At 43.8% G+C, this 132,500-nt stretch overlaps 10 protein-coding genes across 11 annotated transcripts; all 10 read left to right on the forward strand.

Annotated features, from left to right (window-relative positions):
* The first annotated feature begins 919 nt into the window (after positions 1 to 919).
* On the forward strand, positions 920 to 5,721 carry LOC146199130 (uncharacterized). The gene is made up of 4 exons (XM_084592051.1): positions 920 to 926; positions 1,860 to 2,044; positions 3,218 to 3,733; positions 5,029 to 5,721. The coding sequence occupies exons 1-4, from the start codon at positions 920 to 922 to the stop codon at positions 5,719 to 5,721; spliced, it is 1,401 nt and encodes a 466-aa protein (XP_084448177.1).
* An 18,690-nt stretch (positions 5,722 to 24,411) lies between these two features.
* Positions 24,412 to 30,737, forward strand: LOC146199131 (uncharacterized). Of its 2 annotated transcripts, none has more exons than XM_084592714.1 (4): positions 24,412 to 24,480; positions 26,280 to 26,339; positions 29,098 to 29,337; positions 29,975 to 30,737. In XM_084592714.1, exons 1-4 carry the CDS (start codon positions 24,469 to 24,471, stop codon positions 30,254 to 30,256), a joined length of 594 nt encoding a protein of 197 aa, XP_084448840.1. In that variant the 5' UTR covers positions 24,412 to 24,468; the 3' UTR covers positions 30,257 to 30,737. The 2 variants fall into 2 exon arrangements, with proteins under 2 accessions (XP_084448840.1, XP_084448841.1); XM_084592715.1 differs by having other exon boundaries at positions 24,434 to 24,480; positions 29,161 to 29,337.
* Positions 30,738 to 33,344: 2,607 nt separating this feature from the next.
* On the forward strand, positions 33,345 to 34,903 carry LOC146199132 (uncharacterized). The gene is made up of 3 exons (XM_084592052.1): positions 33,345 to 33,356; positions 33,436 to 33,492; positions 34,334 to 34,903. The coding sequence occupies exons 1-3, from the start codon at positions 33,345 to 33,347 to the stop codon at positions 34,868 to 34,870; spliced, it is 606 nt and encodes a 201-aa protein (XP_084448178.1). The 3' UTR covers positions 34,871 to 34,903.
* A 3,937-nt stretch (positions 34,904 to 38,840) lies between these two features.
* On the forward strand, positions 38,841 to 40,478 carry LOC146199133 (cuticle protein 16.8-like). Its single transcript, XM_084592716.1, has 3 exons — positions 38,841 to 38,852; positions 38,960 to 39,013; positions 39,796 to 40,478. Exons 1-3 carry the CDS (start codon positions 38,841 to 38,843, stop codon positions 40,270 to 40,272), a joined length of 543 nt encoding a protein of 180 aa, XP_084448842.1. The 3' UTR covers positions 40,273 to 40,478.
* Positions 40,479 to 60,326: 19,848 nt separating this feature from the next.
* LOC146199134 (cuticle protein 16.8-like) lies at positions 60,327 to 62,840 on the forward strand. The gene is made up of 3 exons (XM_084592717.1): positions 60,327 to 60,377; positions 60,481 to 60,534; positions 62,094 to 62,840. The coding sequence occupies exons 1-3, from the start codon at positions 60,366 to 60,368 to the stop codon at positions 62,565 to 62,567; spliced, it is 540 nt and encodes a 179-aa protein (XP_084448843.1). The 5' UTR covers positions 60,327 to 60,365; the 3' UTR covers positions 62,568 to 62,840.
* An 18,857-nt stretch (positions 62,841 to 81,697) lies between these two features.
* On the forward strand, positions 81,698 to 83,906 carry LOC146199135 (cuticle protein 16.8-like). Its single transcript, XM_084594610.1, has 3 exons — positions 81,698 to 81,779; positions 81,920 to 81,976; positions 83,350 to 83,906. The coding sequence occupies exons 1-3, from the start codon at positions 81,732 to 81,734 to the stop codon at positions 83,848 to 83,850; spliced, it is 606 nt and encodes a 201-aa protein (XP_084450736.1). The 5' UTR covers positions 81,698 to 81,731; the 3' UTR covers positions 83,851 to 83,906.
* Positions 83,907 to 89,491: 5,585 nt separating this feature from the next.
* Positions 89,492 to 90,903, forward strand: LOC146199136 (cuticle protein 16.8-like). The gene is made up of 3 exons (XM_084594611.1): positions 89,492 to 89,543; positions 89,684 to 89,740; positions 90,353 to 90,903. The coding sequence occupies exons 1-3, from the start codon at positions 89,532 to 89,534 to the stop codon at positions 90,851 to 90,853; spliced, it is 570 nt and encodes a 189-aa protein (XP_084450737.1). The 5' UTR covers positions 89,492 to 89,531; the 3' UTR covers positions 90,854 to 90,903.
* Positions 90,904 to 97,474: 6,571 nt separating this feature from the next.
* Positions 97,475 to 99,570, forward strand: LOC146199137 (cuticle protein 16.8-like). Its single transcript, XM_084592053.1, has 4 exons — positions 97,475 to 97,510; positions 98,350 to 98,405; positions 98,891 to 98,894; positions 99,070 to 99,570. The coding sequence occupies exons 1-4, from the start codon at positions 97,475 to 97,477 to the stop codon at positions 99,568 to 99,570; spliced, it is 597 nt and encodes a 198-aa protein (XP_084448179.1).
* An 8,979-nt stretch (positions 99,571 to 108,549) lies between these two features.
* Positions 108,550 to 112,197, forward strand: LOC146199138 (cuticle protein 16.8-like). The gene is made up of 3 exons (XM_084592718.1): positions 108,550 to 108,643; positions 108,794 to 108,850; positions 111,557 to 112,197. Exons 1-3 carry the CDS (start codon positions 108,632 to 108,634, stop codon positions 112,034 to 112,036), a joined length of 549 nt encoding a protein of 182 aa, XP_084448844.1. The 5' UTR covers positions 108,550 to 108,631; the 3' UTR covers positions 112,037 to 112,197.
* Positions 112,198 to 120,979: 8,782 nt separating this feature from the next.
* On the forward strand, positions 120,980 to 123,004 carry LOC146199139 (cuticle protein 16.8-like). The gene is made up of 3 exons (XM_084594612.1): positions 120,980 to 121,122; positions 121,270 to 121,326; positions 121,898 to 123,004. Exons 1-3 carry the CDS (start codon positions 121,111 to 121,113, stop codon positions 122,411 to 122,413), a joined length of 585 nt encoding a protein of 194 aa, XP_084450738.1. The 5' UTR covers positions 120,980 to 121,110; the 3' UTR covers positions 122,414 to 123,004.
* The last annotated feature ends 9,496 nt before the right edge of the window (positions 123,005 to 132,500 follow it).

Below are 132,500 nucleotides of genomic sequence, written 5' to 3' on the forward strand. Positions count from 1 at the left end.
GGGTCTTACGCCCTGTGAACAAGGGCTTGACCTCATTGGCATCGAGCAATCTCCAACAATTGAGTGCAGCGTGGCAGTCATTCTCCTCTTCGTATAGAAAAGCACGCACAGCGATGTGAAACGCGATTCCTTATTTCCAAGCCACGTGCGATGTTTTTAGTTAAATTATGGCATTGGGCAGTTGTGTCAAATAATATGTCACGAAGTGGCGACAATGCCGTTATCGACAAATGCGGAGGCTTGGAATTAACTGTTTATTCGGCTGACTTGCACCCGCAAAGGAACTAAGCAATCGGAGGCGGCGATAGCAGCAAGCGTGTTCGGCTGCCGTCGATCTAAGACTGCCCGCCGTACTTGTTAACGCTCAATTTCAAGGCGGCGAAGATACATCCAGGTAAAGCTGCGAACAGTTACTATAGCATAACCTGGAACAGTGTAGAAACACGCGCGAGTGGGTAGAATCCTTCGAGACACATTTCGTTGCATCTTTCGCGCCAAAGAAAATGACAAAGTTATGTCTCGCGACAACGAGCAGGAACAAACAATGAGTTCAGGATCGACCCGTCTGCTACAATCACTGTGCCGCATGGTGGCGGCTGTCGAAAAATAAGAAATAAAGATTTGAATGGTTCGCGGCAATATGCTTGATAAAAGATAACACCGAGCGAAGGTCAGATGGAACCTTATCTCTTCGCTTCCAAGAACACTGCAAATGCCAGGTGAATGCGAAAACGCGAGTATGTGCAGTGTTACAGCAAATGCAGACTTTTCGAATGGTGCAGATAACCGGAATTGCGAAGTTATGAACCTACTAAGAGCTCATTTCAAAATTTTCATTAATTCAGGTTGAAAGCTACGCTCTTCATTTTTTTATGTTAGCTTAAACGTGCAGTAATAAATAAGCGTGTAAATGTCGACCATGTCGCGTTCGTTAAACTGACATTGCACAGTACCCACGCACCTTATGGTTCGCTTTCATGGAAAGATGACTGCCGTAACCGAGATCAAGTCAGGGACTCCCGTTTGTGTAGTCGAGCACCTTGATCAATGCTGACTACAAATTTATCATGGATAACTTAAGAGAGCCCTTACAATAATTATAAAAAAGAATGTTCCATGTTTGCTTTCACTATAGTATGCATTTTGTTTGTAAATGTTCTTGGCAAATAAAAAATACGCGTTTTGTTTCATGGACTGGAAAGCCAAATCTGTATATTCTGAGACAATAAATAATCTAATAGCATGCTAGTCACGGTAATATTAATATTAATAACTTAATGTAATAATATAGTACTTTATATGTGTTCATCCTGTTTTCTTGACTACTACGTTTGTCATCAAGTATGTATTAACGGTAACTCATCGCATACAGGTCCGTTGGAAAAGTAAAATAAAATAGAAGGCCCACAAGTGCTCTAAACGCTACGTTGCTCCTGAAAGAAAAAAAAAACTGTTTATCTAGAAAGGTGATGTTGTTGACCTTGATTTCAAAACAAATGTTTTTTTGTTTTTTAAAGTAGACAAAATTTAGCATTTAAATCGCTCGTCCTATTAACCAATAATAAAACCCTTTGTCTTCAGCGCGATCTGCTACATGACAATATTCTCGTTTAAATTTCTTTTTCGAGGAGCCAAGCAACGGATGCCTTCTCTCCTCCGTGCTACCCGTTTAAAGCGTTTGTCTACGTCACCCAGAGGGAGGAAAACGGAAGCGTGTTCCCAAAGGCCATAGTCGGCGTCCCCCCTTATTTTCAGGAACGAAACGATAGGTCATTACCCCGAGGTCAATCGCACCTCTGTACACATCTTAAACGCTGCACCGATGCTCGTTCACCGTTGAGAGGCTCATACTCTTACAGAGAAGGCACTCGTCAAGGTTCAGAACGGAAGAGGGCAATGCAACCGGCGAGCCGAACGGCATGGAGCGTTAGCTGAGCACGCCTTGGCCGATCCGTGCGAAACGCTGATGTTCCCGCTGGGCGTGGCGGTGGAAGTGGATCAAGCGACCCTGCTGCTCGAGCCTTCCACGCCTTCCGCCACATGGGTAAGAAGGAAGGCAGCGGCTTCTCCCCGCGCTGTCGCAGAGTGAAGAACAGCAGGTAGTCCGCAGCTATTGTCCTCAATCCTGACATCTCCGTGGTTCACAGAAAGGAGGGAGAACGTGGCCCTTATATAAATTCACTGAGCGCGCGCGCCAATATGGACACGTCGCAAGCGCTTCCTGGGTGGGTTACACGGCGGAGATAATGCTCCTGTGGGTGAGTAGTGCAGCACGTAGGGTCGCATGCGCGCTCCGACATGTCCATATAGCGGCCGATATGAAGCTGAATAACTATCCTCGTTTTAATGTTTGTGAAAAAGGGTTACTTTCTTATCGACATTATTTAGAGCACTTTTTATCCCGGTGAATACAGGACTTAACATGGCCATGTGCCTATTGCCGCTGATTAAAGCAATGCATGGTTCTTGTGGCGTCCAGTTTTAATGCAAGTCAAATGACTGAATTAAACTGCCTTATTTCAGGCAAGGTATATACTAAACATTGATGAACGCATTATCATTTTGGATGAGGAGATGTGCGCACTCGACGATGGTGATTCCTGCAGGCATGTCAAGAAAATTCAGGAAGGCATACAGCGATTTCTTTTGTGCAAGAAAAAGTGCATGAAGTCCTAAAGCTCTTCTGACAGATGCGCAAGCTTTGCGGATGAAATGAAATAAACTAGCTGATAGCAGAGAGCAGAGAAATAAACTGTTCGACAAACTTATGGTTCTCTGTGTTCTGGCGTGTTACTAAAAACGATGTCAACAATGTGGACAGCTACAAACTGTTCACCTATTTGTTTGCTGCTACCTATGCATTACTACTATGCATTATTTTGACATGGCACGGTCACCAGTAAACACATATATTTGTCCCGTAGGAGTAACGTCAAAAGCAAAGCCTCCGGTGTTTATTTACCCCACTGTTCTTCATGCCATTCCCTTATATTCAGAATACTTATATCCAGATAACATTTCTTATATCCAGGGGTAGTCTATAAGAAAAGTGCTTTTTCCGATTAGCTGGCTGGCTTTCATGGGATCGGGTACGAGGATGACGCGAAATAATTTATAATCTTGGCTTGCATTTGACACGCTGCTTCATTTTTTCTGAAGCCACAATATTTTGCCGCAGTATGATCTGTACAATTCCATATTTTTTTTCCCACTACAGGTACTCCTATGTTCTTGGTTAGCTCCTTGCGTGCTAGCAGGGTACCCAGAAGACTCGCTCCTCGTTCTCCCAAGAGTGTATGCAACGGTCGTACCAAGAGGTTTTCCGGCAAGGCCCCAAGGCTTTCCTGCAGTGGCACATAGAACAATCAACCTACCGCCCCCAGACTTCGCTGCTGGAACATTTCATGGAATTCCTAAGGTGCTGGAGAGGTATCCACTGCCCTTATATCCACTAGCACCGCCGGGAAGTGAAGCACGTCCGGGCGAAGTGGTTCCAGCGTCTGTGGCCCGCCCACCGCTCTTCCAGCTAGGATCACTTGGGGCACGCCAATTTCGTGACGTCGCTGGTCCTTCACCAGCCGTAGTTTCCAGATTGCCTCATCCGGGACCTGTGGTGGGTGGTTCAATCGTAGGCGGAAGACCAGCGGTGCGTACCTTCTTGCCGCGTGTGCCTGTCGTTACCAAGGTTGAAACACCTACTGTGATACCCGCTGCTTCTCCTCATCATGTTTATGTAAGTAAATGCATTATTTGCTTTAACAAGTGCAAAACGTTAGTAGGTGTTCGTCTGATGGCATTCGGCTATCAGCGAATGGTCTCATTTTTGGGCTGCTATTTTTATCATAATTTAGAATTTAATCTAGGATACATACCCTAGGCTGTAAACTACGCGACAATATATGATACTATTACGTAAATTTTCTAATTCACCTGGATTGCTACGCGACGCTATATGATACTATGACGTAAGTTTCCTAATCCACTGGGTTTATTTATTGATATAGACAGTAATTATGCATTAACATTTCAGCATCTACTTAAGCCTTACTGTAGAAGGCCGCTGCCAGTAGAATGCACATTGTCAAAAACATTGCATCCTATTCACCTTAAGAGAGCAGTGCGATAGCGGTGTATTCGAAATCCACTGCGCATGGATTGAAGTTGATGAAGACGACGACTGGTGATGCACCACGCGAGAGAGTTTCCCTCAACCATGCGGAATGCTCGGCGGAGATGATGGTGTAGTGGTTCCTGCCGTGGCCAGCGGAGCTATCTTTTCGGCCTGTTCCGCGTTTGAAACTCAGGCGCAGCGCAGTCGCGGTCATATCTAATTCAATCCTGCATATCTAACTGGTTTCACATACACAGTTACAATGATGCTTCTTTCATGTTGGATATCTGAGTGCTAGCGAGTGAATCCTTTAGGTTTATGGCTCTTAGTCTGACGGTAAGCCATTGATTGTGTGTTTGTCTGAACCCAGCTATACCTGCAGAAACTAATACAATAAACATGGTTCAACTGCGCAGAGCCTAAGTTTTGAATCAATGGCGGCACCAACAGATAAACTTCGCTGGATACTGTACGAGACTGGTATGCCATCGTCATAGCCGAATATTTAGCTTGTATAACTTCCAACCTCGTTCATTGAATTTCATGTCTTCACCTTCAATATCTATAACAATGCGCAACTGACACTAAACTGTTCTCTTTGTTCTCTTAAGCTGTGTTAAGAAGAACCAAAATTTTACCGCGCATACCACTGAGGTGCTCATTCGCCAATGTTGCCGCTATTTATCTGAAGCCAAACTTTGAACCCCCAGCCTCGAACTGATAGCGAAATGAAGCGCTACATATAGTGCAGATACTTCAGAGCTTTTCATTTTAGCTCAATCAGCAGCAATGTATTTTTGGCAATAGGCAGAAGTGAAGCAACAACACTCTTCTTCCTCAGAGTTTTGAAGCTGACCAAATATTTCGCCATTTCACGTCACTGTTCCATGTGTTATTTTTCTCTTACGCTTTCACAGCCACCGCACCCGTACAAGTTCGGCTACGAGAGCGTGGATGAGTTTGGTAATACCCAATTCCGGCACGAGACCAGCGACGCGTACAACACAAAGCACGGATCGTATGGCTACACCGATGTTTATGGCATATCTCGGCGGGTGGACTACGTGGCAGACTCTAACGGCTTCCGGGCACGAATTCGCACCAATGAGCCTGGCACGGCAACGTCAGCACCCGCCGGAGCGGTGTATGACGCGAAGCCCTTGGCTGTAAATCCCGCCGTCATCAAAGCGCATCAGGGTGACGTGGTTGTTAAAGCAGGAATTCACGGTGGAGGAACGGCCGCAGCGGGAGGAATGGCGACGTATGTTCCTTCACTCCGTCCACATACTGCCATGGCTACTCCAGCAATTGCTTTCCTTGGAGGGCTCGGTAATGAACACCGCACTGATTTTGCGCAACCTCCAGTGGTGCTGGGAGAGACTGGGACGGCTGTTCACGGTCCGCCAACTGGCGTTGTCCGTAGCTCAGGGCCCGTAGTTGTTGGCCATCCTACCCTGATCGGTGCAGGTAACGAGCCGGGGGTTGTTGCCACCAAAGTCCTAACATCTCCTGGTGTCGGAGGTCCTTACGCAACTGTGGGAGTAACCGCTCTGCAGCCACACCATCATCACCAGGCAGCGGGCCATGACTACAAAGCGAAGAGTCGCTGAACAGGATTCAGGTCACTGGAGAGATCTTTCATGCACGTCAACCACGCATGAAAATACGAAACACAACTTCTGAGCATTTACACCTTCGTGGCTGCGTGTACGTGCGTGGGCAGTCATCTTCCGTGTAGAGGGACAGAACGCCAAAACTTATATATTTTTTTCTGTGCGTATTTTAGAGGGCAACCTATTAATATCACCAAAAGAAAATATTCCTTTAATATTTTAGTTTTGTGTATTTTCAATGACGGCAATGCAACCCCGTTATCCTTTGAACGTTTATATACGAAGACTGACCAGTGCACACGGATTTCATTCTGTCACGCTTCATTGCGCAAGCATATTTCTCTACCATTATTTTGAACCATTTGATGTTTATGTGTGGAATGTTTTGTATTTATAAAATGTTACGCTGAAAAAAGAACACTATCATGTATTTTATATTTTATCATTCTGCAATGTTTTCTTTTTGCATGAAACGTTGCATTATCAGCCTCGCTTAGAAGTGTGGCGTTACATATATCTTGAAGGTTACACCGAGACTGTGTACGTTTTTGTCGGAACGTGTTCTCGGCCCCTGTAATATAGGAGCAGGTTGTTAGCTCTTTGCAAAATACATACTCTATGAGTGAATATTGATGATTGAAAGTAATAAAACTTGTCATTGTACACTCATGAAAATATGTGTAAAAATATGTATTTTCCGTATTGCCTTCTAAAAGCGCAGTCCACCCACCGAAGCGGACACCTGCAAAATTTATTTCAAACGGACCACTTGATCTCGCACCAAGTTGTTTATAATATCGTTAGGCAGTGAAAAAGTCAGTGTTACAAATGTTTTCACAATGCCTAGTGTATAAACTGAAGGTTATGGTGAAGATGGCTTTTCACCTAAAAAAAGCATTTCCCCTAAATTTTCGCTACTCCAGATGCAACAGAGCAAGAAAAAAAAAAAACAGAGAAAAACTTTGCGGCGCCTTTCGGCTGTTTGCCGTAAAATGTTGCTGTCAATTTGCCCTTGCTGTTCACTTTCTGCTGTAACCCCCTAGACGCTTTGATACTGGTGGAATTACCGAAAATGCAAAACATATCGAAACGGCCCGCGTTGGTTCGCGAGCCCTGCACTGTAACCAGGACAAGCTTGGTTGCGTGCATAGTCTATACGTATGCTCAGTGCGGTCAAAGGTGAAGAATGAACTTGAGCGGCGATCCTCCGAGGACCGACGAAACACAGCATCTATTTATTATTTCGATGCCCAGTCCTTTAGTTCTTATAGCGTCTCGTACTCGACCGAGCGGTAAGATTAACAAAATTAGAGTGGTCTTGCTAGTGCCGAGAGACATAACTTATGCGTGACTTGTAAAGCTTTTACATCCGGTTTATTCTGTGCGCTTTTTTCCTCGTTAAGTAAGATGAAGGGGCTCTTGTGAACACCGTTACTGGCCTCCCCAGACATCACTCTTGCAGAACTCTTTCGCAATTGCACAAAGGTACTTCGCGGTCGCTCCGTGCAGCACCGAAAACGAGAGAGAGAAGCCCGCACTGCGAGTAGAAGGAAAGCGAGTGTTGAGAAAGCCTGGAGCCCCGAAGAACCCAACTACCACTGCCGCTTGGCAGTGACAAAAATACAAGAGATGCTGGCCGTAGTATAAAAGCAGATAACAAATTGCTGGCATGTGCACGTTTCACAGCCGAACGAGTTGGCAGACCAACAGGCATCCAGGCAGGCTGGTAGGCAAGCGTGTAGGCAGGCAGCGGCTTAAACGTCCTTCAAATGCGAACTAAGAGAATCTGCGACTAAAACGAAAGGAATAAAAAATCTAACAGAAGTGTGGTGCGCAGGGCAGGCTCCATTCGGCAAAGGGAAAGCTCTAGCTCTTCAGTATGACACTGAGAAACCGGTCGACTGCGTTCCAGAAGGAAGAAGAGGCAACGGCAGTAAAGGAGGAGGCGACAAGAGTGTTGTTGGGGGCACTCGTTTTCTTTTGGTGTTTGTTCGATCTGTGTTCCTTGCGTCCATGCGGAATCTCGGGGCATCTGGCTGCAGTGGTCGTTGAGCGCACTATCTCTCATCGGCCTTGATTATCGACAGGTGTCTCGGTTTTCGGGTCGGCTTTTCGCGGACCAAATGACCCCACGCGCCGTCGAAAGCTTCGGTATGCGATCGGCAACTCACCGAAAATAACGTCACCTCCACAAACACCAGTGGGAACCCACGCGTGGGCTTTTTCGAGTACACTGGGAGCCAGCAGGCGTTGTTTGAAGGCCGGGCGATGGGTGCTTTGATTTGAACTGAGATCAGTACTGGATAATCATGCCAGATCGGCAGGCAGGGTTACTCCTCAACGTCAGTGTGACTAGACATACATGATTCTGCTGCCAGCTGCGAAATTAAACGAAAATGAAAGAGTGAAAGTCCGCATAAGCGTCTCCAGGGAGCAGTACAAATACGTATACTCGGTTGGTGAGAGCTTTTATGACTGCTTTAACTTGTAAAAGACATTTGTGTCCTCGAGCGTCGAAAAGCGCTTCCTTCACTTGGGCAGCTTTACCCCTATCGTTCACCTACGTCACAAATCTAAAAGTTTGACCGGGTTATCATGCCTGTTTTGAGTGAAGAATGCATGAATTGCATAACACCATAGAAAACGCCTGTTTCCCATCGCAACAACCTAACATGAAGAGGCAGGCGTCAAATACAGCTAAGTAATAACAAAATAATAATAATAATAATAATAAGAATAATAATAATAATAATAATAATAATAATAATAATAATAATAATAATAATAATAATAATAATAATAATAATAATAATAATAATAATAATAATAATAATAATAATAATAATAATAATAATAATAATAATAATAATCAATCTTTATTTACTGTGCGCAGGAACAACAATGTGGTCTTCGTGCTGCAGCACAAATAAAAAAAAGAAACAGAAACGAAAATGCACAAACATGTTTACACACACAGAGAGAACACAAAAAAAGAAATAAATAACACATGAAATGAAACTGAGACGAAAAGTATGACGAAAAAAAAAGCAATCAATGAGTAGCGTCACTTATATACACAGTCAGAGAATTGTTGAGCACATCACGAAAGAAAAAAAAAAAAAGAGCGGTAGATAGCGAGAAAAAAACAACAAATAACTGACATTGATTATAGTGATGTAGAAATATAGAAATATACATAAAATAAACAACCATTCCAGGAGCAACAAGTGCGTGGTACTTAAAACACAGGCTAGAAATACAGAATAATACAATAAAGAAATAGAATTGAACACGGGACTGCAAGATTCGAATATAAAGTTTGAAGTTGAAATATAAGTAAGAAACGAATAAAATGCAGATCAAGATACAGGCAGATTTGAACAGGAGAAAAAACAAAAAGTGAAGTAAATACAATATTTTAGGCTAGAAAGTGGGAGTTTTATAAGTACTATTTAGGAAGGTTGAGGGTCGCCGGAGAAGGGGTAGGCAGCGAACGCGATGGTTAGATGGCATCCTCGAAGCACTGCAGATGAAGTTATGTGATGGTTGGAAGATAGTGAGACCGGAAAGCGTGGCGTGACATGGTCCATAGGGTCACGAAAAGTCGGACACGACTGAACGACGGAACGACGACGACTATTTAGAATACAACGCTACGAACATCCAATATAAATGAACATAGCGCGTTTTGGAAGATGTCAAGGTGAGGACAAAAAGAGTTAAATAACCACTGCATTCTGTCCGTGGGGGATGGGAATGAAGAGACGGAGGAACATGAAATGAGCTGAATTCCTTCATGCTCTTTCGCGGAACGCGCAGTAGGATGTACTCTAAGAGCTGAGGGCACATAATGTGGCCATGAAGGAGTTTGTACAGAAAAATAATATCAACTCTGATACGACGGCAGTGAAGAGAAAGAAGATTCAGTTGGGCGCTCCTGGTGGAGCGAGAGGAGGTAGTTGCGCAAGGAAAGCGATAATGAAATATCCGTAAATTTTTTTTTTTTTTGTACTCTGTCAACCTTGTTCAAGTTCGATTTGCAAGTGCCATTCCAAACACCCGACGCGTACTCCAAGAGGACAGGTACAGTTTTAATAACAGAAGTGGAGTACGGAACTCCCTCGAAAGTCTGCAAACGAATCCGAGTGTGCGCATAGCCCGCTGAGTAATGCGTTTAGTGTGAGAGGAGAAGCTAAGGGTGCGGTCCAAAAGTACACCAAGGTCATTAATTTCATCAACCCTGTCAAACAGCACAGAATTCACAGAATAATGGTAGAGAAAGCTATGTGTTTTACGAGTAAATGAGACAAGCCTAGTTTTGGTAGAATTGAGGGTAAGTCTATTCTTCGCACACCAATCAGAAAAAGCAGATATGTCCGATTGCAACAACAAGCAATTTTGAAAAAGAGTGTATTACCTTGAATATTTTTATATCATCAGCGTACAGAAGAAACTAGGAGTTTTTGATCGCCGAGGAAACATCATTAATAAAAACGGAGAAGAGAAGCGGGCCTAGTACAGAACCTTGAGGAACACCACTGGTTGCAGGGTAAACGAAGGAAATCTCTCCATTGACACTGACAAAGCTGAAGCGGTCAAGGAGATAGTTGCGTAGGAGGGCTACGAGTGAGACTTCGACGCCAGAGAGTAGAAGCTTTTCAAGAAGTAGTGAGTAAGTAACAACGTCGAAAGCTTTGCTAATATCAAAGTACACAGTGTCAACCTGACCCCTCTGAAGGACTGCTGCAGAGGCATACGTCATAAACGTGGCTAGGTTGGTAGAAGTAGAGCACCCGACATGAAGCCATGTTGATTTGGTACTATGATATGTTTGAGATGGAAGGAAAGTACGTTGTGCAAAGCTAATTCGAAAAGCTTAGAGGTTGCACATAGAAGAGAAATCGGACGATAATTGGAAACATCAGATTTGTTTCCAGACTTGAAGACAGGAAACACGCGTGTCATTTTCCACACGCGAGGAAAGGCAGCATTTTTAAATACTTATTAAATATGGCAGTCAGTACCAGTACGAAGATATAACTGAAGGCTTTTATTATGGCGGCTGGAATGCCATCAGGTCCAGGAGACAAAGATGGTCTCAGATGCCTAAGATTCTCAGTTATAAACTCCTCGTCAAAGAGAATGAAATTAGATAGTGCACCAGATGGGAGGCAAACGGAATCACAATGTAGATGTTTATAAACGGAGGAAAAATGTTGGGCAAAACTGTCGGCAACATCCCGAATTTCCGACCCCTGAGAGTCAACTAAGCTGATACTCAAATCTGATTTAATGGAACGCGTGTGAACGTAACGCCAGAACTGACCAGGACGATTTGTGGCACTCCTCTCTAAAGAATCAAGATAGTAGTCGTAGTACCGCTTGTATAAGCGTTTGCAAATAGAAAGAAAGCGCCGAAACTCATCTGCCCAATTGTGAAACCCAGGGCGTTTCGTTTTACAATGGGCCCGTTCCTTGAGTTTTAACGCCGTTATTAGTTCCCTTGAAAAGAAGGAAGAAAACTTCCAACGCGTAGGAGTATGCAAAAGTATGTACCGACGCATACCATGAATAACTAATTATTATTATTATTATTATTATTATTATTATTATTATTATTATTATTATTATTATTATTATTATTATTATTATTATTATTATTATTATTATTATTATTATTATTATTATTATTATTAAACTAAGTAATAAGTTTTCACTGCAGGGAATTCGAGTGCACTACACTTTATCCCAGACTAAGAGACGGCAAATACCTACAAGTACCCCCCGTACGTTTCGTCCCTTATATGGCTCCCACAATAGGACGAAGTACGAACTAGATTGATCAGACCCCTTGAAGCTGCTTTACAGCATCCGCTTGTAGTGACCATTTCCGGTAGACACTGTTCGCTTGTTTAGAAAAGACAGGTAAGGATACGCTTATTGCACACTTTGTTAATACGGTTATTGAATTGTTTTCGGCTTCTAATTTGTGTTATGTCCCTAACACGACCTAAAAATGGCACATAAGTTATTGTCACTGAAAATACAGCTTCAGTAGTTTCTGTAACCAAAGTGGCAGCCCTAAATTCAGAAACCAGACTAACAATTTTAAACATCACATATAATTTGGACTGAGAACGAATGCTCCTATGAAAGTGGATACCACTGACGGGGCCACCAGTTTTGTGATGCTAACTGTAATATACAAAACGCTAGGTATCGAATTACCAGAGATCATTTTTTTTATTCAATTATTAAATTTTAGAATCCAGACCTAGAACGCGCAAAGCAAGTAATGCACTGCCGTAAAAGGCTTCAAAAGGCGGGGGCCTTTCTACGACAAACCGATTACGACGTTTTCATTATTTTCCCGCCCAGTGCAGAAATCTGGTATTTCAAATTTGCTGAAAGGACTCAAAATATTTACTATAAGATAATGTAATGTTTTTAGCACCCAAGCTTCAATGCTAGCGGTCAAGATGAATCTTAAGGTTTGAATTTTGAGGTTTATTATATCTTGCACGGCAGCCTTCAGCTGACATTGTTGCGTACGAGGTCGCTTATTCTGCAGGATGCTGTCAGATGAGTGAAAGAAAAGAGTTAAAACGAACATTGCAACGAAAGTGACAATTAAGGCATTACAGGAACAAGATCTCTGCGTATTTCTCCATTTTAAGCGTGAATACTTGGTTGCACTTCAAACACAGGCCACCCTCCTGCATGAAATGTGGAATTCGAGCACCGTACACCTATAGAATCTGGATGGCGAGATTAAGAAAAGCACTAGCAGCCTGTCGAAGCTCGCTCCAAGGTCCTCGCTAGTCAGCGGTGAGGGTGGCAGGGCACGTGGCATCTAAGGCGCTGCTAGAACCTCAGTACTCCTGTTTTCCTTACACTAAGTGCGCGAATCTTTTTTTTTTTTCTTTAAAGAGGGTCGACACACGTGCTGCGTTCATGGCGGTGGTTTATTGCGTTGTTCTTAATATCTCTACTTGATTAAAGCAGGTCTATATGTTCTCTTCGAAGACACCCTGCAAGTTTACCTGTTGGCTCACCTTTTTTGCATGAGATGAGAAAATTATATGCATTGCAGTTAGTTGGTGTGCGATGGCTTATTTCTCAACGTAGACAGGCAGTGCTGCTCTGTACGTGTGACTACAATAACTCTTAAAAAGCAGACCTAAATACCATGGTGGTCCGCTGCTCTGGAAATAGCATTTTAAACGTTTTTTTTTTTCTCGATCGAGACAACCGGCACTGCAATAACAGCACTTCTTATGAAAGCCGTATTATTCAATATTATCACGTACGACCGCCAATATCTTCGCGCACACATAGCGCGCAGAGAACCAGGCGTAGACCCAGCTGCAACACAGCGCTAAGTGCACTATTCAGCACACGTACTGCGTTGGTAGCTTACCTTCGAATACTTCTCATTTGAGCCCGGGAGAGGTCTCGGCTGCGTATTTCCTCTACGCCACCGGTGAGGGTAACTTAATCTGAGCACGTACTTATTCTTTAATGCTAGCCTGCTAAGAACTGTGACCGTAAAATATGACGGTATGTTCAGTTTCTACTATAGTAGAAATTGACGAATCATGTTTTTGAGTTTACGTATAAGTGCCCATAGCTTCCTGTATAGTGCTTTGGTCTTTGAGTAATGTGCGTTTTTGTATGTATGTATGTATGTATGTATGTATGTATGTATGTATGTATGTATGTATGTATGTATGTATGTATGTATGTATGTATGTATGTATGTATGTATGTATGTATGTATGTATGTATGTATGTATGTATGTATGTATGTATGTATGTATGTATGTATGTATGTATGTATGTATGTATGTATGTATGTATGTATGTATGTATGTACTTTTTCAGAATCCATAACAAAAGTTCAGTCAGAAGTATCAATAATAAATGAGACTCAGGTTATGTTGAATGTTGTTTGTGACACAGTTGTGCGCAAGCTAAATGTATTTATGTGCCCTCTCCAGACGTGGGTTGAGATTGCCGAAGTGAGACACGCCGTTTTATTTCATGGCAATGTCTCCTCACTGCTATTTGTGTGACATACAAAGTAAAGGTACGCCATACAAAATATAAGAAACAATAACCCAACGAATTGTAAAAGTAGCACAACGTACAAATTATCTTGTGCAGGACCTAAACTTCCTGATCATAAAAACAAACGTATCAAGAGCAGTTAGGGGGACAAATGAAACACTTTTCGCGTTGCTGTGGGAAGCGAAATAATGGTTGCGTATGTTCAGCTTTTTAGAAAGGAGTGCGAATTTCGCCTACAATACCAAAAGCGCTTTTCCAAATGATAGCACATGTTTCCCTTTTTTTTCTGTATGTTTCCCAAGTACTTAGCCCACATGAGAAAAAAAGAAATGGAAAAGGTAGGCACTCAGTGGAACTCCAGGTGCTCTATATTTAACCCGGCAGCGTTTTGAGTTGTTTGCATTTCTTTTTCTTTTTAAAGCTGTCTATTTGCTCCAAGGATAGAATAAAAAGGCGCACGGCGACGAGATTTCAAATATGATGTCTGCCGGAACATCGGACTCTTTCTTGTCAAGGCCAAACCATGATAGTAAAGTAGCCCTTAGAGCCGCTCACCTCTCAGCCTCTGTCGTGCATTCATATTCTGTTTCATTCCACCTGGTAAATATTTGAATACCTATCTTTAGCAACGATGAGTGCTTTTCCTAACAGGATCAAAGACCAGAAGTAAGATGGCTCGCCTCAAGTTGATTCTACAAGGTATCGCAATCATAAACCTGCGCCAGCAGCATATGCCGGCGTGAAAACCCTGGCCCGACGACAGCTGCGTCCCGCTACGCGTTATTTAGCGATGTATGACTTCACCAAGCCGTCGAAGGTACTCAAAAAAGATTAGAAAAAGACCAAAGAGGCAGATAATCAGGATGGTCCAGCAAGGCCGCCAGCGTGCCTTGACGACGGGGTGCGCGGCCAGACGGAACGTGCCGCACATCGAAAAGCGCTAAGGAGCGTCCGGCGAAAGAAGCAGCAATGCCTTATCACTCTCTCTCTCTGTCTCTCTCTCGGCATAGCGTACAGGCTGCTCCTCGGAGTGGGGCATGTGCGAATTCTAGAGCGACCGATGTCTGCCGGGCATTCGCAGGGTAGCCGATCGTCCTTGGGACGCGGTGCAACCTGCCGTTGGGCAGCGGGACATGTGGTTCTGAGCGGATTTTGTTAATTCCACAGCCGAGTTCGTTTCGTGCTGCCTCACCTGAACTGAGAATCTCACGATTGTTGGCTGCTCCACAGGATGGAAGGCCATTTTTACTGCTGCTGCATCGCCTCGCTAGCCCGTTTAGAGACTTTCTCAAGGCTACAGTGACCAAAGGGAATCCGACCCTCTTCAAGTTTGGGACACGTGCCTTCGAGGTGAAGCGACAAACTTGAGACAAGGGTAGATTATTGTGAAAGAAACTGACGTAACACCGGCGAGTGCTATTCCCAGCCAGGGGTCTGCATTCTACTGAGGAGAGCAAGGGTTGCGACGTAAAAATACTGGGAATGTGGTTTAGGAAGGAGAGTAATGTGACGTTCTGAAGTAGGTTCTTGCCCTTCCAAACCAAAGAAGTGATGGGCTCTAATATAAGCAGAGAATGTAATATATTACAAAAAAGCTGGATTGTAATATAAGCAGAGATTTACATCATCTCGGTAGCTCTTAGTGCGCTGCGTTTTCTTTGCAGGATTTATGGATCAGTGCCTGATCGAAGCTATAACTAGCACATGCGACATCAATTTGTACGAGGTGGCGAATTCCTTTAGTGTTAACAGCCTTGCTTCGCCCTGTTGAGCCTTCGGCAAATCGATTCTTAATGCGTTCGACGCATTTCTTGCAGGTTGATGCTCCCTTTTGAGACTGATAATAAGAAGCCACTTCCACGTGTCTCCCAATGCAGACGTTGTTAGCGAACGTGACCTTAACGAGCAGCTTTAATGGAGGATGTTTTTTTTTCTTCTCGCAATGACAGCAGAAACTGATGAGAAAAATCAAGTTTTCTTCACTTCATCAAATTTGTAAATGTTCCAATTGGAGTAGAAGCTTAATGACCTTGCTGCAAAATGCTCTCAGTTTTGCTGTTCTTAGTGTGAAAATAGCTCAGGAAGAGATATGTACACTAACCACGAATACGCTCGTAGCATTTTCATTGCATGGAACCCTAGAAGTAGCCTTTTCTACAGTATGCCGAAAGTTTTAATTTGTCCTTCTTAAGCCTGTTAACAATCGCAGATAAGTGGTGTGCATCTCAACACCATGCATCTTTCGTGTAGCGCATGCAATGAGGCTGCTAATGCTAACAAAAAGAAATGTTACCTTTGTCATCTAATACACCGCAAAAGTCACGGCTAATCAAATCATGAGCCAAAAAGACATTTCTTGCGACATTCCTCAAAGAAAAAACGATATGTTTTCGTGCTCGCTTGTCCGTTTTACGGTTTCCACATTAGGGTAGGTCATCTATACTAAGCGACCAAATCATGAAAAATAATCGCGAAGGGGTGAGGAACATTATGCTTACATGCAACTGGAAAGCACGGCGTAGGAATGTGGCAGGAACATATGCGCCTTATCTTGATTGCCTCTGGTCGCTCTTGGCTTTCGTTGTGCTGCAACTACCTTATCGATCGCACACAGAAAGGGATAGTGATCGAGTCAGTATTTCCGTCGGGAAAGTTTATCTTTTATTTCTTAGAGATTCTGCTGCTCTCAGTGCCGGCGTGGAAAAGCGACTTAAAAGAGACCAAGATGTCCACTTTAAAAACAAATACAAGAAGGGAAAGATTTTCAAACTAGCAGTTCGTATAGCCCTTCAATAAATGGAAAGTGTCCAATCTTTGCAGATGCATACACATGGAATGTTGTTTGTCGGGAGTTTCACAGAGGAAAACAGTTTTTTTAGGTCCTCTTGCCAACACCAGTAGATACATTGTATTTTGATGCGTTCCGCCTTTTATGGCATTGGCGGGTTTTTATGGCATACTTTCTTGGCACATTGTTTGTGTCCTCCTCGCGGAATACCTGCCATTTCGCCCTATATTGCGAAAGTGATGGTTACAAAACTAACATATATAGCCTTTTGACTCTAACCCTCCCTTTAGAGCGGCTTTGTCCTAGTACTAAGTAAGTGCGTGACCTGCGAAATATAAAAAGCCATTTTAAATCAGGCAAAACCAATTGTTGAATAAATACTTTTAGTTCGATATGTAACGAATTTACGCCTTTGATATAATGACAAGCTTCAAGGCTATTCTCGAAATCTGTATAATTTTGCATAAGCTTCAACACAGTTTGCAGTTTACTTTCTCAAGAAAAAGAAATATGTAGTTCCCACAGGAGGTTTTTAAAACGCTTTCATGATTTAGCACTTACGGACAAACGTTTATGATCCTTCAGGTTACTTACGATTTTTCTTTAATTAGTTCTAAGCACTGCCTATTGTCTATATGCCTAAATAAAGCGGCATTGTAGAATATATATGTGGCAACAAATACGAGAATTAAAAATGCCAGCTATACGCCCCAGCCTCAGCAGATGGCAGTTCCGAATGAAATGATAGTTATCCAAGACAGAGGAGGTGTGGGCCACCTCGAAGAAAGAATGGGACCGTCCGAAAAAGATACAGGAATTCAAAGTCACGGAAATGCAATATAAGTGATGCATGTCGCGCGAAGTTAATGACTATGTAAAATAGTATCTTCCTTTGGAAATCAGGCAATGCAAGACTGTAATAACAAAGTTTTGTGAACTGTGATATTTTCATTCGCGCAGAAATAAAATAATCATGATATCGATGATATATCTCGCTATTTGGTTTTCTCCAAGCCAATGCCCTTCGTGCTGCGCTTACGGGACTCATATGTTTACATTCATGTATTGTTAGACTGCTGAAAGTTGGTGCTCATGAAAAGGCTTTTCTCTGCAGCAAGCATCCTGAAGCAACTTTTCGCTGAGTGAACTTGGACTGAGATTTCAACAATTTAGGACCAACATGTCATGATGAGGAAGAGTAGCCAAGAACAATAATCTAAATAAGTTTCCTTATAAAATTGCAACAATAAGCACCGTCGATCGTAAATAGCTAAAACATTTCTTTTTCTCTAGCATATTTGTTATAAACAAATTTGCTAAGCCAATTTTATTTTGCTTTTGGTTAGAAGTGCGTGGTGACTGTCTTGCCGCTATGTTTTCGAAGCTGGTGTACTGTGCCGACCGAAATAGTTTCACTCACACTGATGGCAGCATTCTGTTCATTTTGCCCGTGTATACAATTCGTTTGAGTGTGCGGGTCCTATCAGACCTACATCTTGAATGAATGCCTTTTCTGACCAAAGCTAGCCAGCTTGAGGGCATTCTCGTGTAAAATCAAATCAATGGCATAAATTCCAGAGCATTCGGCAGCTCTACCTGCGCTTTCTGAAAGACTGGTTAGAGTAAATGTTATGTATAAGGGAAATTGGAAATAAATAAACCCCTAATTTACGTACGCCAATTATAAATATTTGTGTCTGTTCATTGTTTGCGCACTACTGTTTCTAGAAACATATAATATAATTATAGTTGGTTGGTTTGTGGAGCTTAACGTTCCAAAGCAACTCAGGCTATGAGGGACGCCGTAGTGGAGGACTCCGGAAATTTCGACCAACTGGGGTTCTTTAACGTGCACTGACAGCGTACAGCACACGGGTGCCTTGTTTTTCGCCTCCATCGAAAGGCAGCTGCCGCGGCCGGGATTCGATCCCGCGTCCTTGGGAACAGTAGTTGAGCGCAGTAAGCACTGTGCCACCCCGGCAGGGAATTATAATTATAGTTAACGGTTCGCAAACACTACGATATAAATATGACAGAAATACAATGTAAAGACACCACCAGCTGCTAATAATATCGCATTGCTAACATGCAATATAATTATGCGTCTTCGAAAGTCTTTGTAGTTTCGCAGCCATTCTCCCTCAGTGTGAATGACGGACAATGGCTTCCGTGGCACATTAGCATCGGTTGTGGCATTAGCAAGGCCGGCGAGTCTTCGTGCCTGTATTTCTGAAGTGCCTCCATACGTCTCATCATCATCATCATCATCATCATGATCATCATCATCAGCCTGACTCTACCCACTGCAGGGCGAAAGCCTCTCCCATATTTCTCCACTTAACCTGGTTCTGTGCTAGCTGCATCCACTTGACCCCTGTAAACTTCTTAACCTCATCCGCCCACCTAACTTTCTGCCGCCCCCTGCTACGCTTTTCTTCCCTTGGAATCCTGTTTGTTACCCAAAGCAACCATCGGTTATCCTCTCTTCGCCCTACATGTCCTGCACATTCCCATTTCTTCTTCTTAATTTCCACTAGAATGTCGGTAACGTGAGTTATTTTTCTGACCCCCTCTGCACGCTTCCTATCTCTTAATGTTACCCCTACCATTTTTCGTTCCATAGCCCATGCCTCCCCCTTACCCCGCAGGAGGTTTGAATGTACTCGTGTCTGTTTCGGGGCACTTCCAGTTCTTTTCCTTCCCTTCCCAGCATCCTCATAAGTGCGGCTTCGGGAGGAAGAGCCAGCCTGACCAAACTGGCCTAAATGCCGATTGATGCTCAGCGGCTGAGTTTGACCCATTAGTGGGTGAGTTGAGGACGTCGCTAATAGGAGTCAGCTTCAAAAAGGACGTTTGGCATGCCAGCACCATATCCCCTGCAGCAATGGGATCGCTGCAGCAGGTAGAATGTTTCGCTCAGCTTTCGTGTTACGCAACTCTTACACCAAAGTAAGATTTTAAGGCGAAAACCTTTCTAGGCTCATGGAACAAAATTCCGTGCGCGAACGTTGCGCGCGAGATCTACCATAATCCGCGAGATTCCGCGATATGTGTTCTTGTCTAACATTGCTACCATCAGCAATCCCACACTTGAAAGCGCGCCAAGGAACGACACGCGGCAGGAGCGATGGTGTACCATCCAAACTCACACTTGTCGGAGGAAATGCGACAGATACGGCGCCTTTCCTTTCCTGTAGACCAATTATACTTACATGTAACGCTGCAACGAACGCCGATAGAGACAAACGTTGAGAGGCCAATGATTTGAGAGCATTTTAAAAATTAACACAGCGTAAAGATACCGGACATAAGAAGAAAACATACAAGACGGGATGGGAGCTGATTACCAACTTCATTGCACGTAAAGCCGAAGCACGTTTTATACCTGCTACAATGAACCACGTGGGTGCAATCGCCTGCTTCACAGTCAGAGTGAACACTTCCGGAACATGTTTTGCTTATCGACATACAAAATAAAATGATGATGGGTAGAACCAAAGCTCGAATAATACAATCAAAACATAAATCTGAACATTGTATCTTATCTTCTTGTGTCCGGTTGTGTCAACTTTTTATAAGCTATGAACCAACTAGCCCAGACTAAGATCCTAATAGATAAGAATGGAAGGGTAGGCTTCAGACATTCTCCTCTTAAAAGACGTCTAAGAGGCCCTATAAATTTGTTTTCCTACTTCATACAGTCGCAGCAAATGCAAACTCACATCGCACAGCACACGGACGCCTCCATTTCGCCTCCATTGAAACCCAGCCGCCGTCGGTCGAGTTCGAACCCGGGTACTCCGGCACAGTAGTTGCGTATCTTAACTACTGCACCACCACGGCTGGGCGGATGTTGATAATATTTACATTATACCGCAAAGTTTCAGTCACCGTACCTACTCTTCTTGGCTAGCTAATTCGGGCTTTAATTTTGTTTGACATTATAGATAACTATTGGTGGGAAAGAAAAGGCATTTCGATTACTTATATCCAAAATTCGAAATGGAAAGCTACCGACCTGATGGCTTTCCGTTAGTTGACAGTCGAGTTATGTATTCTATTCTTTTAGGTGAGGTTACGAACACACACAATAACGTCGACACTATTTTAATCATCCCCGCAGCGGTGGTGGAGCGGTTAGGGTGCTCGACTGCTGTGCCAAGATTGTGGGATTGAATGCCGGCTGCGGCTGCCAATTTTTGATGGAGGCTGAAAGTAAGGCGCCCATGTGTTGCGCGATGCCAGTGCACGTTAAAGAACTTCTGGTGGTCGACATCTCAGGAGCCCTCCACTACGGCGTCTCTCATGGCCCGAGTCGCTTTAGGATGTTAAACCCCATAGACTAGAAAACACTATATTAAGACAGACAGTGCAATATGTAGCGTACTTATTGCAGTGGCTTAACGGTTCTGATTAATTGTTTTGTATCGACCTTGCATATACAGCCGGCAAGCGCAATGCTAAGTGATAAAAATCAGAGACAAAGTATTCCCCTTCGGGCTTGCACCGTACTTCACGAATACCTAAAATATATTTGTTTTGTAGAAATGTTGGGGTGGAATAAAGATAGCATGTACTTCACTTGTGTTGACAGCTTAAGACGCTGCGCAGACGAACCATTTCGGAAATCAGAATGAAGAACTCTACTTGTTGCTGAACGAGCACACTAGCAAGTGAAGCTAAACTTCAAATACTTTCTGCGCTCCGTGCCACGTGTGCCACAGCACGTGTTTAGCAAATTGGGGATTTCAAAGCCCACTGAACTGAAAATCCTCAACAGTCCTCAGCTTGAAAGACAGATGTTTCACTTTCTCGTAACGAGTAGCCGATTCAGTAAATTACCTATCGATATCTTACTCATTAGAGACTAGGAAAAATATCTGCAGCCACATTATACTGGCTAATGAATCCATATTCAAAACGTTATTAGGGACACTTGCGTTATGAAGTAGCACGTCCTCGGTTCGCTACATTGTACATATGACCCATTTCGCCAGCGAGTCCTAGTTCTGCTGATGACCAGCTTAAATTGATAGCAAAAAGCCCTAAAGCAACCTCATCTCATATATAGTTGTAAACAGTAGCGAGCACAGGTGCAATGGCACGAGCGTTCTCATCAAGTTGCGTCGGTCTCTGTTTGCCTCCTCAGAGATACTTGCCTGAGTAACAAATTATGAGTCTGTTTTAATGCCTTCGTTCCTCTTCCCCAGTGCAGCGTTATCAATCTGAACACCTTTTCTTGTTAAAGTCCCTGTCTTACCATCTTTACCATGTTCTGTCCGTCCCCTTTACGACGTTGCAGCATGGCCGGGAAATTGTTTTAGCTGCTAACCTAGAAATAGTTCAGAGTCCTTGCATCGCCTTTTCAATACCTGTTTTATGAACACTATATTGAACGACGAGCGCGGCAATATGCTAAAAATTATGTCCCTAAAACTAAGAGCCTTTGAATTGATAGGCTATGCTAAGCTGCTAGATTCCCCGCTTGTGAATTTTATAAAGTAATCGATTTCCAACTTTAGTCCACAAATGCAGTCGCAATAGTAAAAAGTGCAGCAGTTTCAAAATATTTTAAACATTATTCAAACAAGTCAAATACTTTAGTAAACACAGCCACGTCACCATGGAAAAACACTACGGTAGCAAGAAGTCATAATTTTAACTTGCCGCCCTTCCGTAAATAGTATCTTAAATGGCGGTTACAATTTATAGCTTCTCTTATACCCCTGCCACGTTCGCAAATTTAATGTCATTCAAATTGAATGGAATCAGCCTCAAATCTCAAATGGGATGGTCTCGTTCTTACGAGCCCATTTAATGTCATAAGTCCGAATGACTTTCGATCTTGAGCCGAATGTATACTCTAGGCACCACTTATATAATAGAAATCAGCAACGCAAAAAAAAAAAATAATAATCGGGGCGCTGCCAAAATTAAAAACTTTCACTCAATTATAAAAACAAAAATTTTACTTTTGGCGAGAAACTCCCCATCGCAGGCTGTTATGAAATGTCAATGCTCTTCTAGCTTATCATTGTCTCCGATTAGTGTGGCATTGCCTCAAAATGCCAAGCTATCTGCGAACTTTACTAATTGTCTAAAATGATTTATGTATTAGCTAACGAAGGCTCTTGTCTTTCCTGATAGAGAGTATGATACTTTTCTGGGTCTCATAAAATATGAGGTGAGTAATAGCTTTACACTCGCAGGAAGTCACAAGTTAGCACAATATTTTTTGAGCAGCTTCGTCGGAGTGGTGTCTAACAGGTTTTTGCGAAATTACTGAGTAGTGACAACATGTGGATAACAACCAACCTATGGAAGCTTCATTTACTAACGAGTCAATGGCTTGCAAATGATATTTGTGAAAGGATTCAATTAAGTGATTAGAGACGCAGAAGCGTCACCTGCACTCTTCTGAAAGTAGTTTTCAAAATATATTTGTACAACTACATTGAAGTGTTCCTATACATGCGCTTCCTATATTTCATTTGCCTTTTCGTTTCAGTTATGTCGAATTGTTCAACTAAAAATCTACTCTGCAACATGAATTCGAAAGAGGTATTTTTATTTCCTGAAGTGTAGAAAAAGAAGGTTGTCGTCTGCGATATGCACTACCATATATATGTTATTTATGAAGCATTGTTAGCAACCAGGTAAAACATTTTCAGTGTCAACTGCTTACCATTTTGGTTCTGTTGAAACCCGATTTCGTCACTGACTCTAAAGCAATCCTGAGAAATGAGACGCTGATGATTGTGTATTAAATGCATCCACCTTCTTGTACTGGTCTCTCAGGTAGACATGCTTCTATGATATACTTTCAAAAGCACACATATTTATTTCCTGTTTCTGCACCATTTCACTGCTGACCTTATCCCCACCTTTGTGAAGTTACTGTATAAACCATACGGCTCTGTGCACAATGTTACATTTTTTGTATTTTCTTTTTAGTTTTATTTCCCTCTTCACAAGGGGACAAGCGCGTAATACAGGAAGCTGTTCTTAAGGGATAAGTAAGATTCGTGCACCTATGCCAGAAAGTTGCAGCACAATCGTAAGACAAAAACTCAAGCGATAAGTTTCGCGTAGTATCTGCGTCGCGATGCGATACCTGATACTCCATCTCTTCTGTAAGCAATGATTACGCGCTTGCTTTCGGCCTCATTCGCGGAGTAAAGAGTGCACGAGCCATAACTCTTCTGCAGAATCACCTGCTTGCTGCATACAATTATTTTTTTTCTATTGGTTTTTTTTTTCTAAAATGTGTGCTTTCTCATGTATTGCAACTAAAAAATAATGAGTTTATTTCAGTGCCTCGCTCAGAAGCAGTTCCGGAATAGCCTGTCGGTGTTAAGGAGTCGACAACCTTGACATCGCATAGAGACATTGCATAGTAGACTGCAGGATGTTCGCCTACTGACCCCCCCCCCCCTCCCCCCTCCTTTCTCCCCATATGTTTTTGCCTCTCCACTACTACAACGCACGCCGGCTGAAGCGGGCTCGTGCTGTTCAATCAGGGCACGCTCGAGTGCTGGCTAGAATTTGGGCTCCGAAGGAAGCACTCCATCATCGCCTACAACGCAAGGAAAGATTCACCTTCAGGTATATCTCTATTCCCCTTTCAACATTTCACGGTCCACCGGCTGTTCGTTTTGCGTGGTTTTCTACCCAGTGAGTTCTGGCCTACTTTGCGTGCCCTCTCTCCCCTCTCATGTCTCTCTCATGAATTAACTGGACACAAGCCGACTCCAACTTTCTGGTCGCGATCAGTAAGGTTAACAGGGCAGGTATATAAGCGGTCGCCTATAAGCTTGCAGTAAGTGTGCGATAAGGCGTCTTACAAGACGGTATAGGATCCATACTTTGCTGGAAGTACTACAGTCATGCTGTCAAACGTGAGTGCTTAGTTCACTGCGCTTGGCAAACAATTACTTCCGGTTTCTTCAACAAATTTCTTTATTTTATAATATGTAATCTGTGTGCCCAACGCTTGGCGTCTCGCACGCGGTAAGATATTTTTAATAAATATTGTTAACGATCATGGTATCTGTTACATGAATTGAGGAAATTAATTGGGAGGGAACAGTTTAAAAAGAATGACAAACGTTTCGAAAGCGCTACTTTTCACTTCTCAGGGATGAGGCAATACCGAGTGGGCGCTTTTGTGTTTAGTATTAAGGAACTAGACGAATATGACTTTTGTTGCTTTTTGCGGAGTTTGTTAGTAAGCCCGGTTGTCTTAGTAAACCCAGACGCTCTAATTCGATTGCTTCATTTTGTATAAAGTGACATAATAGCACCATAACTACACATTCTTCTTCAGAAACTAGGGCCGAAAGAGTTTTTCCAAGGAGTATATCCTTGCGAGACTGTATACCGTGAAGCAAACCAATGCATCAAATTCGTCTACAACATTTTCTACTATGACTTTCCAAAGCTCATTTTTCTAACTATAAAACCGTGAAGCGGAATTAGATGTTATTATTTTGCTTCTTGAATAAGCGTGGTACTTGAAACTCGGTAAACAAAAAGGTGCCTAAATAATCGAAGTTAATGCGCAATCCGTCAATGTACTGAGCTCCATAGCTCACGTGTTGTATTCAGATAGGCTGGACTGCAAACCGTGAAAAATATTGTGTTTATAACAGGCTTACTGCTGTGTATCGAACTCGGGATTGCTTTACTGCTCAGGATAAACAATTATGAGGAAATTAAATGAATCAAATTGTTCTCTTCACGTTCCGTATTTTTTCTGCGAACCTCAGTGAACCAAACCCGTTAGCTCAGATGTGACTAGTAATATCCTAGTAGTCGGTATGCTGTACTACTCAGGTCTAAGAGGATGTATAAATAAAGCATGAACAGTGGAAAGATATTCATACATATCGCACAGTCAGGCTTAGTTTATTTCGAGATAACTTAGCATTTGTAGAGAGCATGTTTTTTTTAGCAGTTTCACACGTCCGTATTTTGATAAGACATGGATACTTTTCAGAAACTTCGACCACGAAAGCAACAAAAATAAGATCATTAATGCACTCGTTAGACGTTGCAAAAGTCTCCGTGGAAAAACGCGATGTTATTGATTGCGACAAAACATTTTGAGATAACTTTTACCCCGAACAATGTAGTTTGTTTTGGAACATTAATCCTCCGATACCATGCATTTTTTTTTTTGCTTTAAACTACATGCCATGGTTTCATAAAGAATATTCGGATACTAATTTCGCCTTCTTATTTCATTTCTTGTTTCACGCAGTTGATGACCTGTTTATCCCAATGTTTTTCTTTCTGAACTTGTATGTGTTCTTTGTGAGTTGCTTGTGCGAGTTTAATAACAAACATTCAGTTTTTGTTTGCTGCATGAATCGCCTATTGCCGTATTTCTGCAGAGCTGCTCTGGTACTTTTCATCACCTTTTATTGCATATTATGAATGTAATGCCCACCTTATTGGCCTGAGCTAGACACTGGTAGCTTTGCAAAAAAAAATAAATAAATAATAAGTAAATAAATAAGTAAGTAAATAAACAAATATATCTAAAACATCAATGCGTCGCTGCACTGAGATTTAAAAGCACCTTTTTGTAATGATTAAAAAAAGGTTACATTGGTTAACAGTTAACAAAGAATGTCGGTGATTACTGCATTTCAATATGAATATTTAGCACTCACAGTGCTCATGCTTTCTGCAGGTCCCTATTTTATTCCTTGTTGCTCTCGCGGCTGGACAGCGGCTTGAAGATCCTGTTGGGGTGAGCAAACCATAAAATGTGTGGTGCGTTGATTGTGAATACTGCATGAAGAAGAAGCGATTAATTTTTTCGTGGTGGTGATATCCGGGGGCAGGGGTACTTGCTGCAATACGCCGACCCGAAGCAACTTGCCTGAGTTGTAATAGATCATTGTAATCAGCAACTGGGCAGGATAACTCTGTTAAAGCCATGCGCTGCAGCCACACCAAACTTCTGCGAATTGGCGGGAAAAAGCCTCTGCGCTGAAAAGGGCAAGTTAAAGCGAAAAATAAAAATATATGACAACATTAGAACTATGGCAGAATAATACTTAACCGTGCTCTTGTGTTCGGGGAGAAACTAAACTTTTTCTGATATTTCTACCTACTATTAAGACATTATTCTCAAAGCCAGCAATTGAGCTGTTTCGTTTGATCTCTGGAGCGCAGTACACTTACTGTTTGCTTTTATTTCCAAGTCTGCCCATTTAACTACTGAAGTACAGTATAGTGCAGGCCCCCACCGTGGTGATCTAGTTGTCAGGACGCTCTAATACTCAGCCGAGTTACCTGATGTTTGATCTGGGAGCGGCGGCCGTGTTTTGCTAGAGGCTAGTCTCAGGGTGTCCGCATATACTCAGTGTCAGTGGATATCAAAATGCCACAAGTAGTCTAAATATTCCAAAACCCTAGACTACGTCATTGCTAAAAGCCAGAGATGATACGTCACGTAATAGCCCATAAACCTAAGCCAAACGATAATGTTAGTACACGCATGGGGCTATCAGTGTTGTCTGTCCCTGCGTTGTAAAACCATCTCGGGCTTTAAAACGCTTTTGCAAAAATTTACTTTTTACTACACTCTAGAAGACTTATCTAGTAGAGCAAGTGTAATTAAACTTAGCTTACAAGCAGCAAAGGGTACACTTGGCGCCCACATAAATAAAATATTTACCTCCTATAGCTTATTTTATTGTGCTAATTAACTAACAACGTCTGTCACAAGAGTGCTGATTAGAAATCATAGCGCTGTAGAAATGCAACAAAAAATAGCCAATCAGTTTGCGAAATAATCCACAACGATCTCACAAATTAAAGCTAACAGCGAATGCGTAGTATGTTTTAAAAGCTAGCACCATGAAACATGTCAATTTGCCAGGTACATACGACACTGGCCACAAAACCCAAAACCTCAAGTATTCGTACGTAGTGCAGAGAACATGTATGCAAAATTACGTGTTCTGAGGTAGCATCTGCTGGCACCGTGCGTGCCATCATCTAATCGACAAAATCATGCGAGATTACAAGCACCGAAAATTTTCAGCATTCCGTCTGATGACAAAATCAAAAATCAGCCTATACATGGAGCTGGGCAAAGAACTTCTTCCTCTCGAATTTCTGCAAAAATCTTACTATCCTTATTTTTAGAGAAATATGTCATCATCATCATTATCATCCTCAGCCTGAATACACCCACTGCAGGGCGAAGGATTCTCCCATATTCCTTCAATTAACCCGGTCCTGTGCTAGCTGCATCCACTTCACCCCTGCGAACTTCTTAATCTCATCCGCCCACCTAAATTTCTGCCGCCCCCTGCTACGCTTTCCTTCCCTTGAAATCCAGTTTGTTGCCCCTGGCGACCATCGGTTATCTTTTCTTCGCGCTATATGTCCTGCCCATGCCCATTTCTTCTTGATTTATATTAGAATGTCAGTCACTTGAGTTATTTCTCTGACCCACTCTGCACGTTTCCTATCCCTTAACGTTATCCCTACCATATTTATTTCCATAGCCGTCTGCGTTGTCCTCAACTTAAGTAGAACCCTCTTTGTTAGCTTCCACGTTTCAGCCCCATAGGTAAGTGCAGGTAACATGCAACTGTTGTATACTTTCCTCTTGAGCGATACCGGTAAGCTGCTAGTCATAATCTGGAAGTGCGTGCCAAATTCGCTCCATCCCAGTCTTATTCTCCTTGTTATTTCCCTTTCATGGTCCGGATGTGCGGTTACTACCTCTCCTAAACAGATATATTCGCCTGCTACTTCCAGTGCTTCTCTGCCTAACGTAAAATGCTGTTCCTTTCCTAGGCTATTGAATATTACCTTAGTCTTCTGCATATTGCTTTTCAAGCCTACTGTTTTACTTTTCCTGTCTAGGTCATCAATCATTCTTTGAACTTCATCCCCTGAATTAATTAGCAAGCCAATGTCATCAGCACATCGCAGATTACAGAGGTATTCCCCATCTACACTTATGCCTAACTGCTCCACTTCCAAGTCTCCGAATACTTCTAAGCAAGCTTTGAATAGTACTAGGTAAATCGTGTCTCCTTGCCTAATTCCTTTCTTTACAGGAATTTTGTTACTTTCTTTATGCAGAAGTATAGTTGCTGTGCACCCTCTATATATATCTTATAGCAATCTCACGTACGCCTCGTCTACACCCTGATTTCGCAATGCCTGTATGACAGCCGAGGTTTCTACTTAGTCACATGCTTTTTTGTAATCAATGAATGCTATGTATAAGGGCTCGTTAAATTCCGAGCATTTTTCTATCACCTGGTTGATGGTATGTATATTATCAATTGTAGAGTATCCTTTTCGAAAACATGCTTGATCTTTTGCCTGGTTGCGGTCTAAAGTTGCCCTGATTCTAATAGTGATTACTCTGACAAATACCTTATACGTAACAGACAGTAAGCTAATTGGTCAGTAAATATATAGCCCCTTCATTGATACAACATTCGCGGCCTCGTTTCTCTCTCAAATGTCGGTCGCAGCCTCCACAGCCGTACACTTTCTCATACGACATCACAAATGAATTCGGCACACGCCTGAGCCAGGCGGAGACTGGTGACTCCAACAACGTCAAGACAGGCACGTATTCCTACTCGGAGGCCAACGGCATCTTCAGGAATGTCAACTACATTGCCGACAAGGACGGTTTCCGTGTAACAGTAGACACCAATGAACCTGGCACCAAATCCTCGGCACCTGCTGATGTGGTCATTAATTCACAGGTAAGAAACTTACTTTATGATAAACACCTGTCAGTGCCGCTCTCGCAACTGTCTATATATTGGATGCAACGTGCTTGTTAAATGAAATAATTGCTCTACTAGTGCGAAATCAAATGTCACGTACCTGAATCAGGTGTCGGTTAATAATTTACGATATTTACGCAGCAAAATATCTCTAAGAGACAAGAAAAAAAATATAGCAGAACTTGTTTAGAAGCAGAATATTAGGCTCATCATCGAGCCTCATGCTTCTTGGGTGCCCATAAAGGTGCCTGTAATAGCCATCGATGCTCCTCATAGTTACTGGCTGAGAGTGCGGTAACAACCCTGGCTCATGTTTTTTTTTTTTTTTTCAGACATCTCTCCGGAATTCAATATTAATAAATTTAGATAGTGGTATACAAAAGCGTGAGCTTAAACCACATTCCTAGCTTCCATTTTGCCAAAATAAGCGCTCTAAAGCAACTACTCTCTTCTGGATGAGTTGATAATGATTGAGATGATTGATAGCGATTGGTAGTTTTCTTACCCCTACCGGTAACCTTTTTACGCAGGGATCATGCCTAATTTAAGCACCCAAGAGGAAGAAACATTATTATCTTCGCGAATGTTTTATTGACTGAACGCATTCTTGCAGGCCGCCGACGTACCGCCAACGGCGGTGACGGGGACAAGGCCCGCAGTGGTAGTTTCAGCCCGAACGCCACCTCCGAGCCAGACGCAGCCGCCACCTACACGATTCGTAGCTCCTATCACCATCGCACGGTCAGCACCGCTGCAGTTCAGACCACTTCGCCCGGCGACCATCTTCGGCCCGTCCCGGGCCGCTGCCGCCTTCAGGGCTGGCGGCCCCAGCTCTGCCTCCTTCACGCTCGGCAGCAACTCGCCACTCACCTACACCTTCGGAAGGACTCCATGATCAGCAACTACACCCCGCATATCTGCCGCTAACTCGACACACTAATCCAGCAACGTTATTAAATTCTGTTAACACCGAAAGGTTGTGCACCACCCACCGCTTATATATATTATACGCTCTCCGAGATTCCAAGACATCATCACTGATGGCAGAGCTGCTAGCGACACGGGCTGCTGAATAACACAGCACTGATGCCTCTCGTCGATTACCTCTCGACATTATCCCGCTATAACATTTGCTAGAAAACTATTACCTAACTTTCGTTAAAGATATCATATGAAGGGAAGGAGCAATTGAAAGGAATTCTTTGGAGCTCACATTTTTAAATAAGCGCAAATCACGCTGCTGCGGGACTTCGCCTGCACTTCTCGCTATATGTACGCTTGAATCCACTTCCAATAAACTCCTTTCTGCAAGTATTATATCAGTATGTTCTCGTGCTCGTTTCTCCGGTGAACTCAAAGAAATAAAACACAGAATGCAAGGAATCCAGTGTTATATTTATTTATTTATTTACTCGGTATACCTTCATCCTCCGGACGGTATTACTGCAGGGAGTATAAGTATCGGGCGGCGCATGAGGAAATAAATCAGGAACAACATGCAAGCGAGAAAAACAGCAACAACAAACAAAGCAAATCGACGGAGCGCACAGTAATATTTTAGAAAAGATGACAAAACACAGTACCTTTTTACAATAACAAAACTTAAGAGTGCACACAGCAGTAAGTGCGCTCCAAGTTTTAGTATGACAACATTTCATGTCCCATATCTAAGTAATAGAAAAGTGTGCGTCTGCGCGCACTGCTTGTCGCTATATTGTATCATTAAAATAAAAATGTAGATCCGCTATTAACTTTAACAATGATAGCGGATAAAAGTTTTTTTTTTTAGTACCGGCGTTTATCAGAAATCAAAGTCCAGCAATATTAGTTCTGTAGCTTGCTCAGCACTAGTTTAATGAATACTGTGGTCTCTGGTCTGTTAGTTTGTTTATTTTTAACGCGCCAAATAAGACTGCAACAATGAAGTGAACAGAAGGTATTTGTTTATTTTTAAGTGACGCTAAAAGCGGTGTAGAAGCGCATTCGGCTTCCCCGGTCCCGCATTTGGAGGTGACAGTTATCGTGCTTGCATAAATTGCAAGCACACAAAGGTGTAGCGAATAGCTATATACATAATGCCGCTTTCAAATGCAAAAGTAAGGGCAGTTCTATAACAAGATTCGCATGGGAAAAGGAAAGTTAACAAAATTACACTAGTTCACCATGAGGGCGTATGAAAGGAAAGAAATGTGACTAATATCAAGCAGCCATGTTTATCAATTTAAGTACATACTGAAAACGCCTCTGAGCACTAGCGGTTGGTGAGCTCGACTTCTGGGCTGAGGGAGGCAAGATCGCATGCCTACCGCGACTCAGTCTTCTATGTGGCATCATTTCCAGCTCTCTTTTCAGTATACAATGTCTGCGCACGTTAAATAAGTGCCCTGATAAACAGGCACCACTGGAATCACCCGAAAACGATGCTGACGCCGATGGATTCCACGCTACAGTTGAGACCAACGATATATACTCGTATGAATGGATAAACCTACTGCACGAGCTTTTAATTGTTCCTCGTTAAGTGATCTACGACGTTGTTTTCCCACGCCGATATTGTCTCATATTCTGATGATATACCTAAATGTTGTGCCGCCCTTGTATGTCAAAATGTAATTTTGAATAATGGGATGACATAGACACTGAAAGGCTTCGGTGCAAAAGTTACGCACCATACATTGACAGAGACGGCATACCTCATTTGTGCACTTCTAGAAAGTACTTCAGGCTGCGCATGTAATTTAGTTTTAGGTATTTTAGCGGTGATAGCTACGTCACAGGACAAAATTATCCTTCTTCTTTATAAATTCTGTGCAATAAATGCGCCGCGGATGGAAATTATAAAACAAAGAACAGGTATGTAGCCGCTAGCAAATTAATCAGCAAGCCAAAGCGGTGTTTGCGATTCTAACATCATACGCAATTGTGACAGCATTATCCATTAAATGTCATCGGTGCGGCAGAGGGGAATTTTCGAAGACATTTTTCACAACACCCACACTGATATTCCACCATCATCCTGGCTTTCACGATGTCACCACTGAATAATATTGACTGTCTGTGAATCGGTGCCAACAAGCGGACAGAAGAGGGAGGCTATATGCCAGCACGAAGTAATAACGGAAACTCTAAACTGGCAGCACGTACTCGCCTTCCGAGGACACGTGCTCCGCCATGACCTTCCAAAGACTGCCTGCGATTCACCACATCGAAAAAGCGTCATCACTTCCTTCCCGTAACTGGCACTCTACGAAGACGCATTCCCGATTCGGCCACCCCCTTTTTTGCCGTGGCCATGCAAGTGGATACGATGGTGCATCATTTAAATTTTATATCGCCGAGAGACGCAGAATGCAAGCAAAACGTAAAAGACATCACGCTTGAATGCAATGGACGACTCTTTGCAGCGTGGTGACTTGGACCGATCGTTTTCGAGCGCGTGATATTGTCGCATACGTTACCCGGTTATCTTTTTAAAGTAAATACATCCTGGTCAGAACTTGGCGCTCTCGCTCGCGCAGGATTACGATCACCGCTTTCTCTTTTGGATGCAGCGTGAAGTGGACAAACGCACGAACGTTCTTTATCAAAAGGCGAGACGATGGGCCGCATGCGAAATTATTGTGACTTACGCTAGAACTCCAGCCCTGCGCATAAAATAAACAAATGGCCGAATCTACCTACTACGCAGTCATAACACTTCTCGATGGTATCGCTCGAAAAACCTTCGCGAACCCCAGAGCACCCCCTTACGCCATATGTCGTCTGGCAGTGGCTCCGTTACCGAAGTCACTAGGCATTGGCTCTTATAGAATTCTTTTATTTTTCCAGACACTGCTTTCCGCGCTCCACAGAAGATTTCTGAGAGAATGGCAAGGAAATGGTCGGCATATAAAAAGAGCTGTTACAAGGGGACCGCAAAAGCCAGTTGTGATCTTTGCGTGCCTTCAGCAAGTCTCCGATTTGACTTAGGCGGACCATCTACAATGTTCGGAAAGGTGCAGGATATTTCCCTGTGGAATGTTTAGGTGGTGTTCAGAACAGAGTGATGCTGATTGGATATTTCTGACGTTGCAGGTTCTGCTCCTAATATGCTTCATTGTCTACACAGCCGGACAAGCTGTAGTGCAGAATGTAAGTCTCGGGGACCTCGTCTATACATCAATATTCATTAATTAAGCTGAGGAATGACGTCTTCGTATAAACCGACAGTAAAACATCCTAGCACGCAATTGATCGTCCTTGGAGTTAGCAGAGCAGTTATTTGCATCAGTTGATAAATGGGCTTTACAATGTGCGTAGTTTACTGTACCTGCCTGTCACTCCTAAATAGTTATATATAAACTTTTTCAACTTATGCTTATTGTGATTGCGCTTTACTGCGTCTTAACCTTTTTCATTTGCTATTTTGAAAACATACAATTTTTAATGCACGTAAGAGTGATCAGAAACGCGGAGTCTTTGCATTATTTGACTTTCAATCACTATAGGATATCTTTTGTTCGGGTCCATCTGTGGGCACACGGATTCTTAGTTTCATTGTTGATGCCCCTCTAAGCTTCTTATCGCGGCGTAGACTCGACGCCTAATGCTAAAAACTGCTATATAGAGCTCTTCGGAGAATAACCAAAACCCATAATACTTATCAATTGCCGTTTATTCGAAAAACATAGTGTAATATTTGCCATTTACCGCTCCAAAGCGACACGGTTTGTGAGAGATCCTGTAATAGAGTGCTCCGTATTAATATCTACCAGCCTGTGATTTTTTAACATCGCAGAGTACTCGGGTAAATCGCGATTTAACTCCATTTCCGTTCTCCGTATTTATCAGAGAAACACTGCCGCTTAGTCACACGACACCTGCAAGACCGCTTCAGTTTGATTGCTTCCGCTTTTGACTGTTCCTTGTAAAGTGCTATGGCTTCCACTTTTGACTGTTCCTTCTAAAGTGATTTATCTTGCCGTGCTCCCAGGTGGAACCGCCTCCACAGCCGTACAGCTTCAACTATGACTCGACCGACGAGTTCGGCACTCGGATTACGCGCGAAGAAACAAGTGATGAGTACAACAACAAGGTCGGCTCGTACAGTTACACCGACCCCACTGGTATCACACGCACCGTGCGCTATGTTGCTGACGCCGACGGATTCCGCGCTACAGTGGAGACAAACGAGCCAGGAACGCGCACTTCAAACCCGGCCGACGTGCAGATCACGTCGTCATACGTCGAACCACCGCCTTCTGCTGCTCAGTCCGGTCCCGTGACTGTACAAGCTGCCCCAGCAGCGGTAGCTTTCCACGCGGCACCAGCTGGTGTAGCACTGCACGCACAACCAGGATTGGTGCATGGCGCCGCGCCCGTAACCCTGCATGCTGCGCCGGCTGGTGTCGCGCTACACGGAGAGCCAGTGGTGCACAGTGCGGCACCGGTATCATTTGCGACGGCTCACCACGCAGTTCCTGTCACAGTCAGTCCCATCCCTGCAGGCAAAGCCAAGAGCCGCCGTTAAAATGGAGGTTGTCAGGCGTGTGTCAGTGAGGAAGCTGAAGGGAAAAAGGTGTCATGTTTTGTTATTGTGCTCAATTACGAAACAGTGAAATTTTGGGCCAGCAACACTGATTTGTGCTATGTATGCATTCCGGAATATGTTGGCATGCTTATAATTTGCCAATGTGTCGCACTTGGGTGAGTGGCTGGTGCTTTTTCCAGTCTCTCGTGCCAACAGTGTTTCAGTTTGTCGTGACCGCCCTTTTCGAAATGCATTCGTTGATGCGACGATCAATAGTTTAGTGCTGCCTCGAATACATCTCAAAAGAAAAAGGTATTCGTGCATATGTTTACCATATATACTGCTACGGCAGGTGCATTGCTTCTACTCTAAACGGATGGTACAGGAACAGCCTGAAAGCCTATTACATTGTCATAGTTTTGGAAAGGGCCCTATGTGCTCTTGGTAGGCGTAATTCAGTGGCTTTAGGCTGGGATTAGATTAACAAGTGGCCGGCTTTGACGATATTTGGAATTTCTGTAAAACGGAGGGCTATGGACACATGGAAGCAAGAGTGTTTTCAGCTTTCAGTGCCTGTTCCTATGTAAGCAACCTTATCATTTTCCTGTCGCCTTTCGCTGTCCCTTCGGTTCTTTTGCTGTTTACTGACACCCAGATTCGCCAAGCTTTCTGTTCCGTTGCATTCATCCACTTCTACATTCCTTACTTTCCTCCAGCGTCTGGCTATGACTCATTGGATGCCACAGAGCACGGAATGCTGGCTTCCGTAGTTGTCTTAAACGTACTGAAGTCTGAGCCGTGTGCCCCCTTATGACATGGTGGTCTATTCTCGCAAAAGCAGCTGTCTCTGTGTGCTTTTCATGTTGGAAAATAATGAAGGTCCGAACGTGAGGATTATACCTTCGCTGCAAAAAAACGTGGAATTGTCATTTCCTCACTTACTATTCCGATGGTTTGAGGGCTATAACTATTTAGTGAATTTCTACAAGATGGCTTCTCTTTGTAATTTACGAGAGTCTATGTGCTTTTATAGCGTCTCCGCTGCTGTATATGTTCCTATTGTGATTTTTGCGCGTTCTTAATAGCCCATGCGTGCAAAATGGTTGTGGGTTTGTTGGAACTACGAGCAAAGTTTACCTAACAAAGTTCTGCGTAGCTGCCGTTATATTATTCCAGCTTGGTGCTGCCATTTTACATATATAATAACGTTGTTCCGTATGTAATTGCACAGTCTTTGTAAAAAGTGTAGAGTCCAAGGGGTCTGCTTCTGAGTCCCTTCCTGCAGTTTATAATGCATTTCCAGTGTTCGGAATCTGTTGATAGTAAGAAGATTTTTGTTTTGCCTCCTCCAACGGGAAGGTCCTCCACTAATGCTAAATCAGGGCCACTACACGGCTCAAAATCAGACCCCCTGGCCTCTATACTTTTGACAAAGGCTTTAGATTCCAAATTAGTTTCTTCTGGAGCCGTGCAGTGATCTGTATTACACGCTATCCAATGCCCATTAACGGAAGTTCACACCCCTAAAATAACTACATATAATGCACTAACCCCTAGCATACATGTTCGTCGTCCTAGTCCATACTTCTCAATATATTTGCTTTTTATACTAGTCTAACTGTACTAATAATTAACTGCATATCTTAACAATTAAAAATATGTTCAACAGAATATAGACATATATTGCCTCGATAGATGGAGACCTTTGCATACTTCTAATTGAACTAATATTATCAGCCATATGGGAAGAAAATGAAAGGAAAAAATACTGGCTCCTGCTAGCAGTGCACACCAATCACTGCAACTTTTTACCTGCTTTTTAAAGCAACTACATGATAAAGACACTCAAGATGCGTTACCTGAAGTACAGATGGTGAATGATACATGAATGAGTGCACTTGGTAAATTAAATAGGGAGCTTGTTTTTTACCCTTGTGCGAATGCCAACGAGTTTACACAGTTACGTTACACAAACGAGATCAATATACTAAAAACAGCAAAATTAAAAAAAAAAGACGAAGTTCTCTCTTATTCGCCTTATTTGTAAACGACGAAACTCCTGAATAAAACTGCTGATCCCTCCAATTTTGTTGCGTTTTTCTCATAATTACAGCAAAAACGTATGTGAAGAACAATGCAAGCTCGCCAATAAGCTTCATTAGTTTTGCGGCTTAAAAAGAAAATATGTACATTATGGGCACTGCAGGCCCAATACACGAAATAAATTTCACAGGGAACAAAAAGATACATTTGCATTACGGCACAAACATAGTATCGGTGTTTAACGCGTAACTCACAGTGCTGCATATATGTATGGTTGCAGGCGCTTGCAGAAAATGTTATAATTGATCCATCTTTCACCCTACTAACGCGCGTATACGCATACGTATGCTACTTACAGAACGTGGTCCGGGTTCAGGGCTGATCGAGGACCGTGTATGAACAGTACGAAACTCGTTACAAAAATAAGGCCATGGTAGTTTTCCTACCATTGAAATCAGTCACAGTTTATTCTCATAGTATGTTGTTGTCTAAAAGTGTAGGCAAAGTTGACTTTTTAAGCAGGCAGCGTATAAAATTTCCCGGCGGAAAGCATCAAAACCTTATCCTGCTACCGGCAATGAATAGGTTCATTAGGAGCAAGCTTAAATCGGGGATTTAAACCTATTCACTGCGTTTATCGAAAACCCCATTAGATCACTTTTTCGTATGCTTACGCTCCAGTTGCACAGTAGCAGGTCAGCACGCTCTCCTTCAAACCAACCTGCAAATTTTGCCTTTTTCGACAAGGAAGAAAAAGGCTCAACCCCATCAGTGCGCAACAGTTTCTCGTACAAAAAAATACGTGAGTGATCAGTTTTGTTAGACCAATCATTACTGATCTTACCGAGTGAGTAGCTGTTTATCAAGGACAAGCGGGTAATAATAAATTCTGGCCAGGTCGGGTGAGTCATCCCGTATAGGAGGCAAATACCTCCGCCCTAACGGAGCTAGCGCGCTTATGTTTGAGCAGCTGCAACCTGTACTTGATGCTGCATGCGTCTCCCTTTACTTCACAGCCTAGACTGAGCAGCCTTTTTTTCTTTTTTATCCCTCAACCTTTGCGAAATTCATCATCAAACTATTACATTGAGCTTAGTAAGACAAATAAATGATGAAGCGACAGTAGTAAACGCCGAAAAACGTGCGCATGTTATAACAAATATAGCGCTCCAATTACTACATCCCCTACACGTGATTAGAGAGTTTGTCTCTGAAACATTTTTATATTGTAAACATCCTACCACCAATGCATAGTGCACGTGCATAGACCAAACCACGAGTAATGTTGCAACCTACCAAATTAGTCACCTTTTTTATTTTACCACATTACGTAACGCTATTTTATAAGCATTATCTTACGCTGAGCTGGTGATACAATTGAAACTCGTAATACAGGACTGACTGACAGAGAAAGAGGCCCTGTATAAGTCTTAGTTTTGTCTGGATACATGGCATCAGTGGCCAGGAATGCAACTAGATAAAAGTACGCCAAAGACAGCAAAGGGTCATCGAATTCCGCACACATGCCCCAGTGCAATTTTTTGTGGCATTCGCATAGAACTAAAATGATAAATATACTGAAACTACCAGCCACAGTGAACCGTCGCAGGGAAAGGAGAAAAGAAAGGAGAAGAATAAAGAACTTCCAAAACAAGAGTCAGTGACTTTCTCCCCCCTTGCGAAACAGCGCACGTCCTACACTTGCCGGGCAAGTGCGGTGCAGCATCGGATGGCGTCCTCTCTCATCCTCATAATAGAGGTGATTACTATCTTCATTAATTTTCTGACTTGTGATAGCGCCTCACGCTCGCTATTTTCTAGACTTTTGGGAATGCGTCTTTGGTCGGGTATAAAAGCGGTCCTCTTCGCCGAGGATGGTCAGTCTTGTTCTCATCTCCCAAGAGCAACACAACTCCAAACATTCACCATGTTTTCCAAGGTGCAGTGAAAGATCGTTGTTTAACGTTTGCGGTGGCTTGCTTTTCGCCGCGTCTTCGACGACAGAAAGCGGGATGATATACTCACCCACATTTCGTACGTTTGCAGGTTCTCCTTTGCTGCCTTGTGGCTATTGCTGCCTCGGCTCCAGTTGAGGAATACGTAAGTTGTGATGCAAATTTTCAATTTCTCTTTCAGAGCAGCCAGTCATTATTTTCAATTTCGACCGTCGAAGTGAATGTTCTGATAAATTATTTTCAGTAGTCTCTTGATCTGGTCGTTTAGATTTATTTGCTTCCACTGTCTCCGTTTTTAATATCTGCGATGTTCTAAATTGAAAGATAATTTGTGTTAATGCATTTTGCCAGTACATAAAAGCCTCGATTGCAAAAACGATACCAACTGTGCTGTGTAGCCCGCTTAACCTCGGTAGCACGTTTGAACGAAATATATTTCTTTGCATTGATTTTGGGCAGTAGTTGCGCAAATGATTGTTTTGCGTTTTGGTTGATATATGTCGAACTTTCTGCCTTGTATCCTTTATTAGTACAGCACAAGAAATTGTTACAAGCGCAAAGCCCCGATGTTTCTGAATTAGAGCACTTAGCTTGCAATTTAACATAAACTTTTCTGCTAGAATTGGATCATAAATAACTGCTGAAGTATATATCTGTTTTGCAATATAAAAGTTATGGAAAGCATTTTTTCGCTTAAAGGCAAGAGTCCCAAAGCCTCCGCAAAAATTGATAATACTTAAGCGCGAGCTTCAAAAGTGCTCCGTAGTCCTATCGCGGCGTCAACCTTTCTTGAATACTAAGTTTGCGATGCATCAAGTACTAATCAAATATTGAAACTAGAAGGCGGCGACTGCTGTGTGTACTTTGGGAAAGCGCGATATGGAGGAGCAGTTCAACTGACGCCCTTGTTTTGTTTGTCTCTTCCAGCCACCACAGCCGTACAGCTTCAGCTACGACACCACCGACGAGTTCGGCACCCGCCTGACCCGTGAGGAGACCGGTGACGCCAACAACTTCAAGGTCGGCTCCTACAGCTACACGGACGCCGCTGGCATTACCCGTACCGTTAAGTACACCGCTGACGCCGAGGGTTTCCACGCCACCGTTGAGACCAACGAGCCAGGAACCAAGTCTTCCAACCCAGCCGATGCTCTCTACACCTCCGCCGCCGTCGAAGTCGCTCCAGTCGCTGCCGCCCCTGTTGTGGCCAAGCCCGTCGTCGCTGCCGTGAAGCCAGTTGTCGTTCAGGCTGCACCAGCCCCTGTCACCGTCCATGCTGTGCATGCTGTGCACCCAGCTCAGTTCGCCCACGTTGCCACTAGCCCATTCACCTACGGCCACCATTTCGCCCCAGTCGCTGTGGTGCACCAAGCCCCATTCACCATCGGCAAGGCTAAGGCATAAGCGAAGACTCTTCGTAGACAACAAGGACACATACAACGATACTCGATCTTACATGAACACGCACACGCTTCTAATATCAGGCCACTGAAGTCAAAATTGTTAAACGACAGCCCCATTTTGTTGTTGCTCACTACTGTTAACGTTCGGCGAGAAAGTTTATCCGGTGTTACCGTTGAAAATATAATTTTTAATAAAAGCAATTTATTTCTCCATCGCAACTTTGTGTGTCAGTTTGGATGTTGCATAGTACATTTTTTTTAATTATAAAATCGAGCCAAAGGATGGCCTCAGGGTCCCTTCTGCAGACCTCACCTCACAACTGTTACTGTCATGATGGTCTGCATGTCGTCTACGGGTGAACTATTCTTGTTTTGTGTTATATGAAGAGATCCTCCTTTTGCTAGAGTATTGTTTGTACTGATGGAAATAACCCGTTAACGTAAAATAATATTGCTGTGATCCTCTATTCTGACGATGGGCTGTTTGCAAATCATTAATCAAATCTATGCAGACGTCAAATGAGAGGTTACAGTTATTTCAGACCTGTTTAGTGTGTCTTGAGTCTATCTTATATGAAATTTAACAGAAATCACAGATGAGAATGAATGCGAATGGTAACCTAGATATTTTCCGCGTATTCGCTACTCAACTCACGTCTCAGAGACAGCCTGTCAAATTATCGTGTTTTTTTTTTCCATTCTGATAGGCTCACGCACGAAACTTCTCAGCTACGCAGTATGCTTTTCAGCATACTACTGGTTTTAGAAAATGAACTGACGATAGCGTAAGTAACAACGATGATGTGACAAGCACGGCTGCAATCAAGAATAACAGTGCTTACATAGCCTATAATTGTCCACCTTCCAGAGAGCTGCCCCACACTGAATTTATTCGTGTTTACGACGTATGGTCGCAATTATACCCCGGCTACGCTACATTACTTATTACTACGATGAAGGTTACTTCCCCAAGCAGGTGGGAATCAACTTCAAACTCTCGTTGGATTCCATAGCCTTCAAAACGTGGAAGCAGCGCCCATTATGCTTTGTGTGCCCCTAGCCTGCGACTACTGTCTGTTTAGCTAAAATCTTTTGGTTCTTTGTGTCCTTCAAAAGATATTACAGTCAGGTGCCCTCAGTCTCCGGTCATGTGTCCCGCAATACCTGAAACATGGAGCACGTGGCTTACATTCAGTACACAAGCTGAAACCCCGATCTGGGCGTGCGTTATTAATTTTTTCACATCTTTACTCCAGTGTTATTCTTATGGCGAATTATTCCCAGTCAGATATGGGATATGAAGCTGGTTTTTGACAGTATGAACAGTTGCATATCATGAAGAGATTTTCACCCTTACATACCCGTCTAAAAGACCACGACCCCTTTCCTTGTTCAAGCAGTGTTTCCCCGCTTTTATTGGCAGCCAAATAACTCAGTTTGCATTGGGGTCTGGATGGATACCATGTTCCGTCACTCGTCCGTTGCTTCAGTCATAATCGGAATTGTTAACATGGTAGTGATGCGTCATTGGCTCCTTAAACTGTTCATAAATCTCCGCTGCGCTCCGTATATTTCGCTACAGTAGGCAGGAAGGATAGCGGGTGAGGGAATGTCTAAAATAGTATTGTAGAAAAAAGCCCTGCCGACACCGGTTCATGTCGCTTGCAAGAAGAGAGGCACGGTATCTGCCAGCAGGCAAAGACAGCGTACCCAAACGATCAGGCGTTGTCCCTTTTCCTTTCTACGCAGCTCCCTACCATGGCGGTTATCTATTTAGTCAATCTCACTTGGCGCACTGCCGGAATAATCTCAGAAAACGAGATAAATATTGCGGCGCAATTCGAAAATATATGGCTGAGCGAACAATATATTATAAAAACAGCAAAGAACGCAAATGATGTCTTCCGAGTTGGCATGGGTCAGAAAACATTCTGGCAAACGCGTGCTGCATGTTTGGGGCCCTAAGAGGGCAAATGCGGAGAGTTCTTTGAAATTAATTTTGTATCAGTCGCTCGATAACCCGCCGCATGACGTCTTGCCACACTGATCGATCTGCAGAAGCTATCAAAATAAAAATGTTTATATTCTAAGCCGGTTAACAAGGCTTGTGTTGCCGCTTCCGAGATTCCATGAATTTAGAATTATGTCGCAGCAGGAGGTAGCGATTAAACATTCTCTTACAAAGCTAACATGAAATCCTGAGCTCAAACCTTCACTATACTCGGGGAGACTTTTTCTTGGCAATGGAGCCAAAGCTACGGAGCCGAAACGCATCATCTTCCTGCGCTGCTGAATATAGTTCCTAGTTATACGAGCCATTTTTGCAATAACAAATTGCAGTAATCGGGCTAGTTATTTAGGGTATATATTTTATCACGGAACCAATTTTCCGAAATGAAGGTGTTATGCCTAAAACATTTTTCTTGGTTCCACTGGACTTCCTCGTCTGATGTCTGTCGCGGGTTTTTGAGACGCCTCAACTTTGCAGACAAGATGGCGAGAGCCGCCTATTCGGGTCGTTCCGGTTGTTCTGGTGGTCCACTCCGCAAGGGTAGGGAGCGTTTTCACCAGACAAGATTCGAGTCAAGTTCAAGAGATGCTGGCTGTCGAAGCAAACAAAAGACATAATCTGTATCGTCTATGCACACCGATATCCACGCGGCAGAACTATATGGCGGAGTGACACGTCCGGAGTGGCGGAGGGACAGTTGCGCCCATTGCCAAGAAAAAGATTCCGCGAGTATAAGGCGGCCATAAACTTTGCTAAAACAAGTTTTATAACGACATTTTATAACACACAGCGCAATTGAGGGTACACAAATACACAGAAATATATACCGGACGCGCTGGCTTTAACAGGCGATTTTATTTGAGAAAACGCAGGAGCATGGATAAGCTTCGCGTCTAAAGCGGGTGTAAAAAAACAAACAAAAAAAAAACATCCCTGCCACAGAGTTAAAATATGCCTGCAAAGCGGGCATTATAAGCACAAAAACAATTTCCTTAGCATGATATTTATTCTCTGAAAGCAGCCTAACAAAATGTTGCATTCACAAAGTGCGGCAGCTAGAGTGCGCACGTAATAGCCTGAGCAACAACATATTTGGCGCTTTCGGAAAAAACGTAGGAGGGAATTGAAACACTGGGTGCCTGTGCGGCTCTGTAATCTTACGACCCCATTACAATTTTTGATCCATACCCAAGGAAGAACCTCCCCAACACCTCACCCAAAACTCACAAGGCCAAAGCTGTGATGGCATCCACTTCAAACTCATACGTATATCCTAACCTGTACTACAAACACTGGTTTTCACCCCCTTCGCTACTTAGACACATGCATTGGCTGTCAACAACACCGCTACATTATACCATTAGGTTTGGGCCTCGAGGGCACCTCTGGGCCACTAGTAGCCCTCCCCACTACCTGCTCTTAGGAAGATGTCTTGACCTGCATGGAGCCAATTAACCATTGGGACTCCCTTGATGGGGCTGGGGCAGGTAGGTCACAGCCGCTTGCGGCGGGGTCTAGCCTGCCACCGAAGATTTATCTGTTGGCCGTCATTGCACCCGCCGCTGCTTCGGTAGTGGACGACGGCTGTTGTTGCGGCGGGCGTCTTTCTTTCCCTCTTTCTTTTCTTTCTTCTCTATTTTCTCTTCTGTCTGCACGAGGCAGCGGAGGTGGCTCAGCTACAGAGCCAGTAGCAGGCCCGTGCATTTCTTTTCCTTCTTCCCACAGCCACAACAACCCATTAACCATTGCTGACGTCCGTGGGCTGTGCGATGTCAGCGCACGTTAAAGATCCCCAGGTGGTCGAAATTACTCCGTAGTCCTTCACTATGGCTCCTCTTTCTCTCTTTCCCCTTTCACTCCCATCTTCCTCCCTTCCCTTACGGCGCGGTTGCGGTGTCCATAGAAAACAAGTGAGACAGTTACCGCGCCTTTCCCTTCCTATAAATAAATCAAATAACCATTGCTGACTTATTAAGAGGGCTGAGAAGGTTGCTGCCAGCAGGGCTGTGAACTGAGAGCTGACATTTCTTCTTGAGACGCTCTGACCAGCATTAACCCGCAAGACTATCGACAGCTGCTCTCTGGCGGGCCTGCCGGAACACGGGACACATGGAGTTCTAGCCCCGCCGGGGTGGTGCAGTGGTAAGACGCCCGACTACTGTGCCGGAGTTCCCGGGATCGAATCCCGGCCTCGGCGGCTGCGTTTCGATGGAGGCGAAACGAAGTGGCGTCCGTGTGCTGTGCGATGTCAGCGCACGTTAAAGATCCCCAGGTGGTCGAAATTACTCCGTAGCCCTCCACTACGGCCCCCCTTTCTCTCTATCCACTTTCACTCCCACCTTCATCCCTTCCCTTACGGCGCGGTTCAGGTGTCCACAGAGCAAGTGTGACAGATACTGCGCCTTTCCCTTCCTATGAACCAACCAACCATGGAGTTCTAGACTGAGAGCTGCGCACCAGAAGAGAAGGACAATACGTAACAAAAGATTTTCCGCTTCCTGCTCTACCCATATTTTGTACGCTCCCTAGGCTCGGTAGTAACCTTAAGTGCGCGCCTGGAATTTTTGCAGCCTTTGCTTTGAGTACCATTGTATACATGCATAAGTGATTCGAGCACGTGCTTAGTCACCATACCAGCCTATTCGAGAAACCACACAAGAGCTTTCCCGGAAATCCCACAGATAAAAGAACTGCAGCTAAAGGATCTCGTAGGCCTCCAACAACAACAAAAAAGCGCACAAATTTCGCCCGAGCGCCTACTCCTATGGACACGAATTGTCACTTAGGCCGAAAATAACAGTATCCCGCAGCGCTGTCTCGATAGTTAGTGCGCTCGAGTGCTGGACTAAAAGGCGGGGGCTCTATTCCGACCACGCGTCCGCTGCCCGATGGAGGCAGAGAGAATTGCGCCCGTGTGCTGTGAGATGCCAATGCATGTTGTACCTTTTGCGTCGGGTAAATGCGTTTCTACCTGCTAAAGCAGCACTTAATCATCATCACGTGGCGTTGAAAGGTTTCAGGGTCATTTTATCCACGTCTGCTTCAAAAATCCGCTGGTACTGCAGTGGGAAATAGACAGAGGGGGGGGGGGGGGATTTTCTTGCAGCCTACGGAATCGACAATAAGCCGGTTTCTCAGAAGAAGCAATGCCGGATGTTTTCCCTACATCTACTTCCAATCCATCATCCTGCAAACATGTTGATGTTTCTTGTTACATGTGAGCCTTCTCCTATCTGCGCAGTGCTTGCCCGCCCCTTTCCTTAGCAAATGTTCTGGAAGTATACTTGGGTAGGATTGCAAATAGGGTAGGCACCGCACCCTCTTTTAATTGTGGAACGTCGGGTGACAATAATATATACCTTCTGTTAACGACGTGTTTGAATAATAATAAACATAATAATTGGTTCATAGGAAGGGAAAGGCGCAACATTATTCACACTTGTTCCTGTGGACACCTGAACCGGGCCGTAGGGAAAGGGAGGAAGATGTGAGTTACAGTGGAAAGAGAGAAAGAGGAGCCGTAGTGGAGGGCTGCGGAGTAATTTCGACCACCTGGTGATTTTTAACGTGCGCTGACATCGCACAGCACACGGACGCCTCTTCGTTTCGCCTCGATCGAAACGCAGCCGCCAAGGTCGGGTTCGAACCCGGGTACTCCGGCACTGTAGTAGGGCGCCTTAACTGCACCACCCCTGCGGGGCAGTGTTTGAACTCCCGTTTGACGTTTGATTGGGCCCGTTTTTTTTTTTAATTGAGCCCTTTTTAGACCCCGTTCCACTCGATTTCACTTTCGACCTTTCCGAGAGACTTCAGGTCTCCATAGAAACAAGAGCGACAGATACTTCCCTTTCTTTTCCTGCAAACCAATTTAGAACGCTGGTGAACTTTGATGCGTTCAACGGAACGCTGGTTGTGCGACAAGGGGAGCGCGACGTACCTTGTGCTCAGGCTTTCGGTTGGTTTGGTTGGTTTGCGGGGTTTAACGTCCCAAAGCGACTCAGGCTATAAGAGACGCCGTAGTGGAGGACTCCGGAAATTTCGACTACCAGGGGTTCTTAATCGTGCACTGATATTGCACAGTACACGGGCACCTTGCTTTTCGCTTCCATTTGAAAAGCGACCGCCGAGGCCCGGATTCGATCCCGCGTCCTTGAGAACAGTAGCCGAGCACCGTAACCACTGCGCCACCCCGGCGGGGTGCAGCCTTTCATACAAGTGGGATTCGTACCCAATGCTATAGCTAATAAAAGCATTACATTGAAAAAGATCGTATCCGTGAAGCACATAAAATGTATGGCTGAGAAGCATGGGCTCCTGGTTATTAACGAAAAATAACATTTAATAATTAAGACACGACAAAAACCAATGCTCTCAAAGCGCCCTAGTGCTGGTGCTCGATATTTGGTGATAATATCTGGCAAACCGTCTGCATTTTTTTTCTGAACACGACTGTCCGTGTGCTGTGCGGTCAGCGCACGTTAAAGATCCCCAGGTGGTCGAAATTTCTCCGTAGCCCTCGACTGCGGCTCCCCTTTCTCTCTTTCCACTTTCAATCCCACCTTCCTCCCTTTCCTTACGGCGCGGTTCAGGTGTCCACAGTGCAAGTGTGACAAATACTGCGCTTTTCCCTTCCGGTGAACCAATTATTATTATTATTATTATTAACCCGAAGGGCACCCAGGAACAAAGCACCACCTCTGAGAAAGATCATACCTCCCCTTCTAGCCACCCCAACCATGTTCCGGCGTCGGCGTCCTGCAATGAGCTTGCAGCGTCATAGCAACAAGAACGTTTATTCGTGATCGACGGCTGGTAAATATAACCTAGGCGACTGCGTGATAACAGCCCCGCTGTATAGAGATCATGACATGCAACGGGCCCGCACATAGAGCGATGTGCTACTGATACGACACTGTAGCTGACATGGAAGATAACTGGACTAAGGGTTGCCTGAAACTACGTTTGGCAAGAGATGCCAACTCGTACTTCTATTTTCTTATAGGAAAGAGTGATATCAGAATCAGCCTACCAGAGCCATTTGCATTCCCGTTACCGCTAGGTTACGCAGGCACGCTCATTCGGCTTAGTTAGAGCGTCGGTTTACATGTTGAGTGGTTGCCTACGCTATCCGTCATGCCTTTAAAGGCGGAGCTTAAGTGTCCCCCATAATGTTTAGATGCGGCCAACAAATTATTTGTTTGTCTTCTTTTGCGTTTATATTCCTGCTGTCCTTTGTTTGCGCGTGCGATCTTCGCATTGGTTGTCATCACATCCGTGTGATTCACTCCGTCAATTTTCGGTCTCCTTACATTCCATTTTCACTTCCATCTTCCTCCCTTCCCTTACGGCGCGGCTGAGGTCTCCACAAAAAACAAGTGAGACAGTTACCGCGCCTTTTTCCTTCCTATAAATCAATCAGTTTTTTAAGGTGTCTGTCTCCCACCAATAAAGCTCAGTCGAAAGTCAGCACTTGTGTCACTTCGTGTTCTCTTGCGCCTTGTTGCTGAATCCCATTGCACTGTTACGTTTTCTAAATTCAATAAGAGCCAACTCACCCAGAGAGGAGTTTAAACTGCTTGACCTGGGGTCATACAAATTTATACGAATATTGTTTGCTCACCGTAGTGCAAGTTTTTACAAGGGAACTGTGGTCTGACATCACATGGAAACTTCTGAATGAATTATTACTTTTTAAAATGCACTGTTAAACACTGTATATTATACAAATCAGCGCCGGATGACACGTGCATAATTGCATTGTACAGTTCTTTGTTTTCTTAGTTACAGCTGATCAGGCTCTAGGAGCTGTAATGCCGGCTTTCAATGTGGCGCATTACAGCTTCTGATATTATTTTTTTTTTATTTTTTCTTATATTCTGTAATGTCAGAATGAAATAGGTTAATAGATTGAACCTTAATTTTGGACACAAATATTTTTCGTTGGTGATGCTTTTTAAACGATAGCGTACGTTTGGCTCTTTTATTGGTACCTTGACAGCATCGTAGGGAATCGATCGTCTCCTGTTACCAGCGGAAGATATATCCTGAGTTTTGCTTTGGACCGCCTCGATCTTCGCCCTTTAATAGAGGCTAAGACCCTTGGTCCGTGGACGCAGCAGTCGACTACCCTAGATGCCTACACGGCACTGTTTTTTTACTTCAGAGCAGCTGACTTGTGTGAAAACTTATGGCTGTGTTCCTCACCTCTCGTTTCTACGTTTGTATTCCGCCATTTATCTTCCACAGTACAGAGAGCTGGCCCGAACAGCATTTGCGGTTAACATCCCTATTATGTTCTGTCACTTTACCTATCTCGTCAACATCATCATTGTTCCAACGATATCGTAGCCAGGGATTTATTACGGACAAGTTTCGGAAATTAAAGAAACAAAATCGGTAGTAGCTTTTGCACTTACGTTGCACGTACGTTGCACGTGCAAACGAAGTCGAGCTAAACCCCAAATAATCTATTAGCCGTATGTCAATAGCACTCGCATGATTTTTTTGCTGCAACAACTGGTAGCCCGGTAGCATCGCCAGTTGCCTTTTCTTTATAACTTGTATAGTATAGTAATAGAACATTCTGTATAGTATAGTAATAGAACACCCTGTCGAATGTGCCGGGGAAGTCTATGCCTTTGTTTTTATGCTGTTATGACCTTCCTATCTGCACTATCAACAAATGTATTTTTTCAGTTCGTACTCCGCTTCCTTCACCTTATCTCTTATCCATTTTATTTATAGCTTCCTTTTCCTTATTTACTCTTGCAATGATGTTTTCTCCACTGGCTCCTCAATCCTCAAGAGCAGGGTTTTAGTGCGATGTACTCTATATTGATAATCACCCTGGTTTTCGCACAATACGCTTATTTTACAAAACTCCTGTCTTTGGATGCATCAAGAACTTTAACCATTACTTACAGGTAAAACAAAAAGCTTTTTAATATTCTATGGCAAATTAGAGAGCGACGAAATTGTCTTAGAACGGCTTTTCATGACATGGTAATGCGGCAACGTGACATATTGCTTTACACATTCTTTATATAAGTAGAGAAATATTTTTGCAGAAGCCACCGATGTTATAACATTTTTTTCTGAGTTACAAAGCCGTTTTTTGAAAGAAAATGAACTGAAATACATTTTGTTTTATAACTCATGCGCTTGCCGCAACTTGCCGGTGGCAAGGAAGCTGGAAGAACACGAGCTCAGCTCATGTTGTCTTTTCTAGGCGTAAAGAGCTGCCTGCAGTGCTTTCTTCATCAGACGTAATGTTAAGCTACGCTGTTACCTCATAGCGGATTCCTGATAAATGTCTCAAAACGAACTATTGCTTTTCGCGGCTCTCAGCCTGAAGCCAAAGTTTGAAATAATTTGTCACGAATTCACGACCCTAGTCCACAAGGCGCTATGTCTCGTACGATAACCTCTTCGCGTACTCACCAAGGCCTGCCTCTAGGGCTCTAAGGCCTGTTACCGTATTCTATGTTGACGCAGATTCATGAGTACCACAGTGGTGGTCAAGAAAGGCCATGATCGCAAAATGAAATGCCATGCCTGTATTTCTAAGCGTGAAATATTCTGCGTGCGTTAACGGCCTCAGCCTTTATGTGCATTACAAGAGCCTCCAGATGGCGGTGTCATCAGTGCTCTCCAGGCTGCAATCTGTAAACAGACGAGTCATTTGCCCCGTTGGACAGCTATGGAAGCACTCTATAGGAGTAGGCTGGACTATCTGTGACTCACACTTACGGCGAGTCATCAAAGTAAAAATATATGCTCAGACCTGCGCTTGGTGCCGATGTGAAGTAGCAACGCTAAAGGAGTTCCTTAAAATAACGTCTCCGTTATAGAGTTATCATATCTGCGTATATTTTGGCCTCTTTGTTCTGCCTAGCTCACCTCAAATCATTCCTAATACGGATACTAAAAATTACACCAGAGAACGTATCGACGAAGGCAAAAGGACCTTTATATGTGCATAAAATCCGCTTCTGAAGTGCAGGGCGAAGCCTGCTCCTACCGAGATCCCTGACGCTCAGTGAAGCCCCACACAATTATAGAGAACTTACCTCACATCAGTATGTATTATTCATAGTCGATCGTTCTGCACGCGAAAGCACAAGCGACTCCTAAAGCACAGGAGACTGATTCCACAGCAACTTCTCATTTTTTTGCTGCTGTATCAAGACTTTATCGTAGGTGACCTGAATATAAGAACGGTTTGAATGCTACTGTGCAAACACTGTATATGCCTTCAACCTAGAGGTCACTGCCACGTGTGCTCTGCCTCCTTCAAAACCAACCTCCAAAAGAATTCTCGAAATGTGCGGTCCTCCTACTACGTCTACAAACCACATCTCTCTGATGAAGGACACTTCGAGAAAGTATAGAAGACGAATAAAAGCAGCAAATTTCATTTTGGCGTTTTTTCCTTCGGACAGTTATAAGTTATGACACTACAGCCCACTTCAAAATACAAACGAGTTGTTGATGTATTAACACCCGCAGGCACCGTTCTGAGCACAAGAGAAAGATCAACAGAAATTAATCGATCCGGCTATAGCTGGTCGTTAGTCTAAGTCTTGCGAAGTCTACACAGTCCGCAACAAACAAGCAGCCGGCCAATACCATTAAATGTCACCTGCAATCCGTCGCTAGATCAGCACAAGTCCGGAGAGAAGCTAGAAGTAATGCAATCAAAGCCGCTACTATATTTGCTAGCAGCAAGTGCCGATAATGAGGAGGAATTTTGTTTTTAAGGTGAGCTCACGCGCAATCTCATAAAAGAGTAAACATGGCAATCAAAACAACGAAGTTTATCTCCTTGTTGACATTCATATTAGTATTCATTTGCGAAGATTTACAAGTTTCCTCATAGCTGTCACCATGTGGATTCGGTTGTGGGAGAAACAATGAGCCCTAAATGCTGTGCATGTCTTGCACTTTTAGCTGTTCCTACTGCGAAATTTTGTTTTCCCATTTTTCTGCCATTACTCAATTCCTTTGCTTCATCAACATCAGTTGTCTGAGGCATTGTGTTGTGACATTCACGGTTGGGCTCTGTTTTTAGCATTCAGAATCACCATTCTCTACATTTATGGAAGCGCAACGTCAGTTGAGGGTGTAGAAATTAGATTTCCTTGTAGCTTGCTCGCCTGTTAGCTAAATCACTGGCATTCTACCTTACGTATATAAGCGCTGGAAGTCAACGTGAAATTTGATTTTCCGCTTACATCCAAGAGCAATTATGCCAGATCGTCAATTAGACATGGCAACGCCGAGCTTTAACTAGAATTTATTGAAACAGTTAGAGTTTAAGTGAAAAAATAAGAATATTCAAACCTAAATTTGCCTGATAAATTAAAAACATTCTCATAAGTAATAAGCGCACTGTCGGCCATTAACGTTTCATTACCATGCGCTACGAATGAGTGACATATGTTGGCACGAAAGAACTCTTTACTACGTGGAGCTCGGCTTCAAGGTTTGATTAGAGCGCGTTTTCAGAAATTAGTGCCTTCTCAGAATATTCGTTATTTCTGTGAGAAATCTTGGTAAAGAGAAGTGGACAACGAATAGGCGACTCCCAGCCAGGCATCCAAGAATGGATAGGTAAATCAATCAAAGGAGGACTGTTTCTAACGGCCAAGCGTTTTCAGAAACATTGTTGTTGTTGTCCTCCCAACATGTGAAGCGGTGCAAAACAATAAAACAAAAAACGGTCTAATGATCCCTGTTCACCGCAATATGTACAGGCTGCAGAAAGTGCCAAGCAGACCTCAGAAGATAGAAATTTAGAGGTAGAATACGGCAGCGTAGCCTTATGGCACTTACCCACACAGATGGATCGGCCAAGGACTAAGCAGCAAAGCAAGTTTCTGATGTATACTTACATGTCTAAAAAGAAAATGATAGGAGGGGTAGAAGAAAAAAAAAAGTGAAGTAATGAAATAAAAAATGAAAAGTTATAAGGGACACGGGCGATTGACACTGGTACCTGTAGAACAAGCGATGTTATAAATATTTAGCAAAACAAATGATTTGATTCTAGTTAAAAATTTGCATGGTGGTAAAAACAGACTTGGGACTGTGGCCAACGATGGGGGCGCCAAATGATAATAATATCTAGCTACTTAAATTGAAAGCTGTTCCAATCTCTTTTCTATCAACCGTCCTCCCGACGCAGTGAAGCGAGGCAAAACAATAAAAAAAAGTCTAATGATCCCGGTTCACCGCAATATGTACAGGCTGCAGAAAGTGCCAAACAGACTTCACAAGATAGAAATTTAGAGGTGCGATACGGCAGCGTAGCCTTTGTTAGATATATCTTATGTTGCCGTGAATGGCATAATTTTCTACTCCAAAAACATTTGGGCTCCAGGTAATCATTATATCTTAAATGATTTCCAATTTAATGTTTAATAAATTGCTTCTACGAAACCTCGCTGCTGCGACGTATGCTGTCACCGGAAAGATAGGAAACTCAGGACCATTGAGGGAAGCTTTTGCCAAGCTAACAGCAAATTCATTCAATGGCACATTGCTGTGACCTGGTACCCATACCATATGTACAGGTCTCAAATCTGGAGGGATCAGGTAGAGGAAGATTTTTACGAATACAGAATCCACTGACGAAGGGTCGGACGAGCACAGGGATAGAGACGAATTAATGACAGCCACTGCAGAAAACGAGCAGTCTAGTTTTTTTTTTTTTTTTTTGAGTTTGAGTTTATTTTGATTTAGACGAAACTGTCTGGGTGAAGAGGGCTAAAGGTGACACGCGTGGTCACCTGACTGGGCCCTATAGACACCCTGCATTCATGCAGAGAGAGTTTGGAACACAGCAAGAACACAGCAAGTTTGGAGCAAAGCAATTACACGGCAAACGATTTCATGCTGCAATATATACATAGGAAAAAAAAGACACCTTTGTTACAAAACAAACAATACCCACAGATAGGTTTGCTTGACAAAAAAAAAAAAAAAAACACCGAGTTTTCGTAGAGCACATACCAAAACCAGAAACTCCGCTCGAAAAATTGAGGTGAAGTCTGGAAGACGCACAGGAAAAGACCAGTCTAGATGAGGACAATACATATTCACACCTGCCTTTTTATTACATAGATATGCCTCGGTTACTATTGTTAAACTAGTAGGAAGGCGTCTGAAATGATCCTCTAATAATCTCTTCAGAATAAACAAAAAGGAAAAATATTTAGTGTTATTCGGTAAAATGTCATCAAAGACAATTTCAGCAGACGACCCGCAGATATGGATGAATAGAATGATAGTAAGGCTAAAATTTAAAATATGAATCTTTCATCGCCGTTGGCGCTGCTGCCTTTGTCGACGTTATCAGCGTTGTTGAAAAAATAAAGAACAAGCCACTGGCAAGTCGTACGTGGGTGGCCACGTGATCACTCATATGCATTTCGGTAGTTCGTGCCACCTCAAAAGACAAGATGACAAGGCCGGATCGGCTGCCAGAACAGCATATTAGGCTTGTGGGCGATTCATTATAGGACGACAGTGCAAACAACGCCGTGCTCTTTTTTCGTGTTCACGTTACGTTATTTTCGCTGTTAACCTATAACTAATCGGCAGGAGTAGCCAATTCGAGTAGCCAATTTCAGATCAGAGGTTGAAAGGGGAATTGAAGCTTTTGACACTATAGTTGAGGCACACTAAATATAGGACACGCAGGCATATTGGTACGGCTTGGGTAAAGTGGGACTTTGTATCTAATAAATTGCAGTAATACGAAAAGTTGAGCTAGTTGGTACATGATTGCAAATTACGAGCGCTGCGACGGAGAACAACAACAAGAGAGGAGCGCCTGTCCTTGTCATTACTCTCTGGTTGTTGTTCTCCGTCGCAGCGCTCGTAATTTGCAATCTTGCGACTTTGGATCTGTGTAGGATGGCCTTCACGTAATGCGATAGCTCATGACTACATGCTTATGATTGCGTGTGAAAGATAGAGGCTTAAATTAATGAATTAGTGATTAGGGGACTAGCAAAAAGCTTGCATGGCAGTGAGCTTTCGCAAGGTGGAGATGCATACGGAACGGGATCTTAATGTTGCCGCGGCATGCCCATAAAAGTGTAACTGAAGTACCCCCGACTCAAAGAACTTCAAAACACCCCAGCTAGTCGAATGTTCCGGAGCCATCGACGACAGCGTCCCTAATACGTTTGGCCGTTTAGGACGGTAAACCTTGTATACCAAACCAAACCCACCTATTCATATACTTCGCAGTCGATCGTAATGTATTGCTGCAAGAGTAATAAACGAAAGAATTCCCAAAAAATACGAGCTGTACACTTCAGCCATACAAAAAAGCTTCGCTCGAGTGAATTGGACACTTTTAAGCTCTACACTGGCGTCAGGAAGCCTATTTTTTATTTACAAAAAGATTTTCGAACAAGGTTTTTACACGTTAAGGGCCGACTTTTACTGTCATAAAAGAAAAAAAGACGCATATATCTGCTTAATGCAGGAATTGCTATTCAACATTAGAATCTTCTTTTTTGGATTGGGGTCGTTTGTTTAAATCGCTTCAAACGTTCCATGTTATTAATTGATGGCTGACGGACTTCTGAAAGCTGGCAGAACAAACAAAATTTTGATATTAGCTCTAAACGTGGTTCAGCAAGAATACTCCGGATGTGAAGATTTTTGTCTTGAATTTATCAATAATTATTGAATTAAAAAGATGCCTCTTTTTTTTTTTCAAGATAAATACTTTATACAGAATATCTAGGGCAGCCTTGAGGAGCTGCGGTTGTTCTTTCATAGCCTTCAAATGAAAATACAGCACACACATCCTCTGCACTCGAAAGGCTTAATTATAATACTACGACCATCTGTTTTCGCCACGAAAAACGCCGTTATAGATACACGAAAGCGCCTCAGGCTCCTCCAGGAGAAAGTGAATGCAATGCAGATAAACCCCGGGGCTAAGAACACAATGGGACGGGGCCGGCAACACTGAAAATATGCTTATTCTGGTAACGCAGTGCACATAATCTAGCGGCATGTACCGAGAGGAAGGAGGAAGGAGAGATGCTGGAATGAAAAGAACCGCAAATTTGGGTGCGTTTCTTTTTAACCTGGCAAGCAGCAAAAGCTCGAGACAAGGTGTGTCTTACACACATAATTTAGACGTAGAGCAGTATATACATTTGCGCTTCATTCAGTAAAGCACCAATATTTCTATAAACATCTCTTAAATTTATTATAGACGTTCGACGAAATCTTCAGAAAACTAAAAGCTTTGAAGATGTGAAATTGTTAACTCGACAACGCACCACCCTTTGTTTGCGAAGTTTCAGGAGTGCCGATTCAAACACTCACTTATGGCAGTTCTTCCTGCCTCCTACCCAAGCCTTCTCAATGTGCAACTGGCTAACAATATGTAGCTGCTTCAAAAGAGAGCGATAAGGTATTTCAATACACCTGTGCATTTAACGGCTATAATTCCGTGTTCTTTTTTCGCCTGTATACCGGGCAATGGGAAGTAACCCTCCCTCTACCAGGTATACCACCAGGCCACGTTTTGAATGTGTGGTGTGACCGTCATCATAATTCGTTTCCTTGTTCCTGTCATTGTCCAGTTAGCTCTACCGCCAATGTAAGAAACATTCGAGGACACTATTGCGACTAAAGTGATGAAAGGCGAAAGCCTGAGCGCTGCATTCTGCTACGCGACTGCTGCGCATGTAACGATGAATGCTACTACGAGTAAAGCGAGCGACTAGTCTTTCACATTCTACGAGGGCGGTTATTCAGTGAACTCTGCTTTGCAGCGACGAGATCACGCTCCTTGTATCTTCGCAGTTGTTCTACGTTTACTGTTGTGTGGTTGATTTTACCGTGTGCGCGACAGTAATTAGTGATTAATAGGTAATTATGCAATCGTAGTTAATAATTATAAGTAGTCCAGTAGCAATTGCTTGGTGACTAATCAGTATTAAGTAATTATTTATTTATAAGTCATTGATTAGTGATTAAGTATTGATTGGCATATGGCCATATAAGGAACGCATTCGCACATACTGTGGTGGTGCTCTGTGATTGGTCAAGACCTCCATGACGTTCTCCCGTCTGGAGCAATCAATGCCGCCGCTAAAGCGTGACACTTTTGCTGACGGCAACGACGAGGCAATAAAGGCTTTCGCCCTAAAACAGTCCTAATTATGCAAGGTTGTATAGTAGACCTACAATACGTGCGTTGAGGAGGCCTCACAATAATTACAAGGGTATTGTCAAACTGCAATTCTCGTCCTGCTACCCAAGCTTGCGACTAGAGAGGAGCGCGGTACGCGGCTATGCTGTACGTTCACGCAAAAAGAGCCGTGAGAGCAGCACATGGAGCCAAACGCCTTTCTCCTTAGGAACGATCAGCGCGCAAGATTACTGAATAGTTTATCCGCTGTGTTCCTATCCTACAATAAGCGCATCGACATAGACAGCCCCTTCTTTTTGCACTGCGATAATGTCAAGATGTGTAAGGGGGCTTTTTACGTTATGCTCATCGCTTGCGGATACTTGAACATGAATGATAAACCACCATTGTGGTTACCGAAGTGTCAGAGCAATATGACAGAGTACCTTTACACTAGGTTAGTTGGTCTCCATTCACCTTGACTTAGAGGAGCGCTAAAAATACTAAAAAGAGATAGCACTAGATACAAGCGCGTACTAGACTCTACACATCATTTTCATCTACACCTACATTAGTGAGGTGAGATAATAAAAGGAAAGAAAAATCAAACCAAACGTGAGAATACATTAAACTTCATATTAAAGTGTCACATGAACCTCCCTTTCAGTTTTCTCACTTTTGTTATTGTTATTTTGCTGTTTTGTTTTTCTCTAATCTTCGTTCATGTTGGTGAAGATGAAAATGAAGCGTAGTTGCTAGTTTGAGCTTGTGTCTTTTTAGTATTTTTGTTTGCGCACCGCAACTCAAAACGAATATGACAGAATTCATGTGCGAACTTCTCGGCGTCACGAAGGTAAGCAACCCTGTCCAATAGAAGCCGAGAACCGCGTTTTGCTTATACTACACCTATGGACAACAAGCTGATGTAACCGTGAAAAAATATTTGTCGTGCTTCATCTACCACATGCATTAATTTCTTGGTGACAGCACAGAACAAGCGCATGAATAAAACAAAATTTCACACATAAAAAAAAAAAAAACTTTTGTTTATGGCTACAAAACATGGACACTGGGCACCATGCATGCATTTCGGCAGTCTACAGGTACCGCGAATTACACCGCTACTGCATTTTTGGTTACGATGCACAAGAAAATACAAAGCACCGAACGAACAGTCATGAACGTCCGGAAATCTAGTCGAAGAATTACTTAGCTGGCGCCGTAATAAAAAATCCCGGTTGAGTTACATTATTTGTTGGCAAGTCTCAATTACAGTAAATATAAGTTGATTTCGCATAATTAATGACCTCTGGTGTGTGTGTTTGACAAAGATGACGTAAGCAAAGATTTAGCAATGAATTATTGGTAAAAATGCTTGGTAACCACCATGAGTGAACTTTGTAGGTGATATGTAGTTCTTGCACGATATAAAAAGTAAATTTCATGTGAACACGGAAAGCCGAGCTAGTTGGCACATATTTGTGGAAACCGCTCTGTTTCCTCAAAAAATTCCTTCCAACCAGCCTGAATTTCCACCTATAAAAGTTTATCTTTACTACATCGGGTCTGTCTCCTGCGACAACTTATTCTTCTTGACAACCAGGCTGCATTTACCTCGTCATATACCTTGTGTGCCTTTAAAGTACACTCGGATTTCTGCCATGCACGATGTGCGGTCAGCTCGGTTGAAGTCCGCTCTTGTGCCGTCTTTCTTGTCCGCTAAATTTTGCTCTGTTCTACGAAATAATTTTAAGGACAGGGTTCCATCCTTTTTGCCATATTAAAATTTCTATGTATGCTGCTTATTTTTACATTTCCAAGTAGCTTGAACAGTGCAGAGAACAGGAAGAGTACAGTGACGCCCACGAGAGTAGCCTGGTCTCTAGCAAACAATTCGCTAAATTACGAGAGCGCGCAGTCCATGAAGCCGTGGTGGTAAGATGTGATCTCAAAAACTAGGTATCTGTGCATAAAGGCAGCTCGAAGTCCAGTAAAAGTTTAAAATAAAAGAGAATTTGTTAAGATACAAATTGCTAAAGATAACACACAGTAGTCGGAAAAAACTACAGAAAAATTTCTGTTGTTACGACGGAATGTTTGTACGGTTTTTGACAGAAAATCTGTTGTTACAACAGAACTTTTCGTAGTGAAATCAGAGCTTTCTGTAGTTACAACAAAAAGTACAACAGAAATACAGACAACAGGAAACTACTACAGAAAAACTACAGAACTGCAAAAGCTTTTACTGAAGTACAGGAAAATCGACGTTAAGAACAACAAAATATTTTTCTCATATTTTTGACATGGTTCTGTTGTTTTTCTGAACTAGGCAGCAGCTGCATGGATGGAGAATGTAGGATGTAGAGCACTACAATGGACGTTATTTTTCGGCGACGCAGTTTACCGACTCTCTACTTCACACTGTTCTCCAAAGGGAAATAAAGCCAAAGGATACGAAATAATCTACACAATGGGTTTAAAGTAATTACGAAATGTGAGTTATAAACAAATGAACGAATAATTAAAAACTAGAAAAATATTAAAAACTGCAAAAAATTAACTGAGCCTCGTCACGCGTCGCCGCCCATTTATGGCACCCGCGTTCCGAAGTCATGGTTTTGACAAACGTTTTACATATTCGTTGTGCAATATGCAATCGTTTGCTCTATTTCAATCATGCCAGCTGGAAATTCTTTCTGCGAAAGACAAACAAAAACAAATGCATGCAGACGATTTTATTTAATGATAATTTAATATCTAAAGGTGAGGTATGAGTGTAGGCACCATTGGAAAATATGGCGATTGGTAGTTGTCATTCCTTCAAATAAAAATCACTTATTACAATACATGATTTCATTGCCGGATAATTGACAAACCGTGCGCCATTAAAAGCTTGTCAAGCAATGCGTTTCTAGAGCGGCCTGAACACCACCCTACTTTCAGCTTCTTTTTTTTTCTCAGGTTAATCTTACACACCTTCGCCCTGTTAACTAGATGAGACCTGCTGACTCATTTAATGTGTATATGTATGTGTGTGTTTTCCAACCCTTCGAGCGGGCAACTTCGTTTTACAAAATTAATGGCACCATTTTTTCGCATATCAAGCCTGCAAATGAATGCCCTGTTTTCCACCGAAAACGACAAGTGAGTTCCAGTGGACGCCAAAAATTCCTAATTCCACATATATTTCGCTGTAAATTGCAAGAACTAAATGACACTTGCACAACTGTTTTCCTCTTGCGCTACGTTATGAATTACAGCTCTTTTCTTTAACGTCTGTATCATGCTTAAAACAAGTACAATAATTTCTACTCTACAAGGACGCTGCAAGCCTTGTAGCACCGTGTGGTGCAAGATATTCTTAGCTAAACTGGCTAGGGCAAAGTTTCAAAACTTCAAATTAAAGCAAATAACCCACATAGAAAAGTTGCGTAGGCCTAGTTGACTCTATATTAGATACTGTCGGCCAGAGTACATGAGGCAAGCAAGCGTGAGAAAAAGTAAATTTGGCGACAATTTTTTTTGTTTGCTTCTCTATTTCTACTCTGGAATGCACTCGAAAGACAAGCTTTTAGCGCTGTAGCAGATGCATCGTCGAAGATGTCCCTGTAGTGAGAACTTGCTCGGTCAGGTGTCACTGACTCCGATCCCGTATCGGCATTGGACGTCCTTGCGAAAGGTCTTTGCCATGCGCTCCCTCGCTCATCGTGCGAGAGATATTTTGCGTCGAAGCACTGCGAGAGGCAGCTGTCTTTTTCATTTTTGTGTGTTTTCTCGCTTTATTAGCAGATCACGTCCACGCCTGTGTTAAGCGATTTTGGAATGCGCTCTTGGTCAGTATAAAAACGACGACAGCTCGCCTCGAAACGCCAGTTCAGTTCTGATCCCAGGAACAGCACTCCCAACATCAACCACCATGTTCACCAAGGTGCCGTGGATACTCCTCTGATCTCATATTCTTGGCTTAGAGATCTCAGTAGCATTTGAAAGGCTCTGGTAACTTATTCATTTCTCCCAATGTTTGCTTACAGGTCGCCCTCTTCTGCCTCGTCGCTGTTGCCACCTCGGCTCCTCTCGAGGACTACGTGAGTCATCCTTATGACTAACAATGTCGTTAATATATCGACCAGCATCTCTAAGCCTGAAATACAACACCATCCTTAATGTTGAAGGCGAAGTCATTATGCAATTAATGCGCCAATGTGTAGAGTGTCCTAGATTTCAATGTTTCAAATAGTCTTCTTTTTCTGGTAAGGCATCTAAAATGAGCTTTATAACAAGCGTAACATAGGTTTCGAAGTACAAGTTTATATCTCCCAGCAGAGTTATTATAATCACTTTTAGCTTCCCAAGATTCACTTTTACATTATCCTGAGCACATATATATATATATAACATTTGAAAGGAGGTAAATACTACACCAGTTATTCCTGTACTGTTTTCATTTTAATTATCTTAGCTTGTGTGCTATTGAGAGCTATGCTTGCTTACAAGCCCTGTGCATGAAGCTTCCATACCAAACTGTGGCTTGAGCTCTCGCGAACGCAGGCGTATTGAGTTCGCAGCAGCGTTTTTCTACAAGTCCCTAAAAATGTTTCGATGAGAACTCACAAATTGAATTTCTCGTAGTTACTTTTTTTGTACGAGTATTCCAAGTAAGTCAAGAAAAGCTAAACATTGCACGAGCCGTAAGTAGCCAAACTCATGTCAAAAACGAACACACTCTTTGCATCAAGAAATGAAATCTTTCATTATTTTCTATTTTTTTATTCACGCATTCATATTCACATTCTTACAGGTGTCGCATGGCAATCGTAGAGCCAAATTCTACAGGAGTCGTGGCGTAACCGTGCCAGAAAACCCAAACAATAAGTTGGAAAAATCAAAAACAATGCGATATTTGTATTCGACTTAGCTTTCTGTCAATTTCCTGTATTGCAGTTTAGGTTCTCAAGAGCAGATTGTCGATGGTTCTGTTCGAGAATGCAAAACTACAGCCATAGATGTGATACCAGCAGTTCTATTCATTCATGTGATTACGCCACTTTGCAACTGGTAATCGAGCAGATATAACCTTAAAGAGCAGCTACATCATTTTCTAGAATTATACGGTACTCAAGGATTCAAATCGATATACGCTGCAGGTAAGGCATGCAGAGTGTTTATTCTATAGCATTCAAACAGATGGCGTAATTCATGATTAAACCTCAGACTTTTTCTCATTCCGCTAAAGCTGCGTGGCGAAGCTCGGTCATGACGTCATGGACGGTAATATTTTTTATATTCGTCGCCTTCGCCCCGTTCCTGTTGTGCCTTTTTTGATGGTTCTAATCAACATTTCTAGGGCTTTGCTTTCGACAACTTTTCTTTCTTTTTCAAACCGAGTATGTCTATGCAGGAAATGTACCAATATCATTAATGAGGTCATCATGCGCCCCCAACCCGTCAATGTGTAATGCGGAGAAGCTTAATAATCGTCACGGTTTCTATCGCTAATGTCGCCATTGTTTCAAATACTAGCTGCAAGATATTTCGCATGCTTAAACTGCAAGCTATTATCAATTGACCCCTGGACACTTATCGAAATCTAAAATCAATGCAGCATCCTTTGCTATTCGCCGACGATCGCTTTTCTCTTACGCAGCCACCACAGCCATACAGCTTCAGCTACGATACCACCGATGAGTTCGGCACCCGCCTGACCCGCGAGGAGACCGGTGATGCCAGCAACAACAAGGTCGGCTCCTACAGCTACACTGACGCCAACGGCGTCGCCCGTACCGTCAAGTACACCGCCGACGCTGAGGGCTTCCACGCCACCGTTGAGACCAACGAGCCAGGAACTAAGACCTCCAACCCAGCCGACGCTCTCTACAGCTCCAGCGCCATCGATGTCGCCCCAGCCCCAGCTGCCGTCGTGGCCAAGCCCGTCGTCGCTGCCGTGAAGCCTGTTGTTGTCCAGGCAGCTCCAGCCACCGTCGCTGTTCACGCCACCCCAGTGGCCGTCCACGCCGTTCACCCAGCCCAGTTCGCTCTGGCCGCTTCCCCCCTCACCTACGCCCACCACGTCGGCCCAGTCGCCGTCGTCCACCCAGCTCCCTTCGCCAAGAGCGCTTAAGTCGCACAGACTCTCCGTCCCGTCAAATCGAAACAAACTTGAACTTATCTACTACGAGGAATACACCTCCTGCGTGATTCCCTCGGCTTTTCTTCAATACGTGTCAAAATTGGTCCAATAGCACTATTATTTGGCTTAGTTCATCATCTAGTCTATAATATAAAGTTTTGTTATTCACCTGTAGATCGACATTGGTTTATCAGATATTATATATCCCGTTGTTGCTGTTTGTTGATGGAATGGAATAAATATAGTGGTTATTGAAAAAAATAAGCTGTACTTACTATTCTTCTCGCTCTGCTGCAATGAACCCTTAGTGGTCGTTCTCATGGCTAATGAGAACTAGAGCAACGAATATCGAAACGGCATGAAAATTTTGGTATAGATATGATATTAATTTTCAGCCGGTCTAACAGCAGCCTGTTATGTTTGTATAGCTATTGCACTCATAGAGATGTAGAAGATATCGCTCATTTTGAGCTCGACGACTTGTGTAGCGAAAACTACACTGCGCTAGGTTTTCAAGCCGTCGGCGTGGAACCGCGGCACCGTGGCACGGTGGCACCGTGGAAGAAGACGAAGACGAAGAAGAAGGAAAGGAAGACAAAAGAACACGAAGAAGAATACTCGGTCATCCGCAGGTAATGGTTTCACACCACATTTGGTGCAGCAGCGCTGGCCCTTCTCATTCTGTTTATTATCGCATATCTGCATTTTGACAAATTACAAGTTATCCTATATATCAATGCTTTATTTTTGGGACAAATACAATTTACACCTTTGGAACCCTGAGGTCCAGAGAAATCAATACAAGGTGAGCACACGATGTTGCCTGCTTCAGAATGCCGAGCTATTGTTCATTTTCTTGTGCAAGGTCCGGCTTGTCACTTTTGCGTAGCTTTTATGTCATTTCTTAGAAAACATGAAACAGGCAGATATAATTTTAAAGACCATCTGTATGATGTAATAAGGTTCCAAGCACTCAAACCTTCTAGATTTATGAAATAACGACGCATGAACCCAGAGAATTCGTACGTTATTGCACCATAACCCTAGAGCGAGCTCTTTATCTCTATTCCATCGCCACTTTGCACTTAATAAGAACTTTGAGTCGCGCGTTGCTAACGCGCTTTTCTCGGCTTTCTTCCATCCACGTCGCGCTGTTAACTAGAAACATACCGCCAGCTCTCTCGTCTTGCATGGCATCTTTTCTAGGAACCTCTGTGATATCTTCTTTGCAGAAAGGCAGATATTTATGGGGACGTCATTGAGGCTACAGAAGAAATAGTGAATTTAAGCTGTGGTATCGTAGGTACGTCAGTGACAGAAAGCATTATAGGGCATGAAACTACAAATTTTCCAACCAGTCAACATAGGACACAACAAGTAGCTGAAGCCAGAAAAGAGAAAGAAATACCTTTATTAGCCCCAAATAATGAATATGACAGCGAGTCATGTAACGCCGACTCCCGATCATTCCGCTCTAGCCGTCGGCCGGGATCTCCTGGATTATGGCGGAAGCTATGGCCACCGAGGAGTTTACGCTGATCTTGTTCTTCCCGGTTGAGCAGCAGTGTCTCCCAGGAGTCTGCTTCGGTTCAGCTCTCCACAGCTAGGTTAATGTCACACCACGTGGACCAAGTGTGCGATTCCGTCGCATTTCAGCATAGAGGGCCAGAACGCCTCGAGGTGCCATTAGCTTAAAAATTGCGCATTTGGAAAGACTTGCGTTTTCAGTTGTCTCCAAGCTACCTAATCTCTATTTGAGAATTGCTTATGTACCCTTGGGTACAACTAACATTCCAACATGCAATGCTTGAGGACAACCTTATACCTGTAAAGTCTTAACCGAACTGCAGGGACGTCTTACGCAAGACACTATTGGGATCCAGGAAAGTACTACCTCGGATCAGCATGTGTGCGTTCTCGTTGTCTCGTACCCATTGAAGCGCCTTCGTCCAAAACAACGCGACCTGCTCTGCCGGAACTTGGCCGAGTGCGAGAAGTTTTACTTGTGCCGCGGATATTCTACCTGCGTCGTAATTTCTGAATACCAATTTAGATTCACTTACGATGATCTTGGCCTGATGTTGGGTCCGCGCTAGTGCAATGGCTACCTCGTCCGTCTCGGTTACGTCTGTAAGGCTTTTGCAGTTAAAGTCATGATGATGGTGCCTTTGAATTCGTAGAGAAACCTTTATATGCTATTTCGTGTATAAGGAGCTCTCTAACCTGCCTTGAATAATTGCCTAGGTTGACCATTTTATTAAAAAAGCACCGCTTATTCCACTTTCGCTGGTAAATCTCCAAATATTTGGTGACGGTCTGCTCAAAACATTTATTTCGCTGTCTCAGTTCTGAGCATTCGCGAAACGAAAGCCTGAGCAGTTGTGCATGTATAGTATGCTCTACAGGACTCTGTGAAAAGCTCTGGAATTAAGAATAATAAAAGCGGCGAAACTGATAACAGATTAAAAAATACATGACATGTCAACGTTGCATTCCTCCGTTTTTTTTTTTTTTTTTTGTATTAGCGTTCTGATAACTACCGCACGATCGCGCTCATTTCGCATGCTAGCAAGGTGGTATTAAAATCCTCCAAGGTAGGCTGTAGCAGTATGTGGATCGGGAGCTTCCCGGACGGGCAAGCTGGGTTTCGCAAGGGCAGAGGAACTAGAGACCAGATTGCCAACCTTCGTTGGATCATGGAAAAAGCATGAGAGTTCCAGAAACCCCTCTACTTCTGCTTTATTGATTATGCGAAAACGTTTGACTGCGTAGATCACAGCAGATTTTGGCATGCTCTCCAAGAGATAGGAGTTCCAATTCACCTCATCTGTCTCCTCAGGAACCTGTATGAAGGGCAAGAAGCCACAGTCAGAACTGGGCATGGTCTTACTGATTGGTTTCGGATTGAGAAAGGAGTGAGACAAGGCTGCATACTGTCACCCTGCCAATTTAACAGATATGCTGAGTGCATCATGTGGAACGCCGGTCGGGACGAGTCTTCAGCTGGAGTGAAGATTGCTGGAAAACGTATCAACAACCTTAGATATGTGTATGATACCACTTTAATTGCAGAAAGTGAAGTGCAACTCAAGAGACTTCTGATGCGCGTACAAGAAGAGAGTGAGAAGTTTGGGCTTAAACTGAACATTAAAAAGACAAAGATAATGCCGTCTTGCCCTATCAAGTCCTAGAGCATCAAGGGACAAGAAGTGGAAGCTGTGACAGCTTTTCTCTTCTTGGGCTCCAAGATTAAGCCGGAAGAAGACTGCAGCCATGAAATTAGGAGACGCCTGCTTCTGGGAAAGGGAGCCATGGCTAGCCTTGACCGCCTAGAAAAGAGCAGAGACATTATTCTGCTAACCAAGATCCGTATAACTCGTTCTATGGTCTTTCCATTTGTGATGTATGGATGCAAGAGTTGGACTGTGAAGAAAGCTGACAGCCGAAGAATTGACGCGTTTGAGTTGTGGTGCTGGCGGAGACTCTTGAGAGTTCCTTGGGCTGCCAGAAGATCAAATCAGTCGATATTGTCGACCATAAACCCTGACTGCTCATTGGAGGGTCAAATTCTAAAGTTAAAGCTATGCTAATATGGTCATCTGATAAGAAGAGAGGAGTCGCTGGAGAAAGATTTGATGTTGGGAAAGGTTGAGGGTCACCGGAGAAGAGGTAGGCAGCGAACGCGATGGTTAGATGGCATCCTCGAGGCGCTGCAGATGAAGTTATGTGATGTTAGGAAGATAGTGAGAGACCGGAAAGCGTGGCGTGATATAGTCCATAGGGTCACGAAGAGTCGGACACGACTGAACGACTTAACTGTATTCTGTATATATCTATCTTAAGGCTGTTCATCCGCCCTTTTTATAAATGGCTAAGTCGCCATTTCCAAATGCAAATAAAAATGGCTCACTCATTATGAAACTTTACCGAATAAATGGCAACTGGATGCATGGAGCTTATAAAAAAATAAGGTAAGAGGTAAGCGGCCTTGGTAATTCTCATCGCGCGATCAGAACTGGTAACCGGTACCGAAGTCATTGCTTTGCGTTGTACATTACATTCAACTTTGCGTGACTTATCGTTTGGATCATCTTTTGTGCTTCTGACCGGTGGCGCAACGTCTCCGTGAGATGTTTTGTGCTTTTCCTGCCCCACAAACGTAAAGCAGATTTTTTAATGATCTTTGCCTACTTGCGCTCGATCAGAAAAGGAGCTGTAGCGTTTTCCGTGCGCTTTTTTAATGCAGGTTACCGGCCCCGCGGGTGTCTGCTAGGTGGCACACGGTGTTTGGAGAGTACGAAGCTGTGTCATTTTCATCTACTTACTTAACCGACGAAAGATTGTGTCTGCAAAGCCGTTTGCTGTCAGTGCAGCTGTAGCTATCATTTGCTGTTGATGCAGCTTTAGTTACCAGAACGAGCATCATGTCTTCGAGAACTGTAAATAACTTTCGTGCAATTGCTATCGATTAAATTCCGTTGCTGCTTGCTCCAAGAAGACGTCGCTTTTAATCTGCAGTATCAGCACACGCGAGAGTACAACGTAGTTCAGCCCACATAGAACTATTTTAAACTTGGTAAATCATCAGCTTACATGCTTTTTGATAGAATTCTGCACACCGAACACTGTTTTATGCATAAACTATCCCACTTTACGGTCTGCTTCTATGCGTAACCACCAGCCGATGCGCATGTGATAGTAGCAATCTAGGCACCCTAGCCTGTGAAGCTGTGGAGCTTGCACTGAACTGTTACCAGCTATTGTCGTTGTATTCAGTAACGTCCCCATGTTTACTACAAATGAAAAACTGTGGGAACCAATCAGCGCATATTCATCAACTACCTATGAATTTGAGGGATAGAGTAGTTGTACAGAAATACATATATACAGCCGGGCTCAAAATACTTCCCGAATCGTGCCGGAATGCATGCGGACAGAGTGCACGATTTGGGGCTTGGAGAGAAAGTCAAATAATTTTTATCCTCACTTCCCCTCTTTGTCTTCCGGAGTGCGCTACCGTAATAGTGTCCCGCTCTCTGTGCATGGAATAGTATCACGTGGTGGTAACAAGGCCGATGGCACCAAAAGAAGAGTGCGGGATTGCCCTAAGAAAACTTTTTTTTGTGGCCGACTTGCGGCAGCAAAAGAACTAAGCCTCTCGGCGGCGTCGATAACAGCAAACGTGGTCGCTGGTCGTGGAACAGATAATTTCTGTCGCGCCCTTCAAAGCTGAATTAAAAAGCGAGAAAGGAACATGTAGATGAAGCCGCAAACGGTGACTATCATAACTTGGGAAGATTTGAATACTTCGGGGCAATACGGACTAGTGCTTCGATGTTCGCACCAATGCTAAGTCATTGCTCGATTATTTCTTTTTTGAAGCGAAAGCTTCCCTACGCCAGGAGAAGGAGGACAAACTTTTATGAAATGAGGAAGTCTTAGGCAAGGGCTTCCGCGCTAGGGGGCCAGGAGACCTTCAGCTCTGGTGACCTGGGTTGCACTCTCGATTGCGCGCATTTGGATTAGCGGGTCCGAATCGAGCCCTCCCACTGCTCGCAAGCGGAGAGCTCTGCAGAGAGGTCTCTAGGGCACGCCCATAGTATGCGATGTAAGTTTGCTCTCTAGTGGCACAATTAAAATACCTTAATGGGTGTGTAAGGCAGAGTATGCATGTGCGTAGGTGACAGGATTTGGAAAGGAATGCGCCTCTAATTTTTGTCCTATGATCTCCTGTGCGTTTGTGAGGTATCTGTGTCCTGGAGGGTATAGGGTACGTATTTGACGGAAGTGTGCTGTGATTTCTTGATAGGAAACCATACGGGCCCTCGCCGCCGGCCAGCTTTTCGAGCCGTAAGCGTCATGGAGATTTTCACCTTAAAGTAACCTTGAAATATACTGAGCCTTTCCTCTCTTATTAGCCAATTTACAGTAGAAGTGAAAGCTATATAGCCACCAGTCAGTGCCTGCGTTGGCTCATTGTGATGGCGCAAGATAATCAAAGAAAAACTGCGTATTGTCGCGAAAAAACAGCACGTGTGCTACGTAATGTGACGTGTCATATAACGTGTCGTATAACGTGTCGTCTAACACGTCATTGGCTCATAATGAAGCATGCATGAAATGTTTCAAGGATTCGAAGGTAATACGCAGTAAATAATTTTTAGTGCCTTCAATGGAAATACACGTCAATTGAGATGTCGATATTGAGAAAACTGTCCATGAATAAAATATCATTCTGATTTCCTGACTGACATACATCTTCTATCAAAATATAATTTACTGTCTGCATTTTCACAAGTTTGGGAATGTATGGCTTAAGGGATCATCACCACCAGACTCTATAGCCTTCTAATTAAACCTGTCTTATACAGAGTGTTACCTGAAAAGTCCCCAATTTCATTCGCTCACCAAATGTTCCGCAACCTCCTTAGGTAACCCAGTATTGCAACTGTCAAGGTTTGTAAAACATATCTGAAGATGAATTTAGCTTGCTCCATCCTAGGTGGAAAAGTCCCACGCGGCTCGGCTTCAATGGGCGTAAGATATCAGCGCCTTCATGCGGAAACGCTTTTCTCCAACACAACGGATTCGAGTTGGAAGCGGACGGTACGAGCGTCTAATAAACTAAAATCAGCCGTTACATCCGAATAGGATTTTTCCCAAGCGTGCGAGAAATCTGAAAGTTTACTTAGGCGAGTACGAGTTTTCACAATAAAATAATGCCATAAATACCATAATTGCATAATTGTGTTAATTTGTTATTTTTGTCAGTAAAAGTTATAAGTAAGCGTATTAGTATTACTAAACGTTAAAACTATGTAGTAAATGTTCAGAAATGTGCGCAAATTCATTAGAGCACTCCTGCCAGAAACTTGCAATTGCTTCCCATTCAGGAGTAAATACCGGCAACAGCCAGTCGTGCTTAGGGCCTTGAAGTTTCAAAATCATAGGCTCGACACCGCACGCTGATACAGCGTGGCAGTCTAAACTGAGTTGCCCTAGAGTACGGACACCATGCATCCACTGGTGCCGTTAAACAGATAAGTTCATTTCAGCACTATCGGCGGTGATTAGTTGTTGATCGCTGCCAAGCAGTGCCCTTAACTTTCTGGGCTCGTAAGCGCTTCAATATATTCTGACGGTGATGAGAAATTTTCAGCTGGTACCATCAAGTCAGCAATCTAATTCTCAAACCTTTCTAGGAGAAGAATTAAATGGCCGTGAATATTACAATATCTCTTAACTGAGCTTCTGAATGCCGACTATCAATACTGTTGAAGTAAGGAGTGCGAGCCAGTCGCCAGCATTTGCAGCCAAGATAACGCGAATAATTACACAAGTAACGTACGGAAGCAAGGAGATGAAGGATGACGACATGCTCAAGTTAGTTCCAGTGATTCCAGTTAGTCCCAGCCGGAGAAATATCAAGTAGAAGCGAACCTCAGGAAGGCAATAAGATAACGCTGGTGCTGTCGATAAGTAGGGCAACTGTTAATTTGGTGGCCCTGGGATTAACAAATACATGCGAAGAGCACAGGGAAGTGAAACTTTTCCTTTATAAGATGAGGGTATACAGGGCACTACGACGGGGCGAGCTCTTCTACGGAGACTGGGCGATTGTGACAACATACAGCAGGTTGAACGGACGATAGGCATCCCAGACGCGTTTCGGTCCACGTTTACGGTAGAGCGCCAATTCCTAAGAACAATCCACCTGTCATACGTCAGGCTAGGCGTAGGGTCGGATAGAGTTGGCAAGTACGGAAGCCTTAACTACGACCCACCAGAACTAGATGAACACCGTCTATACACATGCGGCAATCAATTCAAACGGAAGAGACGAAGTGATTGTGGTGATCGATTCCGAACTAGAGGAGATCAGTACCTTGTTAAGAAGTTGCATCATGTCTAACGCTGAGAACGCCGCTATTGCTCTAGCGATCGCTGAGGGCAACAGGTCCGTACGTTCCCTGGTTATTCTGACCGATTCACAAGACGCTTGCCGGGTGTTCAACAACGGAGGAAGAGACAAAAAGCGGCTCCTATATTGAAGGCTGGCGGGGAAAACTGTGAGAAACACTACATACTTTAGGGTCCGGAACCCGACGGCATTACCGTGAACCTCCAGGCCGATCTCATAGTTCGAGGTTATGCAATCCGACTTAGGTCAGAGGCCAAACAGACCGAGGCGGTAACCCGTATCTATGGAGATATTTTGGCATACTTCCGAGGGACCAGAAGCTGGTGTCCCCCACCTCACAGGATGTTAAACAGGGAACAGTGTTTCTCATGGCGGCAGCTACAAACAAATTTATATCTGTTTTCCCATACACAGCAATATCAACCAGAGCATATACAGGAACACACTTCCCTATACTGAGGAGAGAAACCCCCAGTTTATCACCCAAGATGGGTCTGTGAGAAAATAGATTCAGTGCCAGTTATGTCCAACGCTACGCCGGAGCTGTGGGAGGCTGCGCTGCCCAGCAGGGAATCGGACGACCAGCTTTTGGTTTATTGAAAGGGCTAGCCGGGCTGCAAGAGCCTCGGGAGTCGTGGATTAAAGACCCAACCGCAAGAGCTCTATAATGCTCTTTTGGAGTTACAGTTTCTTTTACAGTTTCTTTCTTCCTCTCTCTCTCCTCACGAGTGGGTCGAATTATTAGAGCGCAGCTCTCATATGCCCTTCCTGCGGTTGATCGAGCCGCTTCGCCGTTGTCGGTGTAACCGAACGAAAAGAATTTTACACGAGAAGATAAAGAGCCATGAGCGGGGTGTCGAAGCAGAATTTTTTCGGGTTCCTATCGAGTTCGGGTTCACGCCTTACGGGTTCGGATTCGGTTTTGGCTCCGGAGACACATTCCATTCCGGTTCAAAGCGATTTGACTCTGCCCGGTTGAAGCGGGTTGGAAAAAAAAATTACAAGGGTTCAACGCTGCTGAACCAAATATTGAGGGAAATAATTATCTGCGGGTGGCCGAGCGTTCTTCTTGTTCTATTTTTCTTCTTCCTCAGCCTACATATAAAGCCCCGCTTTAGCCAACCCGTATGAACGTGCCTTAGTGGCCTATAGGGGTAACATGAATGCCAGGGTCCTAGCAGGCTGATTCTGACATAACCGTCCCAAGTGAAACGAGAGACCCAAGTTGGCAGCTCCTGCCAGCCCACATATAAAGCCCCGCTTTAACCAAGCCGTATGAACGTGCCTGACGTCACGTATCACGTGAGCACCAGCTGCGCCTCTAGCGCGCCACGCCGACCGCTTTTGTGTCACAAGGGGCAAGACATCACGCTCTGCGCAGTGGCTGCGACCGCACTTGGTAGCTTGAGTTGGTAGCCCAGCTTTACCCTAGTGTCACGTGGGGTGCGACGTCACAGCGTCACCTGGGTGCGGCCGAGACACGCTGAAGGCTCGAAACGTAAAGTACTATTGCTTTCGCAATAAAAAGAACCTTAACATGATCAGGACGGCTTCAGGGACCCTATGGTTTCTAAGCGATCTGACCAACATGAGTGGTATTGGAATGAAGACTCCATTTACCCTGTTCTTGTTTTGGTTTGTCATAACTTCCTATATTACTTATTCAAGCCGGTCTCTTCCCGCCGCCTCTTCGGATTTTCTTTCTTGCAGTTTCTTACGCTGCAGTTGACCTATATCACAATTACTGCCATTCCCGCTTCTGCTTTTGTTCCCTTAAGGTCTAATCGCAGGTTTCTGCGGACTGCTTGACCTCGTCCCTTTCCCTGCTTTTCAACGTTTTTGACTCAATCTAGACCACGTTATGTTTTCTCTCAAATAGTGCACTTCTAGCATTCAATGCCGCCTTTCTAAACTCTCTCAGGTATTTGCATTAATGATGGCAGATAAAGGAATGAAAAACATCCTTTGTTTCGACACCATAGTTGTACGGGCCGAAACGAGAGCGTACCAAATAGCACTTGTGAATTTATTGTTCCTGCCATAAATTCCACTCAGTTCTTTGCTCGACCCAACATTCACATTTAATCATCGGAGCTTCACTTCTGGCATAGTTTAACTTGCCCCCCCCCCCCCCCCCCCCAATCCCATCAGCGTCTGGATACCGTTTTGTAGTCTCGGTCAACTAAATTGCATCTGCTGGCGCTTCGTCGCATACGGCTGCTATGAACGTGCTATGGAACTCATTGCGACGAGGTTGAAAATAGGAAAATATAATGGTTTGCGTGACCCTTTCTTTAACAGATTCGCCATTTCATTTTCAGCTGTACATGATTATATATTTATTTATCTAAATATGCAACGAAACGTACCAACTATATGCTATTTTTTCATTACGTAGGAAGCTACGCGCTCCGATGGGGCAACATTGTACATGAGTCACGCCGTTGCGCAGTGCAGCGGCCAGCCGTGTTCGGGATGAAACGATAGCCCGACACTAGAGGTTGGTGCTATGCATGTGGGAATATGTTTTCCTTTGTTCTTGTCATCTTTTTGTAAGTGTCAACGTTTCAATATGGTTGCGGTGTTTGCGGTATGCAGTGAAGCTTTGGAAGGGAGCAGAGCGCTTTACAAGCAACGATGAAAGAAAGTAATTAAAATACGTCGCCAGATAGGTGGGTAGGAACCGTGCTGCGAACCGGTTCGAAGCGTTTCCTCTGAATTGTTCCGGTCCGGGTTCAGTTACAAGATGGCGGGAAAAAATCGAGTTTGAATTGGCTCCGGTGACAGTCGAAAATTCGGGTTTGATCCCGGTTTTCGGGTTCGGGTCCGGTTCCGGTTCGACACCCTGCATACGCGCGACCGGCATGGAGCTCGTGGCTTTTTCATCTCTGCTGAAATTTGTTTGTTCTTTTTCTTCTTCTGAAAAATTATCTTCGGCTTATGAGAAAAATAAAGAGTGTTTTGTAACTGCACATAGTACAATAAAAGCGTCTCTCAAATTGTTTCTCAATATATAGAGTAATAAGACTTAAAAAGCTGCATTAAAAGTTCTCATCAAAGAGTATCGTCATTGTATTTAATTTCTTGCTTTCTTACACCCTCCGCGAAAGATTAGATGCTCATTGTCTCATCCCAATCTTGGTGCATGCTTCTCAGCAACCACCACGACGCGTATTGGTTGATGGGGGCTAAATACAAGATATCCTCGTGTCGAGTTACGTGTGCACGTGTTAACGAAATCCATGTGGTAGTAACTAATGTGAAGCCCTCTGTTACGGCATCTCTGACTGACCATGTACCACTTCTAGACATCAGTGCCAAACCACCTCTAGCCTAGCGCGATGCATTGTGCAGAATTTCTGATTCAGGGTGTTGCCACGGCAACAACCAAGCCTTGCTTTGCCATACGTTTTTAAACTACGAGTTGCTAGAAGTGACCATTACTGCCACGAGTACTATGAGCAAAGTGAAGGTCAAAACTAATTAAGCCTTATTAACAACCGTCCGCGGTGGAGGAGTGGTTACGGCGCTCGTCTGCTGTGCACAATGATGAGGAATCGAATTCCGGCCGCGGCGGCCGCTTTTGCATTCAGGTTAAAAACAAAGCGCTCGTGTGCTGTGCGATGTTAGTGCGCGCAAAAGACTCTCAGGTGGTTGAAATCTCCGGAGCCCTCCATAACGGCGCCTCTCATAACCTGAGTCGCTTTGGGACGTTATACATCATAAAGCAACCTAATTACTTAATAATTTAACCTGTGTTAAACACAGCTTAAGAGATAAAGTCTAAACATACATTAACGTAATTACGCCTTCTTAAGCCTAATTTATGTGTTAGTTTTAGTTAAGCCTAATGGTCTGTACGGCCGCACGACAGCGTTCGTTTTTCTCTGAACGAACATTATCCTTAACTATATCTTCGTAATACTAATTACTAATTAAGCTTGATTTGGCTTAGCTGAGTGTAATAGGCCAAAACAAGCTTTTTATTTCTACAAAAAGTTCTAGGTTCCGCCCGCACAACTTACTCAAAGGTCTGGCTCAACAACTGTCCCACTTGTTTTTTTTTTTCACTACTTCGTTAAATTCATTGTTGCTTCACCTGTATGCCATAAAACGTGTTCAGAATTGCTCCAGACCAAATAAAATGGCCTTCTCTTCTAACGAATTTATCCCAAGGCAAAAAGGGTCGTGCGACAGTTATCAGCCATAGGCCGCCGATAAGCTCATTGCTGCAGCAACCACCTTGCAATATTTCAGCCTCTTATAGCCGGTACGGCGTAAGGTAGCACTCTGTATTCCAAGGATGCGAAGTCAATAGCGAGAAAAAGCGAGCTTACAGGTTTCTTCGCGAAGCTCCAGCACTTGCTTTCTATTGAGTTTGTTTTTATATCTCTGACTTCATCTATGCCTTAAAACATATTCAGCGATTAAGAAACAGAGTGTGGCTGTTGTCAGGAGATGTAAACTTAGCAGAAATATATTTTATTTTCCACCAAAAAGACAAAGGAAGCCGTTTATAAATGTTGCCCCAAAAAACGGCAACTTCACAAGAGCCTACAGCCCCCAGCATGAGACGACAGTTGTGAGACCCACACAGTACGTTATTCACAGCTCTGAACCACACACACACCGCTTTAGCTGTCTATATTTCCAGCTGTAACAAAGCTTCGAGTGAAACAAGGAGTATATAAATAATCATAAAAAATCAACATTACAATTAAACTCAAAAGTCACAGACCTTTTTGGCAGGAGCGCATAGTACTTCCGTATGTCGTGTTTAGGCAATACCAGTTTTACTTTAATGATTTAGGTGTGTTGGCAGCGTGAACGATAATATTTATTTGAGAATTAGTGCGGGGTGCTATAGCATTCCATTTTTCTTTGTGGCGGCTAGCGCATGCTGCTAAGCTTTCTAACAATGATAATTATTCTAGAAACGTTCTCTTTTCCGTTAGTTCATGTTAAAAGGAGACTGCTAATTTATATTTATGAAAATTATGTACTGGCGCTCTTCCAGCCTTTTAGGAAAAGGTTCTATGTATGGGTATTATATAGTAGGTTATAAAGAATCCTAAGAAATCTTTTTTGAAGAATGTATATATTTTTCGCAGATTTTTATGCATAGTTGTCCCCAAATCTAGAAAACAATAATTAAGTTGGGAATAGCAAAGGCGACCATAAAGAGCCGTTTTTCACTTAAAATGTCAAATATGTTCTAAGACGTGATACCACAACAACAAAACTAGATAAACGCATTGCAACATAGTCAACATGGCCATGCCACAACATGTTCTGAGAGAAAGTCACGCCTAGAATTTTGATTTCATCAGCTATTATGCATCGTTTCCGAACTTCAGTCTTAAAGGGATAATTGGTTGTTTTTAATTTGTCCTAAACACAATGCTTTTGTTCTATTGACTTTAATCGTCAGTTGGTTTCTTAGTAAACAGATTTTAAGTTTTGTAAGGGAGAAATTTTCCTCATATTTAATTGCGCTATAATGAGGCGCGGACGAAATCTTGCCGGCGTCATGCGCATAAGGAACATGTTTTGGTTCAATAGAAATGTCTGTGAGACCATTTATATAAACAGTAAATAGGAGTGACCCATAGAATACTGCCCTGGAGAACGCCTCTATTGATTGGTCTTAACCCACAATTATAGGGTTCAATTTTAGGAGATTGCCGTCTATGTTAAAGGCATGATTGAATAAGATGCAGAAAATGCCTCCGAATGCCCTAATTATGAAGTTCAACCTTATTTCAATAATATATCACAATGAATACAATCAAGAGTGTTAGCGAAATCTGCATATATGCCAAGTATACCCACTTTTTATCAAATTGAGATAAAATAAATTCTTTCTTCTGAAGTAAGTCCAACTTTGTAGATTTGTTCTTTCTAAAACCAAATTGCGCAGGTGTGATAAAATCGTGTTTGTCTAATAAAACATGCGATTTGTATATAGAAGATTTTTCAATAATTTTGAAGATATTGCGAATTCAGAGATAGCTCAATATTTCTTGATGTCGTTCACGTCACCTTCTTTAAATAGAAGAATTGCTTTCGCAACTTGCGTTCGTTTCCGAAAACAGACTCTCAACTAATTTTAGAAATAAAGATAAATAAGTACGCAGAATATCAGGGACATATTTAATTGCGTTAATTGGCATATACTCAGCATAGCAGCTGGAATTGTTTCTAAGTGAGAAAAACACTGACATCTCATCAGATTCTCTTAGGGGTATAAGAAACGCGGAAGGTGGGTTACGAGCGGGCACAAAGTTGATGAACTCACGGCGTGCCCCACATTCGAGATATCGAAGAAAGTGGTCATTAACAGAATTTTGAGTTCTTTACTGGATGTCCCTATTGCAGTACCTGACGGTTTCGTTATTTCTGGTCGCAGATTTCTAGGACTTTAAATTTTTTTTAACTTTATTTACACAGTGCCTAAAGATTCATAGACAAATCTCTAGCTCAGAGTAAAGGTAAATAAATTTGCTTCTCTCAATGAGTTTGTCAAACTTATTGAGATATATTTTATATTTATTTACAAAGTTTGCATCCTTTGTTCACTAAATAATGAAAGAATGCTTTTATAATTTATTTTTCGAAGGAGTTTGTGCGTTATCCAAGGCTTGCGAATTTGTTTAACCAGGGCCATTACCAGGCGAATTAATGAACGGACGATGTTTCCTCGATGTACGCAGAATATTACTCAGAAATATGTGACGTGCATCCTCCGCATGTTCTACCCTCAAATGACCCGCTGAAGTAGCTCATTTTGGTAACAGTCCTGACTTGCCATAGTTATAAGCTGATATGCAATGGATAGCCGCGTAGTCTACGTTCTGAAGCTTTGTATTTTGTCGCAATAAATATAAGAAGATGGTCGCTAAGAACTGGCAATGTTAACTTTGCTACAATGTTTGTAATACTGAGGTTTAATATGAAACAATCTAGTAATGTTTCGCTGCCTTTCGTCACCCTTCTCTTGTTGGCAATGTAATTGTATTGCTACGCGCAAATGAGTTGCAAGCATATTTAAGGTGTCTTTTGTAGGTTTGATTTTTCCAGCATATCTTTTTCCCTTTGGGGGTCACAGATATCGATACCCATTTTCCCTGGCCTATATAAGGCGCCACCTATTCTACTGCCTCGCATGTAGTGGCCTTGGGTTGCCTAACAACGCGTCTACAGAAAGCTGCTAAGATTAGGGGTGCACAACACCCTGGAAGAACAACGGGAGGCGCCCCTGGGGATGCAACTCGGTAATCTTTCCAAAACAAAAGCGGAAATGTACACATTGGAAACCAGCAGCATTGGGGTTGAGGGTTCAGCCGGGGACATGAAATTTCAGGTTTTTGCCCAAGAGCATGCATCCGGTGGCCGCTAAAAGGCATTAGCCAGAGCTTTACTTCCTAAGTACGGGAAGTACAACGGCGCGGTCTATGTAGATGTCGTAGAATATAAGAACAAGGACGCATTTACAGTTGTAGTGGTGAACGGACGAGGACGCTCAGTCACTCTATCACTCAGGATCTGCTCCTCAGACACTTCAGAGGAGGCCGCTATAGCGTTAGCTGTATCTAATACTTACGTTGGCCTGATAATCAGCGACACAAAAAACGCCATCCGAAATTTGGCGAGGAGCTCTTACAGTGGCACAAGCGTCTAATCAGGCCATGCTAGAGGGCCTAGGGAAGTAGAAATTGTATGGGTTTCGGCACACGCTGGGAACCCTGGGAACGAGGCGGCTCATATGAATTCTCGAAGTTTCGTCAGCCGAGAAGGCGAGCCGGAGGTTCCGAGGAAGTTCACGAGATATGGGCTGGTGTCCTTTTATGACATCAAAATCATTATAAACAGGATTGTGGAGCGGATGATCACTCCCCCTCCCCCCCAAGCAATTTGAGAAGGCACATGAATGCATTTGGAGAAGATTGCAGACTAGCTCTTTCCTGAATCCATACGTATTGAGCAAAGTATGCCCTGAGGAGATTGGGCCTAATCGCAGGTGATGCTAGGGGCTGGCAACATATGACGATTCTTATGGGAGTGCAGTATAGTTCCACCGACGGCGGATGTTATGGGAGCAGAGGAAGATCGTGTTGACCAGTTCAGCCCTGGTCGTCCAGACTAGAGCCGTAGACTGGGCTACCCAGGTTACCGCCAGCCATGGGTTGATGGCCATACCTAACTCGAAATCGTCTACACGTGCTTCGAGAAAGAATAAGGTTGTTTTATCCATCCATTCGTCCATTCCCTGGCTCAGTCCTTTGCTTGCTGTAAGAGCTGTCTGTTATAATTTGTCATGTTTTCAAGAAATAAAAGGCGGCTGTCACTCTCCCTCAACTTGTGATTCTTTTCATATCATTGGTATCTAGTTGCCTAGAAGTTTATCAGCTTTGACCCGTATGCGGTAAATAGCATCAATATCTGCATCTTCAAGCTTAGAAACTCCCATTAGACCTGCTAAAGAGTTAACATTTTCTAGCAGACCTTTTTCGCAACCCTAATTTGGTTTGGTTTGTGGGGTTTCTTTTCCAGAGTGGCTCGATTGTGAGACACGCGATAGTGGATGGCTCCAGACATTTTGTCCACGTGGGTTTCTTTAACCTGCACTGATATCGCACAGCATACGGGCACCTAGCTTATCGCCTCCATTGAATGACGACCGCCGCGGCCAAGATTCGATCCCGCATCCTCGGACGCAGTAATCGAGCGCCCTGATCACTGAACCACTGTGGCGGGGTAATCTGGAAACTTGAATCTTGCGAAATTGTAAGTTAAGCCACTTTTGGCTTCTCAACTCAAATTCATTATTTCAAAGTTTCTCATTTTCTGCTTCTCTCCTAAAAGCCATCTGATTAAGTGCATCTAGTCTCGTACGAATTTCTTTGGAGTCGTTTTCTTGCAAAGCTAATCACTCTAGTACTTCATGATATTTTCTGACATGATCTCGGCCGGCCTTTCTATATAAGAACAGTCTCTTTCAGTGGCATAAGGTTATCTAGTTTTGGACTTATGTTAATTAGGAGAGACAATATGTAAGCAATAACATCATTCACCACCTTCTCATAATTGCTTTGTTCTTTAACCATTGCCTTCTTTCATGTTGGCATACCCATTTAGTTTCAAACAGTCAATTTCTTTTTATTACTTTTCTTTCTTTTGGGTTAGCGCCGCACAGTCTCTAAAATGGTAGGAGTTATTACAGTCGCCAAATACCCCGAAACCATCACCTGACGCACACTTGATTTGCAAGAACTGCAAGGGTCTGCTGGCATTGCATATGAACCCAGAAAACTCGAAAAGGCAAAAGGTAACCGTAGAAACATTAGGGCGACCGCAGCAGCACCAGAAAGCAACACTTACCTAAGTAACTGAGCTTGCGAAAACTGCTTACCTTCGAAAGATTCGAAAGAGAAGAGTAGTGTTTAGCGTGGTCCCCCTATGCTGCCATAGGCGCCAATGTTCAGATTAAAATTTTATTCTTAACTAATTGTGGCCTTATTTTAAAAGATAGTCAAAACTACTCTATCGTTTAACAATAAACACAATATCTCTTAAGGTTCTTTGTAACATTTTTATTACTGATAGAAGGCAGATCGCTACATTAGAAGTTGGTTGGTTGGTTTGTGGGGTTTAACGTCCCAAAGCAACTCAGGCTATGAGAGACGCCGTAGTGGAGGACTCCGGAATTTCGACCACCTGGGGTTCTTTAACGTGCACTGACATCGCACAGCACACGGGCGCCTTGCTTTTCGCCTCCATCGAAAAGCTGCCGCCGAGGCCGGGATTCGATCCCGCGTCCTCGGGAACAGTAGCCGAGCGCCGTAGTCACTGCGCCACCCCGGCGGGGCTACATTAGAAGTTTATTCAGGTTTCATGATCGTAAAGTGGCAATACGTGCAGTGTACAAAGACAAGCGTTCTATCACTTGTCTCTCCTATTCTTTCCTATTAACAGCATTGGTCGCCGCATTATGACGGGTACTAAGCGTTAATCGCACTAGCAGTAGAGTAATTGTCACATTAAACTCATCTAGAAGTTTATAAGCAGGCTCGCATTAGTACGGAACAGTCGCCTTAGACCTGTACGAATGAAAATGTATTCGCGTAATTAATACATTTCCTATTCTCTACAGAAATACTATCTACATGCTTTATGGAATAAAGTGTCCGAAGAACAACAGCAATGCCGAAAAGCTCGAATGTTTTTGAGATGACACATGGAAGCGCACGCGATGTGCCTGGTTCGGAGCCCCGAACCTGCCGTTTACTTTCTGTTCTGGCTCTTAGTTACGGCGCACCATATTTGAAAAACTGCCTTTTATAACGCATGTTGGTGCATAACGTCCTTAGTTCCCCTTAGCTGGGTTACTGTAGTAAATTACAGCTGTTGCTTTGCATCTGCATCGGAAACTGCACAATACAGCCCAAGCTCACTCTGTTGCAGAATTTTAACGTTTCCGGCAGTTTATTTAACCTAACATAGTCACGCAAGTAAAAGGAATAACAAGTGACGTGTCGCACAATCGCTAGTAATAACTCATGAACGCAATCTTTACCCTAACTTTACCTGTATAAGCCATAACTAAGGTTTTCTTACCGGCGACTCTCAGCAACAAGTCCCATACTGCTCCTATCGATGCTGGCGTAAGCGTCTAGCCTGACCTTCAAGCCGGTTTTTAACCTTGTGCTAGCTCCACGTTCACGTACACGCATTCTCGCGTGGTAAAAAAGATAAAACCGACCGGGTGAAAAAAAATTCACACATTCTCGCAAGCTTAAAGATCGCGTGCTCAGAAGAAAGTACAAGGAAACAGTGAAAGCTTGAATAGCGACACATTTCACGAGAGGAAATCAGAACTTGAATTCACTATTGTACAACATCAGCCCGTCTCCTTTCGACAAGAACAAGATAATGATCCATGGAACGTGTCTAGAAACAGAAAACCACCCAACGCCCTACGGCGCTAACGGTTCAGGTGCGGCGGTGGAGAGAGCGTGCCGAACTAGCGACACGTTTGTCTCTAAATGACCGGCCCATCTTTCCCTTTCCCTCTCACAAGTGGCGTGCCTCGAGGTTGCCGTCAACAGAGGTAGCGTATGTGTGTGAAATGTCGCCTGTTTCTCTGATTGGCGGAAAGCGGCGGAAGCTGGCTTCAATGGACACCAGACCTGCAGTGAAGTAGCGCGTGGGGTATATAAGAAGCGTGGTGCGGGATGTCCATCACACCGGAGCCAGCATCCGCCCACACCATGTTTTCCAAGGCACGTAGGCGAGCACCTGCCTTTTTTCCAGCTGGGATTACCGTTGAATGAAGAACGCCATAAATCCGAACGCCGCGGCATAGGTCGCGGTCCCGTACGGCACAAGCGTTGAAACTAGTCCATTTTCCTTTCTCGCGCAGGTCCTTCTCTGCTGCGTCCTGGCCTTCGCCGCCGCCCAGCAGCCAACTGCTGACGGGGTAAGGGTAACCCGTACGTTCGCCGATATGCAAGGAGCTGATATTGCCTTTCAGCATTTACTAGTGTTTTCAAATTTGGTCATTTCGTAAACATTGGCAGATCATCTTAATATTTTGTTTAGTATTATATGGTGCAATTTCGCATTAATGAAGCCTACTTTAAATGAAGGCGATGTTCAACATGGAAGATAATTATCAATGTCGCTTTTTGAAAAAGCATTCATTCTACCTGAAGCAGTCAAGTTCTGTGAACACCTTTAAGCTGCACATTAAAAGGCGATAGAATATGAAAGAATATGATATCTGTTGAAATCAAAGACCAGTAACCGTTCGCTACAGATGTACTTATATATTCAGAAAATTCGACTAATGAATCAAATGATCACTTCTATTACATAAACTAATCAAAACGTGATTGTTCAAAATGATTCAAAACGAATCGACTTAAGTTTTGAACTTCTCCAGTACCCTTCATGTAATTCGTACGTGCTTCGAATAAGACCGGCCGAGTTGTACTTGAACAAATGCTCCAAAAACGTACATATGCCAATACAGATGCTGCTAACAACGTATTGCTTTCAATATACGTAGGATAAAGCGTTCGGCACCGTGACACGGTACATTCGTTTAGCTGCGTTCATAAAGCTCGTACTCAACCTCTAAGATTACCCGACTCAGCAGAGTAAGTTAAGTGCCTAAAACCTTGATTCGATGCCAGCTATCGACTTTCATCACTTGTACCCAGTTTCACCCGCCTCATGTCCTGGAGGTGTGTCTGTAGTCACTATTCTTCGATTGGCAACATTAGGTTCCTAGATGGTGATAGAGATAAAATGTTTAGCCTCTCATGGCACCTCTGAGCGTAGCTTAGTGTTATGCCTTTCAACAATATTTAGCTTTTAGCCTGTGCGTTAAAGCACTGTACCACAAGGCTCACGCGGACGCATTATTGATTTGCTGATTGCTTGGCGTCAACAAGTATTCGCCTAATCAGGGAATATTAACTCAAATATTGTTTTGCACTCGATTCCGTATGAAGACTTGCGATTCGCACACCCTTAAACTTCTCCTAAATAATGCTATAATATTCCTTCACATTAAACGGCCAATATATATTTGGGCGAGATTAGGTAAGTTATATGAAAATATGAAACGCCATTGCAAAAAAGGCTAGCAATGAGCTAGTGACTATGCTTTAAAATTTCATCTTCCTTTCTTTTACGACAAAAACAGTGTAAGGAGATGGTCGTTTGGTGAGGCACCCACGAAAATTGCTTAATGTCACCAATTATCAATTCAAAAAACAAAACAAGAAACATGGAAGATAATATTACAATTCAAGAAATTCCAACTGTTTCATTTTTGCTCAACAGCCACCACAGCCATACACCTTCAGCTATGACAACACCGACGAGTTCGGCACTCGCATCAGCCAGCAGGAGACCGGTGACGAGAACAACAACAAGGTCGGCTCTTACAGCTACACAGACGCCGCCGGCTTGACCCGTACCGTCAAGTACACCGCCGACGCTGACGGCTTCCACGTCGTTGTCGAGACCAACGAACCAGGAACCAAGACCTCCAATCCAGCCGACGCCCAGTACGTCTCCAACGCCGCCGAGGTTGCCCCAGCCCCAGCCGCTGTCGCCGTGAAGCCAGCTCCAGTCGTGGTCAAGGCTACCCCAGTGGTGCAGGCCGTCCACGCTGCCCCAGTTGCCATCCATGCCGTGCACGCTGCCCCAACCTTCACCCTGCACGCCGCCCCAGTGTCCTTTGCGACCGCCCATCACGTGACCCCTGTTGCCGTGGCTGCCCACCCCGTCGCCTTCCACGCTCCCCTCACCTACACACTCGGCCGTGCCAAGAGCCGTTAAAAAACACCCGTAGTCATGTAGAAATTTTAGCAATAAACTATTTACAATTCGCTTTATGTATACGAAGCAGCCCTTCACTTTCGTTTTTCACGGAAAATATTAAAAGTACATACTTCTGATTTGAAGAGCTGAACGCGCCACTCGAGTCCCTTGATCTTCGATTCAGCCCGTCTTAAGCGGGTGTACTCTGATTAAACCAACTAATTTATCTTCGCTGGCATCGTCAGTTAAAGACTATTTCCAGTGTTTGTTTGGATGACAAAGTCGATTCCAAAGGAAGGCAGCGTAACTATTCGGCAAAAAGTGAGGCGTTCGAAGGAGATTAAGGAATTTTCAGGAGTTAAATAGACGCATCTAGAGCAGGATTTCGTTAATTTGAGGGACATAGGTTAGGCCTTTACCATGCAGTGAATACAGTTAGGCTAGCGGGGATGATAACGACAAGGATGATGATGAGAAGTACAAAATAAGAGAAAGTGAAATGCTTGCATTGGGTTTCCGAAGCTAATATACAAATAGTTTTATGAAACCGTAGCACTTTGCCCTGGCTCTTGTACTAGGAGAGTGCAAATACGGTTTGTGAAGCTAATCTATATATAATTTCTATAGAGCGTAGCACTTTGCACTGCCTCTTGAACTATGTTCCATAAGCGCTAAACTCTCAGCAAGTTTTTATATGACGCTCACAAAATTTATCCATGAAGATAAAACTGTACGTGTCTGTCCTTTGTGTTCTAGCTTCTCTATGGAATACAACGCGTACCTGCTATCCCTCATCTTATTGAACTAAGACAGTGCAAATGCGTCAGCAATGTACGATGAGCCAACTTCCTCTTAAATTTAGGGTTTTTGCAATCCATAGAGAGACGCTACTTTCCTTTGACATCATCCTACTCTGAAGATCAGTATTCACGTGAGTGTCCATATTTCTAGACTGCATTCTTTACTGTTATGTAAGGTACACGTTACACTCTACGGCTCCTCTCTTAGGGTAAAGTTTATACTATAAAATTAAAGGAAACATTCGGGAAAGGTATCATTGTATTTGCCTACAATGTTGACCTGGAACGTAGTTAGCCAATTTGCATCAGTGAGGATTTAATAACGGCACCAAAGATAGGGTTTTATAACTTATTAACTGATATGATTAGAGCCGTAAATGGTCATCAACAATGACATTATTTTTCAGAAGTCTACCTTGAATAGACGACAATTATTAAATCACACAATCTTTTTTAAATTGTCACATCTGCAATGAGAATTGTGAAGGTCGCAGGCAATGAGACCGAGATATGTCTTATGTGGAGGAGAGCACCGAAATTATTGAAGCTTTTTATACACGAATTGCATTACAAGCTTCGCGCATCTTATATTCTTTAGCTAGCGTTTACAATGGAGGTAGGTTGCAGAATTCCGCAATAATATAAAATCCTTACAACGGCCATTTCCTCTCAAGGCTCTCCCAGGAACTTAACTGAGCACACGAATTCATACGGAGGTTGGGCACCATTTCTTGAAAGTGCTCTGGTCCTGTTCAGGCACGGATAAAAATTGAGCTGAGAGCTAGCAGAACCCTACGAGATATGAAGAGCTGGGCAGCCCATGAGTTTGTAGCACAGTACTAAGAGATAACAAGAGAAAAAAATTCGCATTTTATGACACTTTTATTGATTGCCCACGGACACATGTAATAGGCTGAGCGCTTGACCTGTAGGATAGAGACAGTATAAAAATAGAAGTTTTTCTGAATAAACTTCGCTTTATAGTGAGCGCCTTTTTTGCCTGTCCCTTTTTCATCCTTCGTCAGTGCGTAGTACGCTGTTGAAATGAATTTGCCAATTCGTCCACTTAGCCGTTCTAACATAGCTCATTTCTAGTTCAGCAGGATTTTTTTCATGCACGAATGCTTCCCTCCGGGATCCAGTCTTCCTAGCACCCATGGTTGCTGTGCATGTGCGTTGAGCGCGGGTTTCTTTGTGTTACATACATGTGGGGCTTTGCCCTCCTGACCTTCAAGCAGTCTGTAGGAGGTTTAATACACAGTTCCCACTCTTCTCGCTAGATCACGTTTTGCGGGACGCTCACGAGAACACAGGACTTTCCATGTGCGCTGCTGTGAAGTAAGGTGGGGCTGGCGAACACTCTCAAGGATAGGTTACACGCAACATACATACCTATGATAATGAAGGAGTAAACAGCAATCACTGTAGCTCAGAGGTAAAGCACCAGACGTGAAATTCGGAGGACGTGGGCTGGGATCCTACATACAACACGTTTTTGTTTTTTTCTTTCTCTACTCAATTCTTTCCGCGCTTAACTAATACTTCCCATTGGATAAGGAACATTCCCTATTCTTTACTTTCTGTTAGTGTCTGTTAGCTCTCTTCTTGTGTATGTCGTAATGAAGCCCCTCAGTTCCCTTAATTTGGTTTTTATTTGCAGGCTAGAACAAGTAACTCCCAAAAGAGTCGGTTGGTTTTACTCGTGCAGGACTTTGTCTTCTAGAGAGAGAGAGAAAGAAAACATTTATTGCTCTAAAAAGTTTGTGGTTTTAGCGGCGGGCCGATGTCTTCATATCTTCGGCCTCTTCACAAGGTCGGCGCCCCTATTCCAGGGCACCGCTGAGTCTTGCTGCTTCGCAGGCGTGCCGCACCAGTGCCCTTTGGGCCGTGAGCTCGCTGCTGGTCAGCAGACCCTCCCATTGTTCCGCACTCGGGTTATTTAGTTTTTGGAAGGCTCTGTTTCGTTCGCATTCCCATGTGATGTGGTATAGTGTGGGGGTTGCCCCGCACCACCCTGTACTGTGTAGGGAACATCTTGTGTAGTATGTATAGATTGTGGAATGTCCCTGCTTGCAGTCTCCGCCAGCAGACCGCCTCGTGCTGTGTTAATGATGTGTGGGGTGGTGGGTATTTGAATCTCCGCCCTCTGTGGCAGTTTAGTATTTCTGTATACGTTGGTTCCACCGTTATGGGGTCCTCCAGGGCTTCTGACTGCCCTGCTCGGTTCGTGATCTCGCGAACTAGGCTGTCTACCCTCGAGTTACCCTCTATCACACTTACCTTTTTGTTTTAGTTTAGGTGCGCTGTAAATTTTATTTCACATTGTATGGCTCATTTTGTTATTGGTCGCAGCACCGGTTAGGCAGAGCTTATGCTGCCACGTCCGCTAATACGCAGTTTGTGAATAACAATACAAATGTATACTCAAGTTGGGAGCATCTGTTACACTTCACGGTGGACACCCGACCCGCGATGTGAGGGAAGAGAAGAAGGCGGGAGTGGAAGAATAAAAAGAGAAAGAGGTACCATAGTGGAGGGCTACGGAATAATTTCGACCACCTGCGGATTATTAACGGGCAGTGAAATCGCACAGCATATGGATATTTTTTTTAAGTCGAAAGCCTTTAGAGGCTCGTAGGCGTGCGAAGAAAGTGTCCGTCCGCAGAGGATGTAACACTGTTCCTTTCGAAGAATGATGTCATTTATGAGTAAACGAATGATGTTATGAGGTCGAGGGTGAAACATGTCTCTATGTGTCAAAATTTCGTTCATTTGGAGTAATTAGTTTATTAATTGGAGCCAAACCGTAAATTCAACGTCGCAATGCTATCCTAGTGTCGACTACTGAGCCACCGTGGCTGGTAATAATGAATAATGTCAGGCCTATTTCCAAAAGCGTTAACGTCCGACTAGCAGCGCATAAACGAAATAATAAACAGAATAAATTGCGTTAAGTGCTTGGCTGGTTTGGTTGGTTTGTGGGGTTTAACGTCCCAAAGCAACTCAGGCTATGAGAGGCGTCGTAGTGGAGGGCTCCGGAAATTTCGACCACCTGGGGTTCTTTAACGTGCACTGACATCGCACAGCACACGGACGCCTTGCTTTTAGCCTCCATCGAAAAGCTGCCGCCGAGGCCGGGATTCGATCCCGCGTGTCTGGGAACAGTAGTCGAGCGTCGTAACCACTGCGCCACCCCGTTTTATTTCTAACATGGTCCGATGACGCATCTTCCTGTCTAGCAAACTGTTGACCATTGTTGGTGACGTCGTAACACCCTTGTAAATGTTTGAAACGAGACCGGGATTCTGGGGCACCTTTTAATCAGCAGGCAACGGTGGGACATTACAGGATACTGATCTGCACACCTTCCAGGGAATCGTCTGAGCTTCCGACGCGTGGAAAGTTTGTTTTTGAAGGCTTTCATGCACTCGCTACGAGTAAGTAAAACTGACCCAGAAAACCAATGCACAGCATTCTTGAGTGTAATTATGAGGGAACTGTGAAATGTTTTGAGACACTTTTAATGCTCATATCAGTGTAAATGGTCTGACTTGCAAATGCGATGGAAAAAGTTATTTTTAAGTTGTCCTGCGTTCAAAACTAGTAAATAATACTTTTCATAAAAATCGTTGGCATGCGTTTTTAGGTAATCGTGAGGCTGGCGTGAGAAATTGTAAGATACGTTTATGAGCATATTGATTTAAGTGCTGTGGGTGTGATGCATATGAAAATTTTGTGTCTAAAATTTGCGATGCACTCACAAGAACTAAACTAGACTGCCTTAAAAAAAGAGAAACATGGGGCGTGATTAAAAAAATGATAAAGACAGCACTACATTTATGCTAAGGGAAGATGTACGGTATATAGATGGTTGTCGTGTTGTTATAAAAAACATGTGTGAAACAAATTATTGAAAATCTCTCCCCCAGAAAATATGCCAAATATTGGCGTATTGGTCTCCGCTGATTTTAAACTGATTTCAGTGTCCATAGAGTTACTTAAATCCAGGTCCAATACCTCCCAAGCGTTTATGCCATTTTCATTGTTTATGAAAGTCCGAAAAAGCCTCCTGCAGAGAAAATGAACAACTTCCTAAACGTGATGGCAAAATTTTGCACAGTTCGGTAAGATTGTGAATAAAAAATTTATCCCCCATGTGACTAAGGCAATTAACCTGCCTGTTAGTAACAGCGAGCGCTATGAAGCAGTCAACAAACTGGAAGGGTGTAGACTGGATGAATATGTTCTTCATTAGCCTCTAAATTGCACATATCGGGACGACATCGACTCTCAAAAGAATGTACTCACAGCTTCACCATCCTTCCAAGCTTCTTAGCAGCAATTGTTACTAGGAATTTGGATAATAGTATACACAAATATAAAAATCACTTGGGCAGATTAAAAAAAAAGGACCCTAAGTAAATTATGCAAAACCGGATGTATTTTCCACTAATGTGGTATAACGAAGTCTGAGGTACCTTAGGCGACTTTAAAATTCCATAACAAATCGTTAAAGCTGTGAAAGCGCAGGGGACGTATTACTAGGGTCGCCTATTGCTACGCTCAGCACATTGCATTACCAACGATAGATATGCTTAGGCAGCCACCACAATGCCGCGCGAACAGGTCTGATTTGATGTTGGAGAGGGCGCCTGACCGGACGCCCTAACCGACCACGCTCTCCCCTCTATACCAGCACGCGCGTTGCCCCGGGGCTGCCGCCAGCGGAGGGAGGGTGTGTGCGTGGAATGCCGCCTCTTCCTCTGATTGGCGGAAAGCGCCGGACAATTGCTTCAATGGGAACCAGATTTGTAGGGAAGCAGGTTATGGAGTATATAAGAAGCCTGGTGTGGGATGGTACTCCTGTCCATCACACCGGAGCCAGCTTCCACCAACACCATGTTCTCGAAGGCATGTAGCCGAGCGCTTGTCTTCTTGCAACCTGGGATTACGACTGAGTGAAAGCTGATAGAGTCTCTAACGTTGCCACATTAGCAGCATAATTTTGCCCAACAAGTTTTCACGCCTGTCGAAACTCTTTTGTCGCGCAGGTCCTTCTCTGCTGCGTCCTCGCCTTCGCTGCAGCCCAGCAATCACCTGCTGACGGGGTAAGGTTCTTCCGTACGACTGGAGAGATAGTGAAAGATTATGTTTCCTTTTTGCAGTTTTCAAAGTTGGCAATGTGGTGATCTTCAAGAGGTGTGTTGATGGGCATGGGACATTTGTGCGCACTTCGAAAAGAAGCTGCCTATAGTAAATATGGCAGTTTTGTTGTCCGTTGCTTCTTTACGAACTGTATATATATTTTTTTGCAAATATACTAAAGCTTCCGGAGCTACTTGGAACCTCAGACCATGCAGCGGTATAAAACCTGCAGCAACGAGCATGAACCACCATGACGTCTAATAAAAGAAAAAAAGTATACATTTTTTCCCTCAGGAATCGCCAGAATTGTACTCTATGTTAAATATACACAGGCGGGGTGAAATTAATATATGTGAGGAAAAAAAAGTGCAGAGTATGAAAGCGAGATTGACTCAAGTAATATAATAAATCGCATCTGTTTTTCTTCACGCTTAGCGTTCTTTCGGGAGGCGAAGGTGTTCCTCTCATATCCACCCAAAGATTGTGATCTAAACATTTTCCGGTTATAAAAGGTTTTTCTCGATGATGTGTACTCTCGACCAGTACCAATCCAATTTTTTATTCTTCTTTAAAAGCCTCCACAGCCATACACCTTCAGCTACGACAACACCGACGAGTTCGGCGCCCGCATCAGCCAGCAGGAGACCGGTGACGAGAACAACAACAAGGTCGGCTCTTACAGCTACACCGACGCTGCCGGCCTCACCCGTACCGTCAAGTACACCGCCGACGCTGACGGCTTCCACGTCGTTGTCGAGACCAACGAACCAGGAACCAAGACCTCCAATCCAGCCGATGCCCAGTACATCTCCAACGCCGCCGAGGTTGCCCCAGCCCCAGCCGCTGTCGCCGTAAAGCCAGCTCCAGTCGTGGTCAAGGCTACCCCAGTGGTGCAGGCCGTCCACGCTGCCCCAGTTGCCATCCATGCCGTGCACGCTGCCCCAACCTTCACCCTGCACGCCGCCCCAGTGTCCTTCACCACCGCCCACCACGTGACCCCTGTTGCCGTGGCTGCCCACCCAGTCGCCTTCCACGCTCCCCTCACTTACACTCTCGGCCGCGCCAAGAGCCGTTAAAAAACGCCTTTAGTAATATAGAAATCTTAGCAATAAAAAATTACCAGTTATGCTGTTTTTATTCAAACTAGTTCTTTCTTTCCTATGTGCTTTTCTTTTTTACAAAAAGTGTTAAAAGGGAATTTGTAAGCAGTATGCCAAAGAATTTGAAGGGCCGTCAGCATTCCTGAGTCAGCAATTCTTTCCCTTTGCATCGGGTGTGTTCCGATTAAACGACGCAATTCATCTTCAGGCAGTTGCCACTTAACGCCAAATTCTAGTTTTTATTTTTCAGTGCTTTCAGCTGAAAATAATGAGAAAGGCAAATGTTTCCATTGAGTTCCAAAAGCAACTCTAATTTCTGGAGAAATAACCTGGGCACTGGCTCTTGTATATTAGAGTAGTGCAGATGCTTCAGCATACTGCTACAAGCGACTATACCCTTGAAAACAGGTTTCTTAATACGCCTTAGGCAAGGTTACTTTTATCTGCCAGCTTGCGATTATTAATATTAGTGTCATGAAGTAAGTGCATATTTAGAGACTGGTGGTCTTTACTATGAAATATGGTACAGGCTTCAATGTGGCTTCTGCCATACGGTACGGTCTGTGTTTCTACAGAATCAGACGAGGCGGCGAGAAATGCTTGTTATAGCGTATATCTGCAATAGTGACTAGAAAACTGGTTAGCCAACTTCTATTCTTAAGAATTTCATAACTGCACAAACTTTCTGGTATTAATCCATAATAAATAAAAGGATTTGTGCCACGAATGGTCTTCAACATTGATATTAGATACCTGATTGATCTCGGATGTAATGATTAAACCATCTTCTTTTATTAGGTTCTCGGATTCGGAAAGAGAAGCGTAAGGGCTGCAGGCAGTGTGCCTGAGAAATATCTCAGGGGAAGATAACTACCCTGATTCTTGCTTTTAAAGATGCACTGCACTTTAAAATGCGTGCACCTTATTTTGGTGAACTAGCGTTTCATAATGGGTTAGGTTCCCGAGTTCCACGGTAATAGCCTAACAGGAGGCATTAATCAAGCAGCTGTGGAGGCCTCTGCAAGAATAACATTGTCAATAAAGGAATGTTACGCCGGCATGTCGTATCTATTTTGTGAACACAAAGTTATTACATTTATATAGACGATAAAGATGGCAATTTTATCATGTAAATATGATACTGTTAGGGCATGGAATGCAGGATATCCAGAATAAAGGGACCAAACTTCTAAATATATCGGGGACACCTATTCTCCGCTTTTAAGCGTATATAAAATTAAAGTGTCAGTTGCTTCCAATTCAGGTTTCTCTTGAATATCCTTGAGTGCGCACATGCGCTTTCTCACACAAACTAATTATTGTATATCTTTAAGTAACAACATTCTGTTGAACACCATCTTACATAAATAAAAAGCTCCACTTTAACCAAACCATACGACCGTGCTTGCGTGTCCTATGAATAGGTGCCTGACACAGGATGCGAACGTTTTTGGATATGACGTCACGAGAGCATGTGACATGGTCTTGTGACCAGGCAGAACGAGAGGAAGAAGGTGGCTTACACGATATTAAGGAGCATCGAACAAGGGTAGAGGGGGGAAGCCTCAATTCGCAGGTCGAGACAAGTTGACTTGCATTCGTCTGGGCCCAGACGAGACAAGTCCACTTGTCTCGACCTGCAAACTGAGGCTTCCACCCTCTACACTTGTTCAGTGCTCCTTCATACTACGGCCTTGTGACGTCAACCAGTGTCTGGCCGTGTGGTTTTGCGACTACCACCTGCCGGAGACATGATCTAACATTTATTCTCACACCGCACACGATGCCAACTGCCTCACCAGTTTTTTGGGAAAATGAGGCCTACCACTCCCGCCTTAATGAAATATAGATATCCGGCACAATTGAAGTCATATTCATACTATTTCAAATCGATTGTTTGGGTTCAAATGCTACCTGACAGACATCAGCTCTTTCACAAATGCTTTCGAGGAATTGAAAGCCATTACTTCGGAAACGGCTGTCTCCGGCGGAACTATGGGGTTGCATAACAGCCGCGATAAAAAACGCTGGCAACTGGTTACGTGCTGTGGAAAGCGAACCTGCGTGGCAGCCTGTGCGAGGGGCGCTAACAAATGCGTGTTTCACTTCCCTTACCACGTGACATAAAACATACCATTCATGCAGATATCCATTCAGCTTATGAAATAAAGCCAGACCGCGAATCCCTACAAAATTACGTATAGCTGAATCAGTTGTGGTCTATTTGTGCAGCCAAGGAAAAAAAGAAAAGCGCAATTGTGATGGTCGATTCATTCACGTTTTCAACGTCTTGTCTTCGAAGACTACGCGCGCGCTCTTTTTACAGGGTTTTGGTGGATCTCTGAATCCAAAGCAACGGTGGGAGGAGGGGGTTTGAAATCATCGGACTATAGCACCACAATAAATACGCGACGCTGCTTACAACCGCTGACATTTCTGAACGGTAGCCTTGGCTTAGGACCCAGTTTACTTCAAGTATTGAAGAAGAAAATATAAGGGAGCGCAATACCGCCAAAGGAAAACTGGGCTTGCCTCCTCATGTCCCGCACTTATCTTATTTACCACAGGGGACTGTGTACGGTGCTATGAGTTGATCTCTCTATATTAACCAAGTGCCGAGCCGCGTTTGCGATACACATTTTTAGTATTCCACTGAATATTGTCCTAACTCGTCTACAAGAGAAGTTTATCCAGCAAGAACACTTATAGACACATAACTGACACCCAAGGCAGGCGACAATACCTTTTGACCACAAAGAGAGGTGAATGTCAGGGAGCAAGTGTTAATAACTGGCTTGAATTGGCAGTGCAAGAAGCGATATAGTTCCTTGAGTGTGAAATTCTATAAACCTGAAACTGGCGGTTCCTTCACAGGAAAAAACAAATAATTAGCCGGTAGCAGTAAGGGAAATTTGAATGCGAGGTAAATGATGAGTCTGCCTCTAAAGCATGTTCGATGCTGGCTGGTGCTTCTTGGAAAGGAACACATATAGTCCTAAAGGACCTAATAAGATGAACAGCTGCTGGGTAATAGTTATCAACAGCTTACTAAAATCGGTTAAGCACCAGCAAAGGTAAATACAATAGAAAAATAAAGATGTAAAATGAAAAGAAGGGAAGAACCCTATAAAAAAAGTAATAAATCAGAGTAAGCCATACCAGCCAAACGGGGCATTATCAGAAGGAAAGCATTCAAGGGGGAACCAAAGTATGAAATTCTAAGCGTACAGTTTGAAAAAAAAAAAAAAAACATATGTGGAGCTTATGCTTATGAATAAATTGTATAGTTCACACTGTGTTTGATTGCGTTCCTGATCAATTTTGGCTCAGAGAGAATACATTTGCGGGATTTTAATATTCCTTTCGAGATATTTATTCCGGTTGGTTGCAATGTTGCATATTTATGGATTAGTAATGCCTCTCTATGAGATTAAAATTCGCGAGGAGGTTCTCCTTAATGAGGTATTGCATAAGTTAAGAAGTAACGCAATGAAATAAACTTGTCGTCAGTCGGGTTTGAATTCAAGTCCTCTGCATTTCAGACTGGCACGCAGGACAGAGGCCGCCAAGGGTGGTGAACACCAAGCGTGTTAGAGGAGCACCTATGTTTATTGGTTGGGTTACGTAGGACTGATTAACGTGTTGGGAATGTGTGCTGATCTTACAGTAATAGTGTATTGAAAATCAAAATTATTTGACCAATTAAACTTTTAGAAAATTCGCGCAATGAAATGTTGTGGTAAAGGCGCTTCGCATCTAATCTTGAGGTGAAGCTGCCGCATCTCCTTAATTTTTATATACTCGCCCTGTGGTATAGAACAAGCAAAGTTTTTAAATATTTCAGATCTAGCGGTTCGCCATGATATAAAGGTGTGTTATATTTTTAACCAAATAGAGTTCAAAACTTCCCGGCCTTGTGCTACTACTGCATTTTGAGTCAACAAATTTAATGATGCACCGAACAATTTTTTTTTCTTGTCTTTAGCAAAACAATAAAGGCAGATTTCAAGCACGGATGTTTGAAGTATCCAGATTGCTGTTCTGAGACAATATTTTGAGGATACGAATAGCAATGATTCAAGTTGACGTCGCGTAGGGGAGGCTAGCTGCTGACATGGGCCTGCGTCGGCAGCGTTGGCTACCCCTCTCCATTCCACCATATTCATAGTCACCTGCATCCTGGTCAGTGTTAATGAAGACGCTAAGTGACCCATACCTGCTTTAAACACGCATCCGTATGTCTTTTGAAGCTTGATTGCAAGGTTTCAAGTTTTTATCTTCTCAGAAGCCATGCCACGGGTTATGTAATAATGAGGTTCAACGAAGCTCCTAGAAGCTCCTAATTGGTTACTACAATATTTAATCTATTCCCCCCAAATTCCATTCGTTCTATTCGCATAAGACCTGAAATCTCATGGAGAACTTTAGCTTTTCACTTCAGGTGCCCTTTAAATTTTATTTAATTTTCTACGGGCTGCTTTTTCATAGGTCGCTACATTGGTTAGGTGACGTTCAAGCTGGCGCCATTGCTTCTATGGATATCATCCATAAAAATAGAAAAGTAAACTGGTTGATAGTAAAAGAAAAATCTGTAACACTTCTCCGTAGGCACTGAACCGGGTAGAAGATGGGATCGAAATAAGAAAGAGAAAAGGAGGTGCCGTAGTGGAAGGCAACGGAATAACTTCAACCGCCTAGGGTTGCTAACGTGCACAGACCTCACATATAGCACAAGGCCTTTCGTGCTGCAACACGGCTGCCATAGTGGGGTTCAAATATTGGTGTTCTGGTAAGCAGTCACGCGTCTCTACCACTGAAGTTACTGCGGTAGGTAATTATGAATAATGACATGCTTACTTTTAAGGGTGTTAATATAAGTTGCAACGTGTAACTTAACTATTATTAGGGAGATCAAAGTGTGTTGAGCACATGATCTTTTGCTGAAGATGGTAGAAGACATAATAATGTCGATCGAATTATTGACCATTTCTTTTTTAAACCCTTTGCAAATGTTACAACAATTCCGGGATCTTGTGAGGCAACTGTCGGGTAATATAAAAGGCTGTAACATAAACGTTGATAAAAATTGCCTAAACTTCCGATACGGAGTAAGTATTCGTTTTTCAAGTTTTTGTTGCGCTTCCAAGGGGTATAAATATGCCATAGAAAACTAGTGTATTGCGTTTTTGAAAATAATTGCGTGGCAACTGCATGTGTAATATCTTGACACAACTTTTATGAGCATATTGTTATAAATGATGCAATATTCATACATGTAGATAGAGTTGGCTCTTTGTCGTGCGCTCATGGACCGTAATTAAAAATGCCCAGCAAACCAATGGGGTGCATTTTAGGTACGTGTGAGAAAACACTAATCGGTTTAGATACGAAACTTGCATGAATATATTGATTTACATTTTCTAAGCTTCAGATGTGTCCCAAACCACCTTTTTCTGTGTTAAGGATAAGCAAGAGAGACTGAAACTGAACAGCAACGGTGCGGCTTCTTGAAGTTTAATAAAGAGAAACACGAAGCATGCTGACGAAAGCTCTAGGGATATATTGATTATCATCGCGTTGTTAAACGAGACCTAAAAACGTGTGTTCACAGTCTGTCTTCGTGAAAATGCTCTAGGTTTCTTTGTTTGAGTCTCCGTGAATCTTTTAAGAGATTTCAGCACTCGTGGAATAACTAAACTCCATGGCCAGTATTTGCGAAACGTAAAAGGACAGACTATTCATTTAGGAACTATCCCCCCGGGGTGGCGTAGTGGTTACGGCGCTCGACTATTGTCTCCAAGGATGCGGCATCGGATGCATCGAATCTTAAACTCGGCTGCCGCTTTTCAATGGAGGTGAAAAGCGAGGCGCCCGTGTGCTGTGCGATGTCAGTGCACGTTAAATAACAGCAGGTGGTCGAAATTTCCGGAGTCCTCCACTACGGCGTCTGTCATAGCCTATATCGCTTTGCGATGTTAACCCCCCCCCCCCCCCCCCCCCCCCCCAAAAAAAAAAAAAAAAAAAAAAACAAACAACCAATCCAATCATTTACGAACTTCAGAGGAACCCTTCTGCAGAAAAACTGTGCAGCTTACACAATTGATGGCAGAATCTCCTTTAGCTCAGTAAGGGGGCAAAAAAATAATACAAAATGAATGAGACCACTGATATGAAAAATAAAGTCAACTTGCGAGTTAACAAAAACGAGCAGCATAGGCAGATCGAAAATGCTTAAAACGTGTACACTGGAGGAATAGGCACTTATTTTCTCTCCATATCACACAAATCACGGCATCAGCGCTCACCAGAACATACTCACGTGCTTCATCATCGCTCAAAGCTCTCTAGTAGCAATTTGTACTAGGAGATTGCTTCATTCTATATAAAAATAAAGAAATTTCCTGAGGCATTTCATTAAGCAACTTTAGTATTTAATGTAAAGATGGATGCAATTTTAAAAGCAGTGGAAGATTCGAGGTTTTACATATCATATCGCCACTAATTTGAATTACAAATCATTAAATTTTGGAAAGCATAGGGGACTGATTTCTGACTTAAACAGAACCAACTTTCAACAAAGTGCATTGCAAACGATAGATGGGCTCGGCAGACGCCACAATGCTGCCCGTGCGGGTGTGATGCTATCCAGAACAGGGCGTCTGACCAGCCGCCCTGACCGGCCGTCCTGACCGGCTGCCCTGACCGGTCGCCCTAGCCGGCCGCCCTGACCGGAACCACTTTCCCCTCCTTACCTGCACTGACGATGTTCCGGGGCTGCCGTCAGCGGAGGGAAAGTATGTGCGTGCAGTGTTGCCTGTCCCTCTGACTGGTGGAAAGCGTTAGAAACTCGCTTCAGTGGGGAACAGATCTGCACTTAGGCAGGGTGCGTGGTGTATGTAAAAGCCTGATGTATGGTTGGTATCGTTGTTCATCACGGCGGAGCCAGCGTCCGCTGACAGCATGTTCTCCAAGGCACGTATAAAGCCAGGCACTTGTTTTCTTTCGAGCTGGGATAACGACTGAGTCATCATCATCACCAGCCTGACTATACCCAATGCAGGGCGAAGGCCTCTCCCATATCTCTCCACTTAACCCGGTTCTGTGCTAGCTGCATCCACTTGACCCCTGCGAACTTCTTAACCTCACCCGCCCACCTAACATTCTACCGCCCCCTGCTACTCTTTTCTTCCCTTGGAATCAAGTTTTTTGTTCTAAGCGTCCATCAGTTACCCTCCCTTCCCACTACATGTCCTGGCCATGCCCATTTCTTCTTCCTGATTTCCACTAGAATTTCAGTAACTTGAGTTATTTCTCTGACCCACTCTGCACGCCTCCTATCTCTTAACCTCTCATGATAAGCTCCATGAAACGGCTGAGTGAAAAATGGTAAAAGAGTCTCTAATGATGCCACACTCGCCATTTTCTCTTATCGAACAACTTGTCACTAATACCAAACATCATCTGTCGCGCAGGTCCTTCTCTGCGGCGTCCTTGCTTTCGCTGCCGCCCAGCAACCGCCAGCTGAGGAATAAGGTTTTTGTGAGTTGGAAGTGATAGTAAAAACCCTTTCTTCCTTCTCGCCGTTTCTGATATGTTTTGAAGGTGGATACGTGGTGAACCTTAGGTGGCTTTAATGTCTATTGATTCAGAACCTAAAGGTACGTCGCTAGACATGTGGCATTGGTCCATAACAGTGCCGTTTACTGAAAAAAAAAGAAAGCTGCGTACTACCAACATGGCAGTTGGGTTGCTCATAGCCTTTTTTGAACGTACATATATTTTTTGGCACAAAAACATTTCTCCAACGCCTTTCAGCTTCACACCAAGCAGCGGTGTAATAAATCTGCTTAAACGAGCAGGAGAGAGCGTATCTCTTGGTAGAAAAACAATTGTATACCTCTTCACTTTAGGAACGGCCAAGTTTTGCATTCAATAAAAAATGCGCCCAGACGGCTGAAAACCAACCATGCGTGTTATGTGTGATAAAGTGCAGGGCATCGTAAGAAAGCGAACTGGAGTAATAATATCTCTCCTACTTTTTTCTTTAAACTAAACGTACTTTCGGGAAGTAGCTGTCGTGCACCCGCGTCCACCTAAAGACCGTGATCAAAACGTTGCCGGATACTAAAGCGCTAACCTTGCAACGTTGTGCGCTCTAAACCAACACCTTCAATTTCTTTCTTCTTCAAAAGCCACCACAGCCATACAACTTCAGCTACGACAACACCGACGAGTTCGGTACCCGTATCAGCCAGCAGGAGACCGGTGACGAGAACAACAACAAGGTCGGCTCTTACAGCTACACCGACGCCGCCGGCTTGACCCCTACCGTCAAATACACCGCCGACGCTGACGGCTTCCATGTCGTTGTTGTGACCAACGAGCCAGGAACCAAGACCTCCAACCCAGCCGATGCCCAGTACATCTCCAACCCCGCAGGGGTCGCGCCAGCCCCAGCCGCTGTAGCCGTGAAGCTAGCTCGAGTCATCGTCAAGGCTACCCCAGTTGTGCAGGCCGTCCACGCTGCCCCAGTTGCCATCCATGCCGTGCACGCTGCCCCAACCTTCACCCTGCACGCCGCCCCAGTGTCCTTCACCACCGCCCACCACGTGACCCCTGTTGCCGTGGCTGCCCACCCAGTCGCCTTCCACGCTCCCCTCACTTACACTCTTGGCCGCGCCAAGAGCCGTTAAAAAAACGGCTATAGTCATGTAAACATTTTATCAATAAATTTTAAACAATTTTGCTCTATATACAAAGCAGTATTTTCTATTTTTAATTTGCGAAATTCATTCAAGTCAAGCATGTTATGCCCGGCGTTACAGATTTAAGCGGCCTATTTGAACCCTGCGACAGTCCTTCCCTTCCGCGCTTCGAACATTTCTCTTTCAATTACCATGGAGGTTAAAACCTAACACCAACGTTTCTTTTATAAAGCTATGCATGTACGAAAAAAAAGGCTACTCTACATTCACAACTGAAGACGTCTAGTTTGAAGAAAGTAATGCATTAATATTATTTGAGTGTATCTTTCTGCAAGGAGCGTCGGTAAAAAAAATATCCGTAAAAAGTGACGTATAGCCTTTCCTTTTTTGCTTCTACCTTGGCATACGCGCTGTGCATTCACGAACTTATGATATGCTGCATAGATTAAGTTTCATACCACGTGATCGCAAAATTCACCTGAAAATAGTTATCCGCGTTCATCTTAAGAAACGCTTATACGCGACCCAAATCTAGAAGTAAAATTATGGATGTATTTATAAAAAGAAACTGAAGTATCTAAGTGCTGTTTCGAATATATTGATCTGACATATAAAAGTACAACAAAGCAGACGTGCTTCCTTAAGTGCCGTAGAGCTACTGGTTGTTTTATACAAAACGCGTCTCTCCACGTTAGATAGGAAGTTGTAGTAACCTCTATAGACGTCATCCAGCAACTCTGAATATGTCGTGGAAAGCGAAGGGGGGAGACCCGCGGTAGGATCGGTGATGAAACATTCGTGCTATGATTCCGCGAGACATGAAATAAAACACAATTCTACGACGCGCACTAGGTTTATAAAATAAAGTCATAAATGGCAAGGGAGACATTTAGTCCGCGCCAGTATCGCTCTGTTTGTACGAAGAATGTGCGGTCCGAAAATCTCCCACTGTTTGTGCCTAACGAAGTCACGATCGTCGTGGTTGGTTCCTTCACGTTCACAACTTATTGCCTTCTGAAAGTGACGCTCGAGCACGCTTTGCATTAACTAACACATGTCGAACATTTTAAAAGTGCAATGGAAGACAAATGGCACCTCAAATGACCGGCACAGGCCTGATTCGTTGCTGCTTGCAGTCAAGAGTAGCGCTTGATCTGTGATGTTCCTTGGCCTCACGGAAAGTATAACAACTAGCCCAACAAACATCTTTATTATAAAGTAGCAGTTACTGGCACATGTTTGTCGGCCACAACGAGCGACTACACAAATCAGGGATATCGCTTCTGAGGTAATCGATTTACTCATATGGGATCTCGACACAAGCACGTTTACTGCTATCGCCATTCGCCACCGCCCAGTAGTACACCCTTCTGCTTCTTAACAACATCACGCGAGCTTCGTGCTTTCGCTATATCAGTGGCCTGTGACGGATCGAACCGGCAGTATTTAGGAAATTTGCCGGATCCGCTCGAAGCATAGACCCCGGCGAATGTCGTCCGCTGCGTATTCCCAAGACGGCCCATCGATTCTTTGCTTATTGCGTTGCGCCTGCCAGGCCCATCCCCAGGAGCCGGAACCGAAAACTTAAGACCGGCAGATAGAGACAGCTAGCTCATCATTCCATGGCCAAGGGTCTAAAATCGCTTTTTATTGTTTCACAGGGTGCCGGAACTATAATACGCGCCAAGAAAAAATAAGTATCTAAAAACATTCTTGCCCTTAAAATGATAAAATTGACGCCTTTAATGTAAAACGCAGATTGTCACTACTAAAATTAAGAATCCTGTTAAGCATCCAGCTGTAGTTTGTATTTAGTTTATCGTCAGCGTCGATGCCACTTATATCAAGCAACGAGATAAAGATAAATAAAATCTGGGCTGCGAATGGCTTTTGGAACCGCCTATAGGACACGACGGTAGCCCTAACCAGTGCATCGTGCACGTCCGGTATCTTTTGCCGATTTTTCCGGTTCATTCCATCAAAGGCCGCTCATCAAACAAAATTGCGGCTCTAACGTGATATATCGTACATCAAAATAGTAAATAATTTTTGGTGGGTCAAAGTGGGCTTAATGAAGAGTTTCTTCTTAAATGCTCTTGGTGTATTTCTCATCACCGCACTGGCGTCTCCACACCTGGGCTGCTGCCGACAAAGAAACTCCCGGACATGAATAGATTATACACTATGAACCGATGAACCACCTACGATACATATTTCGTAAAGGAAACTCATTTTTTATACTTCACACTGAATTCTCTAGCAAGCTATCGCCGTCGCCGCCCATTTTTGCAAAACTTGTCACGGAACGTTAGACTTCCAACAAGCTGATCAGAATGCTGCTCTACACATCGCAATACTTTCCTCAAGCAGACATAAGTAGGACGCCGCACCTTTACATTTCTATAACCAGATATTCTGCCTGTAAAAAAGAGGTCCCGTATTTCATAATCAGTCTAAATATGAAATATTCAGGAAAGAATACCAAGTGTTTCTAAATGTCGCAATGCCTTCGGGACTGCCCCTTTTTTTATCGTTAGGCTTCCAGAATTACACACTGTCTCGATAAACATGTGTTGTCATATATCTTAACGGGAATAACAGGGCTGTAAAAAGGTCATAGGAATAATTACAGAAATATGCTCACATCAAGCGTGCATAGATGCAACATTTTGCGAAAGTGGGACAGAATGATTTCTTATAAGAATGCAGGCATAATTGGGAACGATTTAATCAATAGAGTACGTCGTAACATTTGAAAACTGTGCGATAGAAATTAAAGAGCACAGGCCAAGGATTGAGGGGGAGCCTCAGTTCTAATTCCGATTTAACGTTTCGACAAAGCGAATAGTCTTCGTCTGGGCAGCCCGATCATCATTGGCGGGGTTTAAATGCGCTTTAGTTTCTGAAGAATCGTCAGAGCGGGGGGGGGGGGGGGGGCAGGGGGGGGGGATCTTTATGTGGGCAGTGGCTTCGAGTCTGTGGCTCCCAGTGACCTTAAGAGCCCACTCTTCGCACCAACTAGCGTCAATGCGTCCGAGATGGCCAGTATAGCCTCATACCGCTCTAGAGAAGGAACTGGTAGTCAACCCGGCGGTAGCGGCGCGTTTTGCAGCTCGATAAATTGTGATGGCATCCGGCTATCTCGCTGCATTCTTGACATGTTTGATTGCGTTGTATACCACGCTCTTAATGGTGTCGTCGGGAGCCACGAGGTAGGGTGCCACGCCAAGGGTCTTTTCGCCTATAACAACAGACTTGATCTGCTCATAAATGCTCGCTTCTTGGCGTTTCGGCGTCCTAATTGTGTAGGTGTTGTTCCTGGATTTGATCCTCGAAGTATGTTTAACCTGGATGTGCCGGTATAAGGTTTATAGCCGCGCACATTGCCTGCAGGCGATATTTCATGTATATTCACCTGGGCCAGAAGACTAATTTTTAGTAGCTCTCACGGAGATTCCGCATCGATGCGCACATGCGGGCGTTAGGATCTTGCCTGTTTTTTTCTGGCTGTTTATAGATTTCTTCTCGTCGGCGCCATGCTCGCCGGCGTTCCCGGAATTCTTTCACGGTACATTCCTGCATGCCACTCACTCGTGCATGCCACAACGGTGTACCACTTACGGTTCTTGAATTCCGCGGTGTCCATATCTTCAACCCTTGTTCAGTGCTGCTGATGATGCCCTAAATCATAGTGGCACATTCCCATGGCGGGGGATCGGCCAAGATGCATTGTAGATACAGAACACTCAGGGACAAGGAGTGGGGTATTAGAGAATGTTGATTCATAAACTACAATTTGAACAAAAATCAGAAGAAGAAGGAACGAATTGTAATTTAACGGAGCAATCTCCCTAATGTGATTATATAGTTGTGAATAGAATCACACACCTGATTACACAGCGTACCTCTTGGCACTCGTCCCGGAGGATGAAAGAATCCGAATAGAAGGAGGAAGCCCTAGACGAGAGAGGGGATCTCCAAATAAATTCTACGGAGAGAAACAAACCTCCGGAAGAAAAAGAAAAATTGGTCTATAGACACAATTTCTCCACATGTCTCGCAAAAGTTGGTCATATATATAGCCCTGAACCGAAAATAATGATTCAGTCGCGGTATTCTGCTACGCAAAAGGGCCATGGACACCTCGTATTGCTTTGAACTGCACTTTCGCACACTCCAAGCAATTCACTGCAAATTTCGGCTGTTTCAATGCAATAAGAGGGGGGGGGGGGGGAGGGGGCTCATGGCTCCAGTAGTAGAGATGTTGCAATCACTTGAAGTGTGCTATATTTAAATATAGTGTGTTTGGGATGAACGGGACAGTAGGTCCAGCAAGGACGAAATTTGCTAACAAATCAGTCCTCTTGTTAGGTGTAACACCACGGCGGCCAAGGACCGAGCGAAAGCGAACTTCTGAAACATGGGGCGGGATAAAAAAGTGAACGCAACGGCTAAGCTTAGCACCCAGCTAGGTACTTCGCGGTTATTAATATTTCTGTTGACAAGAGAGATCATTCCTAGCATCTTCAAACTACACCAAGAAAAGCAACCATAATATTTTATAAAGAGGTTAGCTAGCTTTCTATGGATCCTGCAGAAGAAAAGAAATCCGATTTCCAAGAAACAAAAACAGTAGCAATGCGCGAAATTGAAGTCAGTATGCAAATGAGTCCTAAGCAGTTTTCTAAACCACGTGTTACTTTGGGGCCCTTGATGGCCGTTATGGGGCGTTTGGGGCTTTTAAGATAACTTGCTGTTGGACGCGTCACTAACAGTACAGCCTTAAATATTTAAAGCCGCCAAAAGAAGGAAGAATACGAAGACGACGACGGTGGGCATTTCACAAAATGTAAAATTTCACAAAATGGATCATCAAATTACAGGAGAACAACAACAACAACAACAATGTAAGATGGAGGGGATTTTATAGCATAAACTCTAATCTCCGCACTGTAGCTCCCAAGGTCATTCAATAGCACGTATGATCTTGAGCCAAGAGGCGCCGTAGTTAAGGGCTGTGAAAGTTTCGGCCATCTGGTTTCAAGGCGATTCATTTGCGCGTTTTGCTTTGTGCCGAGAGTTGCCGTAGTAGACGGCTCCGGAAATTTCTAGCACCTGGGATTCCTTAACGGTCACTCACCATACGACTAGTCGGGGAGTTTAGTTGCTCCGCCGGTGCTAGTTCGGTCAGTATCCTCTTAGAAGAGATGCATGCCTTTCGAGTGCGCCAGCACAATGGTCCAAGAGCCAGCTAGATGTATAGTCATGCTTAATTAACGCTGCCTACCCTCAGATAAGTAGTTTAACCAGGATAAACCTCCGCTGTTCAATGAACGTTAGATATCAAGGATAATAAAAGGTCTCGCAGACTGCATGCCACTCTTGCCGGTTGCCGACGGAATGTGACGCCGACATTTTTGATCACCTCTTTGCTGTGGCATCAACCCTAATTCCTAATGCCCTTATGTTCCATGTGGAGCACAGGCACGAAGAGAATGTCAATACATTCTTTATCGCTGCACAGAACCTTACAGCTGAAATTTTCTTTTGTGTACTGGATGGTCGTTTACACAAAACGACTGTTTGGACACTGCTCTACACTACCTTCTGATGGTGCCTGACAACCTGCGCCCCTTTGATTTGCGTATGCATGACGACCCGCCCCCCTCGCCCCAACCCCCTTTCGGGACACCTAACATTTGAGAAGACAATCCATAGCAGCAAAGAATGTTTATACTGAACGCGAAAGCGTGGTAATAAAATAAGAAATATGTAGCTAGCTGTGCCAAGTGTGTCAGTCACAAACGCCTCAAAGGTACTGTTACCGGTTTTCTTCATCCTGTGAAGGGTCCGAACTGTCCTTTTGACCAATTCAGGGAAAATCTATTAGCCCCTTTCCCAAGTCTCATGCCTCCAATGGCTGTGTCGTCATCAGCAATGATTAACGCACTCGTTAGTGTGATACGGCAGCTCTACAGTTGGCTACAACATATCAGGTCGCCGTCTTCTTGCCACGCGTTTTTATGCTGTTCCATGGGCCTCCACGAGTGTTGATAAGCGACAGAAGTCCTTCGTTTGGGCACAACGAATTTTCCATATTCTGCCCTTTATTATCCTCAAACAAATGACTTGGCCGAACGAAGCAATCGGAGACTCTCTATGTGCCTTCTATGTACGTCGCCTCCAACCACAAGGACTGGGTATCTATGCTGCCATTCATAGCATATGCATACAATACCGCTCTAGAGGAAACGACATGTTACAGTTAGTTCTGCCTCCTGTGTGGCCGCTCTCCTCAGCAACACCCTCCAGTTCTTCACAGACGACGAACCTGGGGCTGTTCGCACCCTCACCCAGGTTGAAGAAGCCCATTGGATAATGCCGGCTTGAGATATCTTTTCTCATAAAAGCCCTCAAAATCCCGATATGACAATCATCATCTGCAAGCCACCTACCTGCCCTGCGAATGATCGACAGGTTGCACAGGGCCGTCCAGTGGTTCGAGACCCGAAACGTGAATACTCTGGCAATGCTGTAGTTTCAGCTGCGCTGATTGTAATGCCTGGAATTGTAACCTTGCACTTCCACCACAACATTGCGTCCGTACCGTCTTGCACGACGCGTTCTAGTATGTCTAGGCAGGTAGTCTAGGCAGGTAAAGCCTTCGTCAAAAGCCCCGAAGACAAAAGATTTTGTCTCAGCCTCAAAATGCAGACGCCATGGCACCGTTAAAGATTAAATGGTCGTGAAATGTTACGTAACAGCTTCTTTCTATGACAAGAAACCATTACCCAGAATTCTGAAGGCTCTCCGGCTTTTAATGATGTCGTTGCTGCTCCATTTTACGGCTGAGACGAAAATCATTTGGCTTCAGGTCTTTTAACCAAGGCTGGGTAAAGGTTGCTTTGTATTTACTCCTGGTTGTCTTTCATATGGGGTACCTTACGACTTTATCTTAATGCATATGTGTGAGATAAAGGGACAAATGAAGGGATTAGCTATTGTTTAGTCTATAAGGTTTGGCGTCCCAAAGCGCGTCAGGCTATAGGAGGTCTTTGTGAATGGTTTCGGAAATTTTAATTTTCTAGGGTTCTTTAACATGCACTGACATCGCACAGCAGCCGGAAGCCTTGCATTTCGCCTGCATTTTAGAGCGGCAGCCACGGCCGCGATAGAACTCACGTCCTTGGGTTCAGCAGTCGACTACGTATTGGCAGAGAAATCGCGGCGGGGCTAAGGGATTAGTTGCTAAGCCAGGTGCGAAATTCATGTGCATGCAAGAGGCTCCGGAAAGGGATCTAAAGGCGATGCTTGAATCTCTTTGATTCTTTATTTACCGGGATATTATATTAGCAGTCAAATACATTTATAAGCGATGAAACTTGTGGCAGTTCTTTCTTAATTATTCTTGCTTTTCTGGATCAAAGTGACATTTCCAGAGTGGCAGAGATAGTGGCTTACTTAATATTTTGGGCAAAGAGAATTGGGAAGTTCACATTTGTGAATTCGGGCTGAAAATGAAAACCACAAAGTTCTGACTTCGCTACCTGGTATGCAACCAAGCCGACCTTCGAAGGCTACCGTTATAACAACCTGTCAACATCCTCAGAAGTGATGGTTCTGGAATCATTATTATGGCAGTGATACGCATGGATCAATTGTGATCGTGCTAAGTGCAGCAAGAGAGAACATGGCGCCAGCTCGTCCGGTCTCCTATTGAAAACATCAGGCCTAGCGTTGATACGAAAGCGAAGGAGTGCCTCCTTGCCTCCGTGTCCTTTTCTCGTTGGAAATATTTGGAATACAGAACGGCATCGAAAAGGCCGGACATATACAATCCTGGCGAAAATCCGCAGCATATCTTCGGGCAACGATAAGTTTGACAGCGGTAAGGTTGATGGGTGACGCGACGCTATTTCAACCCAATCCTTAGCCCTGCCGGGCCAGATTCGTTCATTCGGGAAACCTGTTCACTGAAAAACGTGCGTTTGGCTGTTTCATGTGAGAAAGGCACAGGTAAATAAAAAACCAACATTTATCAATTTCACCGCACTGATAGCGCACAGGTAAATTAATTAGCAGCTCGAAGTATTGCGGATAGTTTTCTCAAAACCGGCAAGTGTTTCAAGTCCAAGTACGAAAGTTCTCGTCTCTTGTTCTTGATAAGCTAAATTCGGCTAATATTCTTTTGTAATATAATGAAGTCCTTCTTAACTCTCATGGTAGTGAGACTTATAAGCTTTGTAGAAGACTTGTTTTATTTGGAAAACCATTGTGCGATTTAAACGAACCGCTCTTCAGCTTTAACATGACTGCGCTGCTTAAATCAACTGGTTTCTTGACCCCATGGTTCACTTCCACCCCAACTTCCAGTGTATGTACCAGTTGCGGATTACTGACAAAGACCTTAGGAGCATTAATGGCTATTTTTTTAATACTCGACACTTGCCTCCGTATTCGGAAAGCGCATTCCATCAAGCACTTTCACCCTATTTTTTATGCAATTTGCAAGGAAACTGTGCACTGTGAGGAATTTCTGGCGAAAATAACCTCCTTTAATGCGTGCCTTCACTTTCTGGTTGCTTCAGATACGGTCTCCTCTAAATACACGGTTACTTGAATATTAAGGAGAATTAGTTTCGAGCAAAATAAAAACTATCGAGAGTGTCGGGAGCACATTAAGAAAAGCCCAAGCAAAAAAAAAAAAAAGATAGAAGGCCGAGAAAGACTACACATGAAAGATTTCTTTTTAGATATACAATTTTCCTGCATACACTGTGTCACAGTGCAGCTCACATTCCGCCCTCACTCATAGCGGAGATATTGTCTCCCCTCCACTTTCAGCGCTGCGAGGAGAAAGTTGTCAAGAGTGGCAGGCCTGAGCGCGCCAAAGGAACGCGACTTGTGGGGAATACCGACGAGACACGTATCAGCAGTGCGTTCGATGATAGCGTAATGCGTCGAGACTACTATATAAGGCTCCGGCCTGCGACAGCAGATCGCCAGTTCATTTGATCACAGCGGCAAGGGAACCAACCAGCCAATCACCATGTACACCAAGGTGCTCGCTTTCGCATTCGTCTCCGCTCTCGGGGGTTAGCGCGATGGTGATGAGAGCTCGTTAGAAGCAGCGTTGAGTGGATCTTTACGAAGAGCGAAGAGCTTTCGCCACGTGCTCTAACGACATGCCTTTTGTGTCGCTTCGTTTCAGATCCTTCTCTGCTGCCTCGTCGCCTACGCCGCTGCCCAGCAAGACAGCCTGGAGGGCGTAAGTACCTCGCTTTAGTTTTCCTTCAGCGCTGTAGATGAGAAAAACACCCATGTTCGTATTCTCCTTTCCGGTCCCATCATTTCTGCTTTTCTGGGCTGGATATATCACCAAGAAGAAGGCGTCTCGGGTGCCTTATTATCAACAGAAGGACAAAAGCTACTTTAAGCACTTGTGAGCATTGCTATAAAAAAATATGAGGCACAGAAGCGTTGTAAACTTCCCGTGGTAGCTGTGCTCTGAAAAAGCCCTAAATACTTAAGATGCACTCCTCAAAACCTATTGCTGCTGGATCTTGCACAAAAGGTGCATTCATTGCAAGTGCAGCGGGATAAGAACAATGGGTTTTATAGCTGTGGAAAGAAAATTATTTTTCCCTTTAAAAAGGGCATATTTAGTCGTTAAATTTTGCTTTTTTTTGTTCTAGAACCTTCATCATACCTGATAACAAACTTAATGCCGACTTTTGCCAGATAGCAGTAATTGTTATAACAAATAGGCATTTCTTGTTAGCTCATTTTTGACGATTACACTCCTTAGCTCCTCCTTCAAATTGCAGTCTTCTCACTAGGATAACAAGAAGCCCTCTATCAGGCGCTGTATCAAATAAATACATTAAAGACCCTCGTCGCAGTATATTACGTAACAGTCATGTAATGTAGTTTGATATTACACAAAGAGCGTTGTTATTAGCCAAAATGTAAAAGTAATTGTCCCCCTGATATCAGCACCCTTTTAAAAGAAAACCACATTGTTTCTCACGTGGTTGCACTAAAGTTCATTTTTTTTTTCTAGCTGCGTTGAAGAAAGAGAAGCTCACTCAAACTATAACTGATATATAGTTTATGCCAAATTGTTTAGGAATTTCTCCGCCTACTTTTAATGCTATTCTTCAGGCATTGATTTCTTGTTACAAATGATTTACTCGTGTTCACAGCCGTATTTTATAGAAAAAGTTACTCAGTCATTGCTGTTGTCTTTGACCTTAAACCAAAGCTGAATTGGGGAAATACCGGGGGATAAAAAATAGAGAGCTTTCGTGATGTATATTTAGGTGACGAAAAAAAAAAAACAACGCACGATTAGTGGGAACAAAAGAGATAGGCCAGACACTAAATTAAAAACAAAAATAACGCATGCAACAGAGCAACGTTATGACACGTGCAGTGAAGCTATATCGAACAAAATTGGTTATCAAGTCGATTAAAATTCAGCAAGACATTTTGAATGGTAGAGCAAACAGACCCACGGCTGTACACAAGTAACCTTGAGCCAATTGATAATCAGAGAAGTATGCTTAAACTAAAGCGTAACTCTTTCAAAACCTCCTCCAATAACTGTTTTCTCTGCATTGTGAAGCGGCGGTAAATCGGCAAGAACTGGTTCATTTAATCCATTTCATCGCAGAATGCGCGTGGAAGGAAATGAGCCGTTATATCTCCGTGAGCCTTTTCTTCACACTTCCGAATTCAAAAGAACAGCTGAGAAGAAAAATACTAACCAGATAAAATGAAACCACACAGCAGTTTGAAAGCATCTCGACTGGCTTAAGCAAGCTATTTTTTTACCATGACATCTTGGTCTCTGAAAACGTTTTTATGTAAATCGAACAAAAAAAAAATGGCTTAAGATCGCATGAAGAAAAAACCGGCTTTTGGAGCAGACTGGAGACGAGCACAGCCGCGTGTGCGTTTCAGTGTGCACTTCTCTTTCCCTCCTAAAATCCTCAGGGCAAATTGCAAAGCACAAAAAAAATCTTTGGCTGATGGCAGTGAAGTGAACCTGGCAGCCGCCTGTACGTGCCTTGCCTGTCTAGACAGTGGGAACATTTATATGCCATTCGGCAGAGAAGCGTCGGATCGCGTGCTCCCTGCTAATCTCAAGGCCGACGGCCACGGTGCTGCCATCCCTGCAGCCAGGCTAACGTAACGGAACAGGTCCACTGCAAGACTGCGAGCTCATCGAAAGAGAGGCAGTTCTTCGAAGGACGCGGGCTTGCAGGAGAGCTGTCTTCGTGTGGCGAAAGTCACTTTTGCAACATTGCTCTAAAAATGCACCTAAACTAAGCATATATAAATGAATTACATTGTGCACTCAAACAGCATCACTGATATCCCGTGGTATTATAAGGATGTGCAGCAATCAAGGCTTCGAACCGTTACGGTTCGCCTATATCTTTTCCGGGTAATCTTTTTCTTCTTGAAAAGCTTTAAATAGCGGTCAGGAACGTTCTGCAGGGTTAAACACATATACACCGCAGAGTCCGGTACTTGGTGCTTTTTGTTTGGTAAGCCGAACCCGGACAATTCTGTTTTCGTTATTGATCCTGAGCGGTCATTCTTGCTCAACATACGAGGAATTCTTGCGTTTCAGTGAACAAAGCTCTCTCGACATGCTGTTTATTTGCTATTTTCCCCCTGCAGGTGGTACGCGTGAAATTCTATAATATATTGCCTGCTTCCTCTCTGAGAGGCAAATATTTCCAAAAAATAAAGAGTGAACAAGTATAGTATCCTTTAATATATCACCCCCTTTTTTGCAAATAGCGCAATAGTTACAAACAAGGAACGGAACGATTAAATACAAGCGATATAAGAGCGTAGAAGCTCCGTTTGCTTCCTTCAGAATTATCGCGTCACGCAGGTGCTAAACAGAAAGTGACCTTTACTTTTTTTTTTGTTGCTACCCCCCCTTATCCCGCATCAGCCACCACAGCCCTACAGCTTCAGCTACGACAACACCGACGAGTTCGGCACCCACCTCAGCCAGCAAGAGACCGGTGACGAGAACAACAACAAGGTTGGATCCTACAGCTACACCGACCCCAACGGCGTGACCCGTACCGTCAAGTACACCGCTGACGCTGACGGTTTCCACGTTGTTGTCGAAACCAACGAGCCTGGAACTAAGACCTCCAACCCTGCTGACGCTCAGTACATCGCCAACCCAATCGAGGTCGCCCCAGCCCCAGCCGCCGCCGTCGTGGCCAAGCCCGTTGCTGCTGTGAAGCCCGTGGTCCTGCAGGCCGCCACCCCAGTCGTCCACGCCGCCCCCTTCACTGTCCAGGCCGCCCCCATCTCCTACGCCACCGCCCATCACGTGACCCCAATTACTGTGGCCACCCAGCCAATTGCCCTCGCCCACGCTCCTCTGACCTACACCCTTGGCCGTGCCAAGAGCGCCTAAGTTGTCCAACTCCACAGAGGGAAAGAGCAGGAAAAGTTGGTCGTTGGCCACTTAGTCCTGAAGGATACGAGTACATGATGAAGCCCCAATTGAAGCTAGCATTCTAAATTAAAACTCGTTATATTTTTCGTAGTTTATATAATAAAAAAATGTTACTGATATGTTTTTGCATGGTCCTTTCATGTACCTTCTTTTTTCCTCGGTGCATGAACCTAGAAATGCAAGCCTGCTTCCAAATGCGATTGCTTCGTGCATTGCGTGCATGTGGCACGCGCTCACCGCCGTTATTTGTCAAAGACCGCTCCTTCGCATGGTACTCAGAGTACAGTAGCCCGTGCTTTTGTACCCATATTAGAGATGATTTCCAGTTCGCATTAGACTGATAGTTGGCGCAAAGCGATTATAACACAAGAAGCGATCATTTATAAGACCGCGAAAAAATTGTAAACTCGAAGAAGACACGCGAAGGCATCGTCATGCGGGGATCAGCGGAGCTATGGTAATGGCGTGTCTACTGCGTCTTATTTTGCGTTGAATACGGTTTCGCCGCAATAGGCGATAGACCTAGATATGTGTGGATAGCTGTAGCGAGCGTAGCAGAGAAATGCCAAGAATCTCATAATTATAACAGCGCGAAACCGACATGGGTAACAAAGGCCGAACACGACAGTGATCGACAATAGCCCAATTATTAAAATGCGAGTTAAATACTCCAGACGCTATCCTATGGAGTTTCACTGCATTTCCGGTTTCGGATCTAAGCGCAGTTTGTAAGGTGAAACAGCTTTCATTTATTGAAGAATCATTGCGCACGGATGAAAGTTAGTGAACACAATTCCATTGATAGCAGCGCATTGGAAACCTACAGTTTTATATGCAGGATTTTTGGCTGTGGCGACGGCCTAGTGCTGTAATGCAGTCGCTAGAGAAGCTGATCTGTTCACGCCACAGGATTCAAACCCACTCGTGGTCCTTGAGGTACAGTGACGGCTGCTGTACCAGAATATTTATGTTAGCAAAATACGATTGTATTCAACTTTATCACTTTGTTATCACTTGCGCGACAGTCATTGGCGTGTTTATTGCTGAGAAATTTTGATTCGAAGGAAAAGAGACTTCGTAACGCGGAGCCATTTCTTGTCTCACAAGTGGCTTGTAGAGGGCCTCTCGGCATGGCAGGGTACCAGAACCTGTCCGCATTAGCTACTAATCACTAATAACTAGTTTTAGAAACAGAGAGAGAGAGAGAAGGTATATAATTCGAGTCCCAGTTTCCTCCCTCTCGCCAGTTCCGCATGTCCCTCAATTTCCCCAGCCAATTTTCTCCTGACTACACACTGTGCGATGAGAGAGCTACCCTCAACCTTATACTCTGGGGATGCAAACAGGACCCCCCACCTCCAGACTTGGGAGAAATTTTGCATCCAGTGCGTAAGTAAAGGTCGTGAGATCGAGTTCCAGAGAAGGTCGTTTATTCGAGTGTACAAATAAGGTATTGGGTTCGAATCTCAAAGATAATCGTGCTCAAGTTCCAACGAACATCGTGGGTTCGAGTCCCAGAAAAGATCCGGCGTTCGAGTGTGGTCAAGAGTTCAAGGTTCAGTATAGGTCGTGGGTTAGAATCCTAAACACGGCAGCATTAACAGAAATGTTTTCACTTCCCTGCACCCCGGAAGACTAAAGTCCACCATCAGACTTTCTTTCCCTACCAATATTATTCAAATTAAGATTTTCTTTATGACTCCTATGGGAAAATTATGCAAGCCGGGACCTAAACGCAGACTCCAGGATTACGGGAGTGCGGTGAGTGGTGCCACAATAAAGCTACCGCTGGCCAAACACGTCGCTTCATTTTTTCCAGTCATCCATCAGGTTCCTGTGAGGCGATCTCGTCCTCACAGAAAGTGCGGTGCTTTTTTTCTAATCTGAAACGGTTCGGCTAGCAGGGTATCAAGAATGTTCGAGCACGAATCAGGAGGCAGTGTCGACGACAAGCAATGCTAATTTTGTGTCTCCTGACGTCGCCGAGCCACTGTTACGACTCACAACTAAAAACTGCTACGTACAAGGGGTTTTGAATAGCGGGAAGGGAAAGCCGTGCAATGCATAAAAAAAAGGAATACACATGGCCTGTTTTGTACAATGTCTCCCTTATCTTTCGTTCAACGCTTCTTTGGGTGTTTGCACTTACCCGTAAGTTGTCATATGGCGCCACTGCTGAGCAATGCGCATGTCCAGTTAAAATGCATGTTATTCTAAAAAATTATGCCATAGATATTACTGGGTGCGCCAAGAATTGCGCACGTACAGAGACGAGGACAGAAAGCGAACATTAAGAAAAAAGGCTATTCAAAGATATCTTAGCAAAATATGATGGTTAATAAAGACAAAAGAAATAGGTGACGCCGCCTATGAGGTTGGCATGCATTTAAGGCGAAAACAATTTCAACGCTTAAAAATGAGTTTAAAAGGTATAGCTACGCCACACAAGTAATAACTATGACAACAATTCTAGCGCACAGTGTGGCGCAGTGGGTAACATGACGAGGCACAAATCCTGCTAGGAGCTGTTTATGTCGTTCTTGTTTTCTTATTTTCTTAATTGCAATTTAAAGGTTATGACTCACCTTCAAGGCTTCGTTTGCTCCCCAGCCAATCTAGCTTGATGAGGAATAAAGGGAGAGCCTATACGATAACTCCACCCGCTTTCATGCAGGTTTATCCTGCACAATAAACCTGCACAATAAACCAATATAATCAATACTGTACAGATTTCATACACATTTTTCAGTAACGAAACGCTCACTGAGGAATGAACTTCGTTAAAGGATTACTTTGGCTTCTATTGCGGCTCTGTCCTAGCAAAGCGCACCAAGTCATAAACAAACTCGCGTAACCATTAAGAGTTCATAGTTTCAATTGTGAAGCACCAAAACGAAAACATACCGAAAGGAAACTCAATGCCACTGGTACCAGCACGCACTCGTTTTCTTTGCTTTCAACATTTAGGCTGTCTTTTTTCTGTCCTCTTTGCGTGATAAAAATGTTCACTTTCGAAGCAAAACGTATTACACTATTCAGACATGCGAACGTAATGCACATTTGTAACCATCCAATATCCATTTAGTGTCAGTAGCTTGTACTTACGAAAATGAGCTGTGATGGCGATACTTGTATTTCGACCAATTCTCGTTGTTTTCTACATTATCAGAGTTGTTTTCAACAGGCATGATATTCTTCTGATAAGAATCTGCTATTCAATTCATACAAGCCAACTTTATTTTCAACTTCAGGGTCAGTTTAAGGGATTATTGTGTTTTATATTTAAAGGTGACGAGGTCATAGGAGTATCGGGTAGCGAGGTATTGGTGCAGTGAAGCGAGCGCACAGGCACTAACACTATTTAAAAGTGCGGCAAATTTTTATGATCCCGGCAAATCTGTCCAACACACTTCCACGCAGTGGAGAGGGCCGCACTTGAGGGAGCCAAGCTTAGCCCTATCCTGATCCATTTAAACTCAAACTCATGCACATGACAAGAAAGCTTCCCCGAGTGGTACACACAGTGATTTATTCCGGTGATATATCTGCCTCTGGAGCGCGTCACAATCGCTTATATTAACCAGCAGCTTAATCAGACAGCGTTACATCACTTCTTGATGCAGCTGGATCCCTGAGGTCTCCAGCGCTAGAAAAGAGTGTTGTCATGGCTTTCAGAAGAAAAACAATGGCTTGACATCCATTCTTCTTAGGTGGATGGTAACCACCTTATGTACGTTCTCAACCATTCATAGGTGTTATGAGAGACTGCAATCTCTCTTGGCCACCTCAGATCAAAAACCTGCGTGAGGCAATCAATGCAGCATTGCAAGTTTTCAGATTCCTAGCGGAAACATTGTGCTTGAAAACACCTGCATTGTAGGCACTTGCGCTACTATATTCCGGTGCTTCAGAGATTATCTCCAACAAGCAAGTTTGTTGAGGCCACTCGGAACAACTACGTGCGGGTATATCTTGGACTTCCAACGAATTTCTCAGCCTCACGAACACTAGTGGAAGCAGGTAACCTCCTTGTGATGTCATTGCCACACAGGGAACTATGCGTACTCATCCCTGACACTGGCCTCCAAGAGAGGAAGCACTTCTACAGCGCGTCCACCTAACTCCCTGTAACTATATTTGGTAAAGCTATGCAGCTCCCTCCACTCCCTACTATTCACCAGCCACCTTTACCTCTGACCTTTCCCCCCTGGATAATATCGCCTCTAAATGTGAAAAGCGTCAGTGCAGTAGTATTTTTCCTATCTCCTGCGCTGAGCTGATGGATTACCGTTACTGACTCTAGAGCTCCTCCACAAATATTTGTCCGATCTGCAGATAAAAAAAAAACAATCAGCCTGTTTCTTTTTACATCGTGAATCTACGTAATCTGGCTATTGCCACAGACCACTTCATTTAATCTCACCGGATGCCAGCTAACTGACATTCAGGGCAATAGAAAAGCAGATTAAGAGGTCTGTAAATGTTACTTTCACTTCTTTCTTCGTGACTTAAGGACTTTCTTCATGAAACATTATGCGGCCCAAATGGCCAATATATTTGCTTCTTTCTTTACTTAGTCGACCGGCATCTAAGGTCAAGACTCCCACCCAGAATTGCTCGTCATCTGGGAACTCTTGTCACCGAATTCACCTGAACATTTCATTGTAAAACGGCTACTGTCTCGGGCAACTGAACAGTCCGCATTGTGACAGCTGCGGCTCGATCGAAACTGTGGGACATATCCTGCTTTAGTGCCCATCGTATATTGACGATCGTGCGTACTATGAACATAGCACGAAGAAGCTCTCCGCCAGTGTCTTTAACAATGTACTGTATATTATGCCCCCTTCAGCAACCCTCAACAAACAAAAACATAAAGTAAATATTTTATTCGTCCCTTAAAATGACGTGGCACATATCGACAACTTCTAATTTCAGCTTTCATGTTACCGCCATGCTTTTTTGATGCAGGTAGCCTTGTCAGGCCATTAGACGGACTTTGTACATCCTCAATAAATTTTATAATATACTCGCCGATACACATTATTGCGCATTTAGTGGCCTCATTTTATTTTCTCTCATTCTTTATTTCTTTTATTTTTCGCCCCGCTCTCATTCTGTCTTTCTCTCCCAAATTCTCTTACCCACGCCGAGTATCACGCCAGCGAATTCTAAACGCTGGCTAAATTCTGTTTTTCATTAAACAGTATCTCTCTCCCCAATGGATTTTTTTTTTTTTTTTTTGCATTGTGAACTACAATATATTCGTGCAAATAATCAATTAGAAAATAGAAGAAACTACCAAACACATGTAAAGGGTGGGATCCAAACCAATGACTTCCGAATCACATACGCGTGCGGTGCTCTAATGACTGAGCTACCGTGTCGGCTCTTCTAACTTCTACTGTATTGATTATTTATGCTTGCATGCTGCGTATCCTTGAGAGTGTTCCCCAGCACCTCCCTCTTCCATAGCGGCGGACGGCCTGGGGCTTGGAACTTCCTCTCAGTTTAAGACCCACGGGAATCAATTGAGACACATAGGAATTACACAGATGAGAGGAGAGTAAACAGCAAGCGTCCTCTGAGATTGCATACTTACTATATTGTTAGTCTTCAAGCACACGATAATCGAGTGGACAGCGTGCTCTTTCATGAGCGCTGAGCGTCAGTGTCCCCTAAAATCGGGTGTTGCATGAAATGCGCTAGATTGCTACCGCTGCTTTGAAGTTTTTGAGGATTCCTCGCAGCTTACGTGAACGTTTCAGGGCGACACACAACGCACTGAAGGCCACACGCTCGCATCATCGTCATCCAAGTGTAGCCGTGTGAAGGCGGTAAGAAAATTATTCGGCAGGCTGCAGCAGCCTTCGATAAGTTCATGTTCGGTTCGCACCAATAGGCCCTAATCTACACCGTAGCCTGCGTTGCAACGAACGGAGCCGCGTATGATGCAGTGAAGGGCGTCCTTAGTGTAGAGAGGAAGAGTGGCAGAGGGGGGCACGTGCTGGGAGAAGGGTAGGGGATAATGCATGCGGTCTAAACGTGCTCTTTGCCACCGCGCCAGCTCGCAGGCAGGCAAGCATTTCGCGCAGAAATACATCGATAGCTGCCCATAGCAATTACGAACCATCTTGCTTAGGTGTATGTATATTTCACCTTTGTGTCCCATTAAGGCGACCTTAGTTCATTGGCGATAATATTAACATCCGTTAACATTCATAAGCCCAGCGCAGCGTCCTCTCAATTTAGATAAATGTGAGCGGCACGCGGAAATTTAGCCACTTTTGGATTTCACCAGGTAACCAAGAATAATATTCTGTTTTGTCCGTGCCCTGCTATTTTCAAACAAAACATGTTAATTCATTCGGGGTGTTTGGAGATTGTGTCGCTTAAAAAAGCTGGTCTTGTTAGGCCGCCAGTCGCAACAGCGTTTAGCTGAGCACGCTGGGAACTTCTGGTTTGTTAAATACGCACTTAAAGCTTCGCATTACACAAGGTTCCTTGACAACGGCAGTACATCGATTCATTTTACACTAATGAAGGAAATAGCTGTCTGTTTTTGTTTGTTTGTTTTTTCCTTAAAGGGATAGGTTCTGCTCAAATATGATTGCAGGGGGAAAAACGAATTCAAGAGCTATGGAAAGACTTGTTATCTGTGCCGAGAATCTGCCCAACCTGTCAACTTCAGCCAAAAATAGGGTATGTAGGCCCAAAAACATAATTGTTGCCAACATGAATAATTGCGGCGGCACTGGCGTCGACTAGAGATATGGGTATGGCCACATTGCCAGCTGTGTCAGCTGTGTACAGATACCTCCGTGGGAACGCGGCCAAAAGAGATGGTGCGAACGATATACCTGTCAACGCTCATGGAATCTCGATAGCACAGCCAATGCTCGGTCGTGGTTGCGTGAGATTCGGGCAGCACTGCCGCTTGAACGAAAATGAAACAGCACTGAAACGGGGCAAGGTAAATTGATTTGATATTGCGTAAAATTTCAGTCATCGAGGTGTGTGGTTTATAAATTACACAGGCTTGGTTTTTTATAGCAGTGTTTTGGAACTCTTAAGCTTCTTTACTATTTCTTTTACACACTTGTTCGCAGCTTCTTGACTCTATTGTTTTTCTTTTTTTTTTTAACCCGATCAACCGTGGAAGACTGGGGCGGGTGAGCAGAGTATAAGCGTTAACGCAGAAAATGTATGACATCCTTTCGTTCTATAGCGCACGGACCTACCTTTTCATTAAGTACAGTCGTAGAAATAAGAATTTCAGGGAGCGACAAGAGCACTAGAGAAATAAAGGTCCAGTAAGGTGCAACTATTATGACTGGCCTTCCGGGTGCCTTCTGTTTGATAGCATATACATATTTACTGAAATTTAAGCCTGCCGCAATCCCGCATTACGTCCAGTGTTATACCGCTCTTATGTATTTAGTTCATACGCGCATGTCCTTCTTCGTTTGCAACGAGAAAAGAATCTAGAAGCTATAAAGAAACAAAACACGTGTCAATGTGAAGGTCCAGCATCGAGTTGTATAAAATTTTGGCCAAAAGCCGATTACTTCGAATCACGCGAAAAGAAGACTTTATAGCCCCGAACTCTTCTCAATTCGGTGCTAGATGGCCAAGAATTAATGCTCGATGTTCCCGGTGCTTACAGGATCCGATTCGTGCGTTTGTTTTGAACAAAAACAAATATACGCTTGAATCAGCTGCCACGCTGCAGCTGCCAAAATGCCAACAACCGCGGACTGTAAAATTCATGATACCCACTTTTCAAGTACGATGAAGACGCCTACAGGTTGCGTTTCTTTCCTGGTGTATCATACGAGATTAATCATATCACACAAAATATTAGAAATACATACGTTTTAAATGTCGACGAACAATATTTTAAAGTGCGATATGTCAAGTAATGATAACAGTGCTCTTAAAAAGTAATATATCAATATAAAGCATAATATCTATCGACGCAGACTTACGAATTCTATCTAATGCGACCCTCTGATACTCTCATATCCTGTTCTTTACAAAGACATGTTCATTCCACCAAAATTTTCAATTAAATATGCCGCTCAATTTTGAAATGATGGCGTTAGCTTCAGTGCCCCAAAATATTAAATTATTGATGAATACAAATGAGGTGCCACTGATCGTCGGGTGCTGGCTAGCCCTCACAAAGCCGATAAAGCACAGAAACGGACTCCGCCCAAGACCACAATATGGATGCGCAGGAGGAATCCTTACTTCGTTGAACAATATAAATATAAAAAAAAATGATGTAATAACGGTTTCCCAAGATTCTGTTCTCCTCACTCCTCCTAGGATCACGCCCTCGAATATACGCACGTCGCTCCATCAAGCACGTACTCTGAGGCCGATTTCGCCGACGGCCGCAATGGTGGCACAGAATAGCAATTCCAACTGACGGAGTCGACGCAGGCAAAACCGCTCGCGTTCTGCCTGAATAAATGTCATTACCATAGAGACCCCGCTTCCAGCCCAGTTCTCGTCGACAACTGAGATAGCGGAATATCTGGCTGCACATCTCACTTGACGAAACAAGTTTCCGGGCAGAGAGTATAACATACGAAGTGCAACGAAGAGAAGGCGAGCGGAATGCGTGCAAGTTGGCAATCCACACGGGGCCGCTGGACATCCCCTGTCCTTCCCCTTCCTCGCGACTTCTGTCCTCTGGCTCTTCTTCGGTGAACAACGCTAGGACCGTACTACAGCTTACCCACCTGTTTTTAAAAAGAAAATATTCCACCCCTCTCCGAATCGTTTGGTGGAAGCCGTTCTGGTGAGAGCCTCAGATGAAAATGTAAAGAAGTGTAAAATTCGCAGGCCTGCGTATTCTAGGATTCAGGGAGGCGTTCAAGGAGCTGGGTATAAAAACGGGCTCGGGTGAAGACGGAACGCCAAACATCCTTGAATCACGCGACGCGGAAGCAGATTCACCTCCTTCGGACTCCTGTGTCCCCAGTGGTCTAAACTCATCCGGCACGACTTATACTGCCTTCATCATGATCACCAAGGTGCGCCGACATATGTGGACTTGCGCTTAAATTGCCGTGTTGTGAGATAGTGTATGTGTGTGTGCTCAGGCGAAAAATGGGACATGCACGAAGCCAACGAGACATCGTCTTTGTCATTCGTGTAACCTGCACTGTGTACTTTTTCAGGTGCTTGTGTGCTGCCTGCTGGCCTACGCCGCCGGCCAAGCCCTTCCCGGAGAACTCGTGAGTATGATTCCACGTAGCTGCTCAGGCTAACGATAATATATAGTATAACTAGAGAGAAGACGTCCTAGTTGACCTCCCCACGGTCTCACAGTGATTAATCAGTTCGAATGCAGTACAGTCTGTACTCTTGGATGCGAGATCGAATCCTAGACACGGCGGCCGCATTTTGATGTAAGTTAAAAGCAAGGCTCCCATATGGTTAAAATTTCCGGAGTCCTCCACTACGGCGTCACTCATATTCTTAGGCGCTTTGGAACATTAAATGCCATAAACCATAGCGAACTTCTTATTTGGGGAAGAGTGAGAAAGGAAATTGAGAGATGTGTGACTAAAAACGCCGCATTCGATAAAATTTTAGAAGACTTTTGCGTCAGCAAGCTCTACCTTTTTTGTGCATCGTGACTACGCAAAATAATCTATATAAATGCAATAGCGAACTTTTTTAGAAGCCAAGAATGATTGAAAAAAGAAATCAAGGAATATACGTAGCAAAATTGTGCATTTTTCTTCAACGCATTTGAAAACCTAAACTTTGATATTTATTTTTGTTCCTACCTCCTCCCAAAAGCCGGCCACGCCGTACAGCTTCAGCCACGACAACACGGACGAATTCGGCACTCGCATCACTCGGGAAGAGACCAGCGACGAAAACAACACCAAGGTCGGCTCGTACAGCTACACCGACCCTAACGGCATCACCCGTACTGTGCGCTACGTGGCCGACGCCGACGGATTTCGAGTCACAGTGGAGACCAACGAGCCCGGAACCAAGACCTCCAACCCGGCCGACGCTCCATTCTATTCCAACGCCGTCGAGGCCCCGCCGGCCCCAGCTGCGCCCAGGCCAGCTGTGACTGCTGCCGTCGTGAGGCCTGCGGCAAAGCCCGCTGTCGTCCAGTCCGCACCTGTGGTCCACACCCTGCACGCCACACCGGTCACTCTGCATGCAGCACCCTTCGCCCTCCACGCGGCGCCCATCTCATTTGGCACTGTTCACCATGTGACTCCCGTTACTGTGGGTGGCCATCCGATCGCCATCGCTCATGCTCCTCTCACTTACACCCTTGGCCGTGCCAAGAGCTAAGTCACTTCAGTTACCTCCATCTGCTTGGTTCTCTCTTTGTGGTTCTGATGCAAAGACGCTTCCTATAGCCATTCAGGGCAACAGACATGCACGTCGATGACGCAGATCGGCGGGTGTTTTCTCTTATTCTGGCAGCCGGTTTTCCTTTGTTTTCAGCCGGCAACTAGCACCGTGAAAATAAGCAGCACGCATTCACAGAATAATAGTGTTGAACATTCTGTTGAGCTCACTAATACTGTAAATAAGATAATATATGTAACTAGGAAGAAGCCTTATGCGGTTCTTATGGTGATTCCGCAGCAACGTACGCCGCCTATGTTAATGTATGCGAAATAACCCTTTGTACTGAAATCTACCCGCTAAAGCACTGTCTCTGGAGGCTTGTGGCTATTCCTAACAGCATTGTATATTGTTAACTTATAGTTCTACTGACAGCTTTTTTTTTTCTCGTGCAAAAAGCTTATTTTTTTTTTGTAAAATGCCTTGGTGCTATTTCTCCAATGAAAGATCGTGACGAAGAGCATTCGTCTATTTTTGATTCTTTGGATTTCTTCACTTATTGTGGAGAAGAATAAAAAACATACTCTCGTCCTTTTTTTTTTTCTTGCGCACAACGTTTCAACACTAACACTGCAATGAACACAAAACAAACGATAGAGAAAAACGTCGAGTATTAGCTTTTTTGCCACCTTTCCCGAAGTAAGAGGCGTATAAAAGCCCAGCGTCTACCTCGGTATTCGAGCAGTTTCATACAACTCGAGTTTCGATTTCAACCACGAAACGTTTCTTCACTAGCCACTAGGCAGATATATTATTGAAACTTTCTCTACCGAAGATAAGCAAGAAAGCTATATTTTCTTCAAAGTGGAGTGGCATACTAATGTATTAAATATGCTAATTTATAGGGTTTGGCTTCTGAATACGCATTCTAACATGAACCACAGCCCCTTACGCGAGCAAAACGGTGCTACTCAGAAAAAAGAAACGCAAGCTGAAGAAAACTAATCGTGGTTAAGGAGCACCTTTCTTTTTGAAATTTATTGGCTTTAAGAAATTCGAGCGCTATATTTACTCCGAAAGTCAACACATGTTAGCATATCCACAACGTAGGAGGCCCTTTAGCGGTGTCCTGCACTTTCGTCTCGAAAGAAAGAGAGTTGTCGATCTAGAGCGCATTATAGACGTATGAAATCGATATCACTGAACAGATGTTAAGACAATACAACAAAAGGCCAATGGGTGAACTTATGTATTTACTCTCGAATTCTCCGTCTAAGCTTAATGTAGTTGTCTATGAATCCGATGGGCTTTATGTCTGCAGAATCGGAACTCATGACATCGCTATGTTAGAATGTACGAGATAACATCTTCAGGGAATTTTAAGAGAAGGTCGGCTACGGTTAGCTATCAAATTTAAATTCTTTTTTCTAGTTTTGAGTGCTTAGGCTCTACACGCCTTGTGGAGATGCAACAAGTTTTATTATTACAATACAAATTACTTCCACACAGATAAATTACTGTGCAGGCACCTGTTGAATATTGAGTGGTTCAAGCACTTGGTACAGTCTGTGATCAACTGCGTAGTGCAGCCGCGTTGCATTTTCGTTGCTATGTCGATCGACGGGGAGCAGACAGTCACACAGGTTCTGACGTTCTATCTAGCCGGTGCTGTTGATATTTCTAATAAAATGCATCACAAAAATTCTAACGAGTACTGACGCCACCTCGTTTTCTTCACCCCGTTGCGGCACGATTAAGCCGGTAGCTGAATGCAGAAAGAAACGAAGGAAGCACAGCGCGCTGCCCAGCTAAGTACTCAACATTTTAGTCGAGTTACCTGCATCCAGTAGCTGTCCTAGAATGCACTACTGTTTTCCTGCATTGAATTGCGTGCTTACAGTCATTCCCAAGGACGAGGTAGACTGCCTTAGCTTCTAGGACATAGACACCGCTCAGTTCAGTTCAGTTCAGTCGTGTCCGACTCTTCGTGACCCTATGGACCATGTCACGCCACGCTTTCCGGTCTCTCACTATCTTCTTAACATCACATAGCTTCATCTGCAATGCCTCGAGAATGCCATCTAACCATCGCGTTCGCTGCCTACCCCTTCTCCGGCGACCCTCAACCTTTCCCAACATCAAATCTTTCTCCAGCGACTCCTCTCTTTTCATCAGATGACCAAAGTAGCTGAGCTTTAACTTTAGAATTTGACCCTCCACCGCTAGTGGCCATGGATTAAAAACATCTGCGCCCGACGACTATTTTTCGCCGTGACAAGAGCGATGCCACTCATCGAGCGCTCATATTCATCCAGGTGCCTGCCGCAAACAACTTTGACACTCGATCAACAGATCTAAACCTTATGTGTAAGCTTTATTCTTACATACAACGCGCCACATTGTATCAGGATGCCATGGACAAGACAGCAACCTATGATCAGCCACAGCTTTGACATCGCGGCGAAAGAATAGAGGAAACATTTCTGAAACTTTGGTGTTGGGGTGGACACATCTCACAGACGCCACATATTCACCGGGAGCCTAGAAAGGCTTTCACCTTAATTGTAACAGCCGGGATGTTTGCGGCTACACTTCGTGCTGACCCATCACAGGAGCCAGCATCTTCCCACATCTTTTAAGAAGAAGCTACTTACGGATGTTAACTTGAACAGCCGCTCTCACGCAAATGTAGACGGATATAAAGGAAGCCACAATAAATTTATATATAATAAACACTTCATTACAGACTCGCCAAAATAATTACTCAAACGCGCAGAACTTTTAACTTTGGAAAACAGAGCCTGGTTGGAAAACTTAAAATCATATACCAGGTAACACACAATAAACTAAAACTGCCTACTACAAAGTACATGTCGACGTCCTTGAACAGATTAACCCATTATAACCTTACGCATACATTAGGCGAATTTTCATTTCATACTGATATTTTCAAATGCTCACTTTTTCCAAGGGCAACACGAGAATGGAGGAGTCTAAACACGCTAATTACTAACAGCTCGTCCTTACCTGAGTTTAGTCCTCTTATTGCACATGAACTACACCCATCGCAGTAGTAATTCTATTCCTTATTTTCATACTGCCTGGTTCTCTTATGTTATTCTTACTCGCATGTGTGTGCCTTGATTCAAGTTATGAATTCATTATAGTCGATGTTCAACTTTTGTATACTATTTAGAACCTTGATTGCGGCTTGACTGTTAATTAGAATTAATACTGAATCCGTCACTGACTCTGCGACTGTAATTTGTTTTGTCAATTGACTTTTTGTACTAGTTGTTGTCATCCGTAATCATGCAATCAATATTTGTGGCATACCCGTTTTCTTTTTTCGATTGTTGTAAGTTTGTATGTAACGCTGTACATTATGTAATATTATGAGTGTTTTAAGCTTTATTGTACGTATACTCACAGCCCTTTCTGTTCCAATCCCTGATGAAATTCACAGTATGAAATAAAAAAATTAAAAACAGACACAGTTACATGGCTTTGCCCTCATCACGTGTAATCAGGCTGCTGCCTCACATACTCCATGCCCATAACTGAACCAGACGAGCCGCAACGGTGCTTCACCTACTCTTTTCATTACAACGAATACCATGTGCACTTCACCTCGCATTGTCTGTAGACACGTAGTAAGGGGCAAGCGAGCATCAAAAATGCCTACCTGAACAGGACGCGGATTCACAAAAAGGTGGAAGAGGAAGTGCGGACCCTTGATTTGTGACGTTACAGGCGCCCCTCAAGCAGTAACATGAGGCTTGGTACACAGCCCCCGAAAGCACAAAGTCAGACCAAGGAAGGGTTAGTTCCGCCCCCCCAGGGGCCTACCTCCAAACTCGAAGAGACTTCTGCTGCAGAAACCAAATACGACTTCTCACAAGTTAGAAACGTTTACATACTCAACTGCGCAACCCATGAAGAAACTAGCCACCATCAAAGCCAGTGGAGAAAGAAACAAAGACCCTAGGACGTTCACTGACGGCCAGCAAGACAAGCTGACCGGCCTCCACCCGCCTAAGGAATCAAGCACTCCACCCATGTCACTTTCTTCACTTATTGCAGTTCTCGGCACAACCCTTTCCCTTCACACACTTGACCTATTGAAATCAACGTATAGAGTAATTAGAACAAGAGGCAGATCCTCTGCTGTTTAATCACAGTCATACTGATAAAATCACTGCCTTCGAAAATGTGGTTCTAAAAATTATTCCAAACATACTAGCGGTCACACCGGAGTGCGCATGTCCAAGTGGAGTCCCTCAAGAAAAGCTTAATAAGACCACACACACCCGAGTTTCCTTACACTTCCATAAATATATAGCTCGCCTTTTCTCTTAAACACCACGACAACAGAAAACATGAAGGCGTTCAAAACCTTAAGAAGCTAGTAAGAATTGTACTGAACTATTGCAGTTTCCAGACCAGGAAGCACTTGGTTAACTCGAATGGAATTCCGCAAAATGGCCATGCACCACCCACTCTAACTGATAAGCAAGCATTACTGACACTCATCTTATTTTTTTACTTTTTAACTATTCGCAACATATCTATTTTCTATGCGGGAACTCAGAAGGTGTCACTCAGACGCTTATTCACTGTGAAGACTCGAAAGTGGCTTATCCAGTCGACATGATTGTTGATTACCAGAGCCTCTGGTAGAGATGCGTGCAAAGTTTCTGCAAAGTTCATCCGACCTTCTTCAGGTTAATCACTCAATGCTAATTACAGACTTGCGAGACCTCGCATAATTCCTGCGAGCGCCTCGCCCACTGATGTACTTCTAGGTAGACACACGAGTCCAACATTTAGGGAAATACCACGAAGTGCAGTAGATTGGTAATCAGAGAGTAATTGCTCACTAGTGTTCACCCAAAGTGGTGGGGAGTAATTACACTTTTGTTGAAGTGAGCTTCCAGAGCAAACGCTTTATTTCAGGAGAACGGCTTGTGAACTTACCACCAGCCCATCTTCAATTCCTTTGGAGGTTCGTTTCTTGATCATCGATTTTGAATCTGTATTTGCCCTTGCATTGCGCTTATGTTGGGGGATATGCATTTGTCGAGAGGAAACCGTACGTTACGCTAAAACTAAATGAGCTCGGTGTGTGAGGTTTTAAGATATATCGAAAATTTCCTGATTTGCTTCCCTTACGATATTTACTGATCAGTCAGAACTGAAGGTGTTTTGTTTATTACCGCTCGCACACCATCGGCTCGATCAGAGTGGCTGGCTTCAAACTTTCAGCTGCCGTTTTTAAGGCGAAACCTAGGCTCATGTACTGCAGAAATGTTCGCAGGAAATGTCAGCAAGAACTGCTCTCATGAACTGACAGAAAAAAAATCTGTCACCAGCGGGAATATCACCGCTACCCCTCCGATACCATGTCGAAAGCGCCGACCACTACACCCCGCTGGGCTCGTGAGGATAATAGCAGCGATGGCAACTACGATGCAGTCAGTGAGAATAACAATGAGTATAGTAGCAATGACAATGACAGCACCTTTGATTCATTATGATGATAGTAGGAATGAAAATGACGATGCAGTTAGTGAAAACAGTCCTGTAAGGTGGCGTTCGTCATTTCCGCTCTTAAGCAGACTTAAATGCAGTCCTGTAAATATTTAGATGCTAAAGCTATATTTGCGAGAGAGGACAGACTGATTTTACAAAACCAGAGTAAAAGGAACACTTATAAATCTGGACAAACTACGCTGGCAAAAACATGGGTTGCGTTGCTTGTGTAACAGAAGCTCAAAGCCATGTGCCAAAAAAAGCCCCAATGAAAGCTTGCGCTTGAAAACGGGTCCACTTAGTAACAGTGGTTAAACATAGAAGGAATTTGTGTTTCCGAGGCAATTGTGCAGGTTTTAAAACAGTTAAAATGATCTTAATGGCATAAGAAAATAACTAAGACAGCCTTTTGCTGTCCTACCCTGCGTGCACACCGTTTCACTTGCGCTGAAAAACTCAGCCAAGAGTTTATAGTCAGGATAGTTTTTTTTTTTATTTATTCTTAAACTTTAAAGCCATTTCTAAAGACATTTTAACAGTCAAGAACCTGCAGGTATGTAAAATGGGTGCCGTGGTCAGCCTGTTAGACCGCTAGCCTCAATCGTTCATGCGGCAAGTCCGTGCGGCAAGTCTTAATTGGGAGAACCGGACTAGCAAGTCAAGGTCGTTTAGAGCACAAAATAAAAAGTCCTTTCCTGCTGGGACATGGAGTTTAGTTTGGATAGTGGTAAGGGGTTATATATTAAGGTATACAGTACAGTGTCTGACTGTATTGTGTATATAGAACGCTGAAGTGAACTTGACTAGTTTCTTATGACAATTGTTATTTAATTCCTTATTAGCCCTGTTTCTTGGAGTCTACAGGAGAGGACCTTTTATTTTGTGCTCTAAATGATCTTGACTTGCTAGTCCGGGTATCCCAATTAGGACTTGCCGCACGGACTTGCCATATGAACAGTTGAAGCGAGCGGTGTAACAGGCCGACTATGGCCCCCATTTTACTTGGAGGTCAACATCAAGTTGGTCATAACTTAATTTGATTGGAGTTTGGTACTGTAACACATAAGGATTGATTCGCATTGCTTGTGGACAATTTTGCGAGCATGCCTCGCCGTGGTGACGCAGTGGTTATGGCACCCGCTCGACTGCTGAAACGAAGGACGTGGGACCGAATCCCGGCAGCGACGGCCGCTTTTTAATGAATACGAAAAGCCAGGCGCCGTCTATTTGCGACGTCAGTACGGGTTAACGATCTCAGGTGGTCGAAATTTCCGGAGCCCTCCACTACGGCGCTTGTATTGTCTCAGTTGGTTCTCGACGTTACACCCCATAAATTGCAGTTTTAACGCATTTGTGTTGTTACAATAAATAACGTTGTCTTTAGGGCGTCGAACTGGAATAAGAACCGAACCCGCCTTTTCACCGGCAACCGGAATTGAACTCAACCCGAATTGGTTTGGTTTGGTTTGTGGGGTTTAACGTCCCAAAGCAACTCAGGCTATGAGAGACGCCGTAGTGGAGGACTCCGGAAATTTTGACCACCTGGGGTTCTTTAACGTGCACTGACAACGCACAGCACACGGGCGCGTTGCTTTTCGCCTCCACCGAAGAGCAGCCGCTGAGGCCGGGATTCGATCCCGCGTCCTTGGGAACAGTAGTCAACCCGAATTGATTCGCTATCTTGGAACCGAACTCAAACCAAAATAAACGGTAGAACCATCCCAAACCGATTCGTGGTACGGTTTCGACCCACGTTTGCTGGCACCTTACCTTCATTATCGACTTACAGAATTCGACTAGATACCTCTGCAGGGGTGACGAATCGATTCACTCGATGAGAAATGCGTAATCTAAAATCGCGGAACAGGTTCAAAATGCACGTCACCTAATCTAAAATAATTAGCGATATGGCCGCGTGTTGTCAGACGCATTCGTCGTCCGCTTATTTTCTGACAATATGGAAAGGTGCACTTTTCATTCCCGCAAGGGAAGAAAAACGCATACGCAAGCGTTGAAAACATAACCCTGACATTTCATACTACGTGCAAAAGTGTGAAATACTTCGCAGACGCATTAGTTACACATATTAACTCTCCAATAATCCCCTACCATGTTTCCCCAAAAATGGTAGGGGTAACATTAAGAGATAGGAAGCGTGCAGAATGGGCCAGAGAAATAACTCATGTTACCGACATTCTAGTGGAAATTAAAAGGAATAAATGGGTACGGGTAGGACATGTAGTGCGAAGAGAGGATAACCGATCATCGCTTAGGGTAACAAACTGGATCCCAAGGGAAGGAAAGCGTAGCAGGGGGCGGCAGAAAGTTAGGTGGGCGGATGAGGTTAAGAAGTACGCAGGGGTCAAGTGGATGCAGCTAGCACAGAACCGGGTTAAGTGGAGAAATATGGGAGAGGCCTTCGCCCTGCAGTGGGTATAGTCAGGCTGATAATGATGACGATGATGACGCGCATATCTTCACATGCTTCACCCGCGTACGTTGGTGAGCTAGCACACACCAATACAATGGCTGAGAAAGCAAAATGGCAATTACGCGTCATCGAAAATCCTTCAGAAGCACAAGGAAACAATGGGCGCTCCACTTCGACTCGTGTCCAGAAAATTACCAACAAATGGAACAAATAGAGAAACCGCAGTGAGGCCCCGCGAGCTATGAAAGAGCTGATGGTGAGGTACACGCATATGTTATCGCCAGCCAAGAAGGCGAAAAATACAAAGCGCGCACAGAACAACTAAATATCGAGGCTAGCATCACGCTTCCCTCCGGCGAACGAGCCACGGGTTGCAGAGCGGCGGAATTCGAAGGAAGAACTGCGAAGGGGATTGCCGCACTATCTTTTTCACTGCTTTGTAATCGAAGAGAGCGATAACGAAGGGGCCGGACACACTGTCAGCGCATACCGTCGACAACGGCGCACAGAGGGGCATACATCCGATAGCAGCGCCGCGATAGCGAAGAGCAACCGCTCCTCGGCCATTCGGAGCGGCCTGGGAACTTTTGACTACCCCTGTATACATTGGTAGAAAAAACTGGAAATGTTACTTCCAAACCCCTTCGACACCTTCTTGAAACCCATTGGACCTAAAAGTGAATACAAAATGTTAACCAAAATTAATCTTCGGTAATTACCTATTGAGTGAAATGTAAAAAATGCTCCGAGGAGCACTACACGTGGGTAATTATATGCGAACAAGTTTCGCTGCACCGTTGCACCGCTCTTGTTTATATATATATATATATATATATATATATATATATATATATATATATATATATATATATATATATATATATATATATATATATATATATATATATATATATATATATATATATATATATATATATATATATATATATATATATATATATTTATATATATATATATATATATATATATAGAGAGAGAGAGAGAGAGCATACGTAAATAGACGTATTTGGTTGCTAGAGGTTAGATACAAGTGAAAAATTGCTTCATACTGTTTCCAAGTTTATTTGTATTTGTAGTTTATTGCCTTTCTCAAGAAAGGCAGGGCTCCTGCCGAAACGTCGACTACAAATAAACTTGGAAACAGTATGAAGCAATTTTTCACTTGTATATATTGTGAAAGAAGGCTAGGTTGAGGCGGCAAGGTCGTGACGGCAAGGCCAGCGATGCCTTGTCTAGCGTTTTAATCCGGTGACAAAACCCAGGCGCGTGCCGGAGCCGGCGCCGCGGGACGATGATGATGGTATGTACAAATGAAAGAGGAAGATCATGGCATATACAAATTAAAGAACATCCACGGAAGGCTCACACAATCTTCCCGGGGGGTCGGAAGCGGCCAGCCTGGCCGCTCCTACCTAACCGATGCATCGCGGCGCACAAACGGTTTCAGGCGAGACACATGAACAATTTCAGTTCCACGGTGGCGTCGATCAGCTGGGGGATCAACAGGCGTCACTTTGAAGTTCACTGGAGAAGTCTGGCTTATGACCTCATAGGGACCTACGTAGTGGTGGTGGAATTTGTCACTAAGGCCAGGGCTGCGCAATGGTGTGTAAAGCAGTACTTCGTCACCAGGACGAAAAGAGACCACTCGATGTGTAGAATCATAGCGAGTTTTGCGGACTTCCTGGCACGCTGCCGTGTTGACGCGGGCAAGATGACGGCATCTGGCCACACGAGATAAAAAATGGATAGGTACTGATGTGGAGTAGTCGGGCGTAGAGAAGAAGGAAGCGTCGAGAATTGTAGTGGGAGGACGGCCGTAAACAAGGAAAAATGGAGAGTAACCGGTAGTTCGCTGTACTGCTGTATTATAGGCGAATGTGACGAATGGTAGAATAGTGTCCCAATTTCGATGATCTGGTGTGATGTACATTGATATCATGTCCGACAAGGTGCGATGAAATCGCTCAGTCAGACCGTTAGTCTGGGGATGATAGCTTGAGGTTGTCTTATGAAGGGTGGATGAGGCGTGAAGAACTTCGGCAACGACTTTCGATAAGAAGGCTGTACCGCGGTCACTTAGGAGCACCCGAGGAGCGCCAT

The sequence above is a fragment of the Amblyomma maculatum genome, chromosome 2 (genome assembly GCF_055883805.1).
Source record: "Amblyomma maculatum isolate TAMU_Amacu chromosome 2, ASM5588380v1, whole genome shotgun sequence".
In the NCBI taxonomy this organism is placed as follows: Eukaryota; Metazoa; Arthropoda; class Arachnida; order Ixodida; family Ixodidae; genus Amblyomma; species Amblyomma maculatum.

Excerpts from the sequence above, each read along its gene's own strand:
- LOC146199130 (XM_084592051.1), top strand. Across the intron at positions 2,045-3,217 it reads CCACGCCTTCCGCCACATGG|GTACTCCTATGTTCTTGGTT; the intron begins GTAAGAAGGAAG and ends TTCCCACTACAG. Across the intron at positions 3,734-5,028 it reads CTTCTCCTCATCATGTTTAT|CCACCGCACCCGTACAAGTT; the intron begins GTAAGTAAATGC and ends ACGCTTTCACAG.
- LOC146199137 (XM_084592053.1), top strand. The coding sequence starts at position 97,475 with ATGGGCTCGGCAGACGCCACAATGCTGCCCGTGCGG. Across the intron at positions 97,511-98,349 it reads CCACAATGCTGCCCGTGCGG|GTCCTTCTCTGCGGCGTCCT; the intron begins GTGTGATGCTAT and ends TCTGTCGCGCAG.
- LOC146199138 (XM_084592718.1), top strand. Across the intron at positions 108,851-111,556 it reads AGCAAGACAGCCTGGAGGGC|CCACCACAGCCCTACAGCTT; the intron begins GTAAGTACCTCG and ends ATCCCGCATCAG.
- LOC146199131 (XM_084592714.1), top strand. Across the intron at positions 26,340-29,097 it reads GGCTTGAAGATCCTGTTGGG|CCTCCACAGCCGTACACTTT; the intron begins GTGAGCAAACCA and ends TGTCGGTCGCAG. Across the intron at positions 29,338-29,974 it reads ATGTGGTCATTAATTCACAG|GCCGCCGACGTACCGCCAAC; the intron begins GTAAGAAACTTA and ends GCATTCTTGCAG.
- LOC146199139 (XM_084594612.1), top strand. Across the intron at positions 121,327-121,897 it reads AAGCCCTTCCCGGAGAACTC|CCGGCCACGCCGTACAGCTT; the intron begins GTGAGTATGATT and ends TCCTCCCAAAAG.
- LOC146199135 (XM_084594610.1), top strand. The coding sequence starts at position 81,732 with ATGTCCATCACACCGGAGCCAGCATCCGCCCACACCATGTTTTCCAAG. Across the intron at positions 81,780-81,919 it reads CCCACACCATGTTTTCCAAG|GTCCTTCTCTGCTGCGTCCT; the intron begins GCACGTAGGCGA and ends TTTCTCGCGCAG. Across the intron at positions 81,977-83,349 it reads AGCAGCCAACTGCTGACGGG|CCACCACAGCCATACACCTT; the intron begins GTAAGGGTAACC and ends TTTGCTCAACAG.
- LOC146199136 (XM_084594611.1), top strand. Across the intron at positions 89,741-90,352 it reads AGCAATCACCTGCTGACGGG|CCTCCACAGCCATACACCTT; the intron begins GTAAGGTTCTTC and ends CTTCTTTAAAAG.
- LOC146199133 (XM_084592716.1), top strand. Across the intron at positions 39,014-39,795 it reads CGGCTCCAGTTGAGGAATAC|CCACCACAGCCGTACAGCTT; the intron begins GTAAGTTGTGAT and ends TGTCTCTTCCAG.
- LOC146199132 (XM_084592052.1), top strand. Across the intron at positions 33,493-34,333 it reads GACAAGCTGTAGTGCAGAAT|GTGGAACCGCCTCCACAGCC; the intron begins GTAAGTCTCGGG and ends CCGTGCTCCCAG.
- LOC146199134 (XM_084592717.1), top strand. Across the intron at positions 60,535-62,093 it reads CGGCTCCTCTCGAGGACTAC|CCACCACAGCCATACAGCTT; the intron begins GTGAGTCATCCT and ends TCTCTTACGCAG.